Consider the following 105,691-nt stretch of genomic DNA (forward strand, 5'->3'; position numbering starts at 1 on the left):
GCTGTCGCTGACCTGTGTGGCCTGCACGCATCCATGCGTAGTTGACTGGTCATTAAAAACAGATGCGCTTGAGTTTATGAATTTTGTGAAAAGCGCGTTTTATGTATGCACTTATGTATGTATTGACATCAAAAGCCTTCCACATATTGCGTGGCGATTACGGCTTGCATTTAGAGAGCCTTGCTATTGACAACCATCACTCGGCTGAAGAAAGTGGAAATTGAAACCTTCGTGAATATAAGACGCTGCAAATATAGGACACCTGTCACTGACGTCGGGTTACCTTGGGCCGTCTTTTTACATTAGATCACAATTCCGGTATTTAACCCTGGCCGGACCGATTGGTTTTCTACATTGACCGGGGAGGGTTGGTACAACTCCCTCGCCGTTTCGCCTCTAATTGAGCTAGAGCCTCGCGAAAAAAACAAGCTTGTGTGTCGTTATAAGACGCAAAAATTAGGTACTACCCGATTTTAAGGTCTTAGGTCAGCCAGTGACCTCTTAGGTCAGGTAAGTGCCACAAGGCACGGGCTCGGCTTTAGGTTAATTTCTTTGCCAAAAATGGTCGCACTGCCGCGATTTTGGCATAATCGTGTTTGTCTAGCTCAGGCGCGTTGAATGCTATGCTTGGTGTTCGGGTGAAGTCAACTTAACCCTCGTCGGCACAGGCCATTTTGCGTCCTTCGACGGCACAAGGGGGGGGGGGGGGTTGGTACGACTCCCCCTCGCGTTTGGCCCCTGATCGAGCTAGAGCTTCGCGGAAAAAACGAGCGTGTTGCCCGTCACGAGACAAAGCCGATGATACCCAATTTTAAGGTCCTAGGTCATCGGTTGACCTTCCAGGTCAGGTCAATGACCCGAAAACCGGGAAAATCGGGACCTGTAAGAAAGTCGTAAAGTGTGGCTGCTATGTGGTTTTCCGGGGTGCTGATCACGAATATCGTGTTAGTTTTGATCAGAGATGATGTTTTAAGCATTTAGACCAGGTCGGGTCAGGTCAGGTCAGGTCAACCGGTAGGGGTTGTGACGGGTATTCGTAATACGTGTCAACCGCCTGTGACAGCTTCGTAACATGTTACGAAGGCACCAAAACTACTTCGTAAATGTTCAAATGGTTGCTAAATTCGAATTCCGCTCCAAAAACTAGCCTAGAAACATGAAAAACTCGAAAAAGTGAACCGAGGTCACCCGAGGTCACCAAAGGTCAATGACCTGACCTGACCTTCAGGTGACCTTGACACCCACCCTAATGTATGGGAGCAACATCAAATCACATGTTCGAACGTTTGAAACCACGAAAAGCTTGCAAACGCGCGGCTAATGCGAGCCGACATACGCCGAATCGCGATTTCGGCCAAACATGGTCACGGAAAAGAGGTCACAGGTCAAAGGTCATTGGGGTCAGGGTCATGAAATTTTCAGGGAACGTGTATAATTGATCAATGCGAGGGTACTGAAAGTTTCGTCGCGATCGGCCGCTTTTTACGCGAGTTATTCGCGAAAAACCTTAGGGGGGGGGTTGCATCAACCTTGACACCCACCCTAATAATTAACCCTCGCCTGTGCCGGCGAGGGTTAAGGTGTTAACCGCGGGTCAAGGTCAGGTCGGAGCTCCTCAGGTCACGAAAATGGTTGAAGGAGGTTATATCGCATATCATTCGATTCGGCAGGTCTTCCTGAGTCCAATGGTGGCTTTCCCGACTCTCTAGCTCCATCTGATCAGGAGTTATTGACAAAAAACTTACATGGCCTTAGTGACGTCATAAATGACGTCACGTTAAGTCAACAATGCTAAAGTCAAGCACTGGACCTTGCAAGGAGTGCATGAAACCATTCCCGGTGCCCGAATAGCAGCTCCCAATTTCCCTTGTTGACTTAAAGTGGTGCTAGATCCTGTATTATACTCAATTATGACGTCATAACTTAACAGATTCATGTCATATATTTAGTGCTTGACATCCAAATGATAGCTTACATATGACAGAGAAGGTATGCAAAGTTTTATGAAGTTTGCTTCACTAGTTGTGGAATAACAAGCAAAAAACTTTTGCGGAAAGGCCGCTGGCCTCTCGCTGGAGCGTTTCCGACCAGTGTGCGGGGGGGCGTTTTTCGCCCCCCCCCCCTGGCGAATATTTGCGATAGCTCCCGAACGCTTAGGGATAGGAAAGCGAAACTTTCAGTACCTTTTCTCCCATCAATTTGGCATCTTCTGAAGTAAAAAAAATTGGACCTAGCCCCCTTGATGACGTCACAAGGTCCATTTTTCTAGACCCCTGCACGGCAAACTTCGGCGTCACAGACGCAAACTTCAAATAGCTGCTAAAAATAGAGTTTTAGAGATAAAGACAAATTACGAGCACGGTTGTGTAGCGTTTGACCTAGAGAAAAATAGAAAAATAGTTTTGGTGACCTGAGGTCAGAGGTCAGGTCAACGACCCCGAAATGTGGTTTTAGTTTTTCGCAAATAACTTCGACAAAAAATGGTCCTAGAGCTACGGCAGTGGTACCATCGCATTCGCCTTGTCAAGCCGCGTCGAATGATATGTATTTTGTTAGGAAAAGGTCAAGTTTTATGTTGACCTCATGTGACCTCGAATGACCTCTGGTTGACCTTGACACATGAAAGGTCGTTTATGATGGATTTGGACCCGCTGATCACGAATCTGGCATCTATTTTCCTCTAAGCCTTCATTTAGAGCTTCCGGATGGCAAAATTGTCTTATTTATTATTAATAACTTGAATTAGTGAAATAGCCTCTAGCAGGGATACTCTTCAGTGACCTTGACCTTTGAGCAGCCTTGTATCGTAAGAGGAACCACAAATAGGGAACTGATAAGCCTCAAAACATTTCAAAACACCTTGAAAGTTAGCACGCAAGATGTGCGAAAAAGTGCCAAGTTTGAGGTCAATTTTGAGCGTGACCTTGACCTTGACCTTCGTTTGACACTCAATTTTGCCGGTTTGATGCCGCCTGCCGTCCTCTAGAAGGCTTACTTTGAGATCACTACACATGTGCCGGTTTTTGCCTTTGACCTTGACCTCTGACCTTGAAAATTGACCTGAGGTCAAAAATTTTAGGTGCTTTAGAATCGTCTCGTAAGGACCTTTCGTTTGGTATCACTTTTGTTTCCGTAGCTCCCTTATTTACGGAGTTAGACAGGGGGGGGGGGCGAAAAACGCCCCCCGGACTGCGGTGGTTGGGATTACCCCCCGGGCCCGGCCGGGTTAAACTAAGGTCAAGCTTTCTTGCCATGCCCATAACTTTTCACAAGAATTTATTCCAATTTGGAGGATAAATAATTTGAAAATCAAGCAATTCGAAATGACTGACTTCGGGTTGGGGCCTCAAGCCTCACCTCATCCAATGCCCAGTGCCACCTTCTTCCATGCGCTTCACTGAATATGAATTGGAAAAAAAAACTTGGACAAGTTGAGTTCGAACAGTCATTGAATGCTTATGATAGGCCTAGGATGTTGTCTATTGGCGAGTCAATTGGTTGAACAAAATCCCTGGAATTTTATCAATGATAGATAGTAGGTAGCTGATCAAGCAAACAACCATGGATGAAGGTCTTTCATCCATGAAACAACAATAAAATACTAGCCAAGATCTCAATTGGACGCTTTGTTTGTCATTTCTGCCTAGGATTAATAAACATGCCCCCTGAAATTGGTTATGGCGCAACTGCGCCATGTCTGTAAAAACAGCGTTCTTCTTCTACAGCACGTGTGACAGTAACGAATAAAATTCAATGGAAACCCATCGAGAAAACAGCCTTATTGACCAGACACACCATTCCTACGATTAATCGTTTTGTTTTGAGTCACATCGCACGCACCTTGTTTTGAGTCACATCGCATCGCACGCACGCAACTTATACGGCCTTGGCACGCACAGGAGGTCCGTGTGTGGGCTCTCTCTATCGCCTGGATAAAAATAGGCCCCGCCCATCCCAATCAGCTGCTGCATGACGAGTTGATGACGACAACCACTACTTACCAGCAACCAATCTAGGGATAGCGTACGTGACAGTAATGGTGCAGCGGTTGCAAAATATTACATTGTTATTCAAACGGTTTTTGCTATTAGGGCCTTGTTAGATGAGGATGAGGTTAGATTAGATGAGGTGTTGATGAAGGCAGGTATTTTTTAAAAATATTTTTTTGACAATTTTTTGCCCTTGTTTTACTTAATAGCTGAACCCGGGACCACCTGAAGTCTAAACCTTATTTTATATAACATGTCAATGCTGATGCTGTCTTGAAATCAAAATGTGAAATTTAGACAATGGTAATAGGAATAATGAATAGCAATTTCACCAACAACATTTTAATCTCTAGGAAGTGCAATTAAAATTGAAATCACTGTCTGCCACACTGCTCCATCCTGGTCATGCAACCAACGTTCATGGGTGGTGTTTCACGGCAGAGCACGCACTGCAGTGCTCAGCACTGCAGTGCGCTGCGTGTGTCAGAGCATTGGGTTTCCATGGCAGTGTCAACAAACTTCACTGTGACGCTAAGCTATGACAGCATCCCAGAACGCTAGCACGCTGCGGTACCAGCACCAGCAGCATGCTAGCAGTATTTGAACTCAAACCTCTGTTCTTGGTACGGTTTTTCAGAACCTCTCACTCTGTTCCAAACGCGATTGATCATAAACTAAGAGGTCACATGCAACGTCATTTGAGTGATGCTATGGTATGCCGTAGCTACCAGTGCACACAGTGTCTGGATGGTGAAACAGGGCCATTATTAATCACATTTGCTTTGCTTTGTTTCAGCAGAAACCTGTCTGCACATGGGAGGAGCGCAACAAAAGCCCATCAAGTTCATGCATGGCAGTGGATCTCAACAGGAGAAAACCAGAAAGAACATGGATGCTTGTAGATTGCAGTTGTACACTGCTGTTATCACCTGATGTGCGTGGCTGGCATTGCTCCTGGCAAGAACCACCTGCAAGTGATGAGATGGTGCCTCAGTCGTTGAGTGTGCTGCAGTGTGAGAGGCGCCCTGATCTCTACTTTGTGATGGGTTTCCATTGGAGGTTCAACTGAGAAGTGAGAACTGACTGTGACCATGCTTGAGCATGCCAGTGGAGCTTTACATGCTTAGGGCAGCTTTTGAACAGATGCTGACCATGGCATGTCCCATCCAGTTATCACGTGCACAGAATGGTGGGGGGGAGGGCAACTCTGGGCTCTTGAGTCAGCCCTACTGCACAGGGGGTACAGATGGCCGCTTACGTTTGGTGTGTCCTGCACTGCATTATCAAGCCCAGTCTGCGCCACAGGCAATGGGTCGGGCTGCACTATGTTAAAGGCAGACTATCTTGCAAAGGAGGCTGGCATCCTCTCCCATAATGACACACCAATTGGCAATCATCGCTGCGATGATCACGAGGGTGTCCGCTTATCTAACATGGTGAGGTGGAGAGCCAGTTCAAGCTGGCCTGAGGGATGGTTTTACTTCATCTGAGGCCCCCTTTCCCCGCCTGCCAGGTCCGGTCAAACGACCGCTTCACAGTGAACGACTTGCAGTGGATGCCGTCCCACAGCGCAACGAGCTCGCCGACCAGAGGCGGCGGCCAAGAGGCGGCCGCGCTCCCCCAGTCGACGGTCCCGGTGGACGTCGGCAACGCCCACCGCGCGACCATCAGATCGGCTCGCGACAGCGCCGTCGCCGACTGACCGCATGACTGGTATCTGTTCTTGATGTGGGACCGACTGCCACCGCCGGTCGCGGAAGGGCATCGCTCATCGGCCATCGACGTCCGCCAGCTTCGCGTGGGTCACTGTTCGGGCTGCCACCAATACACCGAATCGGATGGAACCCTGTCGGCGAATGCCGGCGGTGCCCCGACATCGACTGCGCGGCGGCCAGTGCATCGCGTGCCGGGAGGAGGCTGGCACCCCCGATCGGTCATTGGTCACAAACCGTGTCCCAGCTCATGACTGCATCCAGCGCAGCTCTGTGAGATGTTCTGCAGCTGCTGCAGTCTGCCGCGTGTGTTGAAAGAAGAATGAACATGAGAAAACCTCAAAACTTTATGCCTATTCGTAATTGACCAGTATTGGAATAAGTTTGGATTTTGAGAATTTGTGTCCCTGTGCTTGTGCCTGTGTGGAAAGGCATGCTTTACGGTGTACCATCTCAATGTCAAATCCCGGCTGCGCTGTGCGGATTTGTGCGGCTGCTGACAGGCCACCTGGGTGCCAACGTATGTGCGAATCCGCGAATACGTTGTGTTTCGTCAGTCAGTATCGTTCTGAAAATATTGACTAGGCTATATAATAGGCTATATAGCGTATGACGGTTCAGCCCAGCAGTAATAACTGACCATTGATTGGGCGAATTTTGTGTGGTGGTTCGCTAATACATAACCTAAAGAGTGTTTTGCCGGAATCGTTTAGTAGCAGAACTGACCGGAATATAAGTAGAATGCAACGGTTTGAATCGTTAATTTGTTGAAACGATTGTTCTCTGAGACCACTGTGTAACTTTTGACCTGAGAATCACCAATTATAACGACAATGGGGAAGCAGTAGGCTGTACTGTAGAGTGTAGGCAGGCAACACTATATAGTTGGCACACTTACGAAAGCACACGACTTACGCAGTGGACATCTGCATCATGCATGTTAAGGTTTACTGGGAAGAGTGAGAAATTAGTCAGAATATAACTGACTAAGGAAAATAGGCGATATTTCCTATTGAGCTGGGGCGGAGAGGGGGAGGGGACGTGTGGTCAGCTATGCTAATAATTCATTCTCTTTATGCAGCTGTGTAAAAGGGCGTCCGTTTTTGGGTGAGACCTTCCCCATCGGCCATTTCCAAGTTAAATCGTGGTGGAGAGTCTGGAGACCTCAGCCTCGGTAGTCGGTACCCTGCGCGCTGCGCCACCTTGCGAAACATAAAGCAGCAGTCCTGACATCTACAGGCGTGACTTTTCATGAAAGCGCGGATGTGTTCGCGCTTATGCGAAGAAAGTTCTTCCGAGTATGGTTGATAATGAGATTAATTGTTGTCATTTATTTATTAATTCATTGGCAAAAGTACCCTAATAAATCGGTAAAATAGCTTGAACTGTATCGTATTTCCTTCGGAAAAAATGACGAACTCATCCTAAGACATCCAGATTATTGGATGCGTTCGTCAGTTGTAAGTAGTTCAAGTTTTTGGGAAAATTTGCTTGTGGAAAATCATAATATTTCAAAGATATGCCTATTTTCGAATAATTTATGCATTTATCTGCATTGAAAAATGATTGTAAAGCAAAAGTGCAAAAGATTATTGTCAACTTATTTTCTCAAATCACGATTTACGAACGCACAAAACTCCAGCTTTTAATTTAGTGCGTGTGCGAATTGCGGTCAAGAAAAAATATTTAAACTGTCTATATTCCTCTTAAAACAATGAAGGATGAATGAAGAAAACGCTGTTTTGAACAATTGTATATTTATTTTTTCTTAATTAAGCAAAAGTACAAAATTTTCAACTATTATTACATTTGCTCTCACAAAAACCATCACTTTTTAGCATGACGTCATGTCAGCCAAATTTACTAGCGCCATCTCTGGAGAGCATCTTTCGAAACCTCCAGACGATAGAGAGAGCCCGTGTGTGAAGATGCGTTGAGTCCAGAGCATTTATTTTAATTTTGAGGTGTACAAAGGATAATTCTTTGTTATTGAAGCATTATTTGACGTGTGTTGTATTACATGCTCAGTATATATTTTATAAGTTGAGTTGTGTGGCCTATGAACTTTACATTTCTCTTCTATTAGTTATTTTAAAATTGGCCGTGTACTGTATTTCAATTTCAATTTAACTATGACTTTATCACATTGCTGTAGCATGTTAAATGTTACCAGAAACTTGTTACCTTTATGTGGCAAGATTTCAAAACAAGTGTCAATGCGTACATCACATACATATTCTAGTCAATGGTAAGAATGGTTGCATGCTATATTGATATTTTTCACATAAGAAAACAACCTTTCTAGCAAGAAGCTTTTGGCATTATACCATCATTATCTCCCTGTATGAATGGTACAACACTGAAATATTCTACAAGTTTATTGTTCTGCCTTTTTATTTTCAGGTAGCATGAGAATCAAGCTGTTATTCTTATTTTATGGGTGATAGGTACACTTGGGGGCAGATTGATGTTCCACCACTCCCTACCCATCGGGTTCCCTATTCCCATGGCTCAGCACTGGCTGCTGCCCTGCCAGTGTTGCTTGCCCTCAGCACTGTCTGCCAGTGCTGCCGGTGGCAGCAGTCAGTGCTGAGCCATGGGAGCCTGATGGGTAGGGAGTGGTGGAAAATTAATCTGCCCCTGAGTGTACTGTTTAATGGAAAGTGAAGCATTTTTATGTTTACCTTAATGTATGAATACCATTTTAATGAGTGCTACTTATAGGGCCTGTTCTAGCACGGCCTCTCAAAATTATTTGCTGGTGGCTCTTCTAGTAGATTTTACTGGAGGCACAGGAATGGAATCTGGAGATTTCTGGCGATTTATATCAGGACACAAAAAAGAATATTGATAGTTCACTTTTAAAGAATATTGATAAATTAACCCGCGCCCTGGTGGGGGGGGGGGCTTTTTTTTGCCCCCCCTCCAGACTTTTTGATATATCTCCAGAACCGCTGCGCCGATCGTCACCAAACTTTCAGTACCCTCCCGGACATCAATTTTACACATTGTGACCAAAAATTTTTCCAAAGGCTATAATAGGTTGGCCGGAAATGACGTCAGAGTGACGTCATGTTCTGCCGTTTTCGACCCAAAAAAGGGTTTCGCGGGAAGAGCTGTCAGGCCTATAGCTTTGCAAATACAGAAAAATGATAAAGACATAAAATCTGTAGAATCAACAGGGCTACAAAACTGCTATCTCGGATTTTTGAAATTTTTGGATTTTGACCCCCAAAAATCAAAAAATAAATTTTTTGCATATAATAATCGAAAAATCCAAAAAGTTTTTTGAATTTCGCAAAAAGCGATATATATGTGATAGTCCTTACCGCCTTCCATCCACATACCAAATTTGAGATCGATACCTCTTTTTTTGGCGAAGTTATAGCGAAAAAACTGTTCAAAATTGATGACGTCAAATTTTCAAACTCAATTTTTAGCAATTCTAGACCCCGTAGCGCAAAACAAAGACCACCATTAGACTCCCCGTGACGAGCTGCATCGAATCAATACCCATTTTATGCAAAACTATCAACTTTAAAATTTGACCTTTTTTGGCCTGACCTTGACCTGACCTTGACCTGAACTTCACCAGAAAGTGACCTAAGCCGTACCTGATAGTCTTATAACCAATACCATTGAGTTGGAAATGAAAAATTGGCCATAAAACATGCATCACACAACCTTAGTAAAGTTGGGCTCATGTGACCTGACCTGTGACCCTTGGTGACCTGACCTGTGACCTGACCTGGTATTGTCAGTGACCTCTAATAGTAAATTATCTACTAGGCAACTGACGCCCTATCGCTGATTCTCGACAAAATGCGTTTTCCTCGGTGTTATAGCGCATTCCCTAGAAGACCCGTGAACGGTGAAACATTTCATCTTTGACCTGACCTGTGACGTCATCGGTGACCCCGAGGTCAATGAAATTTGGTTTTCCTCAACAAATTTGACAGGCCTTTCGAACGCCGTTTGAATTTTGCGGATCCGTCCAGTAGTTTCGGAGATACGAGGGGGGGCAAAAAATAGCCCCCCCCCCCCCACCAGGTCGCGTTATAAACAGACCCCACCAGGGCGCGGGTTAAAGAATATTGATAAATTGATGGAAAAAAATTATTAAATATGATTTGTTTTTTAAAGTTAGCATTACCAATATGATTAATTGTCAAAAGTCCCTGGTTTACATTTGTTAGTCTTACATGCACAACATAATTGTAGACCAGAGCCTCCAGTCAAATGTGAAAACAACTGACTAGAAGGTTGCTGGTGTTTCCTGGTGATTTGTCCAGAACTTGCTGGTACTTTCTGGTGATGCAGAAATGCTGACTAGGGAATCCTGGAGCTTTCTAGAGCTTTCTGGTGCTTTCTGGGTGTGCTGGAACAGGTCCATAATCTTTATTTTTTGTATGCCTTTGCTGCTCCTCTTGATCCTCAATGGATTTTTAGTAATTTAAACATTGCACATACAGTTCAAATTTCAATATCTTTTTGAAAATCAAATGTCTTTGTTTCAGCTCAGATGCTGTGGACCTGTCATTCCAAAGCTATGACTCAGGATCCCAACTTGATCAAGATGTACCCATTTATATTATGCATGGATTGCTTGGATCGAAGTCAAACTGGAATTTCTTGTCCAAGTCCATTCACTTGAAGACACAAAGAAAAGTAAGTTGGTATCTATCAAAGTCTGCAATCATCACAGCATAGCACCTAATGTCTCTGCAGTAAAGTGAAAGGCTAGGCATCAACCTCCATTGTTGCTATAATTTTGCTGGCCTTTTATGTCATTTCCAAAGTTTTCTCCCATTACTCTCACCACTGTGACTAACTTATGATGGCTTAAAACCAGGGATGCGGAGCCGTGGAAATTTCGGACGGCTCCGGCTCCAGCTCCGGCTCCGGAGAAAAAATCGGCTCCGGCTCCGGCTCCGGCTCCGGGTGAAATGTCATGGCGGCTCCGGCTCCGGCTCCGGCTCCGAGTAAAATGATTCGGCTCCGGCGGCTCCGGCTCCGGCGGCTCCGGCTCCGGCTTCTACTCAGTACATCCCCTATGCGATCAATTAAATACGGGTGGAAGAAAAAAGGCGATGGGATTGGTACACGTTGCTTCTGTATTTGTATAACAAGGCTATTTTGAATACCACATTGTTTTACGCATTGTACTGTCAAACCGAACTAGGTAAATAATTGTTTCCTCTTAAGAAAAGGAGCCGGAGTCGCCCCCTTTTTTGACGGCTCCGGCTCCGGCTCCGGCTCCGGGCTATATTGTTTCACGGCTCCGGCTCCGGCTCCGGCTCCGGGCAAAATATGCCGGCTCCGGCGGCTCCGGCTCCGGCTCCGGCTCCGGCTCCGCATCCCTGCTTAAAACTTGTCATAAGTATTCACTTTTCACAGATCATCAACACTGATGCCCGGAACCATGGGGACAGTCCTCACTCTGAGCAAATGGATTATGCTGTCATGGCCCAGGATGTCACAAAGCTCATCACTGACCTAAAGCACAACAAGGTCACTCTGATGGGCCACAGCATGGGAGGGAAGACTATGATGACCATTGCACTGAACAATGTGAGTCTGCCTAAGTTAATGTGCTTTTAGCTGAAGTTCTGAGTGGCTTTAATGCTGTGTTTTCCTGTAAGTAGATAAGTTTTTTTTCAGGCATTACTGCATTGGCTACAATGGTCAGTTCTGTTGATATTTTAGATTGTTGCTTGGTATTTAGTTTTTTCAGTGTTTTGAAGTTTTACAAGCATTTGATAAGTCGGTTGCTGTAACTAACAATCCCACCCTACATTAACCGACCACTGACCGCTCTTCCCCGGCAGCCCTCGCTGGTCTCCAGTCTGGTGGTGGTGGACATCGCCCCGGGCACCCGGCCGCGGGCCTCGTCCGACATCCCTGGCATTCTGGAGGCGCTCTCCAGGGTGCAGGTGACGCCCGGCCGGCCGCAGTGGGCCGTCAGGAAGGAAGCCGACGCCCAGATCGCAGACGCCATACCGGTCAGTGGTTAACGAGCGCGGGGATGAGCGAGGTTATGTCTTGGGGAGCTCACAGCAGTGTTGGTTTCATTGGTTTACGTTTGTGACACCATGCTTTCATTGTGATAAAAAGATGGATCCCTGCACATTGTAAAGTGTAAACTATAGGTCAATGGGACAATGGATTCTTGATGTTCCTTGTTCCCGTATTTGCGAATGTTCGCCGTTTTTTTCATACATAGAAAATTAAAACGGCATCTGCTGAATCAGTTTTTGCACTTCGATGCCAGCCGTTGTTGTAGACTGTAGTCAGTCCAATTCAATGCTGCAATTACACTAGCTTCAGCCACGGGATTTATCGTCCGCCTGTTGTGACTGCCCTCTGCCATCGCTCGGCGGGTGAAATTCAATAATTATTTCTTGTTTAAAGAAACCTGTAACAAGCTGACATTTTTCGTATAAAACTAGCCTGTCCTAGACGTCGTCATTATTTGCCTATTCGCAATGTTATTCAATTAATGACAGTCGCATTCAACAGTTTCGTAAGACAAGCACTGTCTAGGATGATCACTTTGACAGGCTGTTCTCCATTACCTACATATATAGAAGATTTTGTTCGGAATTCCGAGGACAGTGCGTTCGACTCGCGCGAACTGTTTAGGGCGGCCCTGTACCTACATCCAGACCATGGATTGTTCTTGTCCTCTGCTGGGTCGCCTGTGGGCTGTGAAAAGCGGACATATCGTGGCTAATGGCTATGTGCAGTTGTTACACAGTACCTACACTATGCCCCAGTGCCCAGGTGCCCATAGCGGTCCGATATTGAATAATCACAGACAAAGACATGGAGGTGCGGCTGCCACAGCCGCTATCTTTAGGTGAAGCAGCTTTTTGAATGTATTATTAGGGTATTTAGAGCTGAGTATCAGGTGTCTCCGTCTAAATTTGCAAAAAGTGAGAAGATTTCAGAGAAAGTACTTACTGTCCTCAGCCTTGGCAATGGACGTGTGTATACTAGCTGAACAGGAAAAATAGCAAATTGTCTGGTTTTAACTATTGAATCAATGATAAAACATTTAAACATTTCCTCCATATGACAAAGGATCATCAGCATTGCTGTGCAAGGCGCATATGCTGTTAGCCTGCATACCACCGTAGAATAGCGGATGTCACTGGGAGCATTGTTTTGCGCTGTCAAAATTTCAGGTATGTAGGAAGAATGGTGTCCTCTTGCAATGTGCCTTGTCTGTTGAGGAAGGGACATCTGCCATTGAGGCAATGACCTCAGGGATGCGTGCTGACCATGGATTTTGGATGACCGGGAAAATTGTGAACAATTATTACTGTAATGGTGTCACGCGCTAGAAGGAATGTGGTGGCCTGTTCTGCGCTCAGTGGTTTTACCTACAAAAAGGATATTTCGCAACCTCGGCACGCCGCAAAAAGAGCGTTATGTACTACTAAGCGATGCACTGGAAGACTGGCTTGGGCTTACTTTTTTACCGTCGCGGTTTCCATTTTTACTGGTCTTTTGCCACTATACCCAGCTGGGGGACAGATGTGCCAGATTGTGTTCTGCGATCCGGGCTCATATAATATAAGCTCAAGCCGTTGTAAGCTGATTAAATTAAAGATAACGGGGGTCTAGCTTAAGTATAATGCATTCCTGTTATTGTTTTTCCCAATAATAATGATTGAAGGTGAAAGGCGACTTAACACTTTTTGTGGTTTTTTAAAGATAGCAAAGATCAGGCTTTGAGGCTATCGCTTAATATGTGTGATCCATGAGGCCTATTCGGCATTGGAACTTTCAAATGGCACACCTTCGGATGACACATGAAAGATTAACTGCTTCACAAGCCTCAAGCTACACGATAATTGCCGTCGCCGACGGCGTGACTATATAGGGTGGGACCTCTTCAGGGGGCGAAAGTCATTTCGTGATGACTTGATAAGTGTTATTTACGTAATGTCTTAGTTTTGTTTCGTTCTGTAGAGATGTATTTACATCTGATCACTTACCCTTTACACAGAAAATCGCTAATCGGGATTGAATTATTCCTACTCACCCATGATTGTGATTCATTCGCAGGTTATGATTGCTTTACTCTCACAAAGACAGATAACCGCTCCTGATTGTTATTGATGGACGGGAAAAACTACTGAGGATAATGAAAACTAGAGCACTGCATAGTTTACATGCCGCCGTCGTGTTGAAATTCCTCCGTTTGGGTGATAATACCACTCGGCGCAGTGACGCCGTGCCTTTTCCTTCCCACGAGTCTGGTGGTACTGCCATGCACCAGTGCAGCGCCCGCGGTACGCGGCGCTCCGGTTGACCGGCTGCGTCTGTCTGTGCAGAGTGCGTTCATAGTACTCACTGAGCCAGACTAAGCGTGTTTTCCTTCCTCGCAAATACCACTGTCGCTCTGAACACGGACAAACGGCATTCGTCAGCAGTATGACATTCAGGCCACTCCCTACTGGCCTAAATGACAGTGCAACCACGGTGGGAGATTTAGGTAAACGATAATATATCGTTTCATATAGTTTCATGGTTGAGGGAAGTGGTCGACCCAATTGCCTTGTCGCTTTCCCATGATCCGCTACTGGCATCAAAACAATGGAAGAGCCGACCAGCAGTGAACACTGTGTTTCCCCTTTGCACGCATTTTAGCGTTCTTTCATTGGGAATAGCGAGAAGTCTGACTTTGTCACTTTTATTCAGAGCTTCCGCTTTTCCAGTGTGTTACTGGCCCTGTTTTCGTCCTTGTAAAAACCCAATCACAGGTTTTGGCTAAGGCCCTAAAAGAATTAGGTTCTGACTATGCAAAACGGCGGGTCTATATACTCTGTGCAAAACTGTTGGGTATTTCCAGCACGATTTCCACCACTCGTGTTCACACCAGCTGGGCGCCTCCGAGGAAAAGTCGGCGCTGACACTGGGCGGCTCTGGGCGTTTCCAGGACCGGTACCTGCGACAGTTCCTGCTGACCAACCTGGTGGTGGATGGAGACGGGGGCGCCGCCCGCTGGCGCGTCAACCTGCCGGTGCTGCAGCGGGCCCTGCCGACCCTGGCGGCCTTCAGCGTCCCGCCGGGCGCCACCTATCCCGGGCCGACCCTGTTTGTCGGCGGAGAGAACTCGGCCTACATCGAGTGAGTAGTAATGGGGGCCTGTCGGCGGAGGGAACTCGGCTTACATCGAGTGAGTAGTAATGAGGGCCTGTCGGCGGGCAGGACTCGGCCTACATTGAGTGAGTTCTGAGTAGTCATCGAGAGGGTACCGGAGGTTTGCTGGTGGACACCGGCCAGGGTTCCGCCTACATCGAGTGAGTGAATTAATGGGGTTTGTTGGTGGGCAGGACTTGACCGTTATCGAGTGGGTGGTTGTAGGGGTTGTACGCATAGAGATCTTATATACATAGAGATGACACGCCTATGTTAAAGCACTTGATTTCGTGGCGATTCAGTGGGTCTTTTTAAGCAAGGTTTTCTGGGGTGCCATGGCCCGTGACTTGCATTTTGTAAGGATTCGGTCAAGGAGATTGTGTTCACATCCGTTTATTTTTAAGTACAGTTTTTCTATTTTGTCTAGCTGTGACGCTTTCGAGCGTTATTATTGAAATGATATTAGGCATGTTTTAACCTTATGCTCGTATCAGGTACTGCATGTATCATTAACCCTCGCCGTCCGACGGGGGGGGGGGGGGCGGGTGCCGCCTCCCTATAGGGTTTTTTCACGATAGCTCCGAACACGCAGGCGATAGAGAGCTGAAACTTGGCATAGCTGACCTTTGATCCAAGTCGCATCTTGTGACACCAACCGCATTTTCAGGTCAGGTCAGGTCACTGACCTGTGACGTCATATGTGGACCTCTGCACAGTCCTCAGATGTCGCAACTTCGCAACGCCGTCAGTGCCAGAGGAACTTTCACAGGGAGATGAAACTTACGGGATGTAGTATCATCCAGAGGTCTCACAACTTGTACATATATCTCGGATTTTCCCTAAAAATCACATGAGGTCAGGTCGGCCACGTGACCTCACCATTAGGTATAAGTCAATGGGGAAAAATGAAAACTGCTATGTTAGCGCCGAGAACCATCTCAAACTGTCTCCAGCACATGGAATCGTGATTTCTTTCACGCCTTGCAAGGTCCGATGCTTCACTTTTGCATTGTTGACATTGCGTGGCGTCATTTATGGTCACTTGGGTCATTGATTAAAGAAAGCGTGGTTTTGAGGCTCATGATTACATATACATATAACTGCAATGAAAACCGTAAGACGGTTTGACAAAAGGCAGTTTGTCAGTTTGCCCAGCATGTCTTATTTTCTTGGCCCTATTTTTAATATAATTATTAGCATGAGGCTTACGGTTTTCATTGCAGTTATATACTGTAACTGCGAGTAATATGTAACAATGTAACATGACCTCTGTCAACCAGCTTCGTGATCTGGGGGAGCTGACCTGCCCTTGACCCGAGGTCAACACCTCAAGTTGACCTCACCCGAACAAAAAGTATACCATTCGACGCGCCTGAGCGAGGCGAACACGATGATGCCAAAATCGCGGCTCTCCGACCGTTTTTTTTTTTGCGAAGTTATGAAAAACTGAACCCTGGCCCTTGGTCACTTGACCTGACCTCAAGGGACCTTAAAATCGGGTACCAGTACCTGCGTCTTGTAACGGCGCACACGCTTGTTTTTTCCGCGACGCTCTAGCTTCATCAGGGGCGAAACGGCGAGGGAAATCGTACCAACCAACCCCCCCCCCCCCCCCCGGCCGGCGCGTATGTAGAAAATGCGAGATGCGATGACAGTTTTTTATGAATAGCTTTTGAAGTAATCAAGCTACGCCAAAACTAAAAGTACCATCGTAATTCTCTCGTCATTCCGCATCGAAACATGTATGTTTTGACCTCGAGAGGTCAAGGTCAAAGGTTGGCTTCAGGTCGCGCTACCTCAGGTCGCTTGACCTCAAGGTTACGTGAGTTCAAGGTCATCATGTATACCATTCGATGCGCCTTGACGAGCTGAACACAATGAGACCATTTGCGCGGTTAGCTTTTTTCTGTAAGTATTTATTAGCAAAAAAGCGTTAAATATCCATTGATGACGTCACATGCCCTTACAGCTGTCCAATAGGAAATATGGCATCAAGATAGTCAAAGTTGGTCATGAATTATGTCCTTTATGGTATAATTGACCATGACAACTCGGCCGTCCCAGCATAGTGACTCTGAGCGCACCGGCCAAGTTGCCCCGCTAGTCCCGGCCAAATAACCCCACATTGCCATTCTGAAAATTTTTGTCTATAAAGTCGTCATAGCTGTACAGAACTAGATGAAATTGCTCTTGGAACCGCTGAACACCCTCAAGAATGGCGCTATAATGTTGGAATTCGTTTACAGCCCAAATGCTACATGTTATACAAATTTTTAAACGGAAGTAAAAGTTGCCATTTTCTAACGAAATTTACGTTTTATTAATTTTGAATAAAACTAAGAGGAGGAAAGCTTTGACATTTGTTCTCGAGTTTGTTCTGCCGATGACAAATGAATAGAGACTAAAGTTATTTCATTCACTTTTATCAGCTTTCGTACAGGTGGGGGCGGCCAATTTACACCACCGGCCAAATTACCCCACTCTCCCCTATACTAGGCAACGTACGCCCTATTTTTAACGTACGCGAAACATTTTATCTTTGACCTGACCTGTGACGTCATCGGTGACCCCGAGGTCAATGAAATTGGGGTTCCATCGACAAATTTGACAGGGCTATCGAACATCGTTTGAATGTTACGGATCCGTCCAGTAGTTTCGGAGATACGGGAGGGGGGTAAAAAAATGCCCCCCCCCCCCACCGCGCGGAAGGTGGCCGGGAGGTCCACCGCCTGCCTGGTTGATGAGAGCCTAAATGAGAGAGAATGCTTTTAGGCGAGCTTTTAAGGAATTCAATAAAAACAGAAAATGAAATCATGCTACAAATTTCATTGCTTACCTCAGGAATGAAATCAGCCAGGAAAGATCAGCAATATTTTTAACCAGTAAAACGCCTTTTGGCCGGGGCGACCAACGGAGCGAGCGAGAGGGTGGGTCTTGGACAAGCGAATTTGCAAGGGACACCTCCAACTAACTTGTGCACTGCACCCTACTAACCGGTCCCTAGCGATGTGCCAAATTTGAGCGCAATCGGCCTACCCGTTCTCGAGATCTGGAAGCGGCACCCTGCACGTGCACACGTGCAAAATGGGTCACAACTGACTTTTGCACGGCACCCTACTAACTGGTCCCTAACCATGTACCAAATTTCAGCACAATCGGTTCAGCCGTTCTCGAGATCTGGAATCGACCCCTGCACGTGCGCACGTGCAGCAGCACCCCAACTGTGGCACATGGATATGCATTGCCTAGTGGGTGCCTACCTACATACCAACTTTCAGCGCAATCGGCCAAGTAGTTACCAAGATATTGTAACAATTGCAAAACTGACACCTCTTCGTTTTGCACGTGGCACGTGCATAAGCGGTCACCCACATGCATCGAGAATAGTCCAATACTTGGTAGAAGGAATGAAGCTACCCTAGAAAAATCATCGAATGTAAATCGGTCAAGTAGTTGCTGAGATATAAGCCTCGCAAAAGCGTAACCACGGCCGGCCGGCCGCTCATACTCAGAAATTTCCGTTAATCTACGAAAGACTACGCTTGCTTCGCTCGCTACGTAATAATTTCTTCAGACTAACAATGCCTCAGCCATATTGGCACGCTACTGGCTGAAAATAAGTTGCTTAAAAAGACCCACTGAATCGCCACGATTTTAAGTGCATGTCATCTCTATGTATATAAGATCTCTATGGTTGTACGCATGTTTTGGGAGGCGTTAACAGCAGCATGATATTTTTTCACACACGTTATAACAAAAGCGGCATAAAAAGCACATACACAATTCAGAGTATAACCGATATCGATACCCTCCCTTACTTAGTTGTTATGCCCACCTTTTGAATGCTTCCACAATCCAACATGCTATGTTTTGTATTGCTATTGTTCCAATCCATACTCATTGAAAAAGACTACACGACACGTGCTAAGTTTTCTCTTCCTTTTCTCGCTGCCGCCTTCGTGTCGTGCGTAAAAGGTTACATAAAGCCACACGTGCTTCAACCACCTCAGATAGAACAGGTTTACGCCGCCCATTGTTTTATGCGCTGTCGGCAACCTCGTGACACGTTATAGCGTCAATGCGCGGACGGTATAGGCATGTTCGTGCACAAACTAGCGGACGGAGAATGGATGTTCCGGTGACGTGCTCAGCTAGCGTGACAGCGCTAATGAAGAAGTAATTTTTGACACGGTCGTATCCTGTTTTTGGACCTGAACCACGCGGGTAATTTGAGGTTTGTAAGAAGTCGTTTTGGTAAATAGGCGGTAAAATTACAAACAGTTTGTACTTACATCAACGCTGATAATGTCTTCAATCGTACTGATTGGCTTTGTGGGACGTCATATAACAAATAAGACGCATTCGCCCACTACAACGAATCCAAGCTCGGCTGTGCAACTGCAAAAAAATGAACGAATGAATGTAGAATATTTGCTGGTCCCGTAGCGCGGTCGGTAGATCGTTGGACTCCGCGTGGTGAGAGCAGGCGTCTCGGTCATAAAAGTCCGGGTTCGAAGCGCGACACCTCCGTTCCGTCGTTTCCGTCCTGAGGATAGTCAAATCCTTCTACTCCACGGCGTCGACCCTTTTCCGGGCTAGACGGGCAACTTTATCCCATACGGGTAGCTCCCCGGGAGCAGGCCCGTATCCGGGTGCGGCGACTGTTATGGGGCTGGATGGCCTGTCCTCGTGGTTGGCTCAGCCCTGACGAGTCACCAGGGTGCCCGCCCATACCAATATCTCCCCTTTATTCATATCATCCTTCCGGCTCTGAAATGGTCTCGTGTACCGAAAGAGCCTTCCCTCCCCCCCCCCCCCCCCACACACACACACAAACGCGACGGGTGTTCGATGTTTATGAGCCTCTTGAAGGGTATGGTTGCGGCTGGTGGCAGGCCGTAGACAGGCGAAATCAGCCGTACGCGGCTATGGGAATACGTTAGACTTCGGGCTCTAAACTCTGCCATAGGCCAGAATTGGCGCGATCGGGGGGCAGAGGGTAGGGCAGGGCAGGACCAACGCAACAAGCTCCGCTTAGTGTTTGCTCCGTCTTTGTGAATCCTTCCATTCAAAAGGTTTGGACTAAATTATATTGCTAGCAATTACCACTACTACTAAACAATGCCAGAAGATGAAGCATGTATTTGCATCACAGGAGTCGAGTATGCTGTTCGCCGTTCATCTGCAAGGACAGCCATTGTGACGTGACGTTGCAAAGCGAGCGGTTTCTCTGAAAGGAAAAGGCCCGCTCGCGTTTGCAGATGGTGCCGACTATTATGAACGGAATCCGAGGCTGCCCGGCCCACACTGGTGACAGCGAATGGCAAACGAGCGTGTAGAATGGCAAGCGAGCGCCTGTATAACAGTGCTTTGGCTGATTCTGGTTTCATCGCTGACATGGAACCTAAGTCGTGCATGTTCGCCGTAAAAGACCCGAGTTCTTTTAGGGGAATTTCTATTCACGTGCTGGCGTGTATGTGTAATGTGATTATGACGCAGTGGTGTCTTTTTTGTTGGTTGGTGACTGCGGCGTTTGAAATTCAGGCTAGGGTCAGGTGAAGGTAATTGGTTTTCTGGGATCTTTCAAGATGACGGGACTTCTTGTGGCTTTCATTTGATTGCTTGAATAGCAGATTTTGCCTCTTTGAATTGTTCAAGTGGAAAATGTCTATCAGAAGCCGAGAATCATGCCTCTGATGACCTCAAGCGTCCTGCTTTGGCACCACATCCGGGTGATAGAAGGAAACGCCCCTCTTGACTTTCAGTGAAGGGTTAGATACTAGACTCCGTGGTCAGTTTGCGTGCCGACAAGTAAATGATTGACGTCATCAGCTAGGTATGGCGCCACTATCAGGCTGCTGCTGCAAACGATCTGATATACAACTGCGTGATTCAGCCCGACACATCCGATTCCGTCTAACATACATTTGGTTCCTTAGTGAGTCACAGAGAAAACATGTGTCTGCATGCGTCGTTGTAATGAAGTGCATGGAAATGCGGACGAATAATGGCCTCGCCTTGGGCCCGCCGCTAACCGCACCGAACAGAAAGAAATATATGTATGAATAGTGGATATGCGAGGACGTACCAAGGCCTTTATTCACACCGTGTACAAATGTCGGGTCTTTGTGTTATTAAGCGTCTTTTTGTTAACTCTGAATCATTTAATGATAAGACCACCTGCAGCCCTTATAAAAAAGACGTTTTAGGCTTATCACTTTGATGTGATTGTCAGGCACCTGCTTCTAAATAACCTGACCGTTTGCTAGCCTGTTTTATTATTTTATTCGCAGCTCGCACTGAGTTGATTACAGGTGTTTGTATTTAGTAGCTACAACAAAATCAAATCAATCAACAGTGGTCCTAGCATATTTTTCTGCGCTATAGCCACAGGTGACGCCAACAGATTTTCAATAGCCCCCCCCCCCCCCCCTAATCATGCCCTCCCACGACAATTTCAACTAGCCATTTTGGTCAGTTTCTTTCCGCCAACGAACAATTCTACAAATGCTCACGTTGTTAGATCGAAAAAGTGTTCATTTTTATTACTTATATGTTTCTTTCATGCTTCTTTTGATGTAGAATTTATGGCCCTGCTGTTTCAAATAAGTGGTCAGTTTCGTCAGTTATATGTCTCATCTGACGGTCAGTTTCGCCTAGCTGATGGCGAGCCAGGGTGGGACCTTGAAAAGTCGGTATGATTTCGGTTCGGTAGCTTGCGCTGACAACATGAACTTGTGTAATACATAATTCATTGAACATCATCAGTATGCTAAGAGTGCTGTTTTGGTGATTTACGATATTGGTTTATCGTTCCTGATATCTTCATTTACGTGCGCAGCTTATGTTAATACAGATCCACTGCAGTATTAAACGGCTTATGGACCTCGCGTGAACATTAAATCGGTGGATATTATCACAAGCAAACTCCTCGAAGTATCAAGACATCTGATGAACAAACAATATGCTTCTTTAGACATCTAAAGAAGCATATTGTTTCATCGATCGTTTTTTGTCACAACTTGAACTCCCACTCCAATCCGCGGGAACTTGTGCACCATCGTCTCGTCGCTGCATCCTTTGTCGGTGATGCACTCCTGTTTTGTTGTCATCTCATTCGGTCTGCCGGTGGCGCTGTGGCTTGTCACCATCCGCCGCTGCTCTGGGCTCAGCGCTGACGATGTCTGGTCGGGCAGCATCTGGGAAAAGGCTCAGAGGGCTCGCGACAAGAACGCCTCCAACTCGGACCGACTGATGCAGCATATCTGGCAGAACCCCGAGACGGCCGACAAGTTCATCGACTGCGATATCCTCGCCGACAGTGAGACCGACAAGTACTTTCAGTTTCTGACGTTGTACGACGCGGATGACGCCAGAGAGGATCTGCTGAACGCCCTGCCCGATGACGGCTACGTGCGAGGGCCGTGGCCGCTGAAGGATGGGGTGTCGATTATACCTTACACCATTCCGACAAAGATGGATACGACGCAGCTGGCCTACTTCATCGGCGCCTTCCGACGCTGGCAGAAGGCGGCCAGCGTGGACTTTGTGAAGGGCTCCAAGGACAAGCCGCACCTGGAGGTGATGGAGGGCGGCGGCTGCTACGCCACGCTGGGCTACCACCCCACGCTGCCGCGCCAGCTGTCGGTGCACGCGGGCCGCTGCACCGAGACGATCATCGTCCACCTGCTGGGTCACGTGCTGGGTCTGCCGCACCCGACGTCCACGGTCGGACGCGCCAACGAGCAGTACCTGATGCCACACCACGCGGCGCCGCGCTCCATGGGTGTGCTGCGCACGCGCGCCGGCACCGCCTTCGACCCGTTCGACGTGATGGCCGTGGACCCGTGGTTCTGCGGCGTCTTCAACCGGTCCACGTGGCGGCCGCTGAGCCCGATCCGCTACAAGTGGGCGGCCGTCACCGGGCACTGGGCGCTGACCGGGTACGAGAACCCCGAGCGGCGCTCGGCCTCCACGGGCCTTCTGCAGAGGGAGATCCAGCGGCTGGCAGGCAAGGACGGCTGCACCAACCAGTGCTCCGACCCGTGCCGACAGTTCCTCACACCAAAGTGCGAGTGTGTCACACCCTACGAGGCCACAGACGACGCGTACGTTAAACTCGCCAAGGCCGAGGGACTCTGGCACTTGGACATGGCGGCACAGGTGAATAAGGACCTTACGCCGGACTCCCTGAAGTTCAGATTGGTGCCCTCGCCGAAAATCCTCATGTTCTTTCACACCACCAACGAGGCTCACTTTGTCACTGAGGACGTGGACGGCACTAAGTGCTGGCAGTGCACGCTATTTGTGGTGACGGTGTACCTGTACGCCTCGATGGAGCCGCCGGCCAGCCGGCTGGTGGCTCTGGGCTCTCGCTGCTCCCTGTTCTCCATGGAGGTGAACGGCGCCCTGGAGGAGGGCTGGTTCCGACTCTGTATGCACCACCTGCTCCAGTCGGAAGGCCGCTATATCTACATGGCGTTCCGCGGGCCGGGCACTGTGCTCATCCGCTACTTTGGCTCCGAGGACCAGTTCCCAGAGTTTCACAAACACTTCACCGATGAGATTCGGTTCGGGTGGAGCGTGCAGAAAATGAAGGACTGCAAGTGCTCGGATGGTCCGGCGGTGGAGATTCAGAGCTCAATGATCAAACAATGAGAACTGGGGCAATGGGACTGGGCTGGAAGAGACGATGAGGTCCACCAGACTTTATTGTTGCATGTCGTGCAAAATGTGTTATTAATAACACACATGCCTTCCTCACAAGGGAGGAGTGAATGTTCTTTGATGTTTGTGAATGGGGGACTCATGGACTCTGCTGTTGCCACCTTAATTAGAGTTCACGTTATTGTTAAAGTTTATGCATTTATTTTTCATGTTTATCGTTGCCTCAACGACAGTTTCGTTGTTTTGAGCATTCAGTGTGAGGTGCTTTGGGTTTTGCCAAATACATACCTCTACTACTGACGTAATTATACATAAGTGCTTGCTGTTATTATTTGAAGCTATATGATCCTGGATCATGCAGTTAGCTGTTCGTAGCCTTGATTCCGGAGTACCTTTTTAAAATCGTTTGTTCCTCATGGGTGGTTCATGATTGTCTTTCGTTGATAAAGGAGCGACTTTGCTGTATTTGTTCGTATCGTATTTTTGCTATTTGCTTCCTACCGGTGAAAGTAAGAAGTTGTCCTTGATTTCAACCTATGCTTACTGTCGCTGTCGATTGTCCTTGTTAGGGCTTTGATCTATGACAATCATCAATCACACCACTGTAAAGTTAACACTGAACAGTTAACTCGACGCATTTTCAGTCCTGGAAGGTCTCATTCAATTTCTTCCCAGCGATTGTTACTTGCCCACTACAAAAGCTTTCTGTATTATATTGTTAAGTACTTAACGCTACTCCCAATTGAGATTATTCAACTGTATTACCACAAAGAAAGAAACTAATCAATCAAAGCCTCAGCCTTCGGCACCATGTTAGCCGAATTACCAGTCTCCAAAGTCTTAAGGTTCGGCCGTTAACATGTGTCTCGTTCGAGGACACACAGACGCCAAGACACACACGTTTCACTGGGGAGTGGTGCGAAGCTGCTGCGGTCATGTCAACCAGGACAGGACCGTTCAGAAGTAGCTGTTCAGGGTCGCCACTGTCGTGCTTTGGTGTCGGGTAACTCGGCCTTTGTGGATGCCAGTTGCCTTTGTTCATTGTTACACAGCTGTGCATTCGCAGTGAGCTTGCAAAGCAATGTACCGATACTTTCCCACGCTTAGACTTGCATTTCATTTTTGTTCGGTTTTCCGTTTATCGGCTATCTACATATGTATCGATGGTATCTGTCCCCTATACGTGCGTCTTTTAGCTGGTGTTCTTTGTGTAACTGATCCCCCGTGTAGGTGATTCTCAGGTAGCCCAAATCCCACGCCTGACTGACTGCTGACATTCTGCGTTTGTCCGTTGCAGTCCGGCCGAGAAGGACAACATCCGCCGGTTGTTTCCGGCCGCCGAGTTCGTCTGGATACCCGGAGCCGGACACTGGGTCCACTCCGAGAAGCCACAGGAGTTTCTGGAGGTCGTCTGTCCGTTCCTGGCGGCGTGATACAGCCGCGGGAGTTTACCTGGAGTTCTCACCCGACTTCGCTCGCACACGGAATAACCTCGGTTAGTCCTTCTCTGGGTCGGAGGCCGCTCCGATCCACGCCCTTTCAACCACGCCCGGGGATCACCCGAATAGTCCCGCTCTGTCACTTTCTCTCCCCCTCCCCCTCTCCTTCCCTCTTCTGAGCCTCCCGGATATCCCATGTGGCGGACCGTCCCGGGGGGCTGCCCTCACATCTCGCGTGCCGCCGAGACCGAGCGGCGGCCGGCACTTCGTGGGGCTTTGGTGCCCCTGAGACCATGGCGTCGGTGGCACCACCCGAACCCTGGCTTAGCCGAGCCGACGGGCCACGGCACATTGTTAGCCCGTATCGGACATGCCGGTTCGCCGGAACGCCCGGCCGACCGGTCTGGCATTGCGTGCAGCGCGCTCCATTTCTTTGTGACGGGCCTCGATGGCCTTGGATCGGGCAGTGAGCATATGCCCACGACAGTTGTCCGCCAGTCCAGCGGCGGCTAATGGTTTCAAAAAGAACCACACGATGTGGATCGTGGCTCATGCGGCGAGCGTTTCCAGCTTGTTGTTTGGTCGGTGGACCTCGCAGGTGTCGCTTGATCGTCGTTTTCCGATCACATACATGGCTGATAGAGGGAAAGGCACGGTCGGTTAGCGTTGTACTCGGCTGTTGAAGCGGTCGCAGTACCGAATCACTGCCCTGTGAGGCCGGGCAGTCCAAGGTTGGATGAGTCAATGCGTGATGTGCTTAGATAGTCTTATTTGTTTTAGTTGGACGTCTCTGACTAATTGCAGAAACCTTTCCTCGTACCTTTGACGTCAATTACAAGTTTGATGTCATAATATCATATGGCGTAGGTCTAATAAGGTGCCTTGCGGCTTGTTTCGTCTCTTGATCAGTACCAGGTAGCGCTAAGTGCGCAGCTCCCTTCCGGAAGTGGTTTGAAAAGTGGCCTGGCGAAAGTTGTGCACTGATTCATGCATGGGCCAATGTCACCTGTGACGTCGCTTCCCACAAAGTACAGCGCACAGCTCATCAGCTCATTTACAATGTCTTCCGCCTACTTTCATCTGTTTACTTCCTTTGCACTAATCATTTGGAACACTTTACCGGTATTATTCAGGGCAAGAGACGTGCAATCGACCTTTGAGTGGAAGCGACATTTAGGTGCGGTGATTTGTGGCGTACCCGTCCGTTTGAAAATATGATCCGAACTCCTTTGAACATTGTGTTTTTAATGCATCTAAGCCATGCATTTTATTCTACTCATTGCGACACTGCTTATGTTCTGCTTCAGTTTTGGAGAAGCCAATATCCTCTGATTCTGTTTTACTTATGGGCATTCAAATTGTGATCTTTTAGGGTCGTGATGAGATGACGCTGATTACCTTTTGGATTGTAGGAAGTTGCCACGAAATAAATCGAGTGAAATATAGTACGTAGTTTGTATTAGCTTTGGATGTGCGAATACCAACCCCATCGGATGTCTACGACTACTGCTATAGCGGCTTTTCGGCTTGTTTTTAGTAAGAAAAGCCTAGGACAGCAGGGTTTACTATAGCGTGCTAAAAGGAGAGCCTTTCATTATGCAGAGCTGTACTGCAGCACACGTCTTTTTCGTCCAAAATCTGACTACTATTCCGGTCTATGTTTTAGGGCCTTGATTCCGGTGTTATATTTTCGTGTCGCGGTAATTCCATGTCAAAGTACCAAGAACACGTGCACGCCATTTTATGGAAACTTTGTGTGCAACCTGATAGTTTATGCAAGAATGAAGCAGTGTTTCGCTCCTGTCAACAGCATTGCATTCATTTTGTGAAAATGTTAATGGTCCCTGTCATGCTTACATCACTTTCATTTGCGTGAATCATGTCAGGCCTGGGCCTTGAAAACACCGCTCGGTTTTAGGCTATTGTTTTTGCGAACTTTCATCTTCTAAAACAACTGCCTATGATCGCGGGCATGTCATGCCGAACTTGTTTGTGGGTCCGTATTAGGAAGTGATCACATAATCCTCCAGCATGCCTTCACAATGTCTCCGTACCTTTTACCTAAGCTCCACACTGTCTCCAGTTCACCGGTACTTCACAAACTCATAAACTGGTGTTTTCGTGATCACAGACCGACATTCGGCCATTTTTCACCGGTACCCGTGGCACTGTCATGCTCAGAATGTCCACGTAACCACTGCTGGACCGGCTGAGGCGACTTTTAATGAGGTGCGCGCGTGTCAGGCCGTCTACCGCGGACCAAATGGGCCCGGTTTGGCTGGGTTTGCCTGTCAGCTGCCGGGGTACCGGGTTAGTGACCGATGGGAGTGAGGTTCCGGTGGCCTGGGCCCTGTGAGGATCTGTGTGCTGAAATTATGCAAGGTCTGGTGGTTTGGGTGGCCAGACGGCGACTGCGTTCGGTGGCTGCGTAGGTACTTGGATGTCGTTGGAACTATGAGTTTGATGACAGAACAAGAGGTCTCGTCTAGAATCATGTCCGAGATATGAATTACATGAGGCTAAACATAGTTAGGGACATTCTAGCTGCATTGGTCATCAAAAGTACTCAATGCCTGCATACTCGATTTTTTTTTTTTTGTTGTTGTTGGGTTAGGCCCTTTCGGTCGACAAGACCATTGCAGAGCCGGAAGGATGATAGGAATTAGGGGGTGACATTGGTCTGGGCAGGCACCCTAGTGAGTCGCCGGGGCTGAGCCCGTCCAGAGGACAGGCCACCCAGCCCCAAGGCACTCACTGCACCCGGCTACGGGGTGCGCTCCCTCAGGAGCAGCGGTGCCGCTCCAAGGGAGCAGCCCGCATGAGATAAAGTTGCCTGTCCAGCCCGGAGGGGGTTGCGGCGTGGAGGAGAAGGATTTCTGTATCCTGAGGATAGAAGCACGGAACGGTTACTCGAATGGCAGCGGTGTTGAGTGGTAACCAGTCTTATCAAGGTCCGAAGGTGTAGGTTGTTTCGTTCGGCCTCCACCTTATCAAGAATAGACCAGATTCAGGTAACAGTTTCATTTATTCAAGACATGAATCAGTCACAAAATGACACGGTACAAGCGTAAAATTCATAAATGTCAACATCTATCAGACACATATCACAGATTGCGCGCGGACCCCACGTCGTCTGGGCCACGGCGCTGACACCTAGCGGCCAGCGCAGCAGTCAAAGTTGCGATCGGGATGGTAGGTGTGGCTACGATCGGCTGAAGAAGCTCATGATGGATCTCCGGCCCTTGTTCGCCGCCGTTGTACTGTTGGTTCTGGGCTTCTCGTTGATGACCAGCTTCTTGTGAATCTCGGCGTCGATAAGCTCTTGCATGTCCCACTGAAAAGGAAATGCACGAAACGGTCAACTCACAAATACACCATCGAACCACAATAACCAGGTGAAATCGTACATGATCAAATTATGCTTGGCTAATCAAGGCCTAATGTTATAACTAAACGACGTCTTTTCACAAGACTAGCTCGTGACAGCATGGTGACAGCCCATGACCACTACTGCCCCCATCGGCGACTCTCTGAACCTCTAGTTGCCGTACCTGCCACTGGTCGAGCTGGCAGGAGAGCTGCACCTTGTGCTGGATCGACTCCAGAAGCTGCGAGTTGGTCTGCAGCACGTCTATCCTCGCCTTGGACAGCTCCATCTCGGCGTTGTTCTTCCTTTGGACCGCCTGGTCCCGGGCCTCCCACGCCTGACGAACAGAGATGACGTCATTTGTGTGTGACATCACTGGTCGTCAACACGAGAGTGACAGGTTGATGGCACAGGATGCTCTGTAAAACCCTCCCGGACACTGGCCGGCGGAAGTGTTTTGATTCGTGTAAGGAGGAAGCGGTGCACCCGGGGAGTGTCGCTGGCAGTTCCGCTGACTGTTGCCAGGAGTGGTGCTTCCGTTCCTACTCATCGTCCTCGAATGGCATATGGTTACGAAGGTGGCAGGATTGCGGAATCATGTGTGAGTCATGAAGTCACCCTAACGGGAAGCCTTATTAGGAGCTGTGGACCTTTTCTACATCGAACAGTCACGATCAAAGTATGGTGTTTGTTGTCATGCATGCAGCACGAAAGCACAGCTCGGCCATTTAGGGACCGGCAGTTATTATCGTGCTTAATGTTGTGACAATCTCCAATTATTTATTTTTGGCCGGTAAGTGGCGTGCCATGGTGAATGAAAAATGGTTTATGACTGGACAGGCAATTTTTAGAGCTACTCTGTCGCCGGGGTGGTCGGTAAATGCTGTTTGTTATCGTTTTCGGCTTACCTTCCTGACCAAGTCCTCTTTGGTTACATAGGCCGCATCAAGTTCCGACCTCAGTGCTTCCTTTTCTTCATGTAAAGCTACGCATTGCTTCTCTCTTATGGCAAGCTGCAAAAGACAAGATATTTTTTCATACGCCATAACCGAAGCCAAGAAAATCAATCACACTATATTGACACATAACCAGCACATTAATCTCATTGACATTCAGCTACCTTGAGAATCATATACACTATATAGCTAGATGAAAGTAGACGATGTAGCACTAATGAAATATTTCGTCCTCTAGTCGTATAACATAGACTCGCCCTGCCCCAGCCCCGGTCGCCCCTCCCCCTCCACCCCGCCCACCGGCCCTCACCTGTTTGTCGTGCCGATCGAGTTCGCTCTGCAGCTGCTGCAGCGTCTCCGTCTGCTGCTGGTGCTCCTGCTGCAGCTGCTCGTGCTGCTGGCTGACCGACTGCATCTGCTGCTGGATGGGCAGCTGCGCCGGCCGGCCGCAGTCGTCACACGAGCCGGCAGTGCAGACCGCCGGCAGCAGGCCGGCCAGCTCGGAACGGAGCGCAAGGAACGCCTCACGGAGCTCGCCCGGCTGTGGGGGAGGGAGGGAGGTCAGGTCACTGGGAAAGGGGATGAGGGAGGTCAGGTCATCCGGCTGTAGGGAGGGGAAGTCAAGTTACTGGGCTGAGGCGTAAGGAGAGAGAGGTCATGTCACAGGGCTGGGGCAGGTGTGCAACGGGCAAGCCAAGTGGCATAAGGCTTGGGAGGGGTGCGAGGTTAGACTCACTCCACCTGACTGGGGAAGGGAGGGACTGCGAGAGCCGGGAGCGAGCGGACATCTGAAGTCAATTCGTATTTAGGACTGAGAGAGGGAAGAGAAGTCAACTTCACCTGAGTTGAAGAGAAGGGGAGATGTCAAGACTCAAGGCCGTATTGGTGGTATTGCGAAAGGCGATATCAGCGTGGATGCATTGAAGGCGACAGATCACTGATTTGGGCCTATGACAGGACATAGATCAGGCCTGGGGCGTCACTATCATTGGTAAAAAGGTGGTGTGGGCCGATGGATCAATTATTAAGGGCATAGGATGTGGAGAGATAGGCGGGGCGTGGGCGATGATGGATTGTAACACTCTATAAGACGCCGGGAGAAAAGACTATTAGCCTGTAGGAGTAAAAAGCTGTTCTTGTTTAATTGAATCGCTAGTTGATAAGAAGAGATCCGTTCTCACAAAACCGCTCGTTAACTGGGCATGTAGGTAGGTGGCGTTCACTCACGGGTGTATTTCAAAATGACAACGGCATGACGGGCTTGAGACCGGGGTCTGGTTCAGTTACATTTAGTATGACAAGAACACGCCCCTAATTCACAGTCACCTGTAACTTCGATGGTGATTGCAGTCTTCTGCCAACTGATGAAGAACTCGATAAATAGTTGTTTCTGAAATCGAAGAAGAGTCGCAATGCGCCTGGGAGATTGAAACCGTTTAATATTCGGGTTTTTAAGTTGGACAGCTGTTTACCTGCAGTTTTGTCGTATCTGATATTGTCGGCTCCATCAGTGTGACGTCCAACGAAGGCTCTGAAAGAGGCACCACGGACATGTTGGAGTCCGTTCCTCCGATCGCCGAGTCCATCCTTCCGAGTACAGAGTCCGCTCCGCCGGCCATGGACGAATCTCCACCGGCCAGGGACGCATCTGTGAGGGTCTGTGAGGTGTCCGACATGATTTGAGAGGTCTCCGATGTGGTTTGAGCTAGCTCGCGCTTCTCCCGGCCAATACGAGCCTGCTCGGTTAGAGCCTTCAGTTGGCTGGTGGTCACTAGCGCCGCTCGGCGGAGTTGCTGCAAGTCAGAGCTTCCCAAACTGGCCGCTAGGTGGTCGTCGCACTCAACTTCGTCGCCAAACTCCATGAGCGTGACCTCGGCTGATGGGACATTCGTTACTGGAAAGAAAACGAGAGTTAAATCTCGGTTAATGAAAGCACTTTGGTAAACATTCAAATTGGGTGGCGGTGTAGTTAGAAAAAAATTGTATCTCTTCTACAATTTGACAAGGTAAGAACTCCACAAAAAGTCTTTCAACTTGCAATCGGTTCCTAAACAAGGTCGTAACAGTCAAACATCACGGTCTCCACCCCCTCGCTTCCCTCCCCACCCGCTCCCCACCTGATCCGATGCCTTCGTCCGCCGACGAGTCGAGCTCGTGGTGCAGCGAAGTGTGCCCGGTGCTGGCCGGCGACCCGTGGCCGGCCGCCGCGTCCAGCCGGTCACTGAGCGAGTTATTGGCGGCGGCCAGCTGCTCCAGCTGGCGGCGCTGGTCGCGCACCTGACCGCCGCGCTCGCGCTGCAGCCGCTCCAGCAGCAGCTGGCGCTCAGCCGTCTCGCGCAGCCGGTCCTCGAGCTGTGCGCGATCCTCGAGCAGGGAGCGCTCGCGCCGCTCCAGCTCGCGCCGCTGCTGCTCCAGAGAGGCCAGCTGAGGGAGTAGGGTACAGGTCAGCTGGTGAGGAAGATGAAAGGGTTAGACTGGGAGCCGGTGAGGCTAGGTACTCCAGCAGGGAGGACAGAGGGAGCCACAGTGAAAAGCAGAGGTGTCGTTTTTACTAGTAAATTTCCTAATCGACGGTGGATGCGGGCTGGCGAATGTCACCAAGTTAGTCCTGATACACGAATAGCAATCAGGCTCCTGATTAGCGATTTGATTTCTTTTCACATTCATGACTGAAGATTCTTGCCGAGCGAGACGGCATCTCGAGCAGGGAATCGCACGGAAGCACGAGACATGCTGGCAGCACAAGACAGCATCGCATGCTGGTATAAACCGATGCATGGGTTGTTCATGAGATGACCATCTTGATCATGACGTGATTGGGGAGTTGAGGGCATATTGATAAGTATGTTCTGACGATACTGTAGATGTCATTGAGTATGCGAAAGAGAAATCCTGTGAAACATATGCGCGCAATCTGTGTTGTTTCTACTTTCCCACCTGTTGTTCTCAATTGCCTCTCATACAGTTCGATACCAGAATGGCTGAGCCAGTGCGCTAGTGATTGAGACCCCTCTTATGCCTTCAATCGCCATTTACATTTCACTGTGTGACGGCGAAGGTATGAAATTGGAGGGTATTGAGTTTAAACAGTCACTGATGGAACAAAAATGTTGAAGCTGGCTATAGCGCAGAAAATGTGCTGCGACCTGAAAGAAAGCATGGGAATCGCACTTCCGATACATACGTTTTTCCTACTGTCATCGTTTTTTGTTCGAAGTTACTGATGCCCTGAACTCACTGACTGCGCGGCTATAGTTCCAAATGATGGCCTATTGCCTTGTCATGACACAGATCGATGTGCTATGTCATGACAGTTGACCATGTGGCTGACGACATATCGTGAACTATAATGACCAAAACTCGCACTTTCACGGGAGCGATGCGCATTTCTCATCTGAAGCTCTGAAGCATCTGAAGCCCGGTCCATGTGAGATGCATATCGCATATAGCCGGCGAAAGTTTATCATAGGTTGCATTGCATTGCATTTACTTTACGGCAGTCGCTGACAAACTCAGTTGCCATTGTCATAGTGGCATAGTGACATTGCTCCTGTCATGATGGTCCATCTGAATAATGCAAGTGTCGTGATCAGTGAGAAAAAATGCTGAGGCGCCATCGCGTTAACAAGCGTGGCCCATCACGTCAGCTCTCTCTCTCTCTCTCTCTCTCTCTCTCTCTCTCTCTCTCTCTCTCTCTCTCTCTCTCTCTCTCTCTCTCTCTCTCTCTCTCTCTCTCTCTCTCTCTCTCTCTCTCTCTCTCTCTCTCTCTCTCTCTCTCTCTCTCTCTCTCTCTCTCTCTCTCTCTCTCTCTCTCTCTCTCTCTCTCTCTCTCTCTCTCTCTCTCTCTCTCTCTCTCCTCTCTCTCTCTCTCTCTCTCTCCTCTCTCTCTCTCTCTCTCTTTCTCTCTCTCCCTCGTCTCTTTTGTAGCAGATAACCCTACCTCTTCCTTCATCTCGTCCACATGTGAGACGTGGAACTCGAAACTGTCCCTGCGGAGGTCCTGCTGCTTCCTCAGGTGCTCCAGCTGCTCCATGGTGTGTTTTTTCCGCCTTCACAGCCTGCCGGATAAAAACACACACGTTATTGAAATATGTGAGGTACGGCGGGCGAATGGAACGGTCGGTTAGGCATGTAAGTGGAGTGCGGTTTGGGGAAATAGACCGAAACGAGTCAATGGGTTTCGTTGCATTGGGTCCATGTATACCAACTGTTGCCGTCCGCAGTCCGACTGAATCGATATGTGAATTGTGATGTGCTGTTATGTCTGATAATCGGCCGCACTGATCTTATTCTACTCTTATATTCCGTTTCTGTTCTTCCCTTGTTCAAATGTGATGAACTACCTCGTAACTACTGTTTAAGATATTAATGATCCGTATGGTGACGAAGCAGCAAACCTTGATCAAAGGAACGTGTTCAGCGAACCTTGAATATGCACAGAAGGGCGCGTCTCAAGGCCAACTCCAAAGATCCATCATCACTAAGGCCAGACTGCGGTCTTCTCTAAAACTCACTATAAATACCATCGTCGCCCTCTCGACGCCGTGGTGAATACGGTCACAGATAATTCCCAGCATCATGGGCCTATCTCCCACCATTTTGGTGCGCCTGTCGGTAAAAGCATCTGCGGGCTTCCGCGATATTACGTCTGAGATTGCGTAACCTGAACGCCAGCACAAGAGGCTATCTTGACGGAGGTTTACGATTAGTTGTGGTATATAGCGTAACCTACTCTTATGCTTCGTCACCCTCCGATAATCACAAACCGTAGGAGATAATCAGATGAGATGATAATCAGAAGCGCGGCGGAAGCATGAACCAAGGTGTGGTCTTTTGCGGTGAAACTGAAAGCTGAGGTCGGGGCGCTGGGTCGCGGTTTATCTACCGATGGCTGTGGTTTCTCGTCAGTCCATCATAGCGACAAGAAGTGACAAGAAAGAAGATGGAACGTCAGTCACGGAGATAGAGATGATAGTTTTTTCGTAGTCACTCATTGGCGTATGGTGTTTGGTGATGTTATTCGGCCGCTTGTGAGTTCCATTGCACAAAGTTTACTATTTATTATCGCTAAAAAAGGTGAAACATAACTGACGCGTGGTTCGGTGGTGCTTCGAGCAGGGAGAGGGAAAATGGTGTCTGAACAGGTTGACTTACGTCTCGTAGCTGCCTGGCGAGCCGCTGGTTCTGCTCCGTCATGTCCTCCAGCATCTGCGAGCGCTGTTTATCGCAGTCCTTCCCCGAGTGCTGCTGCGCCTGAATCTGCCGCCTGCGGGGTCACCGAGCAGAAACACGAGACGGTCAGTGTCGCCGTCTCCGGTGAAAATGCGATGTAGCCAAGCACTGAGAAGTTGCTTGCTCCCTTTGACTTTTTAGTTTTTACATTTATTTATCAAGTGTGTTTATAAGGGCTGCTTTGTCTCCCTACCGGCATTACTACCGCTATAACAACTATGTATACCAAGGCACGTTACCAGCCGCCTTATACTTATATCATTGCGCCAGATAAATACCATATACTTTCCATTCGAGTGTCCACTTTAATCGGATGCATAGCGGAGGGAATTGGCTGAATGTTCGACCTGTCGACCTGTCACAGTTTATTCGACCCGTGCGGCTGTAACCGGACAGACCAGCGGGCGATGGGTGTGCCGCCCGGCAGAAGCCCCACATGGACTCTGATTTCACCCCGGGAGAAACCCGAGTGCCCCCTGATTGGATGAGCTGTCCGACAGATGTGGTCGAGACAGCCGGTGGGGTCTGTGATGCAGATGAGGTTGGGGAGGGTAGTATCTTCTCTCCCGAACCATCTCTATTATCCCCGGGGGTGCGGTGGATGACATTTCGATTATCATGTCTCCTCCACGTCTTGCGAGTTCCACGACTTGGGTGTGTTCACGGGATGGGTTGTAGTCGAGATGGGAGATGGTAAAGGCATACAGAGAGGTTATTTTTATATGAGTGGTCTGTTGAGCCCAGAGGCTGTCTCTCAATCGCAATCTAACACGTTTTTAGCTTTGTCTAGCTTTCCTCTCCTTGGTGGGGCATATTTTTTACGTTGGCATTCACTTGGATCTGAATCGTGTTAGTTCTAATAATGGTTCCGTTTCGATAACTATTTTGACCGAGGCCCTCCTTCTTCCCTCTGGATTATCATTGAGCCCCACCTGATAGCGGCGATGTCGGCCTGCAGCTGGACCACCTCGTCCTCATGCTCTCCCTCCATGGCCGAGATCCGCAGACGGAGAGTGTGCCGCTCCTGCTCCAGGTCCTGGAACACGAGAGACATTCTGCCGTCAGGAGAGGGAGAGATTGTTACAGAGCAGTTGTGAATGACGGTGTGAGGCGCCGAGTTGAGGTGGATCGAGAGATCGGAATGGTGTGATTTGGATAATTGTGCAGTACATTTTGGATCGGAAATGCTGGTGTTTATACTCGTGGCGCCTATTTGAGGCCCAACCCTTCCTTCTTAGGCGCCTGAATAAAAAGTTACATCTGCTTCACTATCTTGGGAACCAAGTCTTCTCGCCTCGTTTGACTTCCGCCACAGCTGTGCGTTTGAGCACAAAACACATCTCACCACCGCCGGCCGTGCCTCATCTCCGACCAGTGTGCATCTGTCGAGCCGTTTGTCACCTGGTCGTGTGGTGAGCGGGGTTTTCGAACCGGGCTATAGGCAGAGCAGCTGTCGCCACCAATCCCAGCCCAGATGGCTGCACATCTGTAGACCGTCTCATAATCCTCACAGCGCGGGCAGGTATGCGATGAAAGTGGTACGCCCACCCCCTGGTCTCCAGATGTGCGGGTGACAGCGAGTTGAGAATTCACTCGACGTTAATGAGCGGAGGCGGCATCTTTTCCCGGTGAGTTTACCATTGGCGCACAGGAAAGCAGGGCCATAATCGCTGTGGAAGGATGGACCGTCGGAATAAGTGCGGAACGATGCGAGGCGGAAAAGGGACAGCGGCGATGATTCGATCGGTTTCCGCCATTTCTGAGCTGTTGCATTGTGTCGCTTTGTTATGGAAGAACGTATTAACGGGCCGGCACCTGAGCCAGCTTTCCATGAAGGCACCCAAGCTGATCGCCATTTTTCAGCCCATTTGCCATTGTTGTTGGTGTCATATGGCCGTGATATGTCCGTGAAATCATTTGCAATGCTAGCTGGGCAGCTAAATTACCTGGCGCAGCAGGAAGGGAGCTCAATGAGTCTCTTGAGTAAGGGCGTCTGTGCTTCGTCCGTCCCAATGATTTATTTGGTTGAACCCAAAAAGATTTTTTGGTCGTACCAAAAAAAAGAGAAACAGACCAGCGAATTCAACGGCTGCAAAGATTGAATAAAAGCTTCGTTGTCGCTATTTGCTGATCATTTGAAAGACGTCTTACAAAATACGTTTAGAAAATAAAGGCTGGGAGAGAGAGAGAGAGAGAGAGAGAGAGAGGGGGGGGGGGAGAGAGAGAGAGAGAGAGAGAGAGAGAGAGAGAGAGAGAGAGAGAGAGAGAGAGAGAGAGAGAGAGAGAGAGAGAGAGAGAGATAGAAAAAAATATTCATCAGTGTTTTGCCTTTTACTACCGAATAAAAAACGTTTTCCTAGAGAGAGAGGTGTCAAATATAAGCATTTCGGTTATCTCTTCAATAATCATGAAAACGGTCTTGAGAAACGCTAAATGAAACCTTTAACCCGCGCCCAGCTGGGGGTCCTGGATTTCCACGCCCTGCTGGGGGGGTGTTTGAACACCCCCCCTTCTATCTCGGCTCCTGGGCCACGTAGCGATACGCGGAAGGCGGCGTTCGAAAGAGCGTCAAAAATAATGAGGAAATCACTTCGGTCAATTTTTTGGTCAGGTCAAAGGTCAGGTCACCAGAGGTCATTGAAGGCAAAATTTCGCCGATTTCCAGGTCGAATGTCGACAATTTCCAAGAAGCCAACGCATAACTCGGGAACCAATAGAGCTACAGCGCCGCGGAAAAGCGCATTCGATAGCCCTATTAACGCCCTTTCCGAGTAATTCTCTCAGATTTGACCTAACGTCAACGGTTTTGCCTGCAGGGGGCAAAAACTGCAAAAATAGCCGATTTTTTCGGAAACAGTTTTTCTGCAATAACTTTTGACCCAAGCCTTGTACGAGCTTACTTTTACCGGCATCGTGTTCCTCTCGTCAAGACGCATCGAATGAACTATAACTTGACCTTGAAAGGTCAACTTCAAAATTTGACCTCAGGTCAAGGTCATGACCTGACCGGAAAGGGTCATGTTGCATATCAGTCGATCCGTATCGTCGATCTGAACACATCTAAGGCGTTTTCATCGCTCTAGCATGCCTCTATCAAAAGTTATTTGCGAAAAACTGTTAGATACCATTCGTGACCTAAGATGACCTCAGGGCATAAACAGGGGTCACGGACACCATTTCCATGTTCAGTGTGTCTAAACCACTTGTAATTCAGTGTTTGGGAGTGTTTATAGTGTCTTTCGTCGAAAAGAGGCGCATTTCAATTTTCTCCCATTGACTTATAATGGGGAGGTCGCAAAATTGACCTGACCTTAGGTCATCGATATCAAAATTCTGAGATATACATTTTGTACATGCTATTGCTCTCAGCAATCGCTGAAAGTTTCAAAGCGATCGGTCACTCGGTGTAGCTATGACAGACATTGAAACTTTTTATGAGGTGATGTCACTTCAAGTGACCTGGTGACCTGACCTTGAATGACCTTGGTCTGAAATTTTCACAACATGTGTAGAATTGATGTATGATGCGCCGCCGTTTTTGAGATATTCGCGAAAAACCACAAGGGGGGTGTTCAAACACCCCCCCAGCAGGGCGCGGGTTAAACGAATATAAGCATAACAACTAAAAGTGGTCGATTTGTTGAAATTTCCTATTATCTGGAATCGGTCAGAGCCCGGTGGAGAAACCCGCTCCCATGGCGCGCACACATGGCACTCCTAACCGTCCCAGAATCGACGATAACCTGTGAAAAGTCCGTCCCACCGTTATCAGCTGTCGGCCACCAGGCGCGACCTCGTTATTGGAGCGACATCGATTCATTCTGGTGCCATATTTCATCACCAGTGTCACCGCCGTCACTGTGTGGCGTAACGTGGCTCCGCGTGACGCCCGGCGCGGTTCGTGACGCGCCGTCACGCGCTCGGCTCGTGCCGGGGGTGTCACGCCCGCCGACAGGAGTACACGGGCCCCAGAGCAGCGCGGCGGCGGCAGGAGATTCGGGATCAGATTTGGCGTGAGGTTGCGTAAAAAACGTGAGAAGGTGGGACTATACAGGGACGAGCCGATCTGATCTGCACTGCCGAGCTCGTGTGTTACGCTCGCATAACCGTGCGTAGTAACATAGTTACAACCCCTGTAGTATATTATGTTTCAGCTTGGTGCACGAACCTCATCGCTTTCCATAGTTTCAGCTCGACCTTTGTTCTAAATTTCATGGCAAGTGCTTTAGATTTTCGTGCCGCATGGGTTAAAGAGGCTGATTCTTGGACCTCGAAATTATGCAACGCAGGCCGTCTCAAATACAGCATCGGAAAATACAAACCTTGAAATATGTTTCGACGACTCGTGCCTTTCCGTTAAGTCTGTTTATATGTGTTTCATTCTTTTACTCTGACTTTGTTGAAGGCACTTGTGTAATGTTCGTTGCTGGTCTTCCAGTGCTTTTGGAGAATTAACTGACAGCACGTCTTTACCACGAAAGCTCATGAGTTCCTGTACTCTGAAGTAATCGTTTCGACACACCAGACTGGGCGAGACAACGGTAGGTGGGCAGACTTCTGTGACATCATTTATATCTGCCAACATCCCCGCCCGCTCCGCCGACCAAACGACTCTATTCTCCGCCTCCCGCTCGTTTCCGACGTTCCGAGACGTTCGCTGCGCAGCGCGGCGTTCCGCGGCGAGCGCTTCATTGCGCGACTCGTCGTGAGAACATACCGACTGCTGCGCTCGAGCCGCACGTGCCAATACGGGTCGGCGCGCTGCCTGCCGGTCTGCCGGCCCGCTCAGGCACGCGGCACGCTCCCATGCCGGCGGCAGGCCGGTGGCCGCTGGCGAGTGCTGTATGAGGCACCGGTGCCGAGCCGGCCGACAGCCACAGATGATCGTGGGACCGTGCCGCCGCCACTGTGCCAATTGTGGCGCGGCCCGACTGGCCCATATTCTCGGCTGGAGACGGGCGCGGCGCACTCGAGACGGGAGTGGCGCGGCCCGGGTCAAGTGCAGTGGAGCACGGCGGCCAGTCGGTGTCAGAGATGACCTTGCTCCGGTCACGGTCTGTAGGTGCAGTAAATGAGGGGGATTCCGAACAGGTGATACTGGTGGGGCTGGTGCTGGCGGATAATTGAGACTATAAGTAAGTTCATGGGTGGCTGAACCTTTTCAATAACCATTCTGGGACAACTTCGGTAACATCGTTTGAAGATACATCGCTGACCTTCAAATTAAAGTCACCACATGCATAATCCATACGTTTTATATCAAATCGTCTTTTTTTGTGAACATCGCATGTCCATTTCTAGTCACATACAGGAAGACATCTACTTGGTCTTCACTGATCCCGAGGCCGAAGTGCTGCCACGCCTGAGTTCTGTCCATTACGACCCTGTCCACTGAGGTCTGTCCACTCTGGTCAGTCCACTGAGGTCTGTCCACTCGCGGTGGCCACCTCTCAGCGTATCTCCACACCATTAGTCGCCGTCCATTAGCTCGACCTACCACCACGGCGTGCTTACCGAACTAACAACGACCGCTAACGACCCGTGGACTCCCTGGCGGAACACGAGCCGTCTTTGACTAATTATTACCGGAGGATGTGTGCGGTCTGGGGACAGATGGATCGGCCTTCATCTGGGGCCCGTGAATAGCCGTGGTTTGACATTGAAAGAAACGTCTCCCCAATGCTCGAGACAGTTGAAACTCCGTAACAACTGCTGTCCATTGTTTTGAGAAAAGTCGTGAAATGAAATTAACTTTTTACGGTTAGTATGGACGAGTGGATTCGGAACTGCACTGTATAACCACAGAGGACGCGATATCAGAAGGTCGTCTGAGTTGCCACTTGTCTGGACCTACTGAACCGTCCCCATGGTTTGTCTGCACTGTGTTTGGCCGCTGGAGCGGAGTTTGAGGACCCCACCGTCGTAGGCGATGAGCGTGACGAGGGTCCCCGCCGGACGCGACGCCGCGACTCCTGGGCTGAGTGCTCAGCCACCGGCTCGCGCGCGGTTCGTTGGCTTTGGAAATCAATCATTATACTCGCCTTCCTTCGGCCTCACATACCAGGAGCCGCAGGTTACCCTTCAGAGTCCCACAAGCGCATCACAATTGTGGCTTTTGCTTCCGCGTCGGGGATGGGAGAAACAATTCAATCGGGCACAAACTGGAGTTGACGTGCGTGACAGCTGAAGCGAATCGCTGATTAATGGGTAAGATTTGAGTGGCATAGTGATTGTTTTTTGCTGAGCCTGTTTGGCATCAGGAAGTGGTGAAAGAAGACATCGATATCGCATGCAACCACGAGCACGATGCATGTCCTGCAAGGTGTTTTAACAGAACTTATATGAATATTTATTGTTCACTGAATGAATTGAATCAAACGTTGTGATGATAGCGTTTGCCATGCGCGCTTCATATAGACTAATGGACGTCCCTATGCGGAGCCTGCGTCTAAGGCGTGCCTTGCGGTGCAGTGTGTATTCAGGCTCGTACCGCTAGCGACATCTATTGTATTTTCCCAAAAGTAAAGCCTAAGAAACTGAATGCCTAGGGCTTATCAGCGTAGCAAGGGACGTTTGCGAATATGTACGAACGACATAAAAAGTAGTGCCACAAAGGCTGCTGTGTGGTCAGACACGCTCAGGTCCTGATCTGCCCTGCGATAGCTTCGAAACCAACCGGCAGTATCGTGAACACGACAGCCCCGTGTTTTCCAGCGACACAATTGTGCTGTCTGGCTCAGAATGGCGTGGCATGGACCGCAGCACATACACCCACACACCCGGATTGGCCCGTGCTAGGTTAGCCCTGAAAACCACTCGGTCAGAAAGGACAGTAAAACCGGCAATGCAGTGGATTTAGCTGACCTTGGTGCTGGTCACTTCGAAATTAGGGACGGGGTGGGCCATGATTGGCTTTTGTCATCGGTGGAAATGTATATTTTCATTTCATTTGGACGATACTTTTGCAATTTTCCCGACCACTGACCAGTTCTCTCGCTCAGTGATTTTTCAACATTCGCATTGTGAGCAATGCTCAGGTGTTAATGTTAGACAAAGATAAAATGCAGATGGGAAGATAGAATGTTATCATCGAAAACCTTGATCACGAACTACCCCAACACCTACCGTGTTCTTCCCACCCCGCACAAGCTATTTCCTCGCTTTGTGGTTGAGAGCAGCTCCATCAGATCAAACTTCAGTTCGTGATCGATTTGGGGCACGACTGTCGTCAACTTCACTGAGTGGACAACGGAGCTCGTGATTTGATCAAACACGGCCGGACCGCGCAGGTCGACTTATTGGCTGGTGTGTCAGCCGGGGGAATGAGACATTTGATGACATAGTTCGGTTAGATTGTGAGATTCATGCGGTAAGGTCATTCAATTAAAGTAATTGGGTGAAGGCTAGTGATTGATTACATCCGTCTTCGTTTGATTAAATGTAGGCATGACATCGCTCTAAACGACATAAACCTATAACATTTGTAACTGGTTAAATGACCATTGACCGTGCACGTTATCAATGATTTTTTTTCTTGTTGCTTTCGTTACGCATTGTTAGTTACGCATAATTAATTATGTTACGCATTGTTAGCTATGCTATTTTCATAAAGGAAAGGGAAACATCAATGAAAGATTAACAGAACGCTTGTTTCTCGGTCACAGAACTCGTTTCTTTGGCCACCCTTTCTAATTAGGAACCCATAATTAGGACGCCGCGGTCTGTCACCACACAATTTGGGTAACCACGCCTCTGACCGCACCCCAAAGCAGGTCTCTCTCCAGCGTCTCTTGGTGCCGCCCACCGCGGTCCAATCTCCACCATCCCCCGTCCAATCTCCGCCTCCCACCGTTTAGAGTCCACATGCAGTCTCCACCGTCCGCCGTCCACCGATCACTGTCCATTGTCCACCGTCCGCTGACCACCGTCAAACATCCACCTACCACCGTCCTTTGTTCATCATCTCGCGCGCCGTTCACTGTTCAGTTTCACCGCCCAATATCTACTGTTCACTTTCCGCTGTCCACCATTCACCGCCTTCAGACACTAATCGCACCCGCTCACCGTTCGTCAATCGCCATCGCCCTATCTTAGCTACCGTAACCGACAACAGCTGCTTTGTTGAAAAGGAGCGTCTGCCGGAAATTGTCTCGTGCGCTCCGACACCGAACGGTTCCGGGTTCCAGCGCGCGCAGTGATCTGAGATTGGATTGGATTCGTGATTGATGATTGCGAACTGCGGCTGTATCGAATGGGATTTTAGATGTGATTTATTGGAAATATGATAGTAGGAAACCTGGGCCACTCACTGGCGTTTCCTAATAGGAACTCGGAAGTGATACGTCGCAACGTCTGGGTGTAGGACCTCAAAGGTGGTGATGGAATGCTAATTGAGTGCCAGCATTGTTAGCTTGATTATCTTGGCTCAAATGACAAATGAGATGGTGTATTCATGGCGGCGCCGGCTAACCACGTTCTGTAATTATGATGGAGCACGACAAGGTTCAGTGCAAGTCCGCCGAAGATTGCGTTACACCGGCAGTTGAGCTCGCTGCTAATACGCCGACACTCACCGACAGCCGATGTTGCAAAACTCGACTGCCGCTTCTGGAAGCGAATCCGGTTAGACATGATGCTACCGTGGTATTGCTGCTTTGTTGGGACCAGTTCCCTCAGCCGGTCCTGTCGGGGCCCGGTTACACCACACCACATCATGGACCGGACGTCCGGCCCTGGATAAACCACAGGCCCGTTCACTTCATCCCCCATCGCTCCAATCCGGCCCGACCCTCTCCCAAAACATTCCATCGCGCCGCTACCCTGCCCGTCCGCCCCGCCTCACACCGCACTCCGTCCCTCCCCTTCCAAAACATACCACCATGTTTTTACCTTACCGTAGCCAGTAACCACCCATCCTATCCGCCCCATCCCTTCTGAAACATATCACTCTGGCTCTACTCTACCGAACCCGTCAAACCCCGTCCCGTCCCGCCCTGTCCCGACCCAGATAACCAGCGCCGCACATTCCATCCCGTTCACCCATATTCCCCTCCGCCCCATGTGGTGTTCCGGCCCGGCCCGGCCGACCGACCCCGGTAACACAGGACCACATGAGTCAGTGGCGTGGCATCGACCCGGCGGACGGGACAACAGAACTCGAAGCCGTCACCGCCGCCGGCTGGTCACGAAAGGTCTGACTCGTGATGAGTCGACCGATGCGGTACTGTGTGTGTTCGGCTGTGGTATAGGGGCTTTTTGGGTGATATGGATTGGGTTTTTGTGATGTGTGCCGATGGTGTTGGCGCTGATTGAAGTATGGTCAGTGACTCAGTGTGTATCGTGATCATACATTTTATATGGTTCATGTGGCATTTCAAGTAGAGGCATTCAAGCGAAATCATGAAAAATTGAAGACGGTAAATAGCGCAGATATGCTTCTGGGTATTTTTCGTGGATGCGTCATGATAAAGAGCCTAAGCGTTGAATCGAGGAAAACACGTGCGCAGTTGCGGTTGAGCGTCACAGATCGCCGATCGGATCCTCTTCTTCAAAGGTCACCTGCCATCACCATCGCTAAATAAGTTCGATGAAATTCGCCTGCTTCAAACGGCACGCCACGGCCAATGTCACTCCCACGCGGCTCCACAAGTAACAGCAGCGCGTTGTCGGCCGGCTAATCGGCGTTCTACGTGCGTTTGTTGCATGTCGCCCACTCCGTCGAACCTGTTTCATTGATATATGAGTCGCCGGGCGTGACATTTTCCACTTGTTACCAGGATAGTGCCGCTGATATCATCGGAGACATGTGCGCCCTTTCCTCGGTCGGCTTTCTATAGCCACTGCCGTTTAACCTTTCACATGGAGTGTTGTAGTGAAAGCCACCTTTGGTGACCTAAGACAGGCGGACATTTGAGGGATCATCGCGAACGTGATTGATTCACTGAGAAAATATGTCGATACTCTGGTCAAATTACTTCTATATCCCACGTTGATATGTTATCCCTTTTCTGTTGGCATATCGAATGCGACCTTAGGAAAACGTAATCAAGCAAAAGCTTAGTCAGACTGCAGCAGCTAGGATTCAGCATGCAGAGTCAGCCGTGGAGGTCAACACCCTATTACACGCCACAGTCACCCCGGAAAATGTCACCGCCCTAGCCCCCACCCTCCCTCCCTCCCCACATCTCGCCGCTGCTGACCGAACCACTGCACCCGCCGCGGGGCGCAATACCTGGCTCAGCGGGGTCGGTGGGACCCTGTCAGCGCTAGCAGTTCATGGACACCAGCTCATACTGACCGCTCCAGCGACCCCTGTGAGCGTGCACGGATGCAGCGTGCACGGTGCACTGGGGGCGTGCACGCGGCGTCGTCCGGTGGTGGCTCGTGAGAACGGGGCGATCGGCGCCGGACGGAGCCCATGGGACCAGCCCTGGGCGGGCCGGTCAGCGAAACGTAGCGGTTCGTGTGAATGGAACGCGTGACGGTGGACGGACGGACGGACGGACACGGTCCGAACTGGGGAGCGGCGGTAACCAGGGAGGGGGAGGAGGCGGACACCGGAAATAGGTGTGGGAGGCAGCAGGAGTTTGGTTGGCCAGTTTGTCCTAGCCTAGCTGGTCCGAGGCTTACTCGCTTAGTTCGGGGTTCGAGTCGACCGAACCGACTTATACGTCGACTCACGAACTCACTGACTCACGGTCGGGTCGGCTTACGAAGTTAATAAGACGCTATGCTATGTGGCATTTACTCAGACTTTTATGCAAAGCATAGGTGAGCGGCCGTTAGTGAAAGCGCCTACGTCGTTAAATATCCATGGTTGAACCGTTCGTATTTTGTGAACGGTTGCTGGCTAATTTGAATGGCATTAGGTCATAGTTAAAAACGCCTTTTTAACAATTTTCTTACGCAGCAGGTCATCCATGCTTACCTATTATGAGTCTCTGTCTAACTACCAGAAACTAAAAGTTTTGTATTAAATATTATATTTGTATTTACTATAGATGTTCATGGTCCAAAACACCCTAGCACGTCATGTTTGCGTTATTATTCGTAATACAAAAATACTTGATGTCATATTGAAACCTCTTTGTCACCTGTGAGTCATGCATGATGCATGCTCAGCTTTTTCCCAAACTGGTCACTGTCGCCCGCAGACGTGAAAACATTGTGCACTTGTCGTGTCAACGAACCAAACATGCAAGCCATACAAGCTGGTGGGACAGTAGGAGAGCACGATAAAAACGGACAAGGTCGAACACGGACTGTGGCCGATTGCACGACCCAAACAATGCTGCACAGTGCTGCGGCACTGTGACTTTCCCGAACAGAGAACACTGCCGCCGAAACACGGCTTAGAGAGCTTAATTACGAATATTGGTGAAAGGTCGTGCAAAGGAGAACACAATTAGACTGTAACGTCCTGTAAAATGAATGATCGGTTTCCTTTCCTGTGACGGGACATCGTTTGATGTGAGTTTCTTGGAAATCGGAAAACATCTGCCGTAGAGCTGTCCATTTCCGTGCCCTTGCTATAGAAAGATTTGACGCATATTCTAGCGCTGTCGTAGGTGTAGCTTTTACCGGGTTCATGTGCAACATTGTAATATTTTTTTCGTGGCGCTCAATGATGCAAGGACGAAATCGACCGTCAAATGTCCATGACATTTCAATCAGGGTGTCATTGAATGTGTCGCACTTGGTTTAGCAGAATGAAACGACATAATTCCTTGCTTTCATACCTTGAGAATTACGATTATAAATGGAGCGTAAATATGGACTGCAGTGGATGTACGAAAATCTCCCACGATAGAAGCGTGAGTGATATTCGTTTCCCAGAACCCAGAGGCGCTGAAACGCAGCTAGGTAGGTACAGGAAAACTTCATTACTACTGATGAGGGAAAATGTTACAAACGTGTTTGCCTCAATTTCGAACGTCTCAAAGTGCTTCCGTGACTATGATTTTGCACAATTACAAAAATTGCATAGGCTATCCTTCTGCTAAATCATTCATTCTGCTAAATATAGGCAAATATCAAGATCGTTGAGCGCATTGTTTATTTGCAACTCAGTGAATATTTTGATGAACATCGACTTTGGTCGGCTACCCAACACGGTTACCGAAAGCTCCACTCCACTGAGACAGCTCTCACCGTTCTGTCAGATTTTATTCTTTCGGCTATGGACGCTTCTGAGATCGTACTTGTTGTTCTGTGTGATCTGTCGAAGGGCTTTGATTTAGTTGACCATGATCTCCTACTTGCTAAGCTCAAGTTATACAACATTGACACCACATGGTTTGAATCGTATCTTTCTGATCACAGTCAGCAGGTGCAGTATCGCGGTGCGGACGGCCAGCTGGTCTGCTCCGATTCACTGCCCATCACGATGGGTGTGTATCAGGGTACAGCTCTGGGTCCAATTTTGTTTTCAATTTTCTGCAACGACCTGGCTCTACATGCTTCTGATGCAACCATCATTCAGTACGCTGATGACGTGCAAATCGCTGTACGCGGTAAAAAGAGCCACTTACCTGAGCTCATTGCTACCATGGAGAACCACCTTGGTGCTCTCGCCGACTGGTTTAGCTCCAACAGGATGAAAATTAACCATTCTAAGACACAGCTCATCGTTCATGGCACAAAAAGTACTTTGCAAAGCATCCCACCTGTTACGATTAAGTTTGGTTCATCGTTCATCACTGAAAGTCAAACTGTGAAAAATCTTGGACTTACCATGGATCGCTGCCTGAGTTTTGATGATCACATCACTCACCTTGTCGCGAAATCAACTGGCATCCTCATCTCTTTAGCTCACTCTAGACACGTGCTGCCTTCTTGGACTGTCGCGTATGTGGTGAATGCTCTTGTTGTCAGTTCAATACGTTATTATGTGTCTGTGTATGGCTCATGCAATGATTCCCAGTTGCACCGTGTGCAGAAACTCTTGAATTTCTGCGCACGTGTCATTGGTGGTCGGCGCAAGTATGATCAGGTATCCGATGTACTTCGGCAGCTGGGGTGGCTCTCAGCGAGGCAGCTCGTCAGCTATCATAGGCTGTGTCTGATCAAGACTGCGCTTGATACCCAGTTGCCAGCGGATATTGCAGCGATGCTTTCATATGTGCCGACACCCCACCACACTCGGCAGTCTGGCCAGTTACAGTGCCCACGTGCAAAGACATGCTCTGGTGCTAGGCGTCTATCTCATGCCAGTGCGTTATTTAACAGACTGCCCAATGAGCTGCAGTCTCTGTCGCGACCTGCCTTCAAACGACAGCTGAGACTTCTGCTGCTTCGGGAGGTAGGATAGGTTCGTGGAGTGCCATGTCTTATCGCGTGTTTCTCCTCTTCATTTTATGTCATCACTGTTTTATATCTTATGACTTGTATGTGTGACTCGGGCGCTGGAAGAGCCACTTCTCAGTGGATGCAACCACGAATAAACTATAAACTATAAACTATATCCGTTATTATTTGACATGGTATGTCTCGTCGTCTTCCTGTTTACATAAAATAGGATGCTGCCTTTAGATGCGTGAAATACAACCTGTTAAAAGTGAAAAACGCACAAAGTAGCCTGAGCTTTGCACAACGAGCAATGACATCCATTGGCCGTGCCCACCTGTCCACACCGACAACGACAAAAAGTCACAACCGAACGGGCACGATGGGGATAAAGAGCGCAATCTTGGTTATAAGTCACGACAAACCCGTTATACATCGGTGGTTGAGTCATAGTTTGCCCTCAGAAAAAGTCGCGAAGTCTCAAAAATACACGTCGGATGGTGCGCGGTGCGGTGAAATTCCTGAGCGGCCGGAGTGACATCGACGGGGAAAAATCGTCGAGTTTGACGATTGATGAGCGACATTGTGCGACAAGTGTAACACACAATGCGGGTGCGGGTGCAGGCATGGAGCGTAGGGTGGAAAGCACCCTGGATCGGCGAACAAGGTTGGAACTTTAGGTGACCTCTCACTTCACGCGACAGAAATCGATGTCCCATGATTAGAGTGACAAACGAAGCAATTTCTCTTCCGCAGGTCAGGTCACAATCGGAGTGAGTTTCGCTTGTGTGGGTGAACCCCGTAGGTCATCCGTTTGACACCAAAGGTGGTATTTGCGGGTTATGACCTGTGTCACCTGGCGTCGGAGGGTCACTTTCTCCATGTCACACTCAGAGACAGGCTGCTAATCTAGACATGGACATTCATTCCAACAGCACGTGCCGTTCTCATACCCGCGACATTTGGATCAGAGGTCAGAGCATTGCGTGATTTGTATAACAGAAACCACGTGCGGTGCTCGACTGGAGTATGAGAAACGAGCTCAGCTCACACCACCCTGGGGCCGTCCGAAGTTCGAACCATGTATGGCCACCACCCCACAGTGCTCCAGATCCATACCACATCGACCGGCCGGCCCGAATCGGACGGCAATTTTACGGCCGATCATCACGAACAAAACACGGAAGTGGTCCGCGCCTCACCTCGGCCTGTCTCTGGGGCGGGGCAGAGGGGAGAGTCGCTCTCCGCTCTGCCCAGCCCGCCCGGCGCGCCCACGCAGCGACAAACAAGGTCTGATCGGACCCTGAGACCCCGCTCCACCCCTAACTGGGCTGGGACGGCTCGGCAGGTGCTGCTGAGAGGGTCTGTGGGAGGCTGCTGTGTTCGGGTATGTGGGGGTTGGTGATTAGTCGAGGTTACAAAGTACAAACCCACACTGCACTGACAACCAAAACGATTCTCTATTCCCTTTGATCATGGTGTGTCATGCTCCTATAACTCTGCCGTTTTCCTGGCGGAATGCCCTTAAGATACTCAAATGATTCCTCTAATGATTCCTTTTAAGCATATCAGGGGTTTTGGTCTAAAACAACACCCTGATCATTTTCTTCGAACATACCCAAACTATACCCTCATTCTTAACCCTATTAGTGGCAGGCTCCTGGCTACCCCCTATTAGTGGCAGGGGGGGCTGTTTACGACCCCCCCTTGATATCTCGAGATCTAACGGGCCGATTTTCAAAATTCAAACGGCATTCGATTTCGCTCAACGTGATCTACATTTCTAAAAAATAAAAATTAAAAAATGTCAATAGGGGGGGTAGAGGAGGGTAAAAACGGGCAAATTGCAGATACATTTTAGACTGTTTATCACGGCCAGGTTTCTGAACCAATCTTAACGCAACTTTTGCCGATCGATAGAGAATGAACCAGGAATTCACATGGATCCTAAAAATATGCATTTTCAAAAATCATAGGCGGATACAGATCATTGAGATTGGGGGTACACAAAAAGTATAGTAAATAAGGTTTTTGTTGGTACTGTTTCTAAAAAGGGTGGTAATGGTCTTGTTATGTTATAATTTTCTTATGAGAGAACGACTAAAATTGTATTAGTAATGCATAGGCGGTGTCAGGGCACCTATGTTGGGAGGTAAAACATAACCCCCCTTTTTGGACGCCTGGATCCGCCTATTATAGCAAAAACGTGTCAAAAGAGGATGCACAATAACTGTATATGTTATCACATGATACCTTTTATTCACTGTTCGTAAAACTGGTGCAGCATCGTGATCTTCGCCCAAATGACTCGCTTCACGAATAGGACCCCCCAATTCCCAGTGCTCTGGAGCCGCCCCTGGTAAAGTTATGAACTTGAAATTTTCAGGGAATGTGCCCAATTTAGTTTTAGGAAAAGTCAGAAAATTTCAGCATCGTAGCTTCAGCGGTTTCGGAGATATTCCCGAAAAACCTGAGGGGTGGATAAAAACAACCCCCCCCCTGCCACTAATAGGGTTAAATACCTCCCTTGAATTCTTCTAATATACCCTAGTGTACAGTCTCTGCCGCTACTGTCAGATACCGTACCTGTGCCGCTCGGCGCCTCCGGCGGTGACCGGTCGGCGGGCCGGGACTGGCCGGCCGGGCGGGCGAGGAGGACGGGCAGTCGCTCCCTGGACGTGTTGCTGACCACTAACCCGCGCCCCGCTGGGCTATTCAGCCATACGCGCCCTGCTGGGGATAAAACCTTAACCCTCGTTTTGGATGTGTTACGATATATAAAGGGAAATCGGACGAGGGAGCTGAGAGTAATGAGACAGTTTCTGAGCAAGTTCTACGACGAATATACCTAGGGCATTATTATTTTCCCTTCTGGGTTTATGTGGGGTCTAATGCAAGAATACATTGAGATCAGTGATGGAAATCACAGAATAATACGGGAGTGTTACGTGGTATAATGCGAGTATAGTTTGCAAAATATTCCCCTTATACGCTTAGAAGGAATACTAGAGGTTTCGATGTAAGGGTATTTTGGTAGGAAGGAGTGTACAGTGGGTATCGCAGGGAATAGAACAGGAATCATATTCCTTTCCTCTACGGTACTTACTAGGGTATATTAGAAGAATTCAAGGGAGCTATTTAAAGAACAAGGGTATAGTTTGGGTATATTCGGAGAAATGATCAGGGTGTTGTTTTAGACCAATTCCCCTAATATGCTTAAAAGGAATCAAAACAGCTCTCAGTGTGCGGGAGTTCTGGTCCAGCAAACCCACACTCGGGCGTGAATTTGATAGAGATGATCTGATCTGAGACGTGATGTAAGTGACTCCTGTTATTATAGCCTGCTGAGATGATTAAACTACAAGGTTTTCGAGGCAGAACCAGCCGCCTTACCCCAGCATGCACTTTTCTCGAAATAGGTCTTCGAAATTTATGTATGTACAATAAAATTGGTTGGTAACTTATTTCAACACGGTTGGCATTGCATGATAGGCATTGCACGCAGCAGACGACGGCTATCTTTCTCATAATTGAACTGTATGTTTTGGGAGATCATCGAAACCACTTAGTGCATACTGCATAATGCATATGCTCACATCGTACCGTATCCGCAAGTTCTGGGACCCATCAACATTCCACTAAGGACATGCTCGTCTCGAAGATCATCTCCCACACCGGCTTCCTGTGTGTTCCTAACAGGATAACAGGTATGGATGGTGTCGTGATGGGCGATAGCGACACTGTGATGACGTGATAACCGTCCTAGCAATGTGTCGTGACACCAGGATCGGCACCGGGCTCCGGCGGTGAGTTAATTATACATATGTGACACGGTAGCCTGCGGTCTAATACTGCGTCACGATCGTCTTATGTAATTGCAATGGCGGCACGTGGACGGGACGGACACCTAAGCCATGCAGCATGTAACAATGACAGGCTGCATACACAGCTTCACATTGCCATACACATTATACATTCAAAGCCGAATTGTTCCTGAAACCGTAGCAGCTTTATCAATAACTCAGTCTCAGTCTGAATTCACAATACACGCGCGCACTATTCGCCAGTCTCCATAGCCTCGCAGCTCTTCTCCCGTCGCCACGGAAGACGACTTTGCCGCGTCCATTCTGCAGCTGTGCTAAAACTGCGCTCTCCACTCCGTCAGGCCATCAGTCACGGCAGCCGCCACTCCTACCACCACCCCGTGGTCAGGGTTACTCTGCTGAACATCTGGCTCCCTTCTGGAGCCGCCAACAATGAGTGAAACCTCACCGGCGAGAGTGACAATAGTCTTTTGAGCCGGCGGCGCAGAGACGCTTTGTTGGATATCTGATTGAGATCGAGAGCAGATCAAAACGAGCGAGCCATTCTTTCCGAGGATGATTTGAAGTAAATTGCACCTTTTTTGATAGCGCGTGCACACAACAAACAAGCAGCAAGTAGCACATCACCCAGAATGGCTAGTTTCTACCAGCACGGACCACGCCGCTCGAACCGTGTCCACTTTGAGCCACGAGTGCCTTACTCATGCTACGCCACCGTACCGTATCTGTGTAATGTGCATATATGTAACAGGCACTATTCTGGCCCAGCTTGTCCAATGTTCACCGTAACAACCGCCCATTAGCACCAAAAATGGAGCCAGCGATCATTAATTAGCACACGGAGCTGACGGGGCGTCTCGGCCGGCTGCCCCTGCCCACAGCTCGCGCGGGCGCAGCTCGAGCCGCCGCGGCTGGCGTCAGCGCGGCCACTTTCACTGGGTCGGCAACGGTGTGACGGGTGACGTGACGTGATGGGAGCTTCCGTCACGGGTCACCGGTCACGCCTGGGTGGCGTGGGGCGAAACCGACCGCGGCTCGGCGCCCGGGCCCGCGCCCGCCGGTTTTGGGGAGCAGGGCCGCGGTAAGTTATGACATTCGCTGGAATGCTGGTGAATGCATGGTCACTGCCTGTAATAGGTTACTCAGCTGAAGTGCGGTGGTGGTCAGATTCCTGTCGGGAACCTAGCGTGAGGTTCCGGTGGTTTTTAATTGGTTAATTTAATGACGTCAGTCTTCGTCTCGGTTCACGCAACAACTCCAATCCCAAACATTCCAGCCAATCCCAAACTGTCTGTTCAGCACCCTCACCCATCCGGCCAAGCCCAAGAGGTCACAGGTCGAGTAACGCGTCCGACCCTCTCGCGGCCAGAGTAGTCTCCCTGAATATATATATATATATATATATATATATATATATATATATATATATATATATATATATATATATATATATATATATATATATATATATATATATATATATATATATATATTCTTTTAGACAAAGACCATTAAACGTAATAGCACTTTCACATTTCGAAAGCTTTGTTTGTGTTTTTATGATCTTATTGACTATTTTCTTGCTGTTTTCGTCAATACGATGTATCAGATCGGCAAAGTTCATGTAAAAATATTCGTTAAAGTTCGACGCGTTTCGAATGTATTATACATTCATTTTCAAGTACACTGTGAGACACTCGTTCAAATAATGCGTACATGGACACGTTTGAAAAACAATATACAGGTCACGAGTAAAATCATAAATAACACTTTCAGTTTCAGCGCGCTATACTACAACAGTAAATATGATCAGTGATCACGTCACACATAGCGCTAGTCGGGTTGGGTAGCTTGTGTTGGTGTTGTTCTGCGTGTTTGTGGGTGTGATGTGTGCTGCATTGTACCCCAGAGAGCCAGTTTTTCTAGGCGTGCGTTTTTCTGTTCATTGATGCTTGGTGTGTGGTCTCTGATGTGTATGGCCTCTGTGATCTCTACGCGTCTGGGGTCACGGTTGGAGTGGATGATCGACGTGTTTTCTACCAGGTGTTCTCTTGTCAGTCTAATGTTGTGTTTCTCCAGCATGTGTGTCTTGATTGCTCCCTCCTGTTTGTGCATGGTCAGACGACGAGACAAAGTGGTGCATGTGTATCCAACGTAGCTGATGTTCTGAAGCCTGCAATCTTCAGAGGGACAGTCAAATTGGTACACTACGTTGGTACGCATGAGCCGCTTAGTCTCAATCGGGTTGTTTTTCATGACCAGATGTTTCGTCTTTGTGCTCTGATAGTAAATGTGGAGCATGAGTTTGTCAGACTTGTCCTTGCATTCTACGTTTTTCGTAATGATGTGTTTAAGTATCCGCTCGTCTTTCTCATATTCTGTGTTCATGAAGTTGCGGTAATATAGGTGGTGTGATGTGCCCTGCAACTCCTGCATGTTTGTGTCGTTGTATTTTGTGTCAAGTTGTCGTTGGATTTCTGAGTCTATGTCTCCATTGCTGTAACCATTGTTAACTAGGAGCTGTTTGAGGCGCATAAACTCTTCGTGCATGCTCTTGTTGGTGGAGCAAGTACGGATTGCCCTTTTGACAAATGCTCGGATCACACTGGTCTCGGATCACACTGCCAAATTTTGCATCAATTCTGCCGATGAGTTTTTAGATATCCTTCGTGCGAAACAGCCAGAGGCAGGTGGGATTCTTGCATCCATCGACGTCGAATCTTTGTTCACGAATGTTCCAATCAACGAAACGATCGATATTATCTTAGATGAAGTGTATGAGAAACGTAGCAATGGCCTTCCTGCTCTAAACTTGTCTAGAAATATCCTTGAAAGACTCCTCAAAGCATGTACTAAAGATGCACCATTCAGGGGACCAGATGGACAACTGTATGTCCAAAAGGAAGGCGTGGCCATGGGGTCACCCTTGGGACCCCTCTTTGCCAACTTTTACATGGCGCACGTCGAAAATCATGTCCTCAGCGACCCCGACATCGCCCCGAGCACTTACGTGCGATATGTAGACGACTGTTTTGTGGATGTAAACGACCGTGAGCATTTGCTGAAACTTGTGAACGAATTCGAATCGAACTCCGTACTGACCTTCACTTACGAATTAAGTCGCGACGATGTTTTGCCCTTCCTTGACGTGCTAGTAGAAAGAGGTGCAAACCAGTATCACACAAGTGTGTACCGCAAACCCACCAACACAGGCCAAACACTTAACGCTAACAGCGAATGCCCGAGTAGGTACAAGACCAGTGTGATCCGAGCATTTGTCAAAAGGGCAATCCGTACTTGCTCCACCAACAAGAGCATGCACGAAGAATTTATGCGCCTCAAACAGCTCCTAGTTAACAATGGTTACAGCAATGGAGACATAGACTCAGAAATCCAACGACAACTTGACACAAAATACAACGACACAAACATGCAGGAGTTGCAGGGCACATCACACCACCTATATTACCGCAACTTCATGAACACAGAATATGAGAAAGACGAGCGGATACTTAAACACATCATTACGAAAAACGTAGAATGCAAGGACAAGTCTGACAAACTCATGCTCCACATTTACTATCAGAGCACAAAGACGAAACATCTGGTCATGAAAAACAACCCGATTGAGACTAAGCGGCTCATGCGTACCAACGTAGTGTACCAATTTGACTGTCCCTCTGAAGATTGCAGGCTTCAGAACATCAGCTACGTTGGATACACATGCACCACTTTGTCTCGTCGTCTGACCATGCACAAACAGGAGGGAGCAATCAAGACACACATGCTGGAGAAACACAACATTAGACTGACAAGAGAACACCTGGTAGAAAACACGTCGATCATCCACTCCAACCGTGACCCCAGACGCGTAGAGATCACAGAGGCCATACACATCAGAGACCACACACCAAGCATCAATGAACAGAAAAACGCACGCCTAGAAAAACTGGCTCTCTGGGGTACAATGCAGCACACATCACACCCACAAACACGCAGAACAACACCAACACAAGCTACCCAACCCGACTAGCGCTATGTGTGACGTGATCATATTTACTGTTGTAGTATAGCGCGCTGAAACTGAAAGTGTTATTTATGATTTTACTCGTGACCTGTATATTGTTTTTCAAACGTGTCCATGTACGCATTATTTGAACGAGTGTCTCACAGTGTACTTGAAAATGAATGTATAATACATTCGAAACGCGTCGAACTTTAACGAATATTTTTACATGAACTTTGCCGATCTGATACATCGTATTGACGAAAACAGCAAGAAAATAGTCAATAAGATCATAAAAACACAAACAAAGCTTTCGAAATGTGAAAGTGCTATTACGTTTAATGGTCTTTGTCTAAAAGAAGATTTATTGCCGAAGTTTACAAACATATATATATATATATATATATATATATATATATATATATATATATATATATATATATATATATATATATATATATATATATATATATATATATATATATATATATATATATATATATATATATATATATATATATATATATATATATATATATATATATATATATATATATATATATATATATATATATATATATATATATATATATATATATATATATATATATATATATATATATATATATATATATATATATATATATCAGCCCGTTTTTATAGTCCCGCCCGTCTTGAACCACACCTCGTCAGGTAAGATGACGCTCCCAGAGGCGAAGGCTGCTCGAACTGTTCTTATGACGTGAATCTGCATTTTGCATCCAGAGGGACATACGTGACGTCACTTGGAGACAGCCGGTGAGAAGGTTATCAGTATGTGACGTCATATTCACACCATCAGCTCATTAATGACGTCACTGGGAAGGTCACTGCGATCGGTCGGCTCCGCGGCACATGAGTCACTGCACAGTGCACGGGCCCAACCCATACAGTCCGTGCTACTGACGGCGAAGGCAGGAGAGGCCGGGGTCACCCGGTTGTGCAACGGTGCAGGTCTGCCGCGACCCGCCCTGGTCTGGCAGCACCCCGTGCCGAGCCTGAGTCTAGACCAGTGCAGAGAGAGTTCGACCTGCCGACGAGACCCACCCCCCAGGGCAGAGGGTGGGGCGGGGCGGGGCGGAGGGGGGAGTGACAGCGGCCCCCGGCCAGGATGAAAGGTTAGAGGGGGTCACGGACAGACCGCTGCAGGTCCCCTGCTGAAGAGAACAGTTGAAACGCGCTTCTCACAAGTGCGGGGAACGTGAAGCTACAGGTGTAATTACCCATGTATGTGGGCTCCTCATGTTCCATTGTTTGGGGTGAATTGAGCCGGGTTTTGACGTCCAAGTAACGGACGCCAGTGGAGAGTGAGATATGAGAGAGGGCAGCTTTCTTCTCGTGATGGACAGGGAGCAGCGTCCTTCAACTCCTGCTCGGTCGAAACGTCGTGCTGCGCGTGTCGCGTTCGGTACACGCAGCGCTGAAGGCCATTCCGACCGAGACAAAGGCGTTTTAGGATTTACGTCTTCGCCGCACCTTTCTGGAGACCTTGTGACGCAGTCAGCGAGCTATGTTAAAAAGCATCCCTTATTAAAATGTTTGAGACTTTGTGCCATCGTTAATGTTTAAAAAAGCAGGTTCGATGCGGCCGATAGATAGTCAATGAGGCATGCTAAGGTTGATATGCCTAGCAAATTAAATGCGGCAGTCGTGCTGGTCTCGTGTGTCAAGAACAGCGTCAAAATGAGACCAATTATTGGCTAAATGGATTATCAGAAAATAGTCCTGAAAATAGTTTTACTGATAGCTATACGTAACGATTGACTTAAACAGCTGGACCATATTTCTAGGTATGTAAATGCATTGCGAGGCTTCGGTTGGAAGGATTACGGTCAACGATCGATCACTCTTTCATCGAAGATCTGTGTCCATCCAAATACCAGATGCTCGTGGTAATTCGTCAGACATCTGTGGTATGAAATGAATTAAGTCAGTGACAGCGTGTACAGTGCAATGAGTGCAAATGTCGCAGAAGATCATGTCGATTTCCAAGACTGGAACTCCCCCTGCCCCCACTCAGGAAACATTACGAAATCGTGTCATCGCGAGACCTTCTACATGCACTTCTTCAGCTTGGTCCTCAGCTGTGCGATGACGCAAACACACGAGTTCAACTCGGATGAGCACGGAAAGGTCATGGCAGAACAATCCCCGGAAGCTCAAAGAAAGCGGGGAAGCTGTTTGTCGAGTCGCTAATTTTCGAGTCCCGTCACCGTTTAAATGTAATTGGTCTTCACAATTACAGGTGACCTCGCGTCTCTGAGGTCGTCTTCGGAGCACTTAGCTTGATAACAGCTGCGTCACCACAGCTGTTCTTTACAAACAGGAACGCTTTTTATTTGGCCTCACTGTGTTTCGTATAAAGCAAGCCGTTTGTTGCTCCCAATGGTTAAGTTGAGGATTAACGGTATATGTTTTTGCTTGATAAAATAGCATTTGTTCTTTCGGCCGCTGCCGTTGATTACTGAACGCAAGACAACGTTAAGTCAACGTCATCAGGGTGCCTCTAAAGTGCATTCTTATTTTTCTCTATGACTCTTATTGTCAACGAGAAAGCACAATCACTGAAAGCAAAATCACGGTTCTTTTTTCTCTAGATTGGTCGATATAAATCACAATTCACCGCGGAAGCTTCCCCACGGCCAGGACGTTATCAACTCATTCATTCATAGCTCGCCTCCGTCGCCCGGCCAAAAATCGCCGGTTAATTGCCGTGCATTAGGCGTCTTTGTCTGTGAATTTTTCACCGCACCCCTCAACGGTTCGTCATCACAGGCCCATGACCCTGGACGGAGGGCGGGCCGAGGATCGCTGGTCTCTGCACAGCAGATGGTCAGACAACACAGCAACACCTGTTGGCGTCTCGAGATGGATGGTGATTGAGCCTGAAGGCTGCGTCTCAACATCCGTTCACCCCACGCAGAGTCTCCTCTGACGGTGAGTGAACTCCCACGCCAGACCGGTAGCCAAGGACAGGCCGGTCCGCGCCCAGCAGGACGTGAACCGTGACACGCAGCCTTGACTAGCAGGAACGCTGTCACAAAATCGACGTGGTGCAAGAATTAAGTGCTCCAAGTCCGCCCGAAATTGGGTGCTGCAATAAGCCGGGGTAATGGCGCGAGTGAATTATCGACATCGATACATTCGGGAACATCTGAATGTGCGTCGTGTCGCGTCGATAATTCATTGCTAGAAGTGCTAGCCTTGTGATCGATATCAAGAATTGATCACTGATAAATACACGTTCGACGTAATCTACAAGGTAAACACTGGATAGGTAACATGATCAAGGTTGGATGGCAATTAATGCGGTAGGGCAGCCGATTCGATCTATTCGTTCTAAGAATTCATTGTTCAATTCATTGCTCATTGTTAGATCAGTTGAAGTCGTAGCACTGAAGTTACACATGCAAGTATGCTGGGCTATGGTGAGTGTTTTCCTTTACAATGCACTCCTCTCAACTCCCGATGCTTGCCATGACCTGACCCATCCATCACTTTGCATCTCCTCTGTCGGTCCCGCCCCCACCTCGCCCTGATTCGGTGTGAGCGGGCCCGGGTCGACCTGACCTCATTTGACCGCCGCCTGGCCGAGCACTCAGTTCCGTCACCATCGACCGAGCCGGCCGCGGCCAGCGACCATGACAACACCGCTCGACGCGTCACCAGTGGGTGCCGCGCTGAGCCCGGCGGGGCCCGCCGCGCTGAGCCGGGGCAGCTGAGTCGCCGCTCGGCGCGGCTACAGGTGTATATGATCTGGCGGATAGACCGGGCCAACAAATAATCCTGGATGAACTGTACCGCATCAAATGAAAAGGTTATCACAGCCTAAACCAAACTATAGGTATTACATATTCGACAGAGATGTTATTTGCATGGCGAGCTGTTGAAATTAAACTTTCGTCTGACTCTTGAGCATCCAATGTTTTTCTTTTATAATTTAACAAACTTATTATTGCTTTAACTTATTATTAAACTTATTATTACTTATAGTCTTATTGGAGGACTTGCCTCAAGCGAGCTTAAAGCTCAAGCTCAAGCAATAGCCTTTGAATGACATCAAAGCACATGGCATGTCGCCAAAATCATGATTGTTCTACGTTTAAAGTTTTAAACCACGTTGAAGGAGCCGCACATCACCCACCATTGGACAGTCTGCTGGACCTGAGACCCTATCTGGACCCTCATTAAACCCTCACGGCTACTCAGAGCTCCATGGAGCCGGAGACGGAGCGGGGGCCGGCCGGTCGAGGGACGAGCCGGCGGGCCGACGAGCCGGGCGCACCTCCCGGAACCCGTACAGTGAGTGGGTGGTGACTGGCGCCGCTAGCTGGCCGGGCCGAGAGGCCGGCTCGCCACTGAGGCACACCCTCTCGGGCCTCTGCACAGCACCTCCGTCCAGAGGACGCCCAGCACACCTGGAGCCCCGCCACACGGGTCCTGGGTGTCTTTGTGCTGCGGTCAGAGTGTCAATACCGTGGGAAACCTGCCGCCGAGGCTCTGACGTGATTCGGCCCGGCAGGATAGGCGGTCTGGTATGCGCGCTGAGCCTTTGTGCAACACCCGTCCTAAATCGGCGTGCAACCGCGGCCGCAACATACGCGACGCGGTGCAACCCACTCCGGTTGTTTTAAATCCATGACGCAGTAGAGCTGCAAACAGCGAGCGCAAACGGAATCCATCGGATGTTTTGTCTTGACGCAGGCATTCAGTGTTTTTTTTTTTTTTTGCTATTGCACTTGTGCCTGCCTCATTGCATGATGTCTGCGTATGCGATATGTTCATTGTGCTGAAGGTCCTTGCAAGAAAAAGCTTGCATCGGAATGACCGCATCGAACAAGCAATCATTAATGCATGCGTCGTGCGTTTTTCCAGCGGGCGACCGCGCAAGACAATTGAGATGTGTAAACCCCTGGGACGCAGAAGCACGTGCAACTGTAGGTGATAAAGATCGGATATTTCCGCCTATGTTGCAAATGCGTGAGCTCAATTACAATGGAGGTATTCACGGAGAGAATCGTGAGTTACATAACTGCAATCAACGGTTTTAGTCACGAACTAGCATTCAAGCCGATTTCTTTTACGCAAGATACAGGGCTAGGTTCAAAGTGTGTGTCCGCACAGAGGGTCGCCGTTATAGATCCTTTGTTGCAAGCCAGGGCATTCGGGTGCTGTGCTGAAACCTGAAATTAAAAAGACCACTACAGGTTCAATTGGGGGCTGAAGGGAACCGAGGAACGCAAAAAAAATGAAGGTCATGTCATCGCTCTTGCCAAGCAACTAACTTCATAAACGAGATTTCAAATAGGTAGATATGATTTCTTTTCGCGGTATTTAATTTTAAGAAAGCATCCGCAGCGCTTAATCTTTGCAAGCTGTGCAACTATCTATGTAGATTCGGAGCCGGGTGAGACAAACAGACATGCAGCATAACTGCAGTAACGATGGCAACAGTGACGTATCACCCCTGCGCTCCATAAGCGGGCCGCGTGTGGGCGAACCCCGGCCTCGGTGGCCAGTGTTTGCTGCTTGGTCACCAGGGTGACGACGACAGTGCCCGACCTGACGTATCGGTCGACGTAACGTCGCAGGAGGTCGATCGCCGGGCCTTGACACTCGCTACACGTGTAAGTGCGTTGACCCGATACAGACACTCGACATGCGCAATGCAATGACGTTCTTTTAACCTTTCGAGACTGTTAGACCTTGAAGGCAAACAGCAGCCTTTCCGTATTAAAGGTGTCTGTGGATAAATAGGAGTAATCGTCGTTCGTATTGAAATCCATCAGGACTCGAGCAGACACCTATCTTATTTTCGAAGGCCAATTCTCAATTCTAGGACGAGATGGAGTCTTCAAGCACGCACCGGAAGCCGTTCGGACGACATCAGCGCGTGCGCAGCGCTCCATCTACGGCAGGTTTAATTAGCGCAGGTCACGCTACCGCTCCCCGTGTCACGTCGCACGCTCGACCTCACCACGCGGTCAATACGAACCAAAACACGGCGAGTGAGACCCGTCAGAGGTGCCGTCGTGGACGCGTCGTGTGCCCAGGTGTGTGGCGCTCGTTCTTATATGACGTTTTTACGTTTTCCATGCCGGTGCGTTTGTGGTGCAGAATGAGCGGCTGGATAGAGCTTTTTATGAACATGAATCACGCCAGGAAAATTATCGAACCGCGCACCATGACGGCTCAAAATGCGTTAACGCGGAAGACGGCACCTGGCGTCGTCAAGGTGTGTTCCATTTCGACAAACAACTCGATAAATTGCGCCGGTGTATGCCGTTTAATCACGCCTGACGTCTACACTACGACTGAAACACGCACGCTTCCTGCACAAACAACCTCATGAGCATCCCAGATCATCCGAACACCTTGATACGGATCACAATGGCAATGACGTGAGAAGAAAAACCATAGGCCACAAAGAGCGGTATCGTACTGGATCGAGCCATATTCCCAGTCGCGTGAAAGCATGGAATCCCAACAGATGATCTCTTTTGTTTGCGTGCACACCGAAATCGGTGATAAAGTGTCTATTGTGTTGTCTGCACCGCTTTGTAGTCGACTATAAGCCACAGAAGCCTGTCTGAGAAACACAATGCTGCTCACTGGACCGAACCGAACCGAGCCAAGCAGAGCCGGGTTGGACGTGATTGAAGACTTGGGACAAAGTGGCAGACTCGGTGGGACGAAGTGGTAGATTTTAGGGGACGAGGTGACAGACTCGGTGAGCTTCTATAAACGTGGTGAGCTCGCTGGTGTCGCGCGGCCGGCTTGGCCGACCAAGCGGCGCTGTCGCTGTCACCATCTGGCCACGCTCACACGCTTCACCGGCGGCGCGTGCCCATACGAAGGTCGCCAGGTCCTTATAGTTGGACACTTGGACAGGTGTGGCATATCGAAACGGCTTCGCGGAGCCATTCCCGTGCTTTGTCTCCCAATGATGGCTGGGTTTTCACGCTGCCGAAGGACCGCAGCTGCAAATGATGTAGTCCTCAGCCCACTGCGCTAACTATGGTCATTACGGTTTTTATTCTGCATCATGATTAATTATTTTCAACGCACTGGAGCGGTGCATTACGTTTCTCCACAAAGGGTAGCGAATTTAACTTTGCATCAGTCTGCGTTGCTCATGCAATACGCCACGGAGTGGCCGTGTGGGAGGTACCAGTGCAATATGAACTGTTCAGCAGTTTTTGACTTCTCAGTGCACGGCTGACATGACTAATCTAGGTTGTTCCCCGCCAGCAGCTTATAAAGAGAATTTCCTGCAAGCCTATAGCGCACCAGGACACCAGCAAATGGCGTCTAATGTGCGTTTGGTCGTGTGAACACAGAACAACATTGACGAAAGATAGGATCGTGATTCGTGATAGCCTATGTAGGTCTTAGAGGAAAGAGAGGCAACATATTTCAATATACGGGGAACAGAGCTGCATGGGATTCATATAGATCGAGCGAATGCTATTGTTTGGTCCCGGCGAATTATGCGGTGAGAGGGACTCCGAGCTTCACCACGTCAGTGAAATTTGCGTTTTCTTTTAGGTAGGTAGGTACCTACTAGACGGCTGAATTATTTTTATTATCATGGCTGTAGCCTGTAGGTGTAGTCGGGAAAATCGAAAAGAAAATCCTGGTGCTTGAGAAACGATGACGCTCGTTTCTCGAGCGTCATCGTTTCTCAGCCTATGACGCTCGAGAAACAGTCCTTTCGCAGCATTTTCCTCTTGTAGTAAACGCATGTAGTAACATGTCGATCGTCATCATCAAAGCACCTCTCCATGCAGCTTAGTCTTTGTTCAGTAGCCATTCGTCATGCAACATGTTTTGTATTTCAGTAATAAAACGAGGGTACCACGAACCGGAGTTCACTGTGAGGTAAACTTCAATAGAAATCCATCACATTTTGTGGAAACGGAAACGTCGTTTGTGTACCATATGTCATTTCCTCCATAACTGATCTTCAGACAAAGTTGCATTAGAACCTACCTAGAAATTGTCTCATAAAAAATGTCACGTAAGACCATTGCTTCGTCGTTATGTGAACGTCCAGTCGCACCTTCTTTAACCTGGGTCACCACTCACCCGTTGTGTTGTCAGTTTAGCTGTTAGATCCTGATAATGGTTCGAATGATATCTCGAAATATCTAGGATGTTTGATCCTGCTGGACGCTTATCACGGCTGGGGATAAACATCCAGCAAAAAGCAAAGGGAAATGATTTTCAGTCCCTTCTTCTGAAAATGATTTTCATTGAAATGATTTTCAGTCCCTTCCCTTCCCTTCTTCTATCTCGTCTCGTATTCGCTACCAACTAGATTGCCTACATTCCAGACTGCAATAATATATATTACTGACCGGGCCGACGAAATTATTTGGAAACGAGGTTTGCAAAATTGACGTAGGCCCGAGTGCGAAGCACGAGGGCCGGAGTCAAATTTTGCAAACCGAGTTTCCAAATAATTTCGTACGGCTGAGGTCAGTAAGATTTTTCCTACATGCCGCATACCTTCTAAAACCCTGTTCACAAGGGACAGTTTGGGACTGTTAGCACCTCTTGGCCATTTCTAGTATCTACCACATAGCCATTTTCAGTCGGAACTAGGTGTGTCCGAAAATTAATTATTGGACCATATAATATGAATTTTTAAACAAGCATTCAATACAAAAGATCCTTAGAAGCTCATTCCGGTATATTTTTATTTCAACATAAGTAAATTTTTCCCTATGAAACTATATACCATATTAACAACTACTTTCTCTACTAGTTATATACCAACTGGCCCGGCGGCGCTCCTGCGGCTCCAGCGGTAGAGCTGCAGAAATTCAGAGACGCAGTGCGAGTGATCGTCTGACCACCAATCATAACGAAATACGTTTCGATTGATGCTTATAATGCAAAAACATGAAAGAGTTTTTAAACTTCATGTAATACGGCGAGTACGATTATGTAAATATGGCGAGTTATCGAGAAGGGATTTTAGAGGGGACAGATTTCCAAATAAGCGTAGTGCGCACCACTGCGAGAGCCACACGAGAACCACAAGTCACAACTACCAACGTCGGTTGATATCCATGACTGATGTATGAGATTTTATTAGGCTTAATGCTTAATGATCGTGTTGTTTCTGGTTCGGAAACAGCGTCGTGCCCTGCGTCGTGCCGGGTTGCGGCCAAAAGTGCGCACTACGAATCGCAAAGTACGTAGGTATGGCTAATATTATTGCCGATATATGGCAAAGACGGTATTAACAAATAATTTGCCGGAAGCCGGAGCGGCAGATCAACGGATTAGAGCTAATAAGCACGGGTTGCGCTCCACTAACGGTTCGGTCATTGGGACTGCGGCGGGCGGTGGTGAATGGCGCCGCCATTGCTGCACGAGAACGACACAGCATTCTGTCGGAGAACGAGGTGGACGAAGACGAGCGGCAGATGATTGTCGAGGGGGACCCCGGGGACGAGGGGCCTGTCGCGGCGGTCACCAGCATCGAACAGTCCACGCTGACATCCGCGCGCCAAGACGGCCGAGGGCCGTCGCCGCCACCGCTAGAGGGGCACCATGGGGCTTTTCGGGGCGGGCAGTGCGCAGGGGCAGGGCAGGCAGGGACGCAGTGGAAGGTGCACTGGGAAGGGGAGAGCAAAAGCAAAATTCCTAGGCCAAACTGAATTAGGCAATCAGTTACGGCTGCCATAATGTCCAGCAAACTGACCAAGGCAACAGGACAGCTATCATGCCGCGACCCCTAAAGCTCTGTAACTCATCACAGTAGTCAGTACTCACTCACGGTACCCATTCATCGGCAGCTACAAACGTGTGCAGATCGGTGCGAACGAAACTTCTGGGTGAAAACTAATCAGATTTGACTTTATATTTGACCAATATCGCATATCACTGTACACTAATACGCAAAAAAACTCCGTCAGCTCCGACGCAACGGCCCTCTCACCCGCAGAGCACGAACAGCAGACACTCAAACGGCCCATTGACGTACCGCGACATTCCGACAGGTGGGTTATCTACACTCAAAGTCGCGCATTCAACCAGTCAGGAAACCACAGAAACATCTAAGCGGTGCACCGTCACACACGGCTGTAACACGTGTGTGTAATGATCACGCGTAATGATCGTCTGCATACAGCAGCTCGGCACGAGCACTTACGCCGAAGAAGAGGTTAAATGACTCATACAGCTGTGCTTATATGCCACGTGACACGGGACTACTACCTGCGCCTTTCGGTCGCCCAAAGTTCATCTGTCACCGGTGGAACAACGATAGTCGCTTCTAGTGGTGCCAATTTCATGAAATTTCAATTCCAATTCCGATCCAATTCCAAGAAATTGCCAAGTAAATTTCCAATTTTGTCCAAAGCGGGGGCTATTCCAATTTTTAACGATTTTTGCATTTTTTGCGTAAATTTTTAAAGTGTTTAAAAGCGTTTTAAAGGCCTCCGTTTTAAAATTTTAAATTTTAAAGGCCTTGTGTTCCGATTAATTTCCAAAAAATGTTAAGAATTCCGTCCAAATTCCAAATTGGAATTGGACAAAAATTGGAATTCCAAGAAAAGAAATTCCGATTGGCACCAATAGTCGCTTCCCCTTCAACGACCAGGACCGTTGCCTCTCGTTATCATCCATCCCGTGCAGCAGTGACGGCTGATTCGTCGCCGATTGGCAGGCAGCCTGCCATTTCTTCGTGATTCTACCACTCGGCAGCTACAGCGTCCGCCGCCTGCTGGATCATTTAACTGAAATCAGAAATGCAAAAGATTTATTAGATAAATCATTGAGTGGAAAATGGGAGAAATATATGGGAATGTGACAAGTGAGCGAGCTATGTGACAAATGCCAGAAATCTGGGGCTATAATTGCTATGAACAATCACGGGTGGAGAATTGTGCTGGACTGGGGGTGCTCGAGCTCTCCCAATTCCACGCCGGCTTGGCTTTGGAGCCGCGGCCGGGCGGCGCGGGTCAAGGTCACCGCTAGGCGGCGGCGGATTTGCTGCGCCCGAGTACCCCCAGCTGGTCACAATTCTCCACCTATGTGAACAATTATGGCTGTTATTTCACTCCAAAAGTTTCATGCCCTGGAATTATATCCACTTGGATAGTAAATCCCTCTCTGAAATTTGTTGTGCAATGAAACGAGATTATGTAAAGATATAAAAATATTTTCAACAATTGATAAAATGAAGCCATAAGAACTTATTTTCAATTTCATTTCAGATGAGATCCTAATGACTATGATTCATGCACATGTCTGATTGCCAAACCTGATGAATTAGCTTTGTCATGTCATGGATGGCTGGGTGCATTTTGTCAATAACACTTAGGTTTGATGTTATCAATAGAATAGTTACATATAAGTCATGTATGGTTGTCAGTCACAAATAACAGGCAAAGGTTCATGAAGATAATAATTTAAGCTAAAAAATGTTGTGCATAGCCCATTTTATGTCATGAACCCCTCATGCCACAAATGACAAGTCAAGCTTTCAAAGCTTACTAAAGTGATAGCAATATTTGACCTGACATGACATGAATATGATCTGGGAAAAACTGAGGGAAAGTACAGTGACAAAATACTATGAGAAATACTCTGGCATAATAATGCATAATACATTGTATTAGAGCTTCACAGATTTGACCATCTGAGTTCCCTAAGTGCAGCATAACCAATTGATTTTTTTTTAAAACAAATAATTACTCTTAGGTATTTAATACATACAATTTTAATGAAGACAAAAATATATTTGTTTCTATATGAGATATATGTATGATAACTGCGCTCCTAGTCTTCACTTTCTGCCCTGACGCCCCCTGGTAGAGAGCAACAGTGCTCGTCGGCAAGCTATTTGTCAGAAATTATGCCAATGCATTTGCCTGGCTTTAATAAAAATCATTACAGGAGCTGGGAAAACAGTGAAATACTTAATACCTAGGTAGCATATTCATGACATTTCATGTAAGTAATCCTAAATATTGGTATCGGCACATAGCAACACTAAGAAGTTGAAATGGTTTTGAGTAGGACTTTTCAAGCCTGTCTAATCGTTTAACGAGCACAAATCAATACAGCAAAAATTGAGCAGCAGGTGTAACAGAAAGTCAGAAGTAAAAATTGGGAGGTGAATTCTTTTGCTTATATGGCTGGTCAGTATCTAAGGTATCGTGACTTCACATGTGCTTTTGACTAAAGCTTTAAACGATGAGACCGAGACGGGTTAAAACTTTAAAACATCCTTCTTTGGTTATCATTAATTGTATTTTTTTAAATAAATTTAGTCTGAATGGTTGAATGGGTGGATTTGAGTAATCAGAGCCCGCACCAAACATAGCTTGTTGTGCTGACCCTGACCCCACCACCCGATCGCGCAATTCCAATTGTATGACAGAATTTTGTCCGAACGTATGTTAATGAATGTAAGAAAAATCATCTGTACGTGCCATATTTAATTAAATTTTCACTTAACAGCAACTTGAGTAGACTTTACCTGGGTTTAACAAATGTTAATACTTGTGTATCCCCGTGCCATCAAAGCGCGGCAAATGCGCATGCACTCAATCGATGAAATATCAACAAATATGAGACAAACCATCAAAAAGTGTGGCTGTAATAATTTTCGCCATGCTGACTTACCTGAAACACCTCATCTTAATTGAAATAGGCGTATCTGCAATCTTTTCTCACTAAATTCGCAAACGTCGACGAGTGGAAAACTCGAAATCAACTGCGGAGCGCGGAGCCTGCGGGGCGACGACTACGGTAAATGAGAAAAACGATAGGATGTTGCCAAGTGCGCATGCGCAGACGCCTCTGCCGAGGAACCGACGGCCACCGATTAGCACAAGACTGCTTATTAGCACCGCTAAGCCATCTCCGAGGGAGATGGCCAGAGGCTGCCATATGTGGGCTGCCATAGGCCATCGAGATGGCCAACAGAGGCGAGCCCAGGAATATACCCGTTAACACAGTGCTGAACTGGCACCGACTGTGGAAGGCCTGAGACCGCCATTGCCCAGGCCATCTAGATGGCTTAGCTGGCGGCCGACAACCGCCCGTGTGAACAGCTATTAAAGGAAAAGTGCCACCTTCTTGAAATATGAAGATATCGTTGGTTTTTATTTTGACATTATTATTTTCCATTTTCTTTTCAAAACCGGTGCCAGAAGTGCATAATTCGCTAAAAAGTATTTCAAACTATTTAACATATTGGTACTATGTTTATACTCTCTACCGCAGCTACTGTCCCAGCCAATAATTAACTTGGGCTGAGGCTGGGCTGGGGGGATTTCACTTGGGCTAAGCCCGAGTTGGCCCAACATTTGTTTCTTTAGAGTGTGATTTGGGTTGGGCTGAGCCCAAGCTAAATACGCGACTCGGGCAGAGTTTGGGCAGGCCCATGGAGAATCCGAAACTTGGGCCCAAGTCGGACAACATCTGGGCATGCCACAACCCAATCCGGACTGTAACTCGGGCTGAATTCGGGCATGCCCAAGTAGGATCCCTTACACGGGCTGAGCCCGGATATTGCATGGGCACGTGGAACGCGGGCGGGTGCTGCCACCTGCCGTGCGGGTCGCAGCCAGAGGATGTGACGGCGGCCGCCAGAGGATGTGCGTGTCGCCTCTAAATATATGAACCTAAATTAAGTTGAATAACTTTAATAAGAAGGGCGGTAAAGCCACAATTTCAATGGTGAATGTGGGAGAATAGCTAAACAATCCAACACAGTCATTTGTATTCACTCTTTTCAGTCAGTATCAAGCCCCAGCGATCGCACCGCCGTAAAACTCAGTAAAACTCGCAAGCGGAACACCGTACAGGATATTCCATTATAAGCAGCCGCCGGCTATACCATATTAATTCCCCGTAACACATGGTAGCAATGTAGAGCAGGTAGGCCGCACGAATGTGAACGATTAAAGAGACAGTTTGGTAGTTACGATTTAACGATTACGTAGGACTAGGTAGTATATGATAGTTACGTAGGATGAACGACCAAGTAACTAAAAATATGATAATCTAAGTAATGAACAAAATTGAATGGTTGAGCTACAATGACATTTCAAATCACTTTTTACCATTAATTATTATATTTCATTGCTTCTTCCGTCGTATGTTGCTTCGAACGTCACAAGATAACAAGTTTGTCGCGGTATTCGATCAACACGGAACGAACACCAATCGATCCCAAATTTTCTCTGATCATTTTATGGCCTAAGTGACTAGGAAGGAGGTATGATCACACGAACACTGCATCCGCCCATGGCAGGTGGAAATAATGGATCGGGACCCAACCGGCTTTGGCCTGGGCTTGCCCGAGTTATAAACCGGACTAGCCCACATGGGGCCACAGGTTAGCGCACTAGTGCAGCCGATGGCATAACTCGGGCTTTGCCCATGCGAGGTCCCCGTAACCCAGAAATGACCTGGGCTTGCCCACCCGGGGTCCGACCGGCAGCGCTGCTGCGTACGCGGGCAAGCCCACGTGGGGCCACAGGTTAGCGCAATAGTTAAACCAATGGGAGGACGTGGGCTCAGCCCAACTTGAATCCCATAACCCGGACTTGGCTCGGGCAAGTCGTAGTGGGGCCCGACTGGGCAAAACTCGGAATTGCGTTGGGCTAGGTGTGTCAAAAACCAAGTAAGATCCCAGTCTGGACCGGGGCTAGCCCAAGTATCGTACTCGGGCTGGTCCGGCTTCAGCCCAATTGGGCCCCAATCAGAATTGTTCGCTGGGGTATGATGTCATAGTAATGACGTCACACTCAAGCCAATCAGCCTTGAGGAGGATAGACTCGTCGGACTGTAGCGGTTGTAAACAACTTGTCGCCCCGTGTGTCTGCCCGTGGCGCTAGTTATCTGTCGGAGGTAAGGGTGAAAGGTGCATATAATGGCCATGGAACGCTATTTTAGGATTATTGGTGAATAGCAAGAATATAGTTTTGGTGGTTTGAAATTGTTTGTCCTCAGTGATTGGCTTGATTCTCATTTTGCGGCATAAGCGGCTGTTTGGTTACATTGCATTTTTTATGATTGTGTAATTATTATGATTATGTTCCTCCAAAGTAGGCATCACATATCAATCTCAAAGGCAGATCATCTTCTTTTCATGCCTATAATTTTCTTCAAGAATATTAATAAAAAATATTCCATTTACCCCTGCCTATCATATATCCCATGGAGCTGCCGGTGGAAGTAGGCATGCAATGTGACCTAGCATTGGCGATGTGGTTAATTAGCTTTAAAGTACTATTGAATGCTAAAGGTCATCATTTAGAATGGTTTTCAAAACATTCCACTAGGAAATATTCATTGAAACCTGAAAATTACTTACAAAATGTAAATGTATAGCCACGTCTCAAGAGCATTCAGCCGTCTTCTCAGTAAATATATAATGAAACATAATCTTACCTCACCTAGCCTTACCTACAACCTACAACGTACGTCATTGGTAAAGCTGGCATCACTGTCAGCGTATATTAGTTTGGTAGGTTGTGGGTAGGTAGGTTGTAGGTCAGTAGGTAAGGTTAGGTTAGGTTAGATTGTTTTTAAGATTCCTTTTATCTACACATTTACCGGTTAGCGCTGACGGTGACACCAGCTTTACCGATACCCAACCTACCACCTACAACCTACAACCTAAAACCTACATTCAATGGTGGCGGGTGGTGATAATTGTTATACCTATATGATAATGCTGGAGATAAATACCATACAGATTAGCTGGTATCCATGACACTTTCTTAAGAAAAAGGTCTTCTATTAAATCATGTCGATATTATAGGAATCAAATGATTTTTGATGTAGTAGTCACATTCCCTACTCTGACCATCATGTCTGATTATTTCCAGTTACCACTGACAATGCCCAAAACAAGAACAACAAAGGCGCAAAGGTGGCTGTTTGGTAGTGCGCAAAGCTGCTGGTAAGTGGCATCAAAGGATAGGATGTGCTTTGTTATTTCCAGGCACGTAGCCAGGATTTTGCTCAGGGGGGGGGGGGGGCACAGGTTGTGGCCTAGTGTTGTACCCCCTCCAAAAAAGGAAAATTTCTGGGATTAGGCCCACTATTTTTGGGGGGGGTGTCACAGCTGGTTTTATTTAAAAAAAATCGCCATCACCGAGGGGGGAAGGGGCACGACTACGAGGGCATGGCTCCCGTGCCCCTCCCCCCTCCTTGGTTACGTCCTTGGTTATTTCTGAGAGTTTGGATATCACAAAGCTTTAGATATAAATTAGAATGTAATAAGAAGCTTTCAGCATTGCACCTTTCCAGACACTGATAATTCATTTGCCTTTATTGTTTCAAAAGTCAATTTTCAACACAAAAAAAGTTGAAATTATTAACTCAAATAATTGCAAATATATACTTTGGTAATTTGCCTTTCGCATCACTATCAACAAAATAATCAAGGGTGACTAAATATGAAATGTTCCTACATGATCTTCATCGTGAACAATTGTCAAGGTATGATGTTTGCGTGTTGAAATGTTATAAAAAACTTTAATCTTATGTCATAAAAACACAACTTGTAAAATTGTGTCTTTCCATATTATTCTGCAAGTAAGCCTTGGAAGGAAGAGACACTATTCCGTCCTACAGAAGCCATTTAGAAATGTGTGACATGTTCAGCACTTTGAGTCAGTCGGTGCCCGGACCTCAGTCGGCTGTATGACCGTCTCCTCGTCCTCTTTTGTCGGCTCCGCCCCGTGCTGTTCTATAAGGGTGTCTGACCCGCTGCCGCTATCCCCACTGTGAGGTCTGACCCGCCGCGCGCTGTCACCAATGTCGGCCCTCTGTGTGCGCGGCAGGTGGTGGTGGACGTCTCTGCCCTGACGCGCGGCGTGCGTCTGCTCAGTGTGGAGGTGCCGCTGACAGCGGTGCCGGCCGGACCGGCTGCCTCTCCGGCGGCCGACATTGAGCGCGGCACGTGTCCGCCGCCGTTCGGGCCGCTGCAGCTGCTCCAGTCGGCGGCGCAGCTGTCCGTCTCCGTGTCGCTGGCCGTGCCGCTGGACCTGCTGCCGCGGCCGCCGCCGGCGCGCTGCGCCTACGGCCGCCTGCTGGCCGTCGTCTCGCAGCGCGGCCTGCAGCGCAGCGGCGTGCTGCAGCTCATCCAGCAGCTCAACGAGCCGCCCAGCCCGGCGGCGGCCGAGGGCGCCGCGCCGCGCCGGCCCGGCGACGTCAGCACGCCGGGCATCAGCGGCTTCTGCCTGGCCGACCGTCAGCTGCACCTGCTGTTCGCCGAGGGGCGCGCCGACGCCGAGCTGGAACAGACGGCGGCCGCGCCGCGACGCTCGACTCTGCCACCACTCGGGCCGCGTTCTGCGTGCTCGAGGACCGCCCGCTACGCGCCCAGCTGCTCGACACCCGCCTCTACACGTTACAGAAACAGGAGCCGGCGCGCGCCGTCCGCGCCATCAGAGAGTGCTTCCGCACGCAGTGGCTGTCGGAAAATGAACCTGCTTCCCAACGAGGCCGGCCTGCAACAACTGCTGGCCGGCTGTTGGCCGAAAAAAAAAACGCCTTCAACCGGATGTCAGTTGTCAAATCAACGCGTATTAATGCATTCACTAGGATGGGCTTACGTAAAGCTGTAGAATTGCAAATATATAATGGCACTGTTTTTGATCCGTTCGGTATGCATTGGTATCATATCATCTCTCATTCACAGACGATCAGCTGCGAAGACCCAGATCCGTAGTAGAGGGCTCATCGAGTCTGGGTCCAGCTCCCCGTACTTCCTCCACTTTGGAAACACCGCAGCGCAGACCACAGTTATACATAATATTTAGTTTTCATTCACTTCATAACCGAAGGTTGTTTGATAGGTGATATGCTGCTTGAGTTGCACCCCGGTATATCAATACGAAGCTTCCGTCCCTGCCACATACCAGTGAAGGAGGCGGCGGCGGCCGGGGCCGGGCTGCCCTGCCCACCGACACAGTCTGTGAAATGTCCCAACAACCTTTAAAATTCAACAGGCTTCATAAATGTTTTTTTGCACCATATTTTCTCGCGTATATGAAAGCTCTAAAATGTACAATATTCCTTTCAGCCGCAAGCGATATAAAACCTCTACAAAACGTCATGTCTCTGTGTGCAAGAAAGACACATATATTGTGTATAATCGAGCGTACATGATCTGCAGCGCTGCGGAGGGCTGCTCGGTTGCCGCTTTTTACCAGTCGGCTCTAAGTCGGACATATGGGTAAACAAAATGGAATAGTAATATTAAACAATGCTACCTGCTGATGCTACTGGGCCTCTCATTGGTGAAGAACTGGCAGCCAGCCAGCGTGTTTTTGTGAGAACTGTTTTAACAGCAGCAACCGAACGGCTCTCGGGCCAGCGACCAGTGAGCGTAGACAGCACAGCGCTCCGTTAGGCATCGGCGGGCAAGCACGCATTAGCACCGGCCGCCCGAACATATTTGTCGGTATCGAAAGTATCGTGAACCAAATGACTGCTAGCGAAAAAAAGGACTGCCTCTCGTATCCATGAAAACATGTGTTCTACAAAAGTACATAATTGCTTAGTTGTCGCCAGTCACTCATTGCACCATGGCGTCAGTGTGGGGCCGCGCCCCGAATCATCTCAATCGCCAGGCAAAGCATCTCAATCGACAGGCACATGGTAGTCCAGCTACGAATCCGAGCCGCGGCATCCCGTCTATGTATCTACATTACACCACAATCGAACACTGTCGGGCCACCTGAGACAGCAGTCTCCAATGTAACATCAAAACACGCCACTCGTCTAATATAAGAAAAATGAGCATTGAGTACCTACCGAATATCGACTACAGAAGATTACAATGGGGTGCAGATCTAGCAAGAGTGTCGCGGTTCGTCTCGGCACGGCTTACAGGCCGCCGAGCCCGCGCAGGTGACCGCCAGCTCCACCTGTTCCACCTCCGGCGCGGAAGCTCGATCACAAGACTGGCCTCAGTCGGCGCTCTGTGCTCGGCACAGGGCGACCGGGTCAGGAGCGGGCCGCTGCCGCCAGGGCCGCGGCCACCAGCCACGCGGCAGCGCCCGCGCACCGGCCGCCACCACCCGCTCAGCCCAGATGCGCGCCACGGCGTCATTGGGGCTTCCCTGAGCAGGATCGAACCAGAGCTGCATGCACGGCTCCGTACCCGACGTGAACTTCCACGAGTGATCCCACACCTGAAAAAGGCGCACGGTTTGCGTCACAGCTCGGCTCACTTTCACAGTCCACGCACCGGCAGCAATTAAGGGCTACTTAGATAGTGTGCTAATAGAGCGCAATCACTTAGCTTAATCCATAGAGTCAACCATGAATTGTTAATTACGAGCGAGCGAGCGAAGCGAAGTCTTTTCAATATCACGGAAAAAGCTCAGTATGAGCGGCCCGACCCGGCCCGGCCTGTAACGCTTTTGAGAGGCTTATATCTCAGCAACCGCTGGACCGATTGGCCTGCGGTCTTTTTTTTTGTTGGCTAGCCCTATTCCCTCTACCCCGTAATTGACTACTCTTGATACATTACAGGGACCGTCGTGGCACGTGCCACGTGAAAAGTCAAGGGTGTTATTTGTCAAAAGTTGCAAAAGAAGTGATTTTGAGAGGCTCATCTCAGCAGCCGCTTGGGCGGTCTTGCGGTAAATTTTGTAGGGTAGCTGCACCCCTTCAACCAAAGGTCGGATGCTCTTGATCTATGTGAGTGACCCCCACTGCACGTGCAAAATGCAAAAAGAAGAGGTGCTGAATTTGTTCCCATTTCAATAACTCTGTAATTACTGGGGCGATTTAGCTGAAACTTGGCATACAGGTAGGCAGTAGGCACCCACCAGGCAATGCATTCCCATATGTTGCGGTTAGGGTGCTACTGCTTAGTGTATTATGTGTAAAATAAAGGACGCTTGAATCTTACCTGAGTGATGTCCATTTCTTGATCACTTTCATCTGTGGGTGACCGAGCAGCGACAGCAACCCAAGGCGTATACGGAATCTGTAAAAAATCAGCACACCGTTACCACATGTTTTAATAAAACTTACCTATAGGGAGGTAGCATAAAATACAGATCAAAACAATAACATACAAACATACAGATATTCGGTTAGGTTGAAATGGCTAAAAAATATAAAAAATAACGGCAAGGTACTAGGGCTGTAAAGCTGTAAGGGCTCGGTACTAGTAATAATTTTTGGCTAAAAATATCACAAATAAAGACTCTGCACTAAAGCTGTAATGTCTGGTACTAGGAATAACTTTAGAGTGAAGTGTTACAAAAACAATATTCAAAGTCTTTTGATAACTTTTTTTTAAACAATATAGCAGGCATTTTCATCACTTTTAAAAAATAACTTACATTCTGATCCGGCACAGCACTGTTCTTTAGACGCAAACGTTTTTGACTGTGCTTATCATGGTGCGCACTTCTTGTTAAGTTAAAGTGGTCATGTGGTCTTGGCTCATTGGTCATGCCACACACCCTCATCCACTTTTCTCTGTACTTCTTTTTTTAGCGGGAACCTAAAAGTAAAAAAGGGTCAACACATGCTTAGTCCATGCAACACATACTCTGTGTATTAAGCTGAATAGCTCCACTGAGCCCAGTTTCACCAAGTGCGCTAAACTTAATTTTGGGGTAGTTTTTGTAGTTAAGTAGTGGGGTAGTTTGGTAGTTTACCCCAAATTGAGTTTACCGCACTTGGTGAAACTGGGCTCTGGTGAGTTTCCTTTTCTTGTCAGCACATAAGTGAAAGAAAACTGTGTAGACAAGAGATGAACCAAACCCCCATGGAAAGGTAGGTGTTACCACAACCAGGAAATGGGATTTGAAGGGCTGGATAAATGTGTCTGAGTTCTGCCTTTCAGCCAGACTGGAAAACATCCATACACTACGCCGGATGCCCGTGAGCCCCTCATGCGCCAAAATTTGAAGCAAGCAATTTTGAGCTGAAATTCCAGTGCATGATTTCCACTGAAAGTTGGGTGCCTGTTTGCACCAAAATTAAGCCACTTTTACATAAAGCACATGTGCATATCTACCGACCAGTATAACGCCTTTCGGGGCGACTAACGGAGCGAGCGAGAGGGTGAGCCTTGCACGTGCGAAATTGCGCGGGGGTACCTCCAACTGAGTTGTGCACGGCACCCTACTAACCGGTCTCTAGCGATGTGCCAAATTTGAGCACAATCGGCCCAGCCGTTCTCGAGATCTGGAAGCGGCACCCTGCACGTGCGCACGTGCAAAATGGGTCCCAACTGACTTTTGCACGGCTCCCTACTAACCGGTCCCTAACCATGTACCAAATTTGAGCGCCATCGGTCCAGCCGTTCTCGAGATCTGGAATCGACCCCTGCACGTGCGCACGTGCAGCAGCACCCCAACTCTGGCACATGGATATGCATTGCCTAGTGGGTGCCTACCTACATGCCAACTTTCAGCGCAATCGGCCAAGTAGTTACCGAGATATTGCAACAATTACAAAAGTGACACCTCTTCGTTTTGCACGTGGCACGTGCATAAGGGGTCACCCGCATGCATCGGGAATAGTCCAATACTTGGTAGAAGGAATGAAGCTACCCTACAAAAATTACCGCATGTAAATCGGTCAAGTGGTTGCTGAGATATAAGCCTCGCAAAAGCGTGACCACGGCCGGCCGGCCGGCCGCTCATACTCAGAAATTTCCGTTAATCTAAGGAAAGACTACGCTCGCTTCGCTCGCTCCGTAACCAAGGCTATATCAACCAGACAGATCGTTCCGGGGCCTCGGAGTCAGACGCTCTTCCCTTTCTGAGCGTCTGAATTAGTTAATGTTCCCATGAAAACCCAATACCACAATTTGTGTGGTACACTGTAGAATCTTAAGGTGAAGCAAGGCCCAGGCCGGAAGTTCCGACTCTCTTCAGACCTGCCAGCGCCCGCAGGGCAAGTCTGCTGCTAGATTGACCACAGCGTGTCAAAAAATTCGGTGACAGCCATTTGCATTAACATTATGCGCCATGCGGTCACCCTGCGCCTAAAAATTCAGCTGCCACCATGCGCTGAATTTGACGCATGCAAAATTATGCTGGATGTGCGATGAAATTTTCGGGGCAACGCCACAATCACGCCACTTCGCATGACATATTCGGCATAACTTGTGTTTTTTTATCCAGTCTGGCATTTCAGTTGTGAAAGCCTGAACAGTTCCAAAGGGTTTGCTAATCCAGGGGAGAGTTCTGTGAAAACAAAAGTAATAGAAGAGTCATTGCAATAAATAAGAATTTAGGTACCTACCTAGGTACCTACTTACTTGTGCACAGTCACACGGATATCAGTCCCGACCCGACGTAGGTCGTTTGCTCCGCGGATCACGCACTTCTTCATCGTTATTATAGGTATTTGTTCGAACAAAAATGCCCTGATTTCGGATCAGAGCCACGGTATATAAAATATGGTATACTGCCTTGCGTAAGATAAAAATACATTTTAGCAATTGGCTACCAAACGAGATGTCATCTGTTCAGGGCATAGCATAGGTTTACTTTCATAGACCTCATGAAAGTAGCTCATGAAACTCATCACCAATCAGCGCGACGGATTTCAAGATTCGATTGCGGATGTTCATCCGCCGGCCGATTGCCAGAACAGATAACGAAAAATAACGCAACTGCTCGTGGTCTGCTCGCTAGTACAGGGATCCGTGCCTGATCAGTACTGCTGCAAGCTGATTGGTTAAAAACCAAAGCCTCGCCGCGGGTGGCTGTATTGTCGGATAAGAACGCATTCCTGGGATAAGAACGCATTCCTGGCATATTTTCTTTTAAAATTGCCGATAACTACGAATGGAGGCCGAAATCGGCCGTAAGGGGGTAGACAAATAGGTTTTCGGACACGGGCTACAAGATGGCTATCTCAGTTTCAATCCCCATGTTAAAGGTGGCCCTTTTCCTTTAAGTAGTTTCGGCAGGTTCTGGTGACACTTTTATACAATTGTTTTGTCCATAATTTCCGAACAGTGATTGCGCTACTGCTGTGGATAAAGGTTTAAAGGAAATTTATAGAAGAAAATGCATCAAAATACCTCACTTAAAAAAGAATCGCGTCTGAAAATATCAACTCAGAATGGCACAACAATTGGATATCCAAGGAACATCATACATGAATAATTTGCCACGACATAAGAACAAGAAGAAGGTAGAAGGTATAATATTCCTAGTGATTAAACGTGAATTTTCCAGTGCTCTTGCAAGAATCTTTTCTTTATTTATGTAATCGTACTTTGTTGGTGACCTATGGCTAAACTTTCGTGAAATATATTATATTTTCCATATTTTACATGTTTGTTTCGAGGAAAGGACTACAACTGTCAAATAATAACGGAATAACTTAGGCCCAAAGTATCAGTGGACATATCAAACGAAGATAAGAAACAAGCGATAACGGATTTCGATTAATAGGAGCCATAATTTCGGCTTTGTAACCAATACAAAGTATTTCAAAACCCATGATAAGCAGAGCAGATATTTTTTACCAAAAAAATGTTGGTTTTCTAATTTTACGCGGCAAATATCATCCAATAATGATGTCAATTATACATTCCCTATCAATTATACCTCTGGGCTAATGCGATAAACTGTAGTTTAGAGGTCATTGCCCTGGGCAGTAAACCCGGGCAGTAAACTTTTGTTTCCTGCCCGGCCTATCAAATAACATGGCAATTTGACACCGACAGTTTCTTGGTCATAGTTTTACTGCCCGGCTCGTGCTGTGCTTAAGACATACCCCGGCATGTAGGAATACACCCGCAAGGACAACGGTCCGATCGTAACACATCGAGGCGCGGGAGGCGGAGGGGGGATCCTCGAAGTTCAGCCAAAATCAGGTCATAGGCCATCACACACCAGGCCATGAAAGGTCAAATTCCCATTTTTGTGTTATTGAACAAATTTATTCATGCCTAATTCGTGAACTTATCATGGAGCTAAAGCATCGCAGATCAGGCACTCGACAACTTTTTGAAGATCTTTCGGTACCTTTTATGTATTCAGTCAAATATAAAAAGTTAAAAGCAGAGGATGGGTAACAGAGATCAGCTTAGTTCAATTAGTTTGACATCACTAACGGCCGACATCCAATCACTGATGAAGTCATATGAAAGTTAGGGCAGAACCGTCAAAAAGACGTTTTTTTGTGGAAACGTCTGCCGTTTATCAGCTTTTGGCGAAAACCTATGAAGGAGTCAACTGACCCCCCCCCCCCAGTCCCCCCCCCCCCCCGTCATGGCGTGGATGAATGACGCTCAGTGCTGTCGCCACGCCCACATACCTACCGATCCCAGTCCTCGCTTTTTTCCGATGGACGGTATAGCGACGGCGGCCAGACACCAGCCCCGACCCATATTCTCTAATCATTCAAACAAAACCACATCCACGCTCCAACCCCCCAGTTCTCCCAACCCCACCCTCGACTCCCAGCAGTCAAGTCAGCCGACCCACGTGACCGAGTAGGCATTTCAAGTCTATCACTAAATAAAAAGATGCCTATATGCCTATCTCACGGTCGAAGATCAGATCAGATACGTAACTAATGATCCCATATCTTACCCTTTCTCCTCGTCTTACCACTCCGTCGTTCCTTCCTTCATCCGTCGTTCCTCTCGTACTAAAAGGTACCATTCACCCCCCCCCCCCATCCTCTCAGCCCTCCCCTAACCCATGCTCCCAATGCATTCCAAGTCCTTGAATTCCCCTCCCTCTCTCCCCGATAACTTACCTCCAGATGTCTGGCATACTCGGCAGCCGTCCTCTCGTTATCCACGCTCAGTTGTTCGTTCTTCTCCAGCAGTGCCTTGCCGAGCTCCGCCGCCAGCAAGAGGTCCTCCTCCTTCTGAGCGAGCAGCGCACGCGCCGCCGCTTCGTCCAAAGGGGGCTCGTCGGGAGACATGTCGGCGCCGCCGCTACTGATGCTGCTGGTGTCCATGTAGGCCGCAGCCATGGGGACGGGACACGGCACCCCGACGGAAGGGGTGGGCGAATGTGTGTCCCCAGACGCCAGACGGGCTAGTCTGGGGATAGTGGGTAACTCGTGAGCTGACACTTCACCAAAGGTCAACACGTGAGTTGACCTCCGGTCAACAAGGTCACCTATTGACCCGGTCACCCACAGCACTGTTATCGCACCAGTCACTTTTCACCACCTGACCTCCCTATTCCAGCCGATCTGCGCACCACTGCTCGGTCAGCCTCTGACAGACCACCGCCGGTTTACGATCATTGGACGATCACCACGGCCCGGCGCAGCACCCACCCGCTCACCTTCACACACCTGTGTACACTGAATCATCGTCAGCGGTGCGACGGCGGCGGCGCTCACCGGCGGTCCGCTCGCTAGAGCCGGGCGGCGCCGCCCGCCCCGCCTCCCCACGGCCGACCGGTCGCGACGAGTCTATGCGGCGGCACGCGTGCGGTCGCCTCCCGATTACAGCCCATTGAGACAGGTGGTCCGAGTTGGCTTTTATTCGGGTGTCTCGGTACAAATCGTTCGGTATAAAACGCACTCCAAGCCGTCACGCCCACACACTGCTCTCGGCACACCGGCACGAGAGCAAACATGATTTTCACAGGCACACACGATTGGGGTTGGCAGTGTTTTGCAGCTATTCCTTCACGGCACGTGTTATCTACACAATTTTGGAAGGAATTCAGGTCAGTTTCAACACGCGACAGTTGCCATAGGCTGAGATCCGCGAATAAACAATGACAGAACACAACTGGTTCAATGGCTCGAAGTTATCGTTTCGAAACAGAAAACTTGATCGAATGACGTCCAATCTAACGACAAAAAAAAAAAACGTAGGCAAGAGATGATACTAACCACTAGTACACAGTGCCGATAGCTATAAGAAAACAATGCCCTTGGAACGACCGAAGAGCGAACTGTCACTGGCATGTTGCTTCATTTCGGACGCGCAAACCAACCAAAGGTAAGCTCTGTACAGTAATACAATGTGTGCACCCGCTTTCCATAGGCCGAGCTTATGATACAATGCACATAAAAACGGTACAAAATGAAGAATTTTATACAAAAGAAGATAGGCAACACAGCATCAAAGAATGCGCTTGCACTTCAGAGTTCCTTCTTCATACAACCCACATTTCTCATTGAGCTGATCCAGCTCTGAAAGCACGGCACGGCGACACCGACACGGCAGCAGGCCAGCGGAACTATCGCGATTAGTCCATAGTGGCGGTTAATCCACAGAAATAAACCACAGATTACACAGAAGCCAGCAGCGGCGGCAGCTAACACCGCACACTGGGTCATCTCTCGTCGCGCGGAGGCGGCTGATTGTCATCAGTAGTCCCGCTCTTATTCCCCGAGCTGGGGTTGCCAGGGTCTCCTTGGGTCTCGGCCAACACAACCACTTCTGGTTCAGAGTCGGCGCTGGGGCAATCAGCAAGCAGCTCCTTCAGGCGCAGGCGACCAGGATCAGCGCTGGGACAATTCGCCAGCAGCTGCTTTAGACGCAGACGACGCGGATCGGCGCTGGGACAGTCCGCCAGCAACTCCTTCAGAACCGAACGGCCGCCGCCCGCTGAACTGCCGCCTCCACCTGCCCCGGACGTTCCCGCTGCCCGTCCTCGACTAGGCCTCGCGCTGAGGCAGTCCTCCAGTAGCTTCTTCAGGGTTAGCTGATCTGCATCGGCGCTCGGACAATCGGCCAGCAGCTCTTTCAGAAGCGATCGGCCACCGTCCGACCGTGAGGCAGCGGGGGTGGTACTGAGAAGGGCGCCTATGGTGCTCCCGCCGGCTGCTCCACCGTCGCCTTCTCCACTGCTTTTCTTGGGTGCACGGCGGGCGCCAGGTGCCTCTCCAGAACCGGACGCTTCTCCGAAAGAAGTCGCTGCGATGTTCGAGGTGTCCTCTTTCTGAGCTGGATGGTCGGCACTGGGACAGTCCCCAAGCATGTCTGCCCAAACCGAGGTGCTACCATGAACAACAGATGACGCTAGCTCGTCTGAGCTGCAGGTCGTCTTCAGTGGCTGAGGGGCGCTGGAGGTGCCTTGCAAAAGCTGGTCAAATGATGGAAGACTGCTGCCCTTGGCCCACGAATCAGAGGACTTGGAAGGAGTGGACTTCTGCCCAGTGGGTTTCAGTGGCGTTGCCGAGCCATTATTTGCTGAGTTCTTAGATTTCACGAGTCGACTGGTGCTCGGTGAATCCAGCAACAACCTATCAAAGGCTGAGAGACTTTCACCTCCTGCGACAGCGTCCGAATCTGAGGATTCGCAAGACGCTGCCGTAGCTTTGGGCTTCGGGCGTTGCTTCGGGCTGGACGAGTCTAGTAACAGCTTATCAAAGGCTGACAGATGGCTCCCCGAATCAGAGGACGCGTGTGGCGTTGTCTTGCCATTCTTAGCGTCGTCTTTGGTTTTAGAGTGTTTTTTAACACTAGGAGAACCCTTATCCCTGGCGTGAGTCGGAACACTAGACTTCTGTGAAGATGTCTTATGCGAAGAGGACTTGTGAGATGATGATTTTTCGGAAGATTTTTGGAAAGATGGCTTGCGCGGAGATGACCTACACGGCGTGGACTTGCCGGGAGAGGGTTTTTGCGAGGAAGACTTGCTTCCAGATGGCTTATGGGAGAAAGAGGACCTTTGCGCAGACGACTTGCGAGGAGACGATCTCTTTGAAGATGACTTGGGAGGAGAGGACTTCTGTGAAGCTGACTTACACGGAGAGGATTTTTGTGAAGAAGACTTGTGTGAAGAGGACTTGCGCAGAGATGAACATTGTGAGGACTTGTGAGATGAGGATTTGTGTGAAGATGACTTTTGCGAAGAAGATCTGGACGAAGAGGATCTGTGTGACGAGGGTTTGCGTGGAGAGGATTTGCCCTTAGATGACTTTTGTGGAGTCGTCCTACCGTTTTTCGAATCATGCTTGGTTTTCGATCGAGAGCGATGACCAGAGCTTGGCGAGTCCTTCCGCGCCTTCTCCGAGGATGGTTGGCTTCGTCCAGAAGAGCTGGACTCACCCAACTTCTTTGTTGGCGTGGTGCGTACTGTCCCCGCAGCGTCCCTCGAGGAGCTCTTGGTCTTGTCAGATTTACTGGGCGTTCGCCTCCGCTTCTTCTTGCTGCTTTTCTTTCTTGATGACCGGTCCGTGCTGTGATGATCCGACGACTCTGGTTTTTCTGAATCCTGGCTAACTGCTGTGCTCGGCGTGTCTGAAGGACTAGGCGAAGTCGATCTGTGTCCAGTCCCTGGTGAGCTCAGCAGAGCACCGACTGGGTCCATCGAGGCCGACTGAGACCAGGGTGTCTCAGAGTCGTCTGACGGTTCCACTTTCACGTCAGCACTAGGGCAGTCTTCCAGCATTCTCGCCCAGGCCGAGCGATTATCACTTGGCACTTCTGATCCACCGACCGGCATCGTGGTCGCCACCATCTCAGGCGCTGCTAACTTGCCTTCCCCACAGCCTACCGGTTCGGCATCGGCAACTTCAACGCTGGAACTCCCTGCCACTACATCAGAACCTCCCGCTTTTAAGGCCGCTAGTTCGCTTAGCGTGGAGCTCATGGTCCAAGCGCCGCCTTCGCTCAGCATCGACATGGCAGCCTCTTGGTCCCCTCTTCGCCACTCCTCTCCCTCCGAAGCAGAAGTCGTCTCACTGTCCGCGATGCTGAGGTCGGCCGTCCCGCGAGCCACCCCAACTTCACCTCCGGCGTCTACAGAAGCATACAATGTGATAGTGTCTGAGCCACTCCCTCTACTCGCACCATTTTTAGACGCATACACTCTCAAAGCGTTAACGTCACTCCGCTGCCCATCGCCCACTGAGGTAGAACACAAGGTCACATAATTATTTTCAACACTTACAGCTGCATCATCGCTTATCGAATCGACAAGAGCAGCATGAAGCTGGCCGTCTCTACGCCCTTCTTGTGTCCAATCTAAAGCACCGCCGCTGCCGCCACAGACATCATCGCTAGAAACCGCCTCTACCGCTGCCGCTGCCGGCGTCATCAACATCGAAGACGCGTCGCCCGTGTCGGCAGCGACATTATACCGGGCGTCGCCGCCGTGCAGAGCCGACTCTGCTCCGTGTTCAGGTACTGTGCTGTGCCGCTCACCCGCGCCGTTGCGTCGGGTGTCCTCCTGAACAGTTTTTGTACTAAAACCGGTCCCTTCAGACCGTTCGCCGCGGGTGCCCCCGACGTCATCCCAGTCGACGCCGAAAGCCTCTTTCGTGCTGGCCATCAACTGCCTGGCGATTGCATTGATGTGCGCGGCAGGGGTGAGTTCCACGAAACGTCTGCCGCCGCGTGCTCTACCGTTCGCTCCGCGGCCGCCCCGCGTACCACTGCCCGCGCTGGGCGGTCGGTAGGCCGGGGGTGGCGGCCGCGGCGCAGGCGGTGGCGGTGGTGGCTGGGTGACACCGCCATGCACCAATAGCTCCTCTTCCACCGCGCAGGAGTTCAACACAGGCAGATTCGGATACACCACATCCAGAGGAACCGTCGGTGGCCTCTGCACCGGCATCGTGGGCGCCTCACCACGCCCAAAGGTGCTCCAGCTGGGCAGAGGGCGGTGTCGGCGCACGGCACCCACACCCACCGGCTCTCCAACCTGCGGCGGCTGGCGTCCACCCGGCACACGCCACAACGTCCCGAGCTCACTACAAGAACCACCGTTTGAGATTTCTTCGCTCTCAGCGTCTCCCCCATCCCCACCACCGTCGTCGGCGGCAGGGTCGGCCCTCGCGCTGCCGTCCGGCCAAGCGTGGTGGCCGCCGTCGTCACCGCCGTCAACCTCCATCGCCTCCGCCGGCTCTTGGGGCCACTACTGCTCGGACCGGACGTAGCAGGAGCGCGTGTAGTCGATCATCTGACGCATGATGGCGCTCAGCACAAACTCGGCGTTGTAGATGGCTGCAACAGGCGGGCGACATGGTTGGAACTAGTGGTGTCAATCGGTTACCGAAAATTTCGGTTACCGAAAAGATATGCTGACCGATTTGGTAATCGGTCGGTCAGGCCCCCCAAAAATCGGACACTTTCGGTCACCCTGCCAGTGAAACCATTTTCAAAAAGAGAAAGTATTCCTTTTTTGCCTAGTTAAAATGAAATTTATTGGGATGTTAATGATAGAGTTGCAAAATTTCCCCCAAATGCCAAATGCCACATTTTGGCAACCTCATTAGCCAACCCACCCAGCAGGCAGCAGCCACCCATTGTCCAACCACAACGACAAGCAGGCTGATTTTGATTCAGTTGGCCCCACAAGTACACACAATTTTGAAACTCTATTCCAGTCTAACTGGTAAAATTTCACCTGTAATCAAAGAAGTATTGCCTAAGTCATCAAAAATGCAAGGACAAAAATACCTTGAATTGGAATTACTGAAATGTGTTTCTGAAAACTGGACAGTTAGCACTTAGCACTTAGCAGTGATCACATTTACATTTCACAGGTGTTCTACTATCCCACATTCTCCTTAAATATTGCAGGTACCAACCAAATGTTTGAAATCTAGATGACCACAACATAAAAACATAGGAATCTTGACAAAAACTACATCGGCCCACGTCCGATTTCTGGATCTTCCACATTCCAAACACAAGGAAGGATTTCGAAACAGATGCGCCATAACAGAGACTTTAAACCAGCTGATAAAGTTGCTGCAAAAAAAGTTTTGGATTGTTACATGCTGCCTCGTGAATTATTTTATTGATGTAAATGATCCAACACGATATTGAATTCTAATGAAATCAACATTGTGAGTGTAATTCACTACAAGAAAATTAATTTCCCTTCAATAATTCGACCAAAAGGGCATATAAATAAATATTACGTCATCAACATACATCCTTTCGTTACAGAAGAGAGGATCTTAAAAGTCAATCCTTGGTTCTTCTATTACTTTTTGCGCCACTTTGGCGCCACTTTGTAGGTATTAATTTTGTCTGCATATTTTGTTTTCTTGTAAATATAAGACAAACAAGAGATAAGACAAAGTGCCTGTGTAATGAATTTTCATTTCATTTTAGGGACAAAATTCAAGCTCAGAGCTACCTAATAGCTGCCTTTTCAGCTGGATTTTCAGTGTCAAATTATTTGTAGAGTATCTCAGACCACATCTCAAGACTCAAGGCAAGTTTCCAAGCAGTTTTGATGTGTTTTGTAGTGTTTTGATTCCGCCTTTTCTCCTAGGGAATGTTGTCATGAACATACCTATTACCAACCATTTGACTATACTAATTGATCGTGCTTTTGCAACATGAATGAGCATTCTTCCTTACATAGACCACAGTAGATTCTTGACAATTCTTATCAACTAAATCTGTGAAATGCTGAGGTCCATGTGTTGCTATACCCTCAGCAATGTAATTTCTATCACAATATGTATTTTGCAGTGGCTAAGAATTGACTGAACTTGGACTGAAATGCCATTTCCCATTATTTTCCATCAGAATTTACCAAATATTTTAATTTTGGGGTAGAGTAATAGCAAATAGAAGTTCGGTCAAATTTCGGTCAAATTTTGGCTTGGGATGTAATCGGTCGGTATTCGGTCGGAAATTTTTCCCAAATTTTGGTTTCGGTCGGTATCGGTCAGACATTTTTTGGAAAATAACATCACTAGTTGGAACGCGCAAAGACTATCGTTATCAAATCGTTGGACGAAAACTCTAACAATCGTCGCGGTAACTTCTAAAACGGGTATATGTGTGAATTTGAGTTTGCCCTAACTACTTGAATGATAATGAAAAAGAACACAATACGTTTCAATAAAGGTCGAGTCAGCGAAAGCTGTCCATGTCATCCTCCACTACCATTTGCACAAGTCAAATCACTTGCACCGTTCATTTACGTCCCCTCATCCCCAACCACCTCAAACCCCGCGCCCTCATTCACTCACGCAGTCCGGTCATGTATATGTCGTCGATCAGGTGCAGGTCGACCTCGCAGGTGATAATGTAGTGGTTCTGCTGACGCGCCTCCTTCAGAGCCTTCAGCGGACGCATCTTCTCCTCGACAGTGCCGCCCGAACAGTGGATGATCTCGGCCAGGATCCGCTTACTCGGGACAACGCCCGGAGTAATGAAGAAACTCATCCCCTGCGAGAGAGATTACTATGTATGAAATATGCGAAATATCGCCATCGACATGAAGGCATTTAGTAGAATAAATCAACCAGAAGTCGTAGAAATACGAGCCAGAACACTGACTACAAAAAAAAATCAGAGAATTGCACAACAAAATACGGATAAATTTAGGTGTGCTCAGCACAGCAGTCGATGCGCTTCTAAACAAAATTACCAAAAAAGCCCATCCTTCCCGCTATGACATAAAAATAAATTAAACGTTATGACTTATCGGCCTACCTTGAACAGGTTGCGTCGGTCCGTCTTGGCCAGTGTAGCACCCAGCGAGAAGTTGAACCTCTTCTCGAACTCCTCATCTGCCAGCAGGAACTGCTGTTCAGGCAGGAACCGGCCGGCGCGGCCGCTCTCCTCCAGCCACCGCTCCGACACGATCAGTGAGCAGGTGGGCAGCGCCATCAGGAACTTGACCGTGCGCTGGAGGCGGCTCATCACCAGGTGGGTGGCGGCCGCCGGGCCGGACGCCACGGTACCGCCCAGGCGGCGCACGATCTCGGTCAGGCCCGGTGCCGAGCTGTAGGAGAAGAGCACCCGCGGCCCGTTCTCTGACTCTGTCGGCGCCGGCGCCGGCTCCGACAGGCACGGAGAGAGCGTGGTCTTCTTCAGTGAGCGCTCCGCCTCGATCTCCTGCATCTGCAAGAGGGGGAGGGAGTAGTCAGTCAAGGCAGTCAACATAAAGAACCGGCTGGAATAATCTGGATCAGTGCCTGCCGAGTGACAGAAAATGAGCTAAAAAAAAAAAACGAAAAGGGACACTATTTATCGACACGAAGGAAACGGAAAACAGCAAATCACATTCAATAACATTGAAATAAAGGTCTTCTTGTTATATTTTGTTTGTTGGGGGTTAGGGGCTGCGAGATCATTTTGCGCCCATAACAGAAAAGGTCTTCTTGAATTTGACAGTTACGTCTGTGTCTCTTAATAAGCCAGTCGCAAGTTACTCCGGGCAAAGGTGTTATAAGACCTCACATGCAATGCTAAATTACATGAAACACTTCAACCTAAAAAAGTCACACCCGATCCCCCCTCCAACGCCGTTCTCCACTCCCACACTTTGCCTACCTTGCGTTTGTTTCTCGGCGGAGGGTTCTCCTTGAAGCGGCTCCAGATCTCTCGCGTCACGATGATGGGCGCCTTCCAGGCGGCCATCAGGTGCGGCACCAGGTTGTAGTCGATGCGGAACGGGTCCTCCAGGCTGAACTGCTGGTACTTCTGGTGGCCGGTCAGCTGCGCCACGCTCTGGTTTCCCAACAGCAGTTCGCTCAGCCAGTGCAGGTTCACCACCGGCGTCTTCCACTCGCGCGCCTTGGCGTACTTGGGACCCTCCGGTCTGGGCGGGTGAAACAAAGGGTTGGTTATTGGTTAAGGGTGATTGAATGACCCGATTTGAAAGCGGAGACACGTTGGTCTTAGCATTTGTCTTAGGGAGTCGTAATGGAGTTTACAGAGACCTGTAACCACAACCGTAGTGAACAGTAATTTCTCTCGATAAAAAGCTGTCATCTCCACATACACTTTTCCCATTACAAGCACCATCGAAAATGTCAGATTTTATTTGAAGCGAGCCTGGACTGAACGGGTATCCCCAATCTGCCTCCCATCCACAGCCACTCTACACTTGCTTACTTGCGGCAGATGAGTTGTGTGTTGTGCTTGGTCAGGTAGCCGGTATAGATGGCCCCGCAGCCCTCAATCATCCGCTTCACGCGTTGCCTCTCGCTGTCCTCAAAGCCCGAGATGCTGATTATCATCTCCTTACCGGGTTTGTCACTGTCACTGGAAATAGTACAGCGAACGGTCAATAGCGGTATTAAGTTTGCGAATGGCTCCCGCCAAGGTCCGAAAACACGAACAAAGTGCACCACGATTGTCTCCCCACACTGCGCGCCTTTCTCACCTGAACGCTACCGGGAGGGCTGCGCCTGAATAGGCAGCGGCACTCTACGATACGCCTGTCTACTGCTATAAATCAGCTGAGCAAATATCTCAACACTGAGTCATGTTTTACCTGTAAGGGACCGGCCGTGTATCGCCCGTGTAGGAGGCGTCACCCTGTAGACTTGTGTGAGGACCTTGTGTGGGGACTTGTGTCTAATCTGAGACACGGTCCCACACATGGCCCCGTCTTACCTGTACGGTACCGGGAGGTGGATCGCCTGTGTCGGGGGCGTCACCCTGTGCTGCATGAGGACGTCGCTCAGCCAGTAGGCCGTCACACACCGCTTGCCGTCCCGCATCCCCTGAGGGCAAACACCACGGAGGGAATAATGCGTGAACGGTAAGGTACAAAATAAGGTAACTGAATGTCATACCTAAGAGACACACGTCAACTATTGTGCAAATTGAAATCTAACAAAAAAGAAAAGAAATGGTACTGCCAAATCAAGAAAAACTTAAAAACTTTAACGATATGCGTGGCGTTTCAAAATGGCAGGAGCAGAAAGATAACACAGAAAACCTTTTGGGGCAACAAACTGCATGTCCAAGCTAGCGTGGTTAAAGGGAGATTATGACCTTTTTCCACAAAATCTGAGTTAGGACCATTTTCTGGCAAAACACAACAAGTTATAATGTAAATTAAAACCATTTTGCTCAATTCGGTACCTTGCCGCAAATATCTCAACTTGAAGTCACGTTAGCGGGGAGCGCTGAAAATGACCGTTGAATAAGTACTTACATCACTTTTTGGTACTTGCATGTAATTTTGTAAAATGAGCGTATTCATTACATTTGATCTTCATCACATCTAGTTAGTAATTAATGGTCGTCTATAGTGCCTTCAAAAGATATTCATGGTTTGGGGGTGGTTTATGTCTAAATTTACGCAACTATTTTTCCTGTTCATCATCTGTCGCCATATGCTGCTATTTTAGTAGCAACGACTCAATTTTGAATCGGTCCCGCCGACTGCACAATAAAAGAAGATAGATACAACACTTTTGCGGCATCACTGAAAAACTTATGCAGTACTGTTATCAAAATTCTCATAACACCGTTCGACAAACCTGAAGTCTTTTTGAAATAAATATGCTTGTATTTTTCGCTTCAGGCTCTGAGGCCAAAATAATGAATTTCGTAGTCGCAATCGCAAGATTTGGCTGCGTTTCTGGCGCATGCCGTTCATTTGTGGCGCAAAATAATACTTGGAAACAAAGAAGAGTAGGCACTATGTACAGCCCTCTGCAGACTGCGTGGTAGGTATTCTTTTTTCGACAAAACCGAGAATAACCCGCGCCCTGCTGGGGGTCCTGGATTTCCACGTTCAAACACCCCCCCCCTGCTGGGGGGAGGTGTTTGAACACCCCCCTTGTAACTCGGCTCCTGGGCCACGTAGCGATACGCGGAAGGCGGCGTTCGAAAGAGCGTAAAAAATAATGACGAAATCACTTCGGTCAATTTTTTGGTCAGGTCAAAGGTCAGGTCACCAGAGGTCATTGAAGGCAAAATTTCGCCGATTTCCAGGTCGAATGTCGAAAATTTCCAAGAAGCCAACGCATAACTCGGGAACCAATAGAGCTACAGCGCCGCGGAAAAGCGCATTCGATAGCCCTATTAACGCCCTTTCTGAGTAATTCTCTCAGATTTGACCTAACGTCAACGGTTTTGCCTGCAGGGGGCAAAAACTACAAAAATAGCCGATTTTTTCGAAAACAGTTTTTCTGCAATAACTTTTGACCCAAGCCTTGTACAAGCTTACTTTTACCGGCATCGTGTTCCTCTCGTCAAGACGCATCGAATGAACTATAACTTGACCTTGAAAGGTCAACTTGAAAATTTGACCTCAGGTCAAGGTCATGACCTGACCGGAAAGGGTCATGTTGCATATCAGTCGATCCGTATCGTCGAGCTGAACACATCTAAGGCGTTTTCATCGCTCTAGCATGCCTCTATCAAAAGTTATTTGCGAAAAACTGTTAGATACCATTCGTGACCTAAGATGACCTCAGGGCATAAACAAGGGTCACGGACACCATTTTCAAGTTCAGTGTGTCTAAACCACTTGTAATTCGGTGTTTGGGAGTGTTTATAATGTCTTTCATCCAAAAGAGGCGCATTTCAATTTTCTCCCATTGACTTATAATGGGGAGGTCGCAAAATTGACCTGACCTTAGGTCATCGATATCAAAATTCTGAGATATACATTTTGTACATGCTATTGCTCTTAGCAATCGCTGAAAGTTTCAAAGCGATCGGTCACTCGGTGTAGCTATGACAGACATTGAAACTTTTTATGAGGTGAGGTCACTTCAAGTGACCTGGTGACCTGACCTTGAATGACCTTGGTCTGAAATTTTCACAACATGTGTAGAATTGATGTATGATAAGGTGTACCAAAAACGGCGGCGCTCCGCGCCGCCGTTTTTAAGATATTCGCGAAAAACCACAAGGGGGGGGGTGTTCAAACACCCCCCCCAGCAGGGCGCGGGATAACTCAAAGACTAAGTTGTCAGTCGGTCGGATCTCATTGCATAAAGATGCGCCATGCTCCACTCCTTCGATTGGTTCTATCACTGAACGAATTATACAACTAGTGTAGCAACAAAATGCAAAAATTTGTTTTGGGGGCAGATATAAACTTTCTTGTATTGTTGCCAAACTAGCTGGAAAATGTATACCAAAATAAGCCCAATCTAAGGTGCGGAGTCTCGGACGTCTTGCTGTTACGTTTTCCGAGTGGCCAATAGCATAGTATTCGCGTTATTCCCGGTTTTGCCGAAAAAAAGAATACCTACCACGCAGTTTGCAGAGGGCTGTACCCCCGAATTAGAGTCTAATTAATTCTAAACCGTATTAACTCTAATTCAAATTGGAATCCTTACAACCAAGCAACGACAAGGCGATAACATAAACAAAAACCCAAGCGTCGCTGTTTGAAACAAAAGCGCCATATACTGCGACTTTTTTATAGAGAAGGACAACGCATTTCGGTGGGTGTTACAAGTACTGCAAGTACTGCTTCTTTTTTGCAAAAATAAAAACCTTTTTCACATACGAAAATGTGCTAGGAAATTTTCATATTTAATAGAAACTACAGTAGAAATAGTATAGATGTCGAGTAATTTTTATTTAAGAAAAAAGAAAGCTTATTATCTCCCTTTAAAAAAAAAATTCTAACATGCTCGGTTTCGGTAAAATAAGCGTAAATTGCTGATCTCTTTTTTTTCTTCCTTTCACTTTAGCTAGCCCCTCAACCTGCAGATGTACCCCACCGCCTCGTCTTTCTCCGACATTAGAATATCCCGGCCACCCACCGACTGGACGATGGGGTTCTTCAGCTGCAGACAGAGGATATGCGTGACGCGCGGGCTGTACGTCTGCTCCACCTCGCCTCCGAACTGGGCGATCACCTTACACCAGCTCTTGAGATCCTCGACCGAAGTGCAGTGCTGGTAGTCGGCCACCAGGAATACGCAGCCCAGCAGGCAGAGGTCCGGCGGCACTGCAGAGCGGGGGGGGCTGATGAGAGGCGAAAAACGTATTGAAGACGTTGCGGTGTGAAACATAAGCATTTCGAAGCATGATGCTTGATGCTTACACAACATCGTGAAAAGGTTGGTAAGCAGAATGAGAACGGTAAAGTAAATAGTTAACCATGACAATAGCAATAAGCTTGATTGATCACATTTCATCGTGGCGCTAAATTAATGCCAGAATTAATGTCTACCAATATAATCACCATCAAATGCAGTCCATGTTGTACCTATTTAACTAACCTACACTCAACCAGCCGTGACCTCATACACAACACAAATCCCTAGAAAACGCGACCAAGACACCTGATTAACCCCAGCTCCCGGCGACTCACGGTTCAGGTTGGGGTCGTGTCCATAGTACTGTATCCGGTTGGCTTGCTGCTGGGTGGCCTTCTGAGGACTGATGCCCATTCTGTAACCGGTCGGAGGAGTGGAGGCGCCGCCCGCAGCACCCAGCTGCATGGCGGACAGCTTTGCGGCAGCGCCGTCCGTGGTCGCCACTGGGGGAGACGGAGATAAAATATGTGAAACACTGAGACAGATCGGACAGCCGTGACTGTAGGGCAGTGAAGATACATGACTATCTGATTTTATAGATGGTATATATTATGTTGGCAAGGTAAAGTATATACGGGTGCAGTTGGCCATCTATATGAATGAACAATTCATTGAAAATCAGTTAATAAGTTTTTTTTTTTGCAAGCCACACATGAACTAAAAGCTGAACATCTCTTTTACAATAATGACGCGTCACTGAAATGAACACGAACAGAAACCAAAGACACACATACATTTTACACTTCAGACAATGCACCCCTACCGTCTATCCACTATCCACTCACCGTCTATCCGTCTATCCACTCACCGTTCTGTGCCGGCCCGGCCGGCTGCGGCCGCGGCTGCTCCCCTGCCACCGCGCCCTGTGGAGGTGTGGTCATCACAGGCGTGCCAGGGGTCTCCGGGGTGGAGGAACCGCTCATCGGGCCGCTCGAGAGTCGGTTGTTCAGCAGGTTGGCCAGCGCCGTCTTCGTCTTGGGCTGCACCAGGTTCTGCTGGCTGTTCTGTGGTGGGAAGTAAAATGGTCATGAGCTGAGTGCGATACTGATAGCGGCGTACAACGCTGAAATTCAGTAAACAAAAAGCATAATGAAATCACGCGGAATGACTTAGACGTATACGTTGCTACACATTACCCATTCGGTAGAAGCTCTTCACCCCTCCACCCTCCCCCCCCCAAAAAAAAAAACACTCCATCCCACCATTACCCGCATCATCTCTCTTCCCTCAACTCAACCCAGCCCCACCCCTCACCCATCCCCCAGCGCTGATCGCGTCCTTACCAGTATGTGCTGCCTCATCTCTGCGGTGAGCGGCTGTCCCTGCGGCAGCACCACCTGCTGACCGCCCACCTGGATCAGCCGCTGGCCCGGCTGCAGCACGGCCGGCTCACTCTGCTGCCGCAGCAGAAGGTGCTGCGGGGGGCCCGGGGTGCCCGCACCGCTGGCAGATGGTGTAGGGCCGCTCTGCTGGCGCTGCAGCAGCTGGGAATGGAAAGAGACGGAGGGTTAGAGGGTAAATAAGGCATGAAGAGAATTGGAGAACAAGAAGACCTGATAAAGAGGTAGGGGAGCATGAACATGCACACAAAACGGCTGCATGACGTCATGCTAGCTGAAGTATTTAAACCACGTCGCAATAACTTCACGCAGTCGTTTTACAAACCAAGCCGTAATAACGTCACACGGTCATTTTACAATAAAATTGCTCTTTGAGAGCATTCTAAAGGTATGCAATGGGAGTCTTATATCTCGGTTTGTGTTCTATTTCACGCCCAGGCGTCCAAGAAATCAAACCGCTGACTAAACCGCCATCACCGTCTGCCGTCCTGTCACCCACCTGCTGGCCGCCGGCTGCCTGGGCCGCCGCCGCCGCCGCCTGCTGACGCTGCACCAGCTGCTGCTGCATGCTGAGCACGTTCGGCTGCGGCTGCTGCAGCGGCTGGCGCAGCTGCTGACCGGCTGCGCCCTGCACCACCACCTGCTGACGCTGCTGCACCAGCTGGGGCTGCATCCCCGGCTGCTGCGGCTGGCTCGCCGGGTGCTGCTGCGGCTGCGGCTGCTGGGGCTGTACCTGCTGTATTGGCTGCTGTTGCTGCTGCTGGACTTGCTGAGGCTGCTGCAGCTGTTGCTGCACTTGCTGCTGAGCCTGCTGTTGAACCTGCTGTGGCTGCTGCTGTCCCGGTTGCAGCTGCTGAGGCTGCTGTCCCTGCTGCGTCTGCTGCTGGACCTGCTGCTGCGCCTGTTGTTGCTGTTGTTGCTGCTGCTGCTGGGCCTGCTGCTGCTGCTGCGCGGCCATCGACTGCCTGATCTTCTCCAGGTTCTGCTGCACCTGCTGCTGTATTGGCTCCTGGGCGTCAGAGGTGGCGGCCACCTGCGCCGGACGAACCTGCGGGAGGTGGCGGCAGTAGAGAGGGTAAGTCATAGGAAATGACAAAAATAAACGAAAAACGAATTGTTATGTTACTTTAACCCGCGCCCTGCTGGGGGGGGGGGGGGTGTTTGAACACCCCCCCTTGTGGTTTTTCGCGAATATCTCAAAAACGGCGGCGCGGAGCGCCGCCGTTTTTGGTACACCTTATCATACATCAATTCTACACATGTTGTGAAAATTTCAGACCAAGGTCATTCAAGGTCAGGTCACCAGGTCACTTGAAGTGACCTCACCTCATAAAAAGTTTCAATGTCTGTCATAGCTACATCGAGTGACCGATCGCTTTGAAACTTTCAGCGATTGCTAAGAGCAATAGCATGTACAAAATGTATATCTCAGAATTTTGATATCGATGACCTAAGGTCAGGTCAATTTTGCGACCTCCCCATTATAAGTCAATGGGAGAAAATTGAAATGCGCCTCCTTTGGACGAAAGACATTATAAACACTCCCAAACACTGAATTACAAGTGGTTTAGACACACTGAACATGAAAATGGTGTTCGTGACCCCTGTTTATGCCCTGAGGTCATCTTAGGTCACGAATGGTATCTAACAGTTTTTCGCAAATAACTTTTGATTGAGGCATGCTAGAGCGATGAAAACGCCTTAGATGTGTTCATCTCGACGATACGGATCGACTGATATGCAACATGACCCTTTCCGGTCAGGTCATGACCTTGACCTGAGGTCAAATTTTCAAGTTGACCTTTCAAGGTCAAGTTATAGTTCATTCGATGCGTCTTGACGAGAGGAACACGATGCCGGTAAAAGTGAGCTCGTACAAGGCTTGGGTCAAAAGTTATTGCAGAAAAACTGTTTCCGAAAAAATCGGCTATTTTTGCAGTTTTTGCCCCCTGCAGGCAAAACCGTTGACGTTAGGTCAAATCTGAGAGAATTACTCAGAAAGGGCGTTAATAGGGCTATCGAATGCGCTTTTCCGCGGCGCTGTATCTCTATTGGTTCCCGAGTTATGCGTTGGCTTCTTGGAAATTTTCGACATTCGACCTGGAAATCGGCGAAATTTTGCCTTCAATGACCTCTGGTGACCTGACCTTTGACCTGACCAAAAAATTGACCGAAGTGATTTCCTCATTATTTTTGACGCTCTTTCGAACGCCGCCTTCCGCGTATCGCTACGTGGCCCAGGAGCCGAGTTAGAAGGGGGGGGGGGTGTTCAAACACCCCCCCCCCCCCCAGCAGGGCGTGGAAATCCAGGACCCCCAGCTGGGCGCGGGTTAACGGCGTAGGGATCATGTCTTGCTACTGCACACAAATGTTTATTACTAACAAAAGTAATAGATGGGGCAAGACTCACAAAACTGCAAGTGAGGGCCTCCGAAACAACTTCCGAAAAATGTAATACTTAGAGGCTCTGCTCCTGACCGGAAGTTGCGGTTAACACCAATTCTTTTTTAGCAACTATCTATTAGCCATGCTCGCAGCAGCCGCGTAAGACGAACTGTACTGTGACAACTGTGCATAGCGAAAAGCCTGAGCCAGTGATCCTAAGAGCGAAGTCATGTTTTCCTCTGCATCAAAGATGAGGTGGGTACGGGGGCTGATGAGGTGGGTACGGGGGAGTGCAATGTGTATGTATGAGGGAGATGCGGCCACCAGTCGTACCTGTTGAATCATCTGTTGTCCCGGTGCGCCCTGCGGCCGTGTAATCTGCGTCACCAGTCGGGTCCCGGCCGGCTGCTGGCCCACCGGCATCTGCAGCGGCATCCCCGGCCGCACCGGACGGGCCACGCCCTGAGGGCAGACGGGCAGAGGTCAGCGGGGAGAAGGGAGAGACGGGACTGGCCAGTGGGTGGCTAGGCGCTAGTAAGGGCAGAGAGAACGGGGTGGTCGCTCCGGTTATGGCAGAGTGCTAAATAGGGAGGTAAGTGAGGTAAATCTTTTTGGCTGTGACACATATCAAGCGAAAAGTCGTAGCGAATAAATTCTGCTTTGGATACATCTAATCACATTGATGTGCGTTCCAGAGCAAAACAAAGGCATGTCTCTTTCATTCGGATCACCACTGGAACAAAAAATAGTAGGAATTACGATATAGCGTTGTAATTGAGGATCCAGGACAGAAAGGTGCTTTTCAAATTATGCTAACTGTCAAGTAGACGCTTGATATTGAATCGGCAAAGATTCACAAGATCTCTCAGGATCCAGGCTGGGATGATGGGAAAGACAACGGAGCGAGAGTACCGTAATCTTCAGAAGAGAAGGCAGTGAGGAAAGCAGCTGGAATCAGATCATCAGACACTGACATGAAGGGATGGCGTTCCAGGATGATGTTGAAAGGACATAGGTCGAAGGCGTAGAGTAATTCCATGTACGCTTCGACCAGGAGCACCATTCTGAAGGTGGCTTGGTTTCCAGGAACGCAGTTGAGGCGGACGATTTCAAGGATGGGTGTCTCAGGATGATCTTCACAGTCACCAGGTAGACGTAGGAAGGACACACCGTCAATTCTCCTCCCACACCCGGTTCAGTTCTGACCTGTATCTGCTGGATGGGATGGCGCAGCTGCTGGCCGGCCATGCCCGGCTGCATCCCGGGCCGCTGCTGCCACTGCTGCTGCTGCTGCTGCTGCTGCTGAAGGGCGCGCTGCCGCTGGAAGTGGCTGATGAGGATGTTGCGGTCCTGCGGGTCCATGCGCTCCAGGTACTGCTGGCGCTGTTGCGGGTCCAGGTTGACCAGACACTGCTGGTGCGTCTGCACGATCTGCTCCTCGTGCCAGCCGGGTCGCTGCTGGCCGGCCGGCGGCTGCTGGCCGGGCGGCCCGGGCAGCCGCTGGCCGTCCGCCTGCTGCACCGGCGGCCGCCACGTCTGCGCGCCCATCACTCCGCCCTGCGCCTGCGAGTACAGAGGCTGGCGCTGGATAAAGTGCTGCTGGCCCGGGTGGCGCAGCAACTGCTGCTGCCCGCCTGACGGGTGCTGCGCCAGGATCACGTGCTGCTGCGGCTGCTGCTGGTGCTGGGAGGTGAGCACGCGCTGCGGGTGCTGGCCGTGCGGCCCCAGCGGCTGCTGACCGTGCTGCTGAGACACCAGCACCTGCTGCGGCTGGCCGTGCTGGGATGTGATTATCTGCTGCTGCTGCTGCTGCTGCGGAGACATGATCTGCTGCTGGGAGGTCATCACCTGCTGCTGGGACGTAATCATCTGATGTTGTGATGTCATCACTTGCTGCTGTGACGTCATTATCTGCTGCTGCGAGGTCATGATTTGCTGCGGATGCTGGCCCATCATCAGCTGCTGCTGCTGCGGTGTGCGCATGCGCTGCTGGGCGAGAAGCTGCTGGCGCTGCTGTGGCGTCAGCTGCACCATCTGCTGCTGCTGCATCATCTGCTGCGGGCGCGGCTGCTGTCCGGGCGGCAGCTGCTGCAGCTGCTGCGGCCTCCCGTGCGGCGGCTGCAGGGGAGACCGAATCTACAAACGTGCGTGCCACGGGCGGGGGTCAGTATTTACAGACGGGGCAGAACAGCTCGGAGACGCGCACGACGGACGCCGCGGGTAGGGGCCATGGTAGGCTGGTCCACTCAGCGAGGATTACCATATATGCTCGCAAAGGACTTTTGAATAACATACCCTGATCACAACGTATTTGGACTGGCAAAAACAGACTTGCAAAAAAAAAAAAAAAATACACAATACGAATTAAGCCATGGGTACTCTGTCACGAACTCACCCTATACTTTTTAACTGACAAACTCAAAGCATTACTCTAAATAAAATTGGCACTGTAATCGGTCAAACATTCATGAACGCCTCCCTAATATCCACCTTTTTTCCTACAAATGATATCCTTCAGTGCCTAGTACACACTGCCCGCCGCGCTTGTAGGTATCGCTATCCCACCTGTTGTTGTAGCTGGACCGGCAGTCGCTGCATCTGACCGGCCACCACCATCCTGGGCGTCATCTGACGGACCCCAGCCACCGCCTGCGGCACGGATCCGACCGGGCGCACCACGGCCGTCGGGGGTGTGGTCGAAACCGACGGTGGGGTGGCCGAGGTCGCGGGCGCCGCCGGCTGACACAGGGCAGGGGCAGGGTCAGACTGGGGTGTGGGAAGGCATGGGGATCGAGTTGAATTTGGAGGCAGTACTACACGTTCACCTGTTGCCCTAGCTGAGCTCAGTCAGATTCTAAGATTTAGTCCAGAATTACATTTTCGCTGAGTCCTTGTTTCATCTCCTCTGCTTTGTTAACTTTGTTTCCTTTGTTATTGCATGATACATCGGCCAGCTGGAAGCAGTTTCATGACTGATTCTGTCCATCATAACTCATGATCGTCTTTCTTTTTATTCTCCCCCAGCTCACTATTCCAGGTCAGCTCAGAGCGTCGCTCACCTTTTCTGGCTGGTTCCAGGGCAGGTTCTGTTTGAGCAGTGCCAGCTGCTGCTGTTTCTCCTGCTCGCCGCTCGGTTTGCGGTCCTCCTCCTCCCCGAATCCCGTGATGGCTGCCAGCGCCGGATCCGGCGGCGGGGGCGGCGTGGCTGGCGGCGGCGGCACCAGCAGACGCGGGTGGAAGGCGGCCGCCTCGGCCAGCGCGCCCTCAGCTGCCGAACTAGTCACCCAGTCGGGTGTTACCGGCACCGGGCCGCCCGGCTCCAGACAGCGCGCGTACATCGCCTGGGGAGGGCGCACGGGAGGGCGCGGTCAGAGGGCGGCGGGTGAGAGGGGCCGGGATGGTGGAGTTCAGCTCTCAAAGAAACATAAAATTAATCAACACATTTACAGCAATCCACTGCAGAATTATCATATCCAATTTCACTGCAATGCTCGAGGCTTGATGACGTAAAAGTCAGGTGAATGAAAACTACACAGAAGCACATTCCAAAAACTATCTATGCAAAAACAAACCAATTGAACACTTAAAGGCCTCCTATTCTACTGCCCCACCCGCGGTCACTCACGCCCTCGGGTTCGCCGACCACCAGGTGGGTGCAGGCGGGTGTGAGGTTGCGCTGGAACGCTCCCCCGTGGTAGGTGACCAGGGCCCACACCAGGCGCACGTCATCCCGCTCCAGTCGGCTGCAGCAGACTCGCACTCCCCGGAACAGCTGGCCCGGGGCGTAATTGAACGCCGCCAGACTGAGTGTCGTAGGTAAGGTAGTCAAGGAGACCAACAGCAGGGAGGGTGGTGTTGTGAGGTGTCAAAGTCACGTTGGCATGATATTTTGACGATTACCTTCTGACACGTTAAATTCTAATGAAGTGACTATGATACAAAAGGCATTAAAAATATGTGAGGAAACAGCAAATAAACAAAACAAACATGAATTTGTTTTGATCTACATGACATAACCACCAGCAAGCATGCTTATTAAACTAAATGCACAATAAAACGCAGTGACGCCATAAAATGTCTCATGACTGCAATCCAATTGATTACCGAAAAAAAAAAACACTACAAAAACGACCCATGAGTCGCCAGAGAAGGATACGGCAGTAGTTTTCCGGCGGCAGCCGACAGAGTGACCCAGATCGCCCGCAGGGCAGGCCGCTCGTACAGGTCGTGTGCCTCGTTGACGACATCCTCGTCGGGAGACTCGCCCACAATCAGGTGCGTCGTGTAGTCAGTGAAGTAGGTCTCCTTCTTGGCACCGCCATTCTCCAGTGCCTCCTCGACCTGGACAGAAAAGGGTTCGGAAAGTGCTGGTGTCGTAGTGAAGAGCATGATACAGACAACTAAAATACCATGTTGATGGAACACCAGCATTGACTACACACCAACATTGAGGAATATCCATTGAATCCTGTCTCTTACTGAGTTCTGAGCTGTCACCAGCGTGGGCATGCCATGACGTGAGCCGGCTCTGAAAAACAGAACTATACTGGCAGAAAAGATCAATAGGTTCTTCTGAAAGTATCGGTGCGCTAAGGGGACGACGCTGTTTGTTTCAGTCACTGCTGATCGGGGAAAAATGGGAGCCCCTCAAACAGCTGACCGATGCCTGACCAGTCAATAGTCAATGCAGTTGCCTGAATTATTGGCATTAAGTATCAATATTTGCAATGTGTCATTACATATGCAATTTTCGGTATCTTTTCGACATGGTAAACCCCTTCGAATCACTACTGAGTCTCCCGCCTGAAACAGAGCCAAACCGATACCCAATGCCACTCCCTACCTCCCTTTCGTTTCACCGGGTATGTATGGCTGGATTTCTGCACCCATGCACCCACAATGTTCGAGCCGTTCCTACGCCCATGGCTATGGAGAAGTAGATTCTCACTATAAATAACTTCTTTTAATAGGCAAAAGGTCTGAACTCCAGACTGGAAAACATCCATACACTACGCCGGACGCTCGTGAGACCCTCTTGCGCCGAAATTCGGCGCGAAAATTATGTGGCTATTTGTGCGAAAATTATGCCCTTTTTTATATAAAGCACATGTGCACATCTACTCATCAAGGCTATATCAACCAGACAGAGTGTTCCGGAATCCGGGGCCTGGTACGCTCTCCTATGTTTGAGCGTCCGAATAATTTTTTATTTCCACGGAAACCCAAAACCTCAATACTCTTAGCGCACCCTAGCTTCATGCCGTGAAACAAAGCCGGAGCCATAAGTTCCGGGGCCACAAAAACCGGCGGAGCAGTGTGTTCGAGGCCGTCGGGAGCCAGGAGGGCTGGGCAGCGGAGCAGCACATGCTCAGGCACATTAGACTCTTCTCGGCTCACAGTGCAGAGCGCCGCTGGGCACCGCTCGTCTGGGCACTGCTTGCACGCCGCGAGGTAAAGACAGCCGATTCGGTGCCGTACTGGAGCGAACGGCCCCAGTGGTCCGCCCTCATCTGGTGCGGTGCACCAAAACGGCATCCTCTCGGTCCTCTCCGGGGATAGGGAGCGGCGGTATGCTCCCCAGGAGTGGCTTGAATAACGATTCTGAGCAGTTGCCAATGCATGACTGCACAATGAACCGCCCCGGTCAGCAAGCGGGCGTTTGAGGGCAGGGCGGCCGCCTGTTTTGCCAGGTCGCCCGCGCTCTCATTCCCTTCTATATGGGGATCGATCGATGATCGATGAGTGGGCAGGAATGGGAACCCACTGCAGTATTGCTTAATGGTGCTTGGTGATGTTCAACAAAGTCTTCCATACCTATCTCCATGCCAAGGGTTGAGGCCTCACCTGGGCGGCCACTCCTCCTCTGAGTAGACTCAGAAAGGCTCGCCAGTTCATGCATGCGACTGGGGCAGGGACGTCTCGTCCCGAAACCTTACCAGAGCTGCTCGCTAGGTGAATCTGCTGCTAAATTGACCAGCCTACCTCATAAATTCAGTTACTGTCTTTTGCCAAAAAATCATGCAACCGCCCTGCGCCAAAAAATTTGCTCGCTGTCATGCGCTGAATTCAGTGAATGCGAAGCTACGCCGGACGTGCGCAAATTTTTTGGCGCAATCCCGCCACAACGCCGGACATATTTGGCATAACGTGAAAAGAACCAAGAAAAATCTTACCTTGGAAGATATTCTGCCAGTAGTGAAATATCGAATTGAACTGAATATTTGAGACATCTTCGCTCCGGTAGAACTTTGGGAGACTGAGACTGAGACAGCACGACGAAAAAGCAGAATACTTTGTTTCAACGCATCGCTAAATCCTCCTCCATACGCTTAACCAAATGCCCCTGCCTTCATTTACTTAGCACATTTACTTAGCAGCAACCAGCAGCAACCATTACATATCAATCTCCCATGCACACGCGCGCCGAAAAGATTGCTCGCTCCCGATTTCAAGGTCACAAGCCCTGACAGGTTGATCACCAGAATAAAAATATTCAACTATGATGACGTCCTGAAAGATACAGAAAAGCCAATAAGAAGCTGTAACGTTTTATTATTTACGAATACTAGAAGCTGCTTTCCTAGTTTTCAGTTATATAATTACATCAAGCAGCATACAAAAGCTATTTCTTTTATAGGTTTAGGCATTTCTTTTCTTTTTTACTGATTTAAAGGCCCGAAAAGGCATAAAAGCAAGCAAGATATGATGACGTAACAGATACGATTCATGCGGGGGAAAATGAAAACGGCGGGAGAGGATGAACGCCTGCGTTCATGACGCACATGAGACATTTTGGAAGCCAGGGCTGCTAATTTAAAATTTGGGGGGTACGTCGTGTCAACATTGAAAATTGCAATACCTCCTGCAAGACGGTAACAAAAGAAATCAGACAAACTCCGTCAATATTACGATTTCAATTGAAGTTTCAGGGTTATTACCAAGCCGAAATGCTTGATGTGAGAGGTATGGTCAAAAATGCCAACATTGTCGGCATTGTTAAATCTCAGTTAAATCTCATCCATGCCATTCGCTGGCGACATCTATAAGCAATGCTTTTATTCATTGGTATGTGCATTTTACCTACAGGATGTCCCAGAATTACCCGAACTTGACCCGAACTATAGACCCGGGAACAGGGGGGGACCAGCGGGGGCGCTTGCCCCCCCCCCCCCCAACTTGAGAGCCGAGGGCCTAGGGGGCGGCGCCCCCTCAACATTGAGGCAGCGTGAAAGGATCTTTCCTCCCTTTTCCGGACTTAGTTCCTTCTTGTTTCCTTTAGGTATACATCGGGTTCGATTCCCGGGCGATGCACGTGGCATTGCCGCTACCTGACCGCTTGGAACAGCGTGAGAGTTCCGGTTAGCACCTTGGTCCACTGGATGTGGTGCTTAACCCAAACCAACCAACCAACCTTTAGGTATACATCTAAACATCAACACACGGCCTTTTCCTAGCCATCTGACTGAATGGTTTCTGCTGATAGTATCGATTTGACAGCATCTGCATTCTGCTATTGTCATCCCGCTTTGGTTTGGGCCCCTGGCCTTGGCCATAAGTTTAGCATGCCAAATTCTATACTGGACCATTTTGAGTCAACTTTGAGAAATACATAACGTACGTCGTACAACGGTGGTAAAATCGTTGCTAGGCCAGCATTGACGTTTCAAGTTCATCTTTTAATATTTAACCTTCGCGGGCCGGGGGGGGGGGAGTTTTTCGCCCCCGTTGTTGAATATTTGCGATAGCTCTCGAACGAGTAGGTAAGCGAAACTTTCACTACCTTTTACCTTATACTCCATCAATTTGACATCCTCTGAAGTAAAACAATTTGGACCCAGCCCTCTTGATGACATCACAGGGCCCATTCTTCTAGACCCCTGCACGGCAAACTTTGGTGTCACAGACGTGAACTTCAAATAGCTGCCAAAATAGAGTTTTAGAGATAAAGATAAACTACGAACACGGTTGTGTAGCTTTTGGCCTGTAGAAAAATACAAAAAAAAAATAATTCTGGTGACCTGAGGTCAGAAGTCAGGTCAACGACCCCGAGCTGAGTCTTTAGCTTTTCGCAATTGACTTCAACTAAAAGGGCCCTAGTCCTCGCCGGCACAGGGGGTTGATGCAATCCTCCCCACCCCCCCCCCCCCCACCCCTAAGATTTTTCGCGAATAACTCGCGTAAAAAGGGGACGATCGCAACTAAACTTTCAGTACCCTCGCATTGATCAAATTTACTCCTACCCTCAAATTTCATGACCCTGACCCAAAAATGACCTTTAATCTGTGACCTACTTTCCGAGACCATGTTTGGCCGGAATCGCGATTCGGCGTACCTATGTCAGCTCGCATTGTCGTATGTCAGCTCGCATTAGCCGAGCGGTTGCCAGCTTTTCGTGGTTTCAAACGTTCAAACATATGATTTGATGTTGCTCCCATGCATTAGGGTGGATGTCAAGGTTACCTGAAGGTCAGATCAGGTCATTGACCTTTGGTGACCTCGGCTCACTTTTTCGAGTTTTACATGTTTCTTGGCCTGTTTTTGGAGCTGAATTCAAATTTAGCAACCATTTGAACATTTACGAAGTAGTTTTGGTGCCTTCGTAACATGTTACGAAGCTGTCAGAGGCG

General features: G+C 49.0%; 5 protein-coding genes and 1 long non-coding RNA gene across 9 annotated transcripts; 3 read left to right on the forward strand and 3 right to left on the reverse strand.

Annotated features, from left to right (window-relative positions):
• Positions 1-7,595: 7,595 nt before the first annotated feature.
• On the forward strand, positions 7,596-26,402 carry LOC122365570 (protein ABHD11-like). 3 transcript variants are annotated; one of them, XM_043336939.1, is made up of 7 exons: positions 7,616-7,665; positions 7,857-7,949; positions 10,219-10,369; positions 11,099-11,272; positions 11,530-11,703; positions 14,649-14,839; positions 24,816-26,402. In XM_043336939.1, the coding sequence occupies exons 2-7, from the start codon at positions 7,858-7,860 to the stop codon at positions 24,949-24,951; spliced, it is 918 nt and encodes a 305-aa protein (XP_043192874.1). In that variant the 5' UTR covers positions 7,616-7,665; position 7,857; the 3' UTR covers positions 24,952-26,402. The 3 variants fall into 3 exon arrangements, with proteins under 3 accessions (XP_043193039.1, XP_043192874.1, XP_043192958.1); XM_043337104.1 differs by having other exon boundaries at positions 7,596-7,949; XM_043337023.1 differs by lacking the exon at positions 7,857-7,949 and having other exon boundaries at positions 7,623-7,665.
• LOC122365505 lies at positions 21,426-23,818 on the forward strand. The gene is made up of 2 exons (XM_043336812.1): positions 21,426-21,797; positions 21,830-23,818. The coding sequence occupies exon 2, from the start codon at positions 21,941-21,943 to the stop codon at positions 23,507-23,509; it is 1,569 nt and encodes a 522-aa protein (XP_043192747.1). The 5' UTR covers positions 21,426-21,797; positions 21,830-21,940; the 3' UTR covers positions 23,510-23,818.
• Positions 26,403-27,966: 1,564 nt separating the features above from the next.
• On the reverse strand, positions 27,967-80,969 carry LOC122365728 (bicaudal D-related protein homolog). Its single transcript, XM_043337226.1, has 10 exons — positions 80,407-80,969; positions 35,445-35,548; positions 34,435-34,546; positions 33,221-33,338; positions 31,398-31,704; positions 30,753-31,174; positions 29,591-29,821; positions 29,233-29,337; positions 28,509-28,661; positions 27,967-28,291 (listed from the first exon to the last, which is right to left on the reverse strand). The coding sequence occupies exons 4-10, from the start codon at positions 33,311-33,313 to the stop codon at positions 28,160-28,162; spliced, it is 1,443 nt and encodes a 480-aa protein (XP_043193161.1). The 5' UTR covers positions 33,314-33,338; positions 34,435-34,546; positions 35,445-35,548; positions 80,407-80,969; the 3' UTR covers positions 27,967-28,159.
• LOC122365785 lies at positions 70,430-73,305 on the forward strand. Its single transcript, XR_006253795.1, has 3 exons — positions 70,430-70,545; positions 71,529-71,602; positions 72,489-73,305. It is a non-coding gene; the product is annotated as an uncharacterized LOC122365785 (long non-coding RNA).
• Positions 80,970-81,134: 165 nt separating the features above from the next.
• LOC122365904 (serine/arginine repetitive matrix protein 2-like) lies at positions 81,135-85,469 on the reverse strand. Of its 2 annotated transcripts, XM_043337565.1 has the most exons (2): positions 83,398-85,358; positions 81,135-83,352 (listed from the first exon to the last, which is right to left on the reverse strand). In XM_043337565.1, the coding sequence occupies exons 1-2, from the start codon at positions 85,179-85,181 to the stop codon at positions 81,954-81,956; spliced, it is 3,183 nt and encodes a 1,060-aa protein (XP_043193500.1). In that variant the 5' UTR covers positions 85,182-85,358; the 3' UTR covers positions 81,135-81,953. The 2 variants fall into 2 exon arrangements, with proteins under 2 accessions (XP_043193500.1, XP_043193585.1); XM_043337650.1 differs by having other exon boundaries at positions 81,135-85,469.
• Positions 81,135-103,634, reverse strand: LOC122365827 (PAX-interacting protein 1-like). The gene is made up of 18 exons (XM_043337438.1): positions 103,238-103,634; positions 101,221-101,405; positions 100,690-100,867; positions 100,124-100,405; positions 99,630-99,803; positions 98,271-99,200; positions 97,398-97,526; positions 95,179-95,727; positions 94,623-94,823; positions 94,148-94,343; positions 93,615-93,782; positions 93,061-93,248; positions 89,939-90,048; positions 89,435-89,584; positions 88,871-89,138; positions 88,028-88,438; positions 87,562-87,760; positions 81,135-85,570 (listed from the first exon to the last, which is right to left on the reverse strand). Exons 1-18 carry the CDS (start codon positions 103,292-103,294, stop codon positions 85,482-85,484), a joined length of 4,464 nt encoding a protein of 1,487 aa, XP_043193373.1. The 5' UTR covers positions 103,295-103,634; the 3' UTR covers positions 81,135-85,481.
• Between the last annotated feature and the right edge of the window lie 2,057 nt (positions 103,635-105,691).

Source organism: Amphibalanus amphitrite, unplaced genomic scaffold (genome assembly GCF_019059575.1).
Source record: "Amphibalanus amphitrite isolate SeventyFive unplaced genomic scaffold, NRLGWU_Aamphi_draft 000003F_arrow, whole genome shotgun sequence".
Lineage (NCBI taxonomy): Eukaryota > Metazoa > Arthropoda > Thecostraca > Balanomorpha > Balanidae > Amphibalanus > Amphibalanus amphitrite.

Coding starts and splice junctions, on each gene's coding strand:
- LOC122365505 (XM_043336812.1), top strand. CDS start 21,941: ATGCACTCCTGTTTTGTTGTCATCTCATTCGGTCTGCCGGTGGCGCTG.
- LOC122365904 (XM_043337650.1), bottom strand. CDS start 85,457: ATGGAGGTTGACGGCGGTGACGACGGCGGCCACCACGCTTGGCCGGAC.
- LOC122365827 (XM_043337438.1), bottom strand. CDS start 103,294: ATGTCTCAAATATTCAGTTCAATTCGATATTTCACTACTGGCAGAATA. Junction 93,249..93,614: donor ACACGACCCCAACCTGAACC/GTGAGTCGCCGG, acceptor CCCGCTCTGCAG/TGCCGCCGGACCTCTGCCTG. Junction 87,761..88,027: donor ACCGACGCAACCTGTTCAAG/GTAGGCCGATAA, acceptor TCTCTCTCGCAG/GGGATGAGTTTCTTCATTAC.
- LOC122365728 (XM_043337226.1), bottom strand. CDS start 33,313: ATGGAGCAGCTGGAGCACCTGAGGAAGCAGCAGGACCTCCGCAGGGAC. Junction 29,822..30,752: donor CAGATACGACAAAACTGCAG/GTAAACAGCTGT, acceptor CCTCCCCCACAG/CCGGGCGAGCTCCGTGAGGC. Junction 28,662..29,232: donor AAGAGGACTTGGTCAGGAAG/GTAAGCCGAAAA, acceptor TCTGTTCGTCAG/GCGTGGGAGGCCCGGGACCA.
- LOC122365570 (XM_043337104.1), top strand. CDS start 7,834: ATGACTTTATCACATTGCTGTAGCATGTTAAATGTTACCAGAAACTTG. Junction 11,273..11,529: donor TGACCATTGCACTGAACAAT/GTGAGTCTGCCT, acceptor CTTCCCCGGCAG/CCCTCGCTGGTCTCCAGTCT. Junction 14,840..24,815: donor GAGAACTCGGCCTACATCGA/GTGAGTAGTAAT, acceptor TGTCCGTTGCAG/TCCGGCCGAGAAGGACAACA.